Below are 144179 nucleotides of genomic sequence, written 5' to 3' on the forward strand. Positions count from 1 at the left end.
TCTCAAAGTTACATTATTTTAAATAGGTAAATTATCTTCTCTACAAACTTTCCATCTGGTTTAGGTATTGTAGATTTACACTGAATGCATTACTCCATGCCCATTTTTTATTATACTGTAAAGCACAAGAATTTCCTATCCAGGATAATTGTCAATTTGTTCAAGACCAAAGAGAAGAGTCTAATGCAATGGAACACTGAAGCTGTGTACGAATACCCATACTAACATACTCTATACTACATACTATATACTATTAGTTCGTTTTTGTATACTGTAAACTATCCTTTCAGTTGAGCATACTAGCGCTTCACTTGTCTACCGGAAGTGGGTGCTGTTGCTATGCAACCTCTTGCTAGCTTGTTAGCATAAATTACTAGCTCGACATTTTATGACTTTGGGTGTGTTATTAAATTCAATCTGGAGTGCTAGACTGCGCTCGGAGTGTGCCCTGGATGTTCGTAAATTCAGAGCGCTGTTAGATTGTTCATTTGTATAGTCAGTGCACAGACTGGACGCTCTGGCTGAAGAGTAGGGTTGATCCGAGCATTCTGACCTCACAACGGCAGTCAAGCACCCAAGCTAACTGGCTAACTTGCAAGCTACTTCCAGACACAAATGAGAGAACACCTCACTCTGACCATTTTACTCCCCCTAGCAGAGCTGGTTTGGCTGTTTTGAAACCGGCCATATTCAACTGGTGTTGAGCGTTCATAAATTCATCAGTTATTCTGTGCTCTGGCACAGGTACACTCAGACAAGAGCGAATTTAAGAATGCACCTGAAAGTCAATTGAGAACGCACAACGACTAATAATCAAGTCAATAAACATTGGGTAGTTGGTTAGATAGCATATAGTTAATATACTGGCAAGTTCGATGTATTAGTAGCCAACAAATTTTAGGTAGCTAGCTAACATACCAGTAAATACTGCTGTAATGACGTGCTATGCAGTTCGTAAGGATAGAGTAACTAACAAATTGTCAGCCAACATAACATGTAAGGTAACTTATTTGAAATGTCAATTCTTAATTACATTGCTCAACATTTTCTTAACATTTGTCATAATTAGTTAAAGCAATGTATTTGTATACGCTCTCGTTGGACTTCGGCTGCATATTTTCCAAAATTTTGAAAAACAAAGAACTTCGAGTCCGGCAGGCCCAAGCATGGATCAAAGCTGGCGAGACAGTCAATGACGCCATCTTCACAGACGAATCAACCGTGGCCCTTGAGCAATTTGCTCAAAATTGCTACAGAAAAAAAGGAAGAAGATCAAGCAAGCCAAGTCTCAAGCATCCCCTCAAACTCTATGTGTGGGGTCCAATTTTTCACTAGGGACCAGGCCCATATTTGATTTTTGATGTTAAGTTTAGCTATTTACAAAGCAAAAGGTACATAAACATTTTTTGCCTACACCTCACGAACTGCTATGCGTTCCACAATAATTCACTGTTGCCAGGGACATTTTGGATTGAGAAATTGACGATACAAAAATGCAAAAAATACATTGATCATCTCAGCAAGGTTTTAACCGTCGTGGAGCTGGGGGGAAGTGCAACTAAAATGTAGTTAAAATTAACATCTGCATTTTGAATCTTTTATCTCATTGTTTTATTAATGAAAGCATAAAGATGTTGATGTAGAACTTTTAGGGCCAAATTGAGGAATTTTGACACCTACAGCAGAAAGAATATAAAGAGTTGTTTGTCAATTCATAATCGATGTGCCATGGAATGTCTTCCCAACTATTTTGCAATCTATATGGCTCTCCGCCAATAATTACATTTTGTGGATTGGAGGATTCTAAATTGTTTGTTTAAAAAAAAGATAATATTTTGGAGATTATTTCATTTTCAAGGACATCCCGGCCTGCCAAACCCTCCCCTAACATGGATGACGCTGGGCCAACTGTGTGTCGCCTTATGGGTCTCCCAGTTGCCGCTGGCACAGGTATCAAACCAGCATCTGTAGCAACGCAGTTTGCACTGTGATGCAGTGTCTTACACCGCTGCGCCACTCGGGAGGCGCCATCCACAAAGTTTCTAATGCTGATCAATTACCTTGAAAAAGTATCAAAATACAGAGAGGTGTTGGCAAGAGCCTATTGTCCTGCTAATAGTCCATAATATATTGACATGCGCAAGAGATAGTGGTAATATTTTTCCTTTAAGAAACTATAATACATTGTGTCCAGGTCAAGATAACCAAAACGTTTCTTTATTAAAGAATATCATAAAGAACATTGTTACTTATTTATTTTGATCCAAAGCCATGAATGAGTGAGTCACTCAGCTTATGTACAGTTGAAGTCGGAAGTTGACATACACCTTAGCCAAATACATTTAAACTCAGTTTTTCACAATTCCTGACATTTAATCCTAGTAAAAATGCCCTGTCTTAGGTCAGTTAGGATCACCACTTTCTTTAAAAAATGTAAAATGTCAGAATAATAGTAGAGATAATTATTTATTTCAGCTTTTATTTCTTACATCACATTACCAGTGGGTCAGAAGTTTACATACACTCAATTAGTATTTGGTAGCACTGCCCATAAATTGTTTAACTTGGGTCAAAAGTTTCAGGTAGCCTTCCACAAGCTTCCCACAATACGTTGGGTGAATTTTGGCTGATTCCTCCTGACGAAGCTGGTGTAACTGAGTCAGGTTTGTAGGCCTCCGTGCTCACACACACTTTTTAAGTTCTGCCCACAATTTTTCTATAGGATTGAGGTCAGGGATTTGTGATGGCCACTCCAATACATTGACTTTGTTGTCCTTAAGCCATTTTGCCACAACTTTGGAAGTATGCTTGGGGTCATTGTCCATTTGTAAGACCCATTTGTGACCAAGTTTTAACTTCCTGACTGATGTCTTGAGATGCTGCTTCAATATATCCACATAATTTTCCTCCCTCATGATGCAATCTATTTTGGGAAGTGCACCAGTCCCTCCTGCAGCAAAGCACCCCCACAACATGATGCTGCCACCCCCGTGCTTCACGGTTGGGATGGTGTTCTTCGGCTTGCAAGCCTCCCCCTTTTTCCTCCAAACATAATGATGGTCATTATGGCCAAACAGTTCTATTTTTGTTTCATCAGACCAGAGGACATTTCTCCAAAAAGTACAATCTTTGTCCCCATGTGCAGTTGCAAACCGTAGTCTGGCTTTTTTATGGCGGTTTTGGAGCAGTGGCTTCTTCCTTTGCTGAGGGGCCTTTCAGGTTATGTCAATATAGGACTCGTTTTACTGTGGATATAGACACTTTTGTACCTATTTCCTCCAAAATCTTCACAAGGTCCTTTGCTATTGTTCTGGGATTGATTTGCACTTTTCGCACCAAAGAACCTTTATTTTTAGGAGACAGAACACGTTCCTGAGAGGCATGACGGCTGCGTGGTCCCATGGTGTTTATACTTGCATACTATTGTTTGTACAGATGAACGTGGTACCTTCAGGCGTTTGGAAATTGCTCCCAAGGATGAACCAGACTTGTAGAGGTCTATAAGTAATTGTAGAGGTCTATATGTATTCTTCTGACCCACTGGAATTGTGATACAGTGAATTATAACTGAAATAATCTGTCTGTAAACCACAAACCACAAATTACCTCGAAATCCCGAAGGATAATCTCAAAACCTTTAATTGAGTAACCACTGTAGGGGTTGTATACAGAAGATAGCCCTATTTGGTAAAAGACCAAGTGCATATTATGGCAAGAACAGCTCAGATAAGCAAAGAGAAAATGACAGCCCATCATTACTTTAAGACATGAAGGTCAGTCAATCTGGAAAAGTTCAAGAACTTTGAAAGTTTCTTCAAGTGCAGTCACAAAAACCATCAAGCGCTATGAAGACACTGGCTCTCATGGGGACAGCCACAGGAAATAAAGACCCAGAATTACCTCTGCTGCAGAGGATAACTTCATTAGAGTTACCAGCCTCAGACTGCAGCCCAAAATAAATGCTTCAAAAAGTTAAAGTAACAGACAAATCTCAACATCAACTGTTCAGAGGAGACTGCGTGAATCAGGCCTTCATGGTCGAATTGCTGCAAAGAAACGACTACTAAAGGTTTCAACCGCCTTGTCTTTGTAAGATGCACAGTAGGTGAACGGATGATCTCCGCATGTGTGGTTCCCACCGTGAAGCATGGAGGGGGAGGTGTGATGGTGTTGGATGATTTGCTGGTGACACTGTCTGTGATTTATTTTGAATTGAAGACCCAATTAACCAGCATGGTTACCACACCATTCTGCAGCGATACGCCATCCCATCTGGTTTTCGTTTAGTGGGACTATCATTTGTTTTTCAACAAGACATTTGACCAAGAAGGAGAGTGATGGAGTGCTGCATCAGATGACCTGGCCTCCTCAATCATCTGAACTCAAACCAATTGAGATTGTTTGGGATGAGTTGGACCACAGAGTGACGGAAAAGCAGCCAACAAGTGCTCAGCATATGTGGGAGCTCATTCAAGACTGTTGGAAAAGCATTCCTCATGAAGCTGGTTGAGAGAATGCCAAGAGTGTGCAAAGCTGTCATCAAGGCAAAGGGTGGCTACTTTGAAGAATCTCAAATATAAAATATATTTTGATTTGTTTAACACTTTTTTGGTTACTATATGATTCCATATGCGTTGTTTCACAGAAAATCTTTGGAGGGAGCTGAAAGTCCGTATTGCCCAGCGACAGCCCCGAAACCCGAAGGATCTGGAGAAGGTCTGTATGTGTGCAAACCTGGTCAAGAACTACAGGGAACGTATGATCTCTGTAATTGCAAACAAAGGTTTCTGTACCAAATATTAAGTTCTGCTTTTCTGATGTACATATGTCATGCAATAAAATACAAATGAATTACTTCAAAATCATACAATGTGATTTTCTGGATTTTTGTTTTAGATTCCGTCTCTCACAGTTGAAGTGTACCTATGATACAAATTACAGACCTCTACATGCTTTGTAAGTAGGAAAACCTGCAAAATCGGCAGTGTATCAAATACTTGTTCTCCCCACTGTAGGTGTACAGATGTCCATTATCAGCAACCATCACTCCTGTGTTCCAATGGCACGTTGTATTAGCTAATCCAAGCTGATAATTTTAAAAGGCTGATTGATCATTAGTAAACCCGTATGTTAGCACAGCTGAAAACTGTTGTGCTCATTAAAGAAGCAATTAAACTGGCCTTCTTTAGACTAGTTCAGTATCTGGAGCATCAGCATTTGTGGGTTCGATTACAAGCTCAAAATGGCCAGAAACAAATACTTTCTTCTGAAACTCGTCAATGAATACTTGTTCTGCCGAAATGAAAGCTATTCTATGTGAAAAATTGCCAAGAAACTGAAGATTTCGTACAATGCTGTGTACTACTCCCTTCACAGAACAGAGCAAACTGGCTCTAACCAGAATAGAAAGAGGAGTGGGAAGCCGCGATGCACAACTCAGCAAGAGGATAAGTAAATTAGAGTGTCTTGTTTGCGAAACAGACGCCTCACAAGTCCTTAACTGGCAGCTTCATTAAATGGTACCCGCAAAACACCAGTCTCAACGTCAACAGTGAAGAGGCACCTACGGGAGGCTGGCATTCTAGGCAGAATTGCAAAGAAAAAGCCACATCTCAGACTGGCCAATAAAAAGAAAAGATTAAGATGGGCAGAGGAACTCTGCCTGGAAGACCAGCATCCCAGAGTCGCCTCTTCACTTTTGACGTTGAGACTGGTGTTTAAAATTGCCCACCCTGGAAGCCATAGTTTCTCAATGTATTTGAAAAATCTTCCCAGGTCCTTACCTTTCGATAACCACTCAGCGTAGAAAGGGAAAAATGGCATGCTCTGATCCAGTGGAAACTTCATAAAATGGGCCTACCTGATTCCTTCTTATCAGTGCTTGACTTGGACTGAAATAGGTTCCCGTACTCATTTTGGGTGCTGGTACTGTTTGGGATAGGGAGCAGCATTTTCACGTTTGGATGAAAAGCGTGCCCAGAGTAAACTGCCTGCTACTCAGGCCCAGCTGCTAATATATGCATAATATTAGTAGATTTAGATAGAAAACACTCTGAAGTTTCTAAAACTGTTTGACTTATGTCTGTGAGTATAACAGAACTCATATGGCAAGTGAAAACCTGAGAAAAATCCAACCAGGAAGTGGAAAATCTGAGGTTTGTAGTTTTTCAACTCATTGCCTATCCAATATACAGTATCTATGGGGTCATATTGCACTTCCGAAGGATTCCACTAGATGTCAACAGTCTTTAGAACCTTGTTTGATGCTTCTACTGTGAAGGAGGGGGGAATGGGAGCTGAATGAGTCAGAGGTCTGCCAGAGTGGCATGAGCTGATCACGAGCGCTCACGTGAGAGTTAGCTTGTGTTCCATTGCATTTATACAGACAAAGGAATTCAACAGTTGGAACATTAATGAAGATTTATGTTAAAAACATCCTAAAGATTGATTCTATACATCGTTTGACATGTTTCTACGAACTGTAACATGAAATCGGACATGATGGGTAGATTAACAAGAAATTAAGCTTTAATTTTGTGTATTGCACTTGTGAATGTATGAAAGTTACATATTTCAAAAAAATATTTGGGAATTTCGCGCGCTGCCTTTTCAGCGGAATGTTATTGAAGGGTTCCGCTAGCCATAAGAAGTTATATTTAGGTGCAGGAGCTCCACAATACTCTTGAGCTAATATTGTATAAGAGGAACAGGAGCTCAAACAGTAGAAAATGTGAGGTGCTGGTTCTCAGCTACGGTGAACTCCTGCCCAAGTCAAGCACTGCTTCTTGTCTTTTGTGCAAATAACTACAGCTGTATCTGTGCCGAGCTCACTGGAGCTGGAAACCCTGATGGCCCAGAATATTTTATACAATGTTGCAAATTTGCCTGACCCAAGTTAATAGTTGATACAATGTTTCAAGTTTGTTGCAGACAGGCCATGTATAGCCAATGTGATTTATAAGATTTTTTTTATGAGGATCTTTTCTACAAGCAGGCTGCAATGTTTTTATTTGTGGGCTATAAGTAGGCTATTTTTACTATTTTAGTTGGCAATGGCAATAGAAGTTACTTTTTAGGTTTGTATAATTTTAATTTAGATTTGGATAGAATTTTGATTAACCACATGACAATGAAATGTTGCGCAAACATTGCTTATGCAATTGCATGAAAAAACAGAGTAATGGCCTCTATTAAAAAGAGGAGGGTCCCATCAGCTTTCTATAGGCTAGGCCTACTATATTTATTTCTCAACATTCCTAATATCAAGCACATTGCTTCTCTTTACAGCCTACCTTGATGGCATGAAAATGAACAACGCGAAAAGCGTCCTCAATTTGTTATTTAAAAAGGTTTTTGATGCACAACTGTCCCAGACTATGTTTGGAATATTTATTTCTCGCACAGAAAAGGTTAACTTTTGTACTATGGGGGATAGTAGATTGACATAGGCTAGTTATTTTGCTGTTCGTTAGAACTACTCATCTTGTTGGCTGACAAAAAGTAAATGTGGACAGTTGTTCCAACATTTTCAATATGCGCCTCGGATAATTGGATAAGGACATGCACAGTTGCATCCCCGATGTGTCGGTCTTCACTTAGCAGTAGGCTCCACGATAATCGAGAATTTCAATAAGCACTTCTCACTTCTCTACGTCTGGCCATGCGTTCAACCGGGCTACCCCAACCCCGGCAAACAGCTCTGCACCCCCCGCAGCAACAGATCACCAACCATTTTGAATCCCACCGTACCTTCCCCGCTATGCAATCTGGTTTCCGATCTGGTCACGGGTGCACCTCAGCAGTGCTCAAGGTCCTAAACGATATCATAACCGCCATCGATAAAAGACAATACTGTGCAGCCGTCTTCATTGACCTGGTCAAGGCTTTCGACTCTGTCAATCACAGTATTCTTATCGGAAGACTCAACAGCCTAGGTTTCTCTAATGACTCGCCTGGTTCCCTAACTACAGTTAGAGTTCAGTGTGTCAAATTGGAGGGCCTGTTGTCCGGACCTATGGCAGTCTCTATGGGGGTGCTACAGGGTTCAATTCTCGGGCCGACTCTTTTCACTGTATATATCAATGATGTCGCTCTTGCTGCGGGTGATTCTTTGATCCACCTCAATGCAGACGACACCCTTCTGTATACATCTGGCCCTTCTTTGGACACTGTGTTAACAAACCTCCAAACGAGCTTCAACATCATACAACACTCCTTCCCTGGCCTCCAACTGCTCTTAAATGCAAGAAAAATTAAATGCATGCTCTTCAACCGATTGCTGCCCGCAACCGCCAGGCCGACTAGCATCACTACTCTGGACGGTTCCGACTTAGAATATGTGGACAACTATAAATACCTAGTTGTCTGGCTAGACTGTAAATTCTCCTTCCAGACTCACATTAAGCATCTCCAATTCAAAATGAAATCTAGAATTGGCTTTCTATTTCGCAACAAAGCCTCCTCCTTCACTCATGCTGCCAAACATACCCTCGTAAAACTGACTATCCTACCAAGCCCTGATTTTTGAGATTTACAAAATAGCCTCCTATACTCTACTCAGGAAATTGTATGCAGTCTATCACAGTGCCATTCGTTTTGTCACCAAAGCCCCATATACTACCTATCACTGTGACCTGTATGCTCTTGTTGGCTGGTCCTCGCTACATATTCATCGCCAAACCCACTGGCTCCAGGTTATCTATAAGTCTTTGCTAGGTAAAGCTCTGCCTTATCTTAGCTCACTGGTCACCATAGCAACACCCACCCGTAACACACGCTCCAGCAGGAATATCTCATTGGTCACCCCCAAAGCCAATTCTTCCTTTGGCTGCCTTTCCTTCCAGTTCTCTGCTGCCAATTACTGGAATGAATTGCAAAAAATCACTGAAGTTGGAGATGTATATCTCCTCACTAACTTTAAGCGTGTCAGAGCAGCTTACTGATCGCTGCAGCTGTACACAGCCTATCTGTAAATAGCCCATCCATCCAACCAACTACCTACCTCATCCCCTTATTTGTTTTTGTTTTTCTTCTCTTTTGTACACCAGTATTTCTACTTGCACATCCTCATCTGCACATATATTTCTCCAGTGTAACTTGCTAAATTGTAATTACTTCGCCACTATGGCCTACTTATTGCCTTACCTCCTTACTTCATTTTCACACACTGTATACAGATTTTTCTATTGTGTTATTGACTCTACATTTGTTTATCCCATGTGTAACTCTGTGTTGTTGTTTTTGTTTCACTGCTGTGCTTTATTTTGGCCAGGTTGCAGCTGTAAATGATATAACTTGTTCGCAACTGGCCTTCCTGGTTAAATAAAGGTGAAAAAAAAGCTTGTAGCCTGTGAAAAAGACCCGATCACATGATGGAGAGCCATGTGAGTGAGAGGTGCTTCAGCCCAAGGGCACCGGCCACTGGCCACAAAAGGCATGGATTTTTTTAAGGGGCATTACGGCCACACCGGGATGCCGCCGGGAAATTCGAGGCATTATCAAGTGCTTGTCAAATTGTGAATGAGAGACTGATGAAGTGTGTACAGCCTGCGCAAAAAAACTAAGCAGAGCTCATGCCTTTCATGCAACTTTTTTCAAATGTACAAATTTACAATGTATTAAAAATCCAAACATATAACCCAACGTTTGTAGAACAACTAAAGTTACATTAATAACTGTAAATTAAACATATATAGGACTGCCTATTTATTTGTTAGCTGCTCACAACAGAATAGCCGCATGTGTACACTCCCTCAAATTATTTGGAGAAAATATTCTTTGTATTTTATTCAGCTTTGTTCAATTGTTTTCTTCATACTATAAAATAATACAAAATGATGCTACGGAATTCTAAGCAAATCTTGTCTGCTAAATGAACTAGTGTAGCCCACAGCTACACATTTGGTATAGCCAGATGAAGACATAACAACTCAGGACAACTCACAGTTTGCTGTTCTGTTCTTCTGAAATAGACTTCATGTTTCTTTAGACCTGTCTATCAATGTGCCTTCACAGCCAATGAAGGCACAGTGATGCTGAAACGTTGGTGATTTACCCAATAAATTACTTTATATAAGGAGTGTGCGACTCTCTTTATTTTTATAGTTTAGTTAGTCAGCACCTCCACACACAAACAATGTATTGGTGTGCGCCAGCTAATGTTTTTTATTCTTTAGACCTGTCTAAAATAAATTATGGATTTATTGTGAAGATTTAGGCCATATTATATGGATTTATTAGACTTTTTTTAAATGTAGGTGTTCCGACATTTGCTTCAGAGTCTTGTAGGCTATGTGTGGAAGCCAGGAGGTGCTAAATGTGTTTATGTTAATTAACGTTCAATTACCGTGAGCCCGGTAGTTATTTGCTTGACAATCACCAGCTGACAAAATTTCGTGACCACCACAGCCCTCTCTGGCACTGACATTTTTTTTTTGTAGCTGTCAAATACTTGCTTCCTCTGTCCTCAATTGCATGCAATGCAATCCTTGATTCATTGCATCCCCTCTCCTTCTCAAAACCCATTGGATGAGAATATCAGAGGTCCCTCTTCTCTCACCTTCTTATTCAATGGGTTTTGAGGATGCAGCGAGGAGAGAGGATGTGAGGAATGAAGGAAATGCAATTGAATGGATGCTCGTCTTGTTTCCTCCATTCCTCACCTCCCTCTCAAAGCACATTGGGGGAGAGGAGAGAAGGTTCCTCCCATCGGGCTTCAATGCACTTTCAACGAGAGGCAAGGAGTAGAGAAAAAAGGACAGAGGAAGAAGGAATGTGATGTCTAGTTCACACATAAAGGGAAAGGGTGCTACATAGTCAGTTGTACAACTGAATGCATTCAACTGAAATGTGTCTTTTGCATTTAACCCAACCCCTCTGAATGAAAGAGGTGTGGAGGGCTGCCTAAATATACACTGCTTGAAGAGTTCACTAATGATAATGATTTCATTATTGGTTATTATTATTGTCAATGATTTTGTTGACAGAACCCATTGTATAAAATGATTATATCAACTATTAAAAAATATTAAAATGCTGTTGGAAGGTTTAGCATGGCTACAAAGGATAGTGAGGTCGACTAAAGCACAAACAGACCTGGCTACTAGGCAAGACAAAGAAACATGCAGTGTCCATGTTTCATGTGACATTTTGAATGAGATGTAGATGTTTTGTTGTAGCTATGAGTTATGGTCTCATTGTATCTATCTATACTCTTATTCCTGTAACTACACATGTGAAGCTGCAAAGAAAATCATATTTAAATGTATATCAAACCATTTTTAAATGTTGACCTTGATTTCACACATTGGCCCATTTATTTCTAGAAAGACCCATATACTGTACACTAGATTACTGATATAGGGCACTGTGTTAAAGACACCGTGCCTCCAACTTGGCATTCCCCCACCATTGTAGAAAATATTTTAGAAGGTATATAAATGTGTTATTGTTTATATTCGTATTGCCTCATTTATTATATTACAGACACCTTAATACTTTTAAATTACATTTTGTGAGCTTAACATAAAAATAACAAAATTTGAAACATTTTCCTTAAAGTATTTTTGTTGTTGTTGAGATTACTAATGATAATGTCCCCACTACAACAGAAACATACTTAAATACATGTAATTAAACATTTAATTGAAATACTGCAGAATACCATGAATTCCAATGGAGAATTGCTTCTACTGGGGAGTGCCAATATGGCCGAATAGTCACTTCAAAGCCTCTAAATGGCCAATACATAGCATCAGCAATCCAGGGATTACATACATCATTGGCTGTGAAGTGCAGAGCCTGAGCTCTGATGTAATTTATAGTGTATTACAGAACAGCCACTGCATTCCAATCTGCCATTTTTAACCTGTATACGGGTAAAAGTGTAAAGGGCTTACAGGTCCAGTATGTAGCTTTGTGGATGACCTGACCAACTTCACATAGAAACATGAGTTATCTGTCATTCTCATTGAAAGCAAGTCTGATCATTTGGTAGATCCGTTCTAAGTGCACTATTTCTATGATTCCCGTCCATAAGTTATGCTTTTGCATCATTTCTGCTAAATGACTTAAATGTAAATGTAAATTACTTTGGTTTTCTAAACCAGTTTCAAACAACTTAAAATTTTATATTTTTGGTTATGGAAAGATATTCCACAGCAGTTTAGATGGTACAATGACTCTAAACTATATATTGCTTATTTTGTCACAAATTGAAATTAGACAAGCATGATAGAATTTTTGGAACCAGATAATGGCTGAGCAATTTTTATATATGCTTGAAATCACCAATTTAATTGATGCAAAGGCCGAGACTTATTGTGGGACACCTCCACTTGATCAATGTTATTTCACTATTTTCTCATCTAAACAAAAAGAGTGCTTTCATCATTCAACATTTGCTGTTATTCACATACAGTTGAAGTCAGAAGTTTATATACACTTAGGTTTGAGTCATTAAAACTCGTTTTTAAACCACTCCACAAATGTATTGTTAACAAACTATAGTTTTGGCAAGTCGGTTAGGACATCTACTATGTGCATAATACAAGTCATTTTTCCAACAATTGTTTACAGACAGATTATTTTATTTACAATTCACTGTATCACAATTCCAGTGGGTCAGAAGTTTACATACACTTAGTTGACTGTCCCTTTAAACAGCTTGGAAAATTCCAGAAAATTATGTCATGGCTTTAGAAGCTTCCGATAGGCTAATTTGCATCGTTTGAGTCAATTGGAGGTGTACCTGTGGATGTATTTCAAGGCCTAACTTCATACTCCGTGCCTCTTTGCTTTGGAAAATCAAAATAAATCAGCCAAGACCTCAGAAAAAAAATTCCACAAGTCTGGTTCATCCTTGGAAGCAATTTCCAAATGCCTGAAGATACCAAGTTCATCTGTACAAACAAACAATAGTACGCAAGTATAAACACCATGGGACCACGCAGCCATCATACCACTCAGGAAGGAGACGTGCTCTGTCTCCTAGAGATGAACGTACTTTGGTGCGAAAAGTGCAAATCAATCAGAGAACAACAGCAAAGGACCTTGTGAAAATGCTGGAGGAAACAGGCACAAAAGTATCTATATTCACAGTAAAACGAGTCCTATATCAACGTAACCTGAAAGGCCGCTCGGCAAGGAAGAAGACACTGCTCTAAACCCAACATAAAAAAGCCAGACTACGGTTTGCAACTGCACATGGGGACAAATATTGTACTTTTTGGAGAAATGTCCTCTGGTCTGATGAAACACAAATAGAACTCTTTGGCCATAATTACCATTGTTGTGTTTGGAGGAAAAAGGGTGAGGCTTGCAAGTCGAAGAACAACATCCCAACCGTGAAGCACGGGGGCGGCAGCATCATTTTGTTGGGGTGCTTTGCTGCGGGAGGAACTGGTGCACTTCACAAAATAGGTGGCATCAATGAGGGAGGAAAATTATGTGAATCTATTGAAGCAACATCTCAAGACATCAGTCAGGAAGTTAAAGCTTGGTCGCAATTTAAGGGCAAAATTACCAAATACTAATTGAGTTTTTGTAAACTTCTGACCCACTGGGAATGTGGTGAAAGAAATAAAAGCTGAAATAAATCATTCTCTCTACTATTATTCTGACATTTCACATTCTTAAAATAAAGTAGTGATCCTAACAGACCTAAGACAGGGAATTTTTACTAGGATTAAATGTCAAGAATTGTGAAAACTGAGTTTAAATGTATATGGCTAAGGTGTATGCAAACTTCCGACTTCAACTGTACATACACTGTTTTTGGAAAGATGAAGTATCTCAAACTTTGACTGTTACACACTAAAACACCATGGTGAGCGCCAAAACTATTGGGACAGTGACACATTTTGTTGTTTTGGCTCTGTACTCCAGCCCTATTTGAAAAGATACAAATACTATGAAGTTAAAGTAAAGACTGACAGCTTTAATCTGAGGGTATTCTTATCCATATCAGGTGAACTGTTTAGAAATTACAGAATCTTTTCACTTTGCCATTATGTGTAGAAAAAATCTTATCCATTTTGAATTCAGGCTATAACGCAACAAAATGTGGAATAAGTCAAGGGTCAATGGGTATGAATACTTTCTGAAGGCACTGTATATCCCCTACTATGTAAAATTAGAATGCAAAATGCCTTCTCAGCTTTCAATTTGCAAAATAAATACTGCCGTGTGTATCAATCACTCGCTTGGCCAGAGCCTGCATTTCAAGCAGGATCTAATCTTGCCATCTTTTCATTTTCCTCTGTAAATGAGGAACCTCTTCATAGAGGGACTCCCTTAGTCGTCAGCCAGGAGACACTGTTGGTTCACAGCCTTATGGATGCTCTTGTCTCGGGATCAACGATAACACGGTTACCATGGCTACAGCACCTTATCATTCTCATATTGCATTACAAATGGTTTAACAGTGAGGAGAAAGATATACATTTTTTCAATTGATGTGTAGTACAGAATCGTCATCTACTTAATGCTATTCATCTGTGATTGGACATACATATGAGGGTAAGCGTGGAACAGACCTTGGAGCTCACTCAGAGGGGGATATTTTTCTTACTGAAATTTTGTTTAAAAGGCATTAAACTGATTACCAGACAAGTAAAGGATCAAAATCTATTTAAATGTGAAAGAAAGCTTGGCTTCATACAGCTTATCACTTGCTTTATCTTAAGTGTTTTTCTCTTCACTGCAAAACCATTTGTAATGAAATATGAGAATGAAAAGGTGATGTTGCTATGGTAACCATGTTATCATTGCTTTGAGACAAGAGCCTCCATAAGGCTGTGAACTAGGGGGGTGCCAACATGGCCATACACGTATTTGTAATCGTATCCGTAATTGACAGTTAATAGTCGGATCGGATGATACTCGTGATCGGAAAAACTTTCAGAGGTCAGTTTGCTGTCACTCAGTCAGAATGTGCATTAGCATTTCAACTTTTTTTCCCTACCCTTGCCCCAATAGTTAGATATTATGCACATTGATACACTACATGACCAAAAGTATGTGGACACCTGCTCGTCGAACATCTCATTCCAAAATCATGGGCATTAATATGGAGTTGATCCCCCTTCTGTTTCTATAACAGCCTCCACTCTTCTGGGAAGGCTTTCCACTAGTAGTTGGAACATTGCTACTGGTACTTGCTTCCATTCAGCCACAAGTGCATTAGTGAGGTTGGGCAGTGATGTTGGGCAATTAGGCCTGGCTCGCAGTCGGCATTCCAATTCATCCCAATTGTGTTCGATGGGTTTGCGGTCAGGGCTCTGTGCAGGCCAGTCAAGTTCTTCCACACTGATCTTGACAAACCATTTCTGTATGGACCTCGTTTTGTGCACGGAGGCATTGTCATGCTGAAACAGGAGGGCCTTCCCCAAACTGTTGCCACAAAGTTGGAAGCACAGAATCGTCTAGAATGTCATTGTATGCCGTAGCATTAAGATTTCCCTTCACTAGAACTAAGAGGCCTAGCCCGAACCATGAAAAACAGCTCCAGACCATTATTACTCCTCCACCAAACTTTACAATTGACACTGCATTCGGGCAGGTAGCATTCTCCTGGCATCCGCCAAACCCAGATTCGTCCGTCTGTCTGCCAGCTAGTGAAGCGTGATTCATTACTCCAGAGAGCACGTTTCCACAGCTCCAGAGTCCAATGGCGGCGAGCTTTACACCACTCCGTCCGACACTTGGCATTGCGCATGGTGATCTTAGGCTTGTGTGCGCCTGCTCGGCCATGGAAACCCATCTCAAGAAGCTCCCAACGAACGGTTCTTGTGCTGACATTGCTTCCAGAGACAGTTTGGAACTTTGTAGTGAGTTTTGCAACAGAGGACAGACAATTTTTACACTCTACGCTGTCCCATTCTGTGAGCCTGTGTGGCCTACCACTTTGCAGCTAAGCCGTTGTTGCTCCGAGACGTTTCTATTTGACAAACTAACTTGTTGGAAAGGTGGCATCCTGTGACGGTGCCACGTTGAAAGTCACTGAGCTCTTCAGTAAGGCCATTCTACTGCCAATTTTCTATGGAGATTGCATGGCTGTGTGCTTGATTTTATACACCTGTCAGCAACCCGTGTGGCTGAAGTTGCCGAATCCACTAATTTGAAGGGGCATTCACATACTTTTGTGTATATAGTGTAGCTTGATAGCAAACATCCTCGCTGCGTGATTTATCATAGTAGCAGGCACCAGCAATCTAAATCATTAGTCCCAAAACATGCAAGGAAAAGTGGTTGGATGAAATTATGAAGCGACTGGAAGGAGAAATACAGCTTCACTTTATCCAATCGGAGAAGCAGGATCATCTGTCGCAGCCGGCCGTGACCGGGAGACCCATAGGGCAGCGCACAATTGGCTCAGCATCGTCCAGGTTAGGGGAGAGATTGGCCGGCAGGGATGTCTTTGTCCTATCTCGCACTAGTGACTCGGCGCATTAGTGCGGCTGGCTTCCGGGTTAAATGGACATTGTGTCAAGAAGCAGTGAGGCTTGGTTGGGTTGTGTTTCAGAGGATGCACTGCTCTCGACCTTCGCCTGAGAAGTATTGAGAAGGCATTTTGCATACTAAGTTTACATAGTAGGGGATATACAGTGCCTTCCGAAAGTATTCATACCCCTTGACTTATTCCACATTTTGTTGTGTTCCAACCTGATTTCAAAATGGATTAAATACACTACCGTTCAAAAGTTTGGGGTCACTTAGAAATGTCCTTGTTTTTTAAAGAAAAGCACATTTTTTGTCAATTAAAATAACATCAAATTGATCAGAAATACAGTGTATACATTGTTAATGTTGTAAATGACTATTGTAGCTGGAAACAGCAGATTTTTCATGGAATATCTACATTGGCATACCTAGGCCCATTATCAGCAACAATCACTCCTGTGTTCCAATGGCACGTTGTATTAGTTAATCCAAGTTTATAATTTTAAAATGCTAATTGATCATTAGAAAATCCTGTTAGCACAGCTGAAAGCTGTTGTCTTGATTAAAGAAGCAATAAACTAGCATACTTTAGACTAGTTCAGTATCTGGGCATCAGCATTTGTGGGTTTGATTACAGGCTCAAAATGGCCAGAAACAAAGACCTTTCTTCTGAAACTCGTCAGTCTATTCTTGTTCTAAGAAAGTAAGGCTATTCCATGCGAAAAATTGCCAAGAAACGAAAGATCTCGTACCACCTTGTGTACTTCTCCCTTCACAAAACAGAGCAAACTGGCTCTAACCATAAAAGAAAGAGGAGTGGGAGGCCCCGGTGCACAACTGAGCAAGAGGACAAGTACATTAGAGTGTCTAGTTTGAGAAACAGATGCCTCACAAGTCCTCAACTGGCAGCTTCATTAAATAGTACCCACAAAACACCAGTCTCAACGTCAACCATGAAGAGGCGACTTCGGGATGCTGGGCTTCTAGGCAGTTGTCGCAGTGACATCATCAACATTCTATTGAAATAGTTACTTCCATAGTGTAGTCTTTTGTTTAGACATGTAGCTAGCTAGCTAAAGAATGAACCATAATCCCAACTCATAATGTTACTACCCTGCATGAATCGGCAGGTAGCTAACCATCATTAAATGACTTAAATGTAATGTAAATGTAACCAACCAGGTTCAATGTTAGCTAGCTAACATTAGGCTATAACTAGCAATGCAAATGGATCTGAGATATGAATAATATTACTACATATCATACACGTAACGTTAGCTCGCTACCCAGCCAGCTAACATTAGCTAGCTAGCTAACAGTACACTTTAACTTGAAATGAAAATGACTTCCTGACAAAGTCAGAAATGTTTCATATCTGAAAATGTAGCTAGCTAGACTATCTTACCCGTGTATACGTGGACGGACGCTTCTCCCTCTCTGTCACAGATGCCATGGTTGCCCTTAGTTTGAAGATGTAATCCGGAGACAGGTGTTTTGTACAACAGCCTTGTGTATTCTATTTTTGACTCTGTCTGAAAATTTGCAATCAAACACCAGAATGTCCTCCTTCTTCTTAGCTATCATACTCTAATACTCTTTCAAAACTCGGTCCTCCAGAAAGTGAAGAGCAACACTTATGCAGTTCTACTACGTGATATATATTTTTTTATGTTAGAAAGGATTACACATACTGACCATCTCATGTTATAGACAGAAGCGTTCTACATGGCAGACCAATCTGAACTCATCTCTTGGCATGTCCAGCCCACTCATTATCTCAGCCAATCATGGCTAGCGGGAAGGTTGCTGCCTTTTTCCGTGGCTAAACCAACTAGGCTGGTAATTTAACAATTGTATTCATATATTATTATTAAGGCACATGAAAGTTCACATGTTCAAGAAGGCATTTGCCCAAAAAACGTTTTTTAATTTTTTTTTTATTAAGATTACGTTCACGTCATCACTCCTGTGAAGTAGTGACGTGCGACATACGCCTAGTTTCCTGAAACGAGTCACAAATGGCAGCATGATTCAATAATAGTTGAATTTTTATGCAGTAAGCAGACCTATATTTGTTTGTCTACTGCCTGGATACAGGAGGTTTTTATTATTAAAACTGGAAGAATAAATTGGTAGGGGACATTCTACCTACCACTTGTAGAGTACTCAAAACTATTCTAAACCATGTTAAGATTCATTAAGTACAGGAAAAAGGTATGTTATGCCACGCACACACACACACTGCATTCATACTGCAATGCAGATCTGATTGAATTCACCCTTGGGAAGTGATGAATGAGCAATCAAAATCGAATTTGAAAAAGTGCAATCTATGTGTATCTTTAGTGTTTACCCTGAACCAGCCCTTAAAATATGTATGACGACTATTGGTCTGTTCGGAAAGAATTTATATGAACTGGACTGTACAGGACCTGAAAACAACTGTAATCTATAGCATGTTGCCTCTGGTAATGGTGAACTGCTAGAATCCTTAATGGACAATGTTCTAAATTATGTTGTAAAATTGACTACCATCAACAGATATTTGAAAAAAAAAGGGTTTACTCATTTCAACTTGAGGGAATGGGTTTGTATGGTAATGGAAGGAGATCATTGCAATGCTTGGAATTACCATCCACCTGTCATGCACCCAGACAATCTCAGTAAGATTAACGCACACTCATGGAGTCTCAGCAAGTAACATACCATGCTTGTCTAGCTGCATGGCTTAGCTGCTGTGACTCAACATTCTAAGACACCATAGTTTCAAACCAAAAGCACAATATTGCAACTAATCATTAATGTGCAACAAACAGTTCCATAATAATGCATGTAAATTATGTTATTGGGGCAGTTATTTGCTATAAAAAAAAACATTTGTCTGTTTTCTCTGTCATTTCAATTAATTTAAAAACAAAAAATATGTATATAGAAAATGCCATTAGGTTGACATTTTGCGCAATGCACCTGTGGCTTTATACCCTATTGAAATAATGGATGCAAATAGGACATTGTTGACCGTGTGCCCCTGCGGTCATTTAAAATTCAAGTCACACACAGACATCTGTTCACAGACACTATGGTGGCACCCAGCAAACCACCAAGAGTCCAGGCATTACCATGTAGCATACAATACAGTAGCAGCGTGCATCCTACCTTCCACGACCACCACCTCCGTGTTGAAAGACACCTCTTTATTTGAATAGCTCGGCGTGGGTTCATCTCCCTCGAACAGTTGGTTCACCTCGCCCTGGATGTCTGACATGTCGCTCTTGGAAAAGGCTGTCACTGTAAACCTCTGGCTCATGGTGTCGTCGGTCGTACCTCACAACGTTGAGACAAGCGGCGGGTCTCCTGCCTTGGCGGCGACACGGTGGAGGAATTCACCAAGGATGCAGATGCAGACAGACACTCCTGTCAGCTATTAAGAGGGCTGTTCACCGACTCAAGTGATTGTCCTTGCTATTATTGACCAGCAACAACAAGTTTCCCTCTGTCTTGTATTTGGAAACTGCGGCGTTTTGTTCGTTGATATGATATATTGAATGATGAGAATTCTATCACGTCAACCGGTGTCTGGAAACGGTTACGCATATGGATCCTAGAGGCGGTGGATCATCAGCAAAGATGTAGGATAGACAGTAGCCTAAAGCCCGACAGATGGCGATATTGAGTCGTTCCAAAGGCATCCTATGCAGCCGGCAATACACTCGCCCTCTGAGCACCGGGCCAAACCAAAACCATAATTGGAGGCGGGGGGATCCAATCATACAACTAGCCTAGAGCAGTACTACATAGTATAAAGCCAGTAGCTACGGTGGGAAAATAATTTCCAATCCATCAATTTCATCCTGATATATTATTCAGGAAGTTGGTCTCTCTAAATGGAAATGATGTTCCGGAACTGGTCCACGGGGGCCTTGGATTGTGAAGGGGAAAAACAATTGCGCAAGGCGCGTAAGGGGAACTGAGCAATTGCTCATCTCTCTCTCTCTATTCTTAACAAACCCTTAATTCTGTGAGCTAACGTGTAACAAATAAAGAAGAACAGGGACATTTAACATGGTAAATTCAAAAGCACATATAAGAATTGTATAGAAAAGGATATTTTTCAAATGGAGAAAGTTGTTGTGAAGTGACAATCTGTGCATCTTGAGTGTGAGTGTAATTTCTTAAAACAAGTGATAATTGGTCATGGTTATATTGGGCTCATTCTTGAGAGTTCAAGAGTTCAAAGACAACTTTGGTAGTATTTAGAAACTTAGAAACAACTGGTTTCTAGTTTAGGCTACATAATTAGAGAAGGGCTGTTTCTCTGAACCTCAGGCAAAAGGCTCAAGCAAGCCTGTTTCTCTCCCCAGTCAGAGGCTGAGCAACCTATCCTCCTTATTTGTGTTTAGAAAACACATGTGAAGGCCACAATGTTGGCATTAAAACACTCCTCATGTTTATGCAACCTAATAAATCACACTAGGAATACTTCCACAACCACCGTTATATTTTGAGTCAATTGATAAAATCTGCTAAATAAATTGTCCCACCCTAGTCTTTACGCCACACCCCACCAGACGGCGCAAATGTACAGTAGGCTACCTCAAAATCTGTTCAAGAACATTGAAGAACGTTTTAGGGAAATGTGTCATTCAGTACAAGGCGTTACTCAGCGTAGCAAGCATTCAATTTGAATTTAACTGAACACATCCCAGAACTAACTTTCTCACAGTTGTTCTACAAAAAAATACCAAGCGTTGTTCCTTTCTGAACTGTTAGAGTTAGACCAACAGTTTAAAGTAATACAACAATTATTGGTATTTCAGTTGTTATCTGGAAAGTTTGGGATGTATTTTCCATTCAAAATTCCCCAGAAACCACATATAAATTTCCTATATTAAAAAAATATTATCTTCTGAAGTCCTGGGGAGGGTGTTGACCCCGGAACCCATTGAACCTGGCCCCACAATGTGCAACACAAAGTTACGTCCTTGGGTTCGTACATAAAACATTCTTCATTCCGCCTGCAAAGGTGTTAATTGTGCCCCACGTTCAGCCAGGGGTAACTTAATGTAGCATGAGTGAAACTAGATCCCACACATTGTGGTCTTGACGAGAATAAAAAAAACTATTGGGGGAGGTTCTCTTCTTCCATTTCCTCTGAAAACCGGAACACCCGTTTGTTGACGACCCTGTTTAGGCTAAGCCAGGGATAAACAAGACTGCTGCAACCTGATTGGTTGAACGCAACACCTGGGACTAGCATTCTTAGGTATTAGACATTAGGGCCAAAGCCACATATGAGGACACTGAGGTCGGGACATCTGCCATTTTTTTGTGATTATTTTATATTTTGGGGGTACTCAGGCAGGATCTCAACTTGTTAGAATACACAGGGTTGCAATTTTGAAACTTGGTTGCGCATCAGTAGTTTTCCTTTTGTTATACGCCACTCGATCACTGACAGTCACTAAATTAGCCCATGTCAGTAAAAAAAAATTAATTGGTAAATTATTCTAGTTAGTCTAGCTAGCTGTCTAAACTTGCAGTAATCATGGCCGAATTAACAACACACACCCAGGGGCCCTGACCTCCAGGGGGCTCTCACTAAGATATCATATTAATATGGCATAAGTCATTGCAAAATGTGTAGAATTGCAGGAAATTAGCTTTTAAAACTGCAAAAATGTCTCCTCACCCCATGGCAAAATGTTTAAATTACAGGAAATGTACTGTACAACTGCAACAACAACAAAAAGTTACTTTTATTGCCTTTTATTAATAAGATACTTAATCTGCTTAACAGATCCCTCTATACTTATTACCCTAACTCTTTTCACACACCAATACGTACTCTCCTGAATGGATGACAATAATTTCCGAGTTACCATTCTGAAGATCGAAAAAGTCATAAATTCAGCAAAAAAAGAAACGACTCTGGGGGTGAAAACATGTGCACACACCACTTTTTGGTTTTACATTTTTTTTAAATGTAAACAAGTTTTTTTTTTTTCATTTCACTTCAACAATTTGGACTATTTGTGCATGTCCATTACATGAAATCCAAATAAAAATCCATTTAAATTACAGGTTGTAATGCAACAAAATAGGAAAAATAACAAGGGGGTGAATAGGCACTGTATGCACTATATACATACTATTCACACACACTACATTGACACTCCCACACAAAACCCAAACACATTCAAATATACACACACACATACATAGGGGAGAGCCGGGATGGAAGTAACACTTCGTGTTATTCCTATTTGCTCAGAGTTTGATAGAGCTAGAGCCACCAAATTTTATGACAAACAAAATATGTACCGTATACTATATACAGTGCCTTGAGAAATTATTTGTACCCCTTGACTTACTCCACATTTTGTTGTGTTACAGCTTGAATTAAAAAATAAATAAAGAAATAAAGAAATTATAATGACAAAGTGCAACATGTTTTTGCAAATTGTAGCAAATTTATTGAAAATGAAATACACCTGAGTTAATACATGTTAGAATCGACTTTGGCAGTTGAAGTCTTTCAGGGTACGTCTCTAAGACTTTTGCAGACCTGGATTGTACAATATTTGAATATGTTTTATTTTTTATTCTTTAAGATCTGTCTATTTGGTTGGCTAGACAGCCATTTTTCAGTCTTGCCATAGATTTTCAAACCAATTTAAGTTAAAACTGTAACTAGGCAACTCAGGAACAATCAATGTCGTCTTGGTAAGCAACTGCAGTGTATATTTGTCCTTATGTTTTAGGTTATTGTCCTGCTGAAAGGTGAATTTGTGTCTGTTGGAAAGCAAACTGAACCAGGTTTTTTCTCAAGGATTTGCCTGTGCTTAGCAACGTTTTATCCTATACCCATAACATGATGCAGCCACCACCATGAAAATTGAAACTATGAAGAGTGGTACTCAGTGATGTGTTGTGTTAGATTTGCCCCAAACATAACACTTTGTACTCAAGACAAAGTTAATTTCTTTGCCATATATTTTGCAATTTATTTTAGTGCCTTATTGCAAACAGGATGCATGTTTTGGAATATCTGTATTCTCTACAGGCTTCCTCCTTTTCACTCTTTCATTTAGGTTAGTATTGTGGAGTCACTACAATGTTGTTGATGCATCCTCAATTTTCTCTTGTCACAGCCATTAAACTCTGCAACTGTTTTAAAGTCAGCATTGGCCTCATGTGAAATCCCTGAATGGTTTCCTTCCTCTCCGGCAACTGAGTTAGGAAGGACACCTGTATCTTTGTTGTGAATGGGTGTATTGATACACCATCCAAAGTGTAATTAATAACTTCACCATACTCAAAGGGACATTCAGTGTCTGCTTTTAATTTACATTTTTACCATCTACCAATAGGAGCACTTTTGTTTGAAATTCACTGATCGATTGAGGGACCTTACAGATAATTCTATGTGTGGGGTACAGAGATGAGCTAGTCATTCAAAAATCATGCTAAACACTATTATTGCACACAGTGAGTCCATACAATTTATTATGTGACTTGTTAAGCACATTTCAACCCTGAAATTACTTAGGCTTGCCATAACAAGGGAGTTGAAATCAGGAAGCATTATGTCGCACGGCACTACTTCAAAGTAGAGGCATTTTTCCACTTAGTTTTTTATTTGTAACAAAATGCGTTTTGGGGCAGAAATGCATTCTGGGACACATTAACTTTCATGTGCCTTAATAATTTAAAAAAAATGGGATGCCAGCAGTAAATACGAATAAAATGGTTAAATTACGAGCCTAGTTGGTTTAGCCACGGAAAAAGACAGGAAGTTTCCCGCTAGCTTGGCTGAGATAATGAATGGGTTGGACATGCCGAGAGATACGTTCCGATTGGTCTGCCATATATCAGGCTTCTGTCTATAACATGAGCTGCTCAGTATGTGTAGATTATCATTGCAATCACAACTTTTTTATAGATATAACGTTAGCCATGGAGAACTGCAAAAACATTGCTGCCCTGAATTTAGCAGGTACTATTGGCAAAAATCAGTTGGACAAAGTTGTGAAGGACTACTTTCTACACATGGTCAGTGTGAACCAGAGTGACTTGACACAATGCGGGCTAATCAAGCTGTACAAACAAAACTGAGTTACAGCGCAGCAGTGCTGCGTCTCCAACAGTACCCTGGAGAAGCACCCTGGGCATGGACAAGCTAAATATTTTGCGTCCCTGCCTTTGGCAAAGTGGGCACTGCTTATCATGGGTCAGGGTGCTGTTGGAGACGCAGCACTGCTGGCCATTCCCCCCCACCGCCTCAATAGTCATTACTCTGCCTCCACCCCGATGGACATTTATTTATTCAACACTGCTACAGTTGTTATTATGTATATAGTGCTATTTCTATTGATGTTTTTTATTACCATTCTCATTGTTTTATTTAATTTAGTCCTGCATGTTGAAGCTCGAATCCTAAGATTTTCACTGTACATTTACATTTACATTTAAGTCATTTAGCAGACGCTCTTATCCAGAGCGACTTACAAATTGGTGCGTTCACCTTAAGACATCCAGTGGAACAGCCACTTTACAATAGTGCATCTAAATCTTTTAAGGGGGGGGGGGTGAGAAGGATTACTTTATCCTATCCTAGGTATTCCTGAAAGAGGTGGGGTTTCAGGTGTCTCCGGAAGGTGGTGATTGACTCCGCTGTCCTGGCGTCGTGAGGGAGTTTGTTCCACCATTGGGGGGCCAGAGCAGCGAACAGTTTTGACTGGGCTGCGCGGGAACTGTACTTCCTCAGTGGTAGGGAGGCGAGCAGGCCAGAGGTGGATGAACGCAGTGCCCTTGTTTGGGTGTAGGGCCTGATCAGAGCCTGGAGGTACTGAGGTGCCGTTCCCCTCACAGCTCCGTAGGCAAGCACCATGGTCTTGTAGCGGATGCGAGCTTCAACTGGAAGCCAGTGGAGAGAGCGGAGGAGCGGGATGACGTGAGAGAACTTGGGAAGGTTGAACACCAGACGGGCTGCGGCGTTCTGGATGAGTTGTAGGGGTTTAATGGCACAGGCAGGGAGCCCAGCCAACAGCGAGTTGCAGTAATCCAGACGGGAGATGACAAGTGCCTGGATTAGGACCTGCGCTGCTTCCTGTGTGAGGCAGGGTCGTACTCTGCGGATGTTGTAGAGCATGAACCTACAAGAACGGGCCACCGCCTTGATGTTAGTTGAGAACGACAGGGTGTTGTCCAGGATCACGCCAAGGTTCTTAGCGCTCTGGGAGGAGGACACAATGGAGTTGTCAACCGTGATGGCGAGATCATGGAACGGGCAGTCCTTCCCGGGAGGAAGAGCAGCTCCGTCTTGCCGAGGTTCAGCTTGAGGTGGTGATCCGTCATCCACACTGATATGTCTGCCAGACATGCAGAGATGCGATTCGCCACCTGGTCATCAGAAGGGGGAAAGGAGAAGATTAATTGTGTGTCGTCTGCATAGCAATGATAGGAGAGACCATGTGAGGTTATGACAGAGCCAAGTGACTTGGTGTATAGCGAGAATAGGAGAGGGCCTAGAACAGAGCCCTGGGGGACGCCAGTGGTGAGAGCGCGTGGTGAGGAGACAGATTCTCGCCACGCCACCTGGTAGGAGCGACCTGTCAGGTAGGACGCAACCAAGCGTGGGCCGCGCCGGAGATGCCCAACTCGGAGAGGGTGGAGAGGAGGATCTGATGGTTCACAGTATCGAAGGCAGCCGATAGGTCTAGAAGGATGAGAGCAGAGGAGAGAGAGTTAGCTTTAGCAGTGCGGAGGGCCTCCGTGATACAGAGAAGAGCAGTCTCAGTTGAATGACTAGTCTTGAAACCTGACTGATTTGGATCAAGAAGGTCATTCTGAGAGAGATAGCGGGAGAGCTGGCCAAGGACGGCACGTTCAAGAGTTTTGGAGAGAAAAGAAAGAAGGGATACTGGTCTGTAGTTGTTGACATCGGAGGGATCGAGTGTAGGTTTTTTCAGAAGGGGTGCAACTCTCGCTCTCTTGAAGACAGAAGGGACGTAGCCAGCGGTCAGGGATGAGTTGATGAGCGAGGTGAGGTAAGGGAGAAGGTCTCCGGAAATGGTCTGGAGAAGAGAGGAGGGAATAGGGTCAAGCGGGCAGGTTGTTGGGCGGCCGGCCGTCACAAGACGCGAGATTTCATCTGGAGAGAGGGGAGAAAGAGGTCAGAGCACAGGGTAGGGCAGTGTGAGCAGAACCAGTGGTGTCGTTTGACTTAGCAAACGAGGATCGGATGTCGTCGACCTTCTTTTCAAAATGGTTGACGAAGTCATCTGCAGAGAGAGGAGGAGGGGGAGGGGGAGGAGGATTCAGGAGGGAGGAGAAGGTGGCAAAGAGCTTCCTAGGGTTAGAGGCAGATGCTTGGACTTTAGAGTGGTAGAAAGTGGCTTTAGCAGCAGAGACAGAAGAGGAAAATGTAGAGAGGAGGGAGTGAAAGGATGCCAGGTCCGCAGGGGAGGCGAGTTTTCCTCCATTTCCGCTCGGCTGCCCGGAGCCCTGTTCTGTGAGCTCGCAATGAGTCGTCGAGCCACGGAGCAGGAGGGAGGACCGAGCCGGCCTGGAGGATAGGGGACATAGAGAATCAAGGGATGCAGAAAGGGAGGAGAGGAGGGTTGAGGAGGCAGAATCAGGAGATAGGTTGGAGAAGGTTTGAGCAGAGGGAAGAGATGATAGGATGGAAGAGGAGAGAGTAGCGGGGGAGAGAGAGCAAAGATTGGGACGGCGCGATACCATCCGAGTAGGGGCAGTGTGGGAAGTGTTGGATGAGAGCAAGAGGGAAAAGGATACAAGGTAGTGGTCGGAGACTTGGAGGGGAGTTGCAGTGAGGTTAGTGGAAGAACAGCATCTAGTAAAGATGAGGTCGAGCGTATTGCCTGCCTTGTGAGTAGAGGGGAAGGTGAGAGGGTGAGGTCAAAAGAGGAGAGGAGTGGAAAGAAGGAGGCAGAGAGGAATGAGTCAAAGGTAGACGTGGGGAGGTTAAAGTCGCCCAGAACTGTGAGAGGTGAGCCATCCTCAGGAAAGGAGCTTATCAAGGCATCAAGCTCATTGATGAACTCTCCGAGGGAACCTGGAGGGCGATAAATGATAAGGATGTTAAGCTTGAAAGGGCTGGTAACTGTGACAGCATGGAATTCAAAGGAGGCGATAGACAGATGGGTAAGGGGAGAAAGAGAGAATGACCACTTGGGAGAGATGAGGATCCCGGTGCCACCACCCCGCTGACCAGAAGCTCTCGGGGTGTGCGAGAACACGTGGGCGGACGAAGAGAGAGCAGTAGGAGTAGCAGTGTTATCTGTGGTGATCCATGTTTCCGTCAGTGCCAAGAAGTCGAGGGACTGGAGGGAGGCATAGGCTGAGATGAACTCTGCCTTGTTGGCCGCAGATCGGCAGTTCCAGAGGCTACCGGAGACCTGGAACTCCACGTGGGTCGTGCGCGCTGGGACCACCAGATTAGAGTGGCCGCGGCCACGCGGTGTGGAGCGTTTGTATGGTCTGTGCAGAGAGGAGAGAACAGGGATAGACAGACACATAGTTGACAGGCTACAGAAGAGGCTACGCTAATGCAAAGGAGATTGGAATGACAAATGGACTACACGTCTCAAATGTTCAGAAAGTTAAGCTTACGTAGCAGGAATCTTATTGACTAAAATAATTCAAATGATACAGTACTGCTGAAGTAGGCTAGCTGGCAGTGGCTGTGTTGTTGTTGTTCTATCTCTCTATAGTGCTGTTTCTTGTATTATGGTCTCTTGTTTCTTTAGAGGTTTCACTTTGTTGTCCTTTTTCTTTTCCTTTTTCTTCTGTCCTTATTTTGTCTTCCTTTCTTCTGTTAACTAGATATTTTTTGTTGTTATTCTTTGTAAGCTAGCTAGCTTCTTCCAGGAGAGTCCCTAGCAACTGCTTACCTGTACCCTGCAATCACACCTGCAACCCACTCTGAATCTGAATCCGGGGATGGAAATCGAGAGAACAGTCAAAATAAGGATCAATTAAAGAAATCCATCTAAATACAAGCCTATTAGTCTCCTTTTCAGCACCAATTGGTAGATAAAAAAATACTCTGATCTTGTATGAGATTATTTAAGGTTAGGAAAGTATTTATGAATCATACATAAACATGGTTGGAGAGCCTTTAGGCACAAAATATATTAGCGAATCAAAAATACAGTGTTTGGATTCATCCTGAAAGTTGCCATATTAAATTGTTCAATCGATTAAATATTAAAAGATGATAACAATAGGGTTTGAACAATAGTCCTGTAAATCTACCCTAATCATGGAACTGTGATGACAACGGTCCAGTCGTTGTGAACCATGATCCAGGCTCCAGGTCTATGGTCTGTGTTCCATAATGATTCAAATAGGCTTCATGTCCTAAATTATTGCACAAATTGTAATACCTTAGCCTTATATGATACACTATTTTTAGCAACCCTCAGGAATAACCACATGGATGGCAGAGGGGGGAAAAAGGTAAACTACTGTAACAATGTAATGGAATGATGCAAAATGTAGGCATCAAATTTAAGGAAACTAACAGTCACTGCACTAATGTGACAGTTATTATGTATGTGGGTATTACTGATGGTGGCTACAGATAGTGCATAATATTAAATAAGATTGGGCAACATTCAAGAGCACATAACTCAAACTCGGTAGGTTCTGTGCTACTGTCAGTGTGCATGGGTTTCCATAGGCTACAGCAGGGGTGTCAAAGTCAAATGGACGGAGGGCCAAATAAAAAAATCAGCTACAAGACGAGGGCCGGACTGTTCGAATGTTCATTGAAAAAATTTTAAATGACGCATATAGTCTAGTGAACCTAATTGAACCTACTGAAAACCTAACAAATATATTACAATATGATCAGATAAATAAAGCAATATTTTCTTATGGCTCTGTCAGTAATCTTTAATTTTCAACAGACACAAAAGACAAATTTCCTTTATATAAATATCCCCATAACATGAACATTAAATGAAAGAAACCGGTATTCAAGGCACCATCAGTAGACTATATTTTCTATTTTAGCAAAAGTGGGCTAAATTTACTTCAAAGAAAAAACAATAATAGCAATTTTCTATCATCCACTCAACTGAAATATTTTTAAAATATAATTGGATTGAAATACAAAAAAATAAAGTGCAAAAATCTATTAATCAAAAACAACACTTTGTTTAAGGAGAAGTAACATGCAGTGAAAACAAATATTAAATTTTAACTTTTAAACTTGAACTGAGTAAAAACTCTAAATATGTGATTGCACAGTAATGTTCACTTGTTTGAGGTTGAGGGTGATACTTGGTGGTGTCCCATCTTTTCCACAAGTTCATCAATGTTCGGGGTAAGGCTCTGAGCTGAAGAAATCCTCAGAATTGAGTGGAGGTGTTCAGCAGTAAGTCGACTTCTGTGTGATGTTTTGTTCAGGTTCATCAAAGAAAACAGTTGTTCACACAGGTATGTGCTGCCAAACATAGACAACGTTTGAGCAGCCTGGATGCGCAGCTGGGGCATTGTGCCGGGGAGGAAACGGGCGAACTCCGCAGCACCCACTGCCGCATATTTTGCCCTCAGTGCATCATTGCATTGAGGTCAATCAACTCCATTTGGAGGTTTGGTGGTGAGCTTTCCACGTCAACAGCAAATGGGTTACCGAGCAGTTCCAACCTGCTTTTTTGTGCTTCAAAGTCAGCAAATCGGCGTCGAAAGTCAGCGGCAAGCATACCTATTTTATCAGCCAACTGTGTGCTCGGGAACGCACTGGTAGAGAGCTTCTCTTTCATGGTCTGGCAGCTGGGAAAGTGGCTCAAATTTTCTTTCCGCATCTGCGTCTCCCACAGAGTCAGTTTGGTTTTAAATGCCTTCACTGTACTGTACATATCAGAGATGACACGATCCCGACCCTGCAGCTGCAAGTTTATTGCATTCAGATGACTCGTAATGTCATACAGAAAAGCCATTTCACACAGAAACATTTCGTCTCGGAGTTGTGTTGTGTCTTTCCCTTTGCTGTCCAAGAACAGACAAATCTCCTCACGAAGCTCGAAACATCTTTGAAGCACCTTTCCCTGGCTTAGCCATCGCACCTCTGTGTGATAAGGCAAATCACCATGCTCCGTTTCTAACTCCGTCAGAAATGCCTTGAACTGGCGGTGATTCAAACCTTTGGCTCTGATAAAGTTAACTGTGCGCGTGATGATGCTCATTACATGCTCCATTTTCAAGGCTTTACCGCACAACGCTTCCTGGTGTATGATACAATGATAAGCTGTCAGCTCACCTGTCGCGTTTTCCTCTTGCATCTTTTCCCGTATCTTCGCCACCAGTCCGCTCCTGTGTCCACACATCGCAGGTGCTCCGTCGGTTGTCAAACCCACAAGTTTTTCCCAAGGCAGCTCCATCTCATTTACACATCTTGACACCTCTTCATACAAATCCCCGTAGTTGTGCCATGCATAGGACGTAAAGCCAAAAACTCCTCTGTCACGCTTAGGTTGGAGTCCACTCCGCGGATGAAAATTGACAACTGGGCAATGTCAGAAATGTCGGTGCTCTCATCCACAGCCAAGGAATATGCAATAAAATCTTTTCCCTTTTTCACAAGCTGCTCTTTTAGATTGATGGACAACTGGTCTACTCTCTCGGCAATGGTGTTTCTGCTCAGACTCACATTTAAAAAGAGTTGCCTTTTTTCTGGGCAAACTTCGTCACAAACTTTAATCATGCAGTTTTTGATGAAATCCCCCTCCGTAAATGGCCGGGCTGATTTAGCGATCTCTTCTGCCAAAATAAAACTGGCCTTGACAGCAGCCTGGCCTTGTGATTTGGCTTTTTTGAACAGAGCCTGTCGAGATTTGAGGCCTCGTTTTAATTCCTCTGCCTTTTGTAGCCTTTGTTCCATGTCCATATTCTTGTTTTTGTCCGCGTGTTTCGTTTCATAATGTCGTCTCAGATTATACTCTTTCAGTACCGCCACACTTTCTCCACACAGAAGACACACAGGTTTTCCAGCTACCTTCGTGAACATATACTCCGACTCCCACCTTGTTTGAAACCCCGGTTCTCAGTATCCACCTTCCGTTTTGCCATTTTTGATGGGTATCTGAAAGTTAATTTTACTGTGATGCTGACGACTGCTGTGCCAATAAATATTGAAATGAAGCAGCCTACTGCTCGGTGCGTCACCTTTGCATTGTGGGAAATGTAGTATTGGTGCGTGTAAAAGATCTGCGGGCTGCCGGCTTGCTGCGGGCCGGTTCTAATAATAAATCAAGATCATCCCAGGGGCCGTAAAAAACCTTCTTGCGGGCCGGATGTGGCCCGCGGGCCTTGACTCTGACATATGTGGGCTACAGCATGGGCTTGGGTCTCCAAATTTAAGCCCTGCAAATGATGAAGCCATAGGCCTAAAAATTGTATTCTGAATAATGACACAGCTATTTATACTTCACTGTGGAAAAGAGGCCGAAATATGTGCCATGTCAGCCTGGTCTCAGACTAGATGTAACATAGTAAATGTAAATCCAGACACTTAAATTAGTATATGTTAATTTGGTATGGTTACATTAGATATATGGTTACTTAAGGCAAACATGAACATTGGTTGGGGTGTATGGGTTGGTGTATAATGTGAACATCGAGCAACCCAAAGGTTACGAGTTCAAATCTCATCTCGGACAACTTTAGCATTTGAGATAATTAGCCACTTGTCAAATACTTATTCCTTTTGATCTATTTTGCAAATACCCCAAACGCCAACAAAACAAAGGAGATGATCGTGGACTTCAGGAAACAGCAGAGGGAGCACCCCCCTATCCACATCGACGGGACAGTAGTGGAGAGGGTAGTAAGTTTTAAGTTCCTCGGCATACACATCACGGACAAACTGAATTGGTCCACCCACACGGACAGCGTTGTGAAGAATGCGCAGCAGCGTCTCTTCAACCTCAGAAGGCTGAAGAAATTCGAAGCACAAACTTCTACAGATGCACAATTGAGAGCATCCTGTCGGACTGTATGACCGCCTGGTACGGCAACTGCGCCGCCCAAAACTATAAGGCTCTCCAGAGGGTAGTGAGGTCTGCACAATGCATCACCGGGGGCAAACTACCTGCCCTCCAGGACATCTACACCACCCGATGTCACAGGAAGGCCATAAAGATCATCAAGGACAACAACCACCCGAGCCACTGCCTGTTCACCCTGCTATCATCCAGAAGGCGAGGTCAGTACAGGTGCATCAAAGCAGGGACTGAGAGACTGAAAAACAGCTTCTATCTCAAGGCCATCAGACTGTTAAACAGCCACCACTATCATTGAGTGGCTGCTGCCAACATACTGACTCAACTCCAGCTCACTTTAATAATGGAAATTGATGTAAAAAATGTATCACTATTCACTTTAAACAATGCCACTTAATATAATGGTTACATACCCTACATTACTCATCTCATATGTATATGTATATACTGTACTCTATATCATCTACTGCATCTTGTCATCTTTATGTAATACATGTATCACTAGCCACTTTTATGTTTACATACCCTACATTACTCATCTCATATGTATATACTGTGCTCGATACCATCTACTGCATCTTGCCTATACCGTTCTGTACCATCACTCATTCATATATCTTTATGTACATATTCTTTATCCCTTTAAGGTAGTAGGTAGTGGAATAGTTAGGTTAGATTACTTGTTGGTTATTACTGCATTGTCGGAACTAGAAGCACAAGCATTTCGCTACACTCGCATTAACATCTGCTAACCATGTGAATTTGACAAATAAAATGTTATTTGATTTGATTTGATCGAACCCTAACCTTAACCCTTTAACCTAACTCCTGAACTTAACCCTAACCCCTAGCCTAGCTAACATTAGCCGACTAGTTCGGATCTCATCATGGACAACTTTAGCATTTTAGCTAATTAGCAACTTTTCACCTACTTAGGTGTTAGCTAACACTAACCTTAACCTTAACCCTTTTAGCTAACCATTCCCCTAACCCTAACCTTAACCCTTTTAGCTAACCATTCCCCTAACCCTAACCTTAACCCTTTTAGCTAACCCTAACCCTTTAACCTAACTCCAAAACTTAACTCTAACCTTAACACTAACCCCTAACGTCTAGCCTACCTAACGTTAGCCAGCTAGATAACATTAGCCACCTAGCTAGAAATCGTAATGCATTGTTAGAAAATTAGTAACATATACTATGTTTGTCAAATTCGCAACATATTGTACGTTTTTAGAAAAATTGCAACATTTAATACGAACTGTAATTCGTAGCATATCATACGAAATGGGTGATGGACATCCACAAATTAATACACACCATACCAAACGTGATATATCATTCTAAATGGTGTGTACAGATTTACATACAGAATAAGTTCAAATGCTCTGAGACCAATTTGGTCATGTTGACATGCTATCAGTTTGCTGAAATATGACTGGTTTCACACTTGTCCCCAGCAATCACAAGGTAAATTATATCTAAAACAATTGGAATTTATATTTACAATCCCTTTATACAAACGGATTACTAGTTTACCTAGCTCTTATCAATAGCTCTTATCAATTTATAAATTACAGTGCATGGAGATTGGTGTTATTTAAATTGGAAAGAAATAAAGTATGTTTTTCCACTTGGGCAACCTTATTCATCATTTCCTCACGCATAAAGGTGATGGAACGGCATATTTGTAGACACACCTATAGCCATGGGAAGTAGTTTCGGGGTGGAAGAGCTGCGATTACAAATCAGTGCAGTTTTGGGCAATGAATATCAGATAGACATTTCAAATGGTTTATTTGTGGTTATTCTTTTTGCTTAAGTATTTTGAAGTACACTCTAGAGAAAAGGGTTCAAAAAGGGTTCTTCAGCTAACGTTTATTGTCATGAATCTTGCCCTGGAGGCAGAACTGACCGATTTCCACTAGATGGGCCAGCTGCAAAGTCAAAATTGTCTACATCTTAATTAAAAATGTTTGAGAACAAAAATGAGATTTTTGGTCTTAATTTAAGGTTAAGTTTAGGAATTAGGGTTAGCAGTTTGGTTAAGGTTAGGGTTAAGGTTAGGTTTAAAATGTGATTTTCTGACTTTGTGGCTGTGTCAGCTACTGACCACTCTGCAGAGCTGCCTCCAGTACACGAGTCATGACAATAAATGCCAACCTGCTTCATAATGACAAGACCTGGGTTGAAATAGTATTCTAAATTTTTAAAACAATTTTGCATGTTTGCTCACGCCTGCCTGGAGTGTCAAATGGGAACTGTTCCTGTGCATTGTGCAAAGGCAAGCGCAGTTAATCTAGGCCTACATCTACATCACTTTCAGCTGCATACAGCATACTCTTATTATGCATAGCCTTGTATTTGCAAAGCAACAAATTATATTTGTTTTGAGTTCAGCTCCAGACACATTTCAGGTGAATGACACTTGGCAGCTGTGCAAAGCAAAGACCATGTTGAGAAACCAAGGTTAAAGATAATCTCTGATAACCTGTTTTATAACACTTGCCAATGTTTTTGTGTGCTTTCCGTCAAGGCTTTGAGTTCGAAACTTTTGAAATACCAAAACACGAGGATAATATTGAGTCTGTCAATCACGTGGTGACAGACAGTCCCTTTGGGAATAAAGGCCTTGTTTGAAGGTAAACATGGTACATGTGTGCACAGTGTGATATTTTCGAAGGGGAAATAATGTTTTTTTGTCCTTAAACATGCCCTGATGGAGATCTGGTCCACTTAAAACTGGACTTTAGTTAAATATCATGATAGGTAAATACACTTAACTTAAGAGGTCATCAATAAGGTACACAAATAGTGTAGAACAGTGTGATGCTTCAAATGCAGTATGTGTTTTTTACAAATTAAAATACAAGAAATTTTTCACTTGATGTGTTATGACTCAACTTAAAAAGGCAGAATAAAAAACATGATATGCTCTGTAATGACATACAGTTGAAGTCGGAAGTTTACAAACACTTAGGTTGGAGTCATTAAAACTTGTTTTTCAACCACTCCACACATTTCCTGTTAACAAACTATAGTTTTGCCAAGTCGGTTAGGACATCTACTTTGTGCATGACACAAGTCATTTTTCCAACAATTGTTTACAGACAGATTATTTCACTTATAATTCACTGTATCACAATTCCAGTGGGTGAGAAGTTTACATACACTAAGTTGACTGTGCCTTTAAACAGCTTGGAAAATTCCAGAAAATTATGTCATAGCTTTAGAAGCTTCTGATAGGCTAATTGACATAATTTCAGTCAATTGGAGGTGTACCTGTGGATATATTTCAAGGCCTAATTTCAAACTCAGTGCCTCTTTGCTTGACATCCTGAGAAAATCAAAAGAAATCAGCCAAGACCTCAGAAAAAAATTATAGACCACTGCAAGTCTGGTTCATCCTTGGGAGAAATTTCCAAACACCTGAAGGTACCAAGTTCATCTGTGCAAACAATAGTACGCACGTATAAACACATGGGACCACGCAGCTGTCATACAGCTCAGGAAGGAGACACATCCTGTCTCTTAGAAATGAATGTACTTTGGTGCGAAAAGTGCAAATCAATCCCAGAACAACAGCAAAGGACTTGTGAAGATGCTGGAGAAAACAGATACAAAAGTATCTATATCCACAGAAGAACGAGTCCTATATCGACATAAACCGAAAGGCCGCTCAGCAAGGAAGAAGCCACTGCTCCAAAATCGCCATAAAAAAGACAGACTACGGTTTGCAACTGCACATGGGGACAAAGATCATACTTTTTGGAGAAATGTCCTCTGGTCTGATGAAACAAAAATAGAACTGTTTGGCCATAATGACCATGGTTATGTTTGAGGAAAAGGGGGAGGCTTGCAAGCCGAAGAACACCATCCCAACTGTGAAGCACAGGGGTGGCAGCATCATGTTGTGGGGGTGCTTTGCTGCAGGAGGGACTGGTGCACTTCACAAAATAGATGGCATCATGAGGGAGGAAAATTATGTGGATATATTGAAGCGACATCTCAAGACATCAGTCAAGATGTTAAAGCTTGGTCGCAAATGGGTCTTCCAATTGGAAAATGACCCCAAGCATACTTCCAAAGTTGTGGCAAAATGGCTTAAGGACAACAAAGTCAAGGTATTGGAGTGGCCATCATAAATCTCTGACCTCAGTCCTATAGAACATTTGTGGGCCGAACTGAAAAAGCGTGTGCGAGCAAGGAGGCCTACAAACTTGACTCAGTTACACCAGCTCTGTCAGGAGGAATGGGCCAAAATTCACCCAACTTATTGTGGAAAGCTTGTAGAAGGCTACCCAAAATGGTTGACCCAAGTTAAACAATTTTCAAGGCAATACTACCAAATACTAATTGAGTGTATGTAAACTTCTGACCCACTGGGAATGTGATGAAAGAAATAAAAGCTGAAATAAATTGTTCGCTCTACTATTATTCTGACATTTCACATTGTTAAAATAAAGTGGTGATCCTAACTGACCTAAAACATGGAATTTTTACTAGGATTAAATGTCAGGAATTGTGAAAAACTGAGTTTATATGTATTTGGCTGAAGTGTATGTAAACTTCCGACTTCAACTGTAACTAACTATATTATACTGATAATACTAATACATTGCTACAGAATACATTGTACTATTTAATAATTACTAGATATATAGGACATCATTTTCTTTCCTGTATCACATTTATTGAATATGGCTGAATACAAACAGTGTAGTTCTTCCCTCCGTAATGCAATCAAACAAGCAAAACGTCAGTACAGAGGCAAAGTGAAGTTGCAATTCAACCGCTCAGACACGAGACATATGTGGCAGGTTCTACAGACAATCACGGACTACAAAGAGAAAACCAGCCACGTCGTGGACACTTACGTCTTGATTCAGACACAGAGCCTCGAGCTTAATAAAGAGCTTGGAAGGTACTATGGTGTTGATTGCTGAGCTATAGTCAATGAACAGCATTCTTATATACAGTGAGGGAAAAAAGTATTGAATCCCCTGCTGATTTTGTATGTTTGTCCACTGACAAAGAAATGATGAGTCTGTAATTTTAATGGTAGGTTTGTAAAAAATGTTATTAATGCGTTTTTCTGGATTCTTTTGTTGTTATTCTGTCTCTCACTGTTCAAATAAACCTACCATTAAAATTATAGACTGATCATTTCTTTGTCAGTGGACAAACATACCAAATCAGCAGGGGATTCAATACTTTTTTCCCTCACTGTATATAAGAATGCTGTTCAATCACTGTCCACTTTAATAATGGAACACTAGTCAACTTAATAATGTTTACATATTTTGCATTACTCATCTCATATGTATATACTGTATACTATTCTACTGTATCTTAGTCTATGCCACTCTGACTCTGATTGCTCATCCAAATATTTATATATTCTCAATTCCATTCCTTTACTTTAGATTTCTGTGTATTGTGTGAAATGCTGTGAAATTGTTAGATATTACTTTTGTTAGATATTACTGCACTGTTGGAGCTGGAAACACAAACATTTCGCTATAACATCTGCTAAACACGGTGTTTGTGACCAATTTGATTTGATTTGATTTAGCTATGTCTTCTTGAATTTCCCATTGCATGCAATTCAGCTTTTAGCTCCCATATATACCGAAAGAAAACTAAATGAAACATTACTGCAGATTCATTTTCACAATGTCAACATAAATGATGTAATAAGAAATTACATTATTATGTAATCCAGTCCAAATATGTTCCTCTTTTGAGATACAAGACATCTCGACTTTACCATAAAGTATAAGTTTTGAACAGTAGATGGCAGAAGTACACTGTCTTAAATACCCAGCGGTGTATTTCAAATCAATGTCTTGTGTGTGTGAAATTAAATAATAATATTAATGAAATATAATATAATTGACTATGATGCAGTATATTCTCCAGACTGAAACCTTCTCCCTACAGGATGCCAATTGGTTGAAAAACCATTTAATATAATTAATATTATTCTTATCAATAAGGCTCTAAGACAGAGTTATATCAGTTTGTCGACTGTCGACTTTTGATCACACATTGCCCCTTGCGGCATGGAGTTTATACCTGTATTCCTTTACCTACCTCTATCTTCTCTTTTTATAAGACAATATATCAGTAAGATACATGCAAATGCTATATCATGCCCCCACAAATACACTAAATTCACCAAGCAGAAATTAAGAATATTATCACTTTTCAGGAGATCATGTATTTCAGACGATTGAAACCAGACTAGTAAAAAATCCTTAACATTTACAGTGAGATAGACATATGAAGTCTATTATAATAGGTTAATATTATACACGTCTATTACCATACAGCTACTTGTAATATTAAAGACAACTGTAGAAGATCACTGAATGGCAGAGGGGGGCAGTGTACATGACCTTTTATCGCTATAATATGTTTTGTTGCAAGAATAGACGTACTATGGTGTGTGGATAGTTGAAGTAGCTATTGCTAATGCAGGTTTGACTGGATAGGAGCCCTGAGCTGAGCACAAGAGCTGGAAAGATTACCATGGAGCATTCCATGACATTTTCACATGCAAATAGCACTTGATTACTATGATATACCAAAGCCATAAATCATTAGGTCCTTAGCTTTGGTGTGTGGCTATGATACAGTTGTACTAATCTAAAACCATATTCCGCAAAGTAATTACAATTTCAAACATTGAAAATACTGCAACAAAAAGAAAAAGTGGATGAAATATATTCTCTCTAAGAATTACTATGTCTTAAATGTACATCATGTTGACACTATTATTGCACTTCATACACAATGGAAAAAATACACAAGTAGCCTTTATACATGTAATGTATATACTTTAACATACAAAGACAACATATACAAAAGTCATAATTTATTTAACATTTTCGACATAAGAACAGTTGTTTAAGATTAGTGGGCAGTAAAGTGCAGTTGTCTTACAACACAAGCTAAACGTTATTGGTCAACAAGTAGGCTAACTCTCATAGTTAATACTTTAAATTAATTTATATTAGTTTGAGGTATATGTGACAGGATTACATACAAATATATTTAGATCTGATATTTTCTCTTTGTTATTTACAGAGCAGCAATAAAGGGAGTCTCTCTGGACATTCAGGTCTAGAACTATTATCTTTCTGTAGTGAGGTCCAAATGATCTGTGTTTGAAGCCTGTTTTGGAGAAAATAACACATGGAATCAAATAAAACATTTCACAACCTGCTAGTATATGTTTTCTTATTTTTGTGGAGTTGAATGTACCTTTTTATAGTTATATATTGTGTGTTTATACAACGGGTCTAATCCTGAATGCTGATTGATTAAAACCGCATTCTAGCTGGTGTCTATTCCACAAGTGTGTGTGTGTTATATTAATTTGAGATATGAGATATATATCTATTTATACAATATACAGTACCAGTCAAAGGTTTGGACACACCTACTCATTAAAGGGCTTCTCTTTATTTTTCCTCTTCTCTACATTGTAGAATAATAGTGAAGACATCAAAACCGATGCTCATGTGTCTTGGCTGTTCTTGCCATTATATGGATTTGGTATTTTACCAAATAGGGCTATCGTCTGTATACCACCACTACCTTATCACACCACAACTGATTGGTTCAAACACATTAAGAAGGAAAGAAATTCCACAAATTCACACTAACAAGGCACAGCTGTTAATTGAAATGCATTCCAGGTGACTACCTCATGAAGCTGGTTGAGAGAATGCCAAGAATTGGCAAAGCTGTCATCAAGGCAAAGGGGGGCTACTATGAAGAATCTCAAATATAAAATATATTTTGATTTTATTAACATTTTTTTGGTTACTACATGATTCCATATGTGTTATTTCATAGTTTTGATGTCTTCACTATTATTCTACAATGTAGAAAATAGTCAAAATAAAGAAAGTAGGTGTGTCCAAATTTTTGACTGGTACTGTATATATTGTCTTTACTCTGATTTACAGTGCATTCGGAAGGTATTCAGACCCTTGACTTTCCCCCAAAATTGTTACAGCCTTGTTCTAAAATTGATTAAATATTTTTTTCCCCTCATCAATCTACTCACAATACCCCATAATGACTAAGCAAAAAAAGGTTTTTGGACATTTATAAAAAATATACAAAAAAACTACTCAAATATCACATTTACAAAAGTGTTCAAACCATTTACTCAATATTTTGTTGAAGCACCCTTGGCAGCGATTACAGCCTTGAGTTTTCTTGGGTATGACACTACAAGCTTGGCACATTAATATTTGGGGAGTTTCTCTCATTCCTCTCTGCAGATCCGCTCAACCTTTGTCAGGTTGGTTGAGGAGCGTTGCAGCACAGATATTTTCAGGTCTTTCCAGGTTCATGTCCGGGATCTGGCTGGGCCACTCAAGGACATTCAAAGACTTTTCCCGAAGCCACTCCTGTGTTCATGGCTGTGTGCTTATTGTTATTGTCCTGTTGAAATGTGAACCTTCACCCCAGTCTGAGGTCCTGAGCGCTCTGGAGCATGTTTTCATCAAGGATCTCACTATACTTTGCTCCGTTCATCTTTGTCTCGATTCTGACTAGTCTCCCAGTCCCCTGCCGCTAATAAACATCCCCACAGAAAGATGCTGCTACCACCATGCTTCACCATAGGGATGGTGCCAGGTTTCCTCCAGATGCGACGCTCGGCATTCGGGCCAAAGAGTTCAATCTTGGTTTCACCAGACCAGAGAATCTCGTTTCTCATGGTCTGAGAGTCTTTAGGTGCCTTTTTAGCCATTCCAAACGGGCTGTCATGTGCATTTTACTGAGGCGTGGCTTCTGTCTGGCCACTCTACCATAAAGGCCTGATTGGTGGAGTGCTACAGAGATGGTTGTACTTCTGGAAGGTTCTCCCATCTCCACAGAGGAACTCTAGAGCTCTGTCAGAGTGACCATCAGGTTCTTGGTCACCTCCCTGACCAAGGTTCTTCTCCCCCGATTGCTCAGTTTGGCCTGACGGCCAGCTCTAGGAAGAGTCTTGGTCGTCCCAAACATCTTCCATTTAAGAATGATGTAGGCCAATGTGTTCTTGGGGACCTTCAATACTGCAGAAATATTTTGGTACCCTTCCACAGATCTGTGCCTCGACACAATCCTGTCTTGGAGCTCTACGGACAATTCCTTCGACCTCATGGCTTGGTTTTTGCTCTGACATGGACTGTCAACTGTGGAGCCGTATATAGACAGGTGTGTGCCTTTCAAATGATGTCCAATCAATTGAATTGACCGTAGAAACATCTTAAGGATGATCAATGGAAACACGATTCACCTGAGCTTAATTTTGAGTCTCATAGCAAAGTGTCTGAATACTTATGTAAATAAGGTATTTCTGTTTTTTATTTAGAATACATTTGCAAAAATGTATAAAAACCTGTTTTTGCTTTGTCATTATGGGGTAGTGTGTGTAGATTTCTGATTATTATTAAAAACATGTATTCCATTTTAGAATAAGACTAAGGTAACAAAATGTGGAAAAGTCGAGGGGTCTGAATACTTTCCGAAGGCACTGTAAGTTTCAGTATATGTATGATTTTGAGGTATGTGCAAGGGTGAATGTTATTCTTACCTCATCGTCTAATGAAAGCCACAGGGAGTTCACGGTTGGGAACAAGCGTCCCCGAATGGATCGTTTCAACTGGTTCACTATCTGTCGCCACAATTTCATAATCTCTGATGACCTGATAGAAAGACGGGAAAAAGGAGCAATCATTAGATTATGAAGGGCATGTAAAAGGACAACCAGTATCAATTGAGGTAAGACTCACATGGTGACATAAAACCATTTTTCAAGGTTAACACACATTGCAGGACAAAGTCTTCTTGGAACTTAAAGTTATACAGTGCCTTCAGAAAATATTCATACCCCTTGACTTTTTTCACATTTTGTTGTGTTACAGCCTGAATTCAATATGAATATAATGACGAAGTGAAAACATGTTTTTAGAAATTTTTGCAAATATATTGAAAATTAAATACAGAAATATCTCATTTACATAAGTATTCACACCCCTAAGTCAATACATGTTTACATGTTAGAATCACCGTTGGCAGCAATTACAGCTGTGAGTCTTTCTGGGTAAGTCTCTACAAGTTTTGCACACCAGTATTGTACAATATTTGCACATTGTTATTTAGAAAATTATTCAAGCTCTGTCAAGTTGGTTGTTAATCATTGCTAGACAGCCATTTTCAAGTCTTGCCATAGATTTTCAAGCCGGTTTAACTCAAAACTGTCACTAGACCACTTAAGAACATTCAATGTCATCTTCATAAGCAACTCCAGTGTATATTTGTCCTTATGTTTTAAGTTATTGTCCTGCTGAAAGGTGAATTTGTCTCCCTGTGTCTGTTAGAAAGAACACTGAACCAGGTTTTTCTCTAGGTTTTTACCTGTGCCTAGCTCTATTCTGTTACCTTTTATCCTAAAACAACTCTCTAGTCCATGCCGATAGCAAGCATACTCATAACATGACGCAGTCACCACCATGCAAGAAAATATGAAGAGTGGTACTCAGTGGTGTTGGATTTATGCCAAACCTAATGCTTTGTATTCAGGACATAAAGTTAATGTCTTTGTCACGTTTTGCCGTTTTACTTTAGTGCCTTATTGCAAACAGGATGTGGTAGTCAGATGACGTAGTCATAAAAAAATTATGTTCAACATTATGATTGCACACAGAGTGAGTCCATTCAACTTATTATGTTACTTGTTTAGCAGAGGTTTACTCCTGAACTTATTTAAGCTTGCCATAACAAAGGGGTTGAAAACTTATTGAGGCATTTCAGCTTTTTATTTTGAATTAATTTGTAACAATTTCTAAAAACATAATTATTGGGGTATTGTATGTTGGCTAGTGACACAAAATATAAATTGAACCCATTTTCAATTCAGGCTAGAACACAACGTATGTGAAAAGGGACTGTACACATTGAAACCTGACGCAGGAAGACGGAGTAATATACTGTATATCGCCCACAGGTGTTAAGCCCAACCTGCGGTAATACTACAATGTTGGCAACTTGGTGGCCACTTTGGGGGCACAGGAGGTTGTTCTTACCCAGCAGAGTGCCAACTGCAGCTGTAGCTCTGCCAGACGCCGCCCAATACACATCCTCTTCCCAACACCAAACGGCACATGGGCAAAGGGGTTGATGGTACTGCTCTCTTTTAGCCAACGCTCTGGCTTAAACCGGCTGCTGTCGTGGAAGTATTCCTCATTGGCACCCTGAGCATGGCTGTTGATCATCAACACTGTCTGCAAATGAAAAATAAAAATCAATCAAATCAAATGTTAAATGAGCCGAGACTGTAATCGCCCCAACATGAGCTCTTAAATGATGGAAAACGAAGTAATCCATTTACCCCCTTGGGAATGGAGTAATCCCCCAACACAGTGTCTTTGTCTAAGGTCCGACTCGTGAAGGGAACCGACGGCGATAACCTGCAGGAATTTGAAAAAAGTGTTTGGAAATATAGTCTTGAAGCAGGAGGATACATGTAAGATCAGTTAAACATACTCAAACCTTTTTTAAAGGCAATTTGAAAGGAAAATAGCTAATTTGTCAAAATGCATTGACATTATCTGTGTGAGTTTCTGCATTAAACAACAACAAAAAACACTTGTAAATCAAAATGTCTGTATATTAAAAAAAATTGAAAAAATATTCTGTTCTATTTTATTCTGATATATCACATAGTTTGTTTTACTATAAATTAGGTGTGTGTTGTTGACTGTGATAAGGCCTTGGGAAATAAAAGTGTATTTTCTGCTAAATTAACAAAACAAGGCTATGCCATTGCACAGTAATAGGCTTCTACAAGCAAGCTCCACTGCTGAGGTTACTGCCTTTTTGAAGATTGTGTTCCACAATATAATATAACTAGTTGACTTTGTGGTTTCAATAAATCAGTCTTAAATGGCACTTGTTTTTTTATTGACTGAATATATATTGTGCAATTTAGAAATTAGGATTTGTTATCTGTCATGGTTATGATAAAAAGTACTCAAGTTCAATATATTTGAAGAAACAATGCAGAATTGCAGGAAATGGTTTAAAAATTGCAACAACAAATGTTTTATTTATTTTGGGGTTTCATTCAAAATTATTATCTTTTTTTTTTTGCGCACCCACTTTCAGACAAAGTCAAGTGCCCATGCCTCAACTAATTTGTTTTGGACTTGTGTACCGGTTTGAATGACATACAGTACACGATGACTGCAGTGTTATTGTTTTTGCGTCACATCCCAGTGGAATGTCTTACTGTACCTCATGGATTCCTTGAGGCAGGCCTTGATGTAGGGCATTCTCTGGAGGTGCTTGGCACTGGGAGTCTGACTAGCAGGCAGAACCTCTCTGATTTCTTGGAGCAGCTTCTTCTGAACGCAGGGGTTACGGGAGAGGTTGAAAATAGCCCACAGCATGCTGTTGGCAGTCTACAAAACATCAACAAAGAGAGAGAAAGAGAGAGAAAGAGAGAGAGAGAGAGAGAGAGAGAGAGAGAGAGAGAGAGAGATGTCAGACTCATTCAGAGAGATACTATATACTGCATTCCATAGAGGGGGTCCTACAGTAGATGGAGCTGAGGAACGTGAGGGGTTCCTCAAGGGCTGTTTCTGTCACATCTGGACTGCAGACCAGATTACCTCAGTCTTTGAACCACTACTATTACAGTTTGCACCTGTTTGTTTCTTCTCTCACAGGGAGGGAATACCACTTCAAGCGTAGAGTAAATGAGTTAAAACAATGTATGGGAGCAAGAAATGAAGTAAGGTGAAAGTCATCAACAATAAAGGAGTGTCATGTTTTCCCCTCTTATTTTTCAGAAAATAGAAGAGCAAAATAGGCGCTGGTGCAAGTGAATGATAAATCTGCCCCTGTTCTTGTTTGTATGATCGAGATTCAAATCCGGGTCCCGCTAAGCTAAAACCTAGGCATTAAGCAAGTCTTCAGGTGACAAGCAATGTAACTCATCACCGTTCCCTGGAAAAATTTGAGGACTATCACACTTCAGTGTTGTGACGCTAAATTATTAGCAAGGATACTCATCATGCAAGTGTGGTTCACAGAACCATCTCTGTTACATTTGTCAACTGATCCTTACCGTCTCCACTCCTCCGATCTGGAGCTCTGTGATGGCGGCGTACAGCTCTTTCTTGGACAGGTGACTGTGGCGGTAGATGTCACACAGGAAGTCGTCACTGGGCCCTGTTGCCCCTGCATGGCGCTTTATCTTCTTGTCTATGTAGACTTTGGCTGCGGACAACAACAAGAGACAAACGCGAAATAATTAACTGAAAGATTTTTTTTTTAAAGCTAGGTAACAACGACTGCATATAGTCCATTTTTAAAGCCATTCTAAAAGGTCAACTTTATTCACCAAAACATGGATTATATTTGTGAAAAGCTGTAACCAGTCATAAACAATGGTAATTGTAAACTTCTACAAACAAGTAAACGATATTTAACAAGCCATAAAATGCCCTCACTTCCACTCCCTATCGCTACTTTCAAAAGCCCTCAACCATCTCTTATCTACTGAACCTGGCCACGAGGATCATTTTTATTTATTTAACCTTTATTTAACTAGGCAAGTCACTTAAGAACAAATTCTTAATTACAATGACGTATAGGAGGGGAATGAGAGTTGAGCCCCCTTAAATGCAACACAAATCAAAATAATGCTAATGCTTTGAACTGCTACAATGGTAAAAGCTTTTTCAAAATCAGTGGAACCCAAGACTGTTCCCAGGGCAGGCCTGGTTGTAGCTAGATATGTTCGATTTGGCATCGGGGACAATTTTAGGATTTTACCTAACCCTAACTTTTTTTTCTAACTTAACCTAATTCTGCTAACATGCTTCGTTAATTCGGCTAACCTGTCATGTTAACTATCCTAACCTGCTGTGTAAGTACTCTTAACCTGCTATGAAAAGTCACTTCTGCAAGTCAAAACTGGCGGACCTGCCCTGAGAGCAGTGTGAGTATCCACTAATGCGATACAGCCCACCTCTGTGGTTTAAAAAGAAAAATCCCATTGTGACTGCACTTGTCATCCCGTGACAGTCCTGTATTTTAGTCCCTTTTCATGTGTCCCGACTTTTCTTTTTACAAGAAGGTTGTTTTGTCACCAAGGAGTATCGATTAATCCAGGCTACAAGAGTGAAGTTCTAATGACGATCGCCAAATGTCATTACACTTTGTGTTTTTGATTGGATGCAGGAATTATTTGGGTGGACTGAATGTGCGTAGGTAGCCTACTTTTTTAAGTGATTTGTTTGACAATCAGATGAAAACATCAGGACAGGTTGTGTTTTTCCTTTTTCCAATGACATGTCTTGACAATTAGGCCTTAAAGCCACACACACACACACACACACACACACACACACACACAAAATAGAGTCCCCCCCCCGCACCTGTGTATATACATATATGTGCGTGTAAGAGAGGGTGGACAGGTGCCTACAAGCCACCGGCAAAAGCAAGCAGCACAACAAACGATCTGTAGCAAGGCCCTGAGCCAACATTCCACTCCCACGTCTCCTCCTCCCCTCCATCCCTGATCCCGCTACTACAAATATTTGGCAGTGTTCTCCCCCTTAGGTCATCCGGTTTACTACAACTCTGATTGTGTTGTGTAAGAGGGGGTGAGCCAAGTTCATGGATCGCAGACAGTGGTGTAAAGTACTTAAGTAAACATGCTCAAACACTACTAAAGTAATTGTTGGGGTATCGGTACTTTATAATTTATATTTGACAACTTTTACTTCAGTGTATTCATAAATAAAATAAAAATACCTTTTACTCCATACATTTTCCGTGACACCCAAAAGTACTAGTTACATTTCGAACACTTAGCAGGACAGGAAAATGGTCCAATTCATCCCTACTGCCTCTGATCTGGCAGACTCACTAAACACAAATGCATAATTTGTAAATTATCTCTGAGTGTTGGAGTGTGCCCTGGCTATTTGTACAAAGTAAAAACAAGAAAATGGTGCTGTCTGCTTTGCTTAATATAAGGAATTTGAAATGACTTTTACATTTTGATACTTAAGTATATTTTAGAAATTACATTTACTTTGATACTTAAGTATATTTAGAACCAAATACTTTTAGACTTTTACTCAAGAAGTATATTGCTGGGTGACTTTTACTTGAGTAGTTTTCTATTAAGGTATCAATACTTTTACTCAAATATCACAATTGGGTACTTTATTCCACCACTCATCGCAGAGGCACCCGGTTCATATCTCTCTCTCTCCTATCACCTGACTGGAAATTTGCTCAAAGCGGTTCTTGGGTAATACGTCATCTGGACACGCTCCGGGTGGAAGGATTGGGGGTGTCAAGAGAGGGGTTGGAAGTGAACGTGGCAGGCATTGAGGTTTCATCAGAGGGAGAGATGACATGGAGAGGAGGTCACTTAGAGGGAGGGCAGTTGGAAGTGACTAGGGGGGGTGCTTTAGCGGTGGTTGGGTGCGATGTGGTTGCTTTAGTGGTGGTTGGGAGCGAGATCAGGGGGCATTGAGGTTTTAGGGTGAGAGAGTGTACATGGAGGGGAGGTTTCTTTAGAGAGGGATGGGGAGGGGACCGAGAGTCGGGGGGCATTGTAGGAGGAGTTTTTACCTGTACTGAATATACGGTCCCATGCCGTGGTGTGGTCCTGCCATGTTTTGGTGTTCAGTTTTTTGTGGAGCTCCACTGGCGTGACCATCATGGCGCCAAATGTGCTCATCATCTACACATCCACAGAGAGAGAGAGAGGGGAAGAGAGAGAGAGAGAGAGAGAGGGGGGGGGGGGGAAGAGAGAGAGAGAGAGACTTTAAATGTAACAATCAAATAAAGACATACAGTACATGACAATGTAACAATTTATAGTTGCAACCAGTCATTTTCAAAGTCTACCTCCAGTGTTTCAATATCAACTTATAGCACAGGACCATGGTTACTATAACAAAATGTTGTTTAAAAGATGTTGTAAATACATGCATGTCTCCTGGCTGCTGAAGATATTAGTTTGCCCCGGTAAATTCCTGCCTGCCCAGAGACCAGTTTCAGATAGTCTACTGATTCATCAGTAATTGTAGCAGTGGTGATTAGCCCACTCACTAAAGTGAACTGCACTCTATCTATAGGCTCAGAGCGATATCGCAGTATAGCTCTGTCACAAAAAGATCACTAAGATCATCCCCAAGCCAGTGGTTTTCAGCTGCACCCACAATACCTGTATCACTATATGCAGATAGTAACTGGATGTGTAAAATCAATGACCACTTACCGTCTTTATGGATGTGATAAAGGTCATAGCCTCCTCATTGACATTGTCATGCAGAAGTCCGAAGCGTTTGTCGTAGAGCACTAAGCAAATGGCTGTAATTAGATAATAAAACATTGAAAACATTAATTGAGCAACAACATGCATTAATGTGTTATTGATTTAACTTTTCCTCAGTAGCAAATCAATTATAATGTTCATTCATTCTAATAAGACTTTTACTTAATTTTGTTTAAAAAAAAATGCAATTATCATTAAAATAATTCAAATGATTTAATACATCCACATTACATATAAGCAACAATCTTTATTGTAAATATGTATATCTAGCCACAAATATGTTATTTATATTATAAACAATAGGCTACTTACTCTCCATTGACCATTTATTCAATTCGAAGTACAAGTCCACAAATTGTCCATTGTCAGTCACTTGCCCAATTCTACTAACGAAATCGACCAACACCTACATTTTGGAGACAATAAAAAGTCATTATTTGATCAAATTCACCTTGAAATGTGCAGTTTTAACGCAGGTAAATTATCTTACAAACCTGGTTTATTTTTCCATCAAGTTTCGCGACTTCTGTGGGTTTCATCAATTTCTGCTGAAACTTGCTTCTCACCCTCTGCCAGTCTTCCCCTTCCCTGAAAATCATCAGGCAATATATTCATTAGTAGGCTACGTCTGTTAAAATAGATTACCTGTGTATTTCTGTTGAGCAAATAGCAGGATATCATAGGAATACTGAAAAGTGCCAATTACAGAATAAGAAGTCCATATGCCTCGTCTCTTAAGTCTCGGTATGCTTTCCAGGGTTTGATCTCCAGACGCTGTGGGTAAGCGCTCTCCTTTCTGTAGAGTGCCTCCACTAAGCAAGGTGCGCCAATATGGACCGATTCAAAGGAGCCGAGTTTCATCCGGAAAATCTTTCCGAATTTCTTATGGTAATCAATCTAAAAGGAAGAAATATCAGACACAAAACATTTCATCCACAAATAAAAACAACTTAATTCTTTATTAAAATGTAATAAAATAAAACATCTGTCGAATTGTTTTTAGTTTTTATTCTTCATCGTATTATTCTTCTCGTTATAATGTATTTTTGTTATAATTTACCAATGCATTGTGTTGTCTTTGCAGCCCTCCTTTGAGTAGTAGTTCTATCAAACTGCCAAATAAGGGCCAGTTGGTGGGTCCAGGTATCGAGTCCAGGCTCTGAGTCTGCGAGGGAAGACTGTGTCGACAAGGCGCAACCAATGTAGCATCCTTCGGGTTCAGGACGCACACTGAAGATGTTGGCTTGAAGTGCTGCAAACCAACCGTTTTCTTTTTTAACAATTCTACTATCTGTGGTACCTTTTGGATTTGTGCCCTCATTCTCGTGCTGTGATAGGCTAATAAAGAATAAATACTGGGACACGAATCAATGTATTTGCTTTGTTGGAAACTTGGAAGTTTCAGTGTTCTCGTTTCTTGGAACTGTGACGCCTATCACAATATATATACTCTGACAATTTTATTCATAACCAATCAGGGATCGGGCTTGCATGGTGTGGAGCCCACACCATTCATTTATGGATCCAAATTGTGAGGATCGCATGACCCCAGACAGACGCAGAAAGTGCGCTTGCCTCATCACTTATAAATAAACATATCGGCCTAAACTGAAGGTGACGCAGTTCGCTTGAACCATCAGCAGTCACACTATGAGGGCATGTCAGCGATGAGGATGGCATGTTTTTGGTACCATGTTGTTGCCCTATAAAAGTGCTTACTCACTGAGTGTCAGTTGCCATCGTAAGAACCTTGAACCTTGAGAAATATTTGCTGGAGTGCTTAGGGGGAGCATGTGGGTTTTGTAATCCCCTAACACAGGAGCACACACATGGGTACATGTACATAGTGCACACAAAACACAAACACACATGCATGACACTGACCAGTGGCGATTTTAGCATGTAAATCTTGGTGGGGGCAACACAAAAAAAAGTGGGATGCATACCAGCAAAGCCACTACACAATACAGCACTAAACAATACATTAATTGCTGCTAACCACTGCTACACCTGGTTATCAGCAGAGCCCTGTCTGACAGCGAAACAGTTCATTCAGCCTCGTTTCCCGCTTTAAAAAAAACATAGCTGATATGGCTGACTTGCTTAAATAAATGTGGTTTCTAATGACAATTGAGATGTACTTGCTATGGCAGCCTAGTGGTTAGAGCGTTGGACTAGCAACCGAAAGGTTGCAAGTTCGTAATCCCCGAGCTGACAAGGTACAAATCTGTCGTTCTGCCCCTGAACAGGCAGTTAACCCACTGTTCCTAGGCCGTCATTGAAAATAAGAATTTGTTCTTAACTGACTTGCCTAATAAAATAAAGGTAAATAAGGGCACGACGAGCGGATAAGAGACATTCCGTAATTTCGATTAAGACATTACATGCGAGCGTGACGACGGACGTAGTCAATATAACTATTTGTTCAGCACTTTTGAAATGTACAGCAACAGAATTCAGATCATGGGCCGTTCTTACAGTGTTCTCCCTGTACACCAAATCAGAACCATAGGATAAATAAAGGGGGCAAATAAGCAGCCAATGAAAGCTCTTACAATATTGGATGACTACATCCAACATACTACATATCTCTAAAACAGGTTATAGGCTACATGTGCACCACCAAGTTGGAACAGTAGGTGAACTTAAGAGGTGAAAAAATACCAAATGATTCGGGTGGGGCACATTGAACGCTGTTTGGGTATTTGGATGTCAAAAAATATACACGTCAAATAACACTATTTGACTCATTAAATAAGCTTTTATTTTGACATGTCAAATAACACAATTCTATTATAGAATGTTGTGTGTGCTGAATTTGCACATGCACGCCAAGCGCCACCACTACTATCAGTAGGACTGTCAAAGCTGTACAAAAGAAAGTCTGCAAACAATCACACACTGGCCATGAACGATGTGTTTACAATACCGCATTGGTGAAAATAGACCAAATTATTAGTGTGAGGCACATGGCTACTAACAGCATACAACACAACATACACTTAGTATTACTTTCTTATACATATCGAATACATATCGCCCTGGCATATTACATAATTTATGCAGCAGCATACAATACATTTTTTAAGGATCGTAACATTTCTTAAATTTTTGCCTAAAATGACATGCCCAAATCTAACTGCCTGTAGCTCAGGACCTGAAGCAAGGATATGCATCTTCTTGATTCCATTTGAAAGGAAACACTTTGAAGTTTGTGGAAATGTGAAATTCATGTAGGAGAATATAACACATTAGATCTGGTAAAAGATAATACAAACATAAAAACCTGCATTTCTTTTCTCCATCATCTTTGAAATGCAAGAGAAAGGCCATAATATAATATTGCAGTTTAGGTGCAGTTTAGATTTGGGCCACTAGATGGCAGCAGTGTGCGCGCAAAGTTTCAGATTGATCCAGTGAAGCATTGTAATACTGGACAATATTTTGTATCAAGTCTGCCCAAATGTGCCAAATTGGTCAATATACATTTTGTCCTGAGCCTTGACATATAGACTCACTTTCACACATCTAGATGGCCGGGCGGGGTCGGTGTGGAGCCAGAGACAGCAGCGGTTCAAACTGTAGAACCCAGTTCCTACATTTGAATATAAAAATTGATTTTATCAAACAGAACTATGCTACATTTTATCTCTGGGACACTCATGATGACAAATCAGAGCAAGATTACTGAATGTACGTACATGATTTACCTTCGGAGGTGAATGTAACAAATCAGTTGTTTTTTGTCGTTGTGCACTCTCCTCAAACAATAGTATGGTATTTCTTCCCCTGTAATAGCTACTGTAAATTGGACAGTGCAGTTAGATTCACAAAAAATGTAAACTTTCTGCCCATATAAGACATGACTATGTCCTGGAAAGTTGGCTGTTACTTACAACTGTCATGCTAATCACATTAGTGCATGTTAGCTCAACCGTCCCGTAATAGGGACATCGATCCCGTAGAGGTTTTAAATTTGTGGGCAAATTTTGTCATCAAACTTTGTCATCAAAGTCTGGCATTCTCTGTATTTATGGTGGGAACTCAGGGGGGAAAAAACACAGCCACTCCACTGAATAGCAGGCTAGTGATTGCTTTGCAGTGCTTGCAGTTAGCCACTGATTCCTTGTTGAATTAGTGATTTCCACCTTGTTGTGTAATGGGTCCATGTCCAATGGCCGATGAGCACTGATACGTTTTTGCACCTGTTTCCAAATCCTCGTGACAATTATAGACAGAAATACTCCTCGGTTTCACCAGCTGTCCAGGTAGCTGGTCCGCAGACGAAGAAGCCGGATGTGGAGGTCCTGGGCTGACGTGGTTACACATGGTGTCACGACTTCTGCCGAAGTTGGCTCCCCTGCCTGTTTGGGCGGTGCTCGGCGATCGTCGTCACCATCCTACTAGCCACTACCGATCCCTTTTTCGTTTGTCTGTTGGTTTTGTCTTATTAGTTTCACCTGTGTGTATTTTAGTTTAATTAGCGTCCTTATATATAGTAGGTTGTCCCGCCCTTGTTTTGTGCGGAATGGTTTTTGTTATCCTGTTATATGGTGGTTTTTCGTGTGTTTTATTCTCCGGACTATTTTGGTCCTGTGTTTGGGCTGGGTATTTTATTTGCCCTGTGTGTTGGCGTGACCGTCGTTTGTGCGCCAGAGAATAAACTGACAAATAACTGAAACCTGCTCTCTGTGCCTGATTCCACCCACCTTCGTAATTCGTGACACATGGTCTGTGGTTGTGAAGCTGGTTGGACGTACTGCCAAATTCTTTAAAACAATGTTGGAAGCGTCTTATGGTAGAGAAATTAACATTCAAATCTCTGGCAACAGCTCTGGTGGAGATTCCTGCAGTCAGCATGCCAATTGCACGCTCCCTCAACTTGAGACGTCTGTTGCATTGTGTTGTGACAAAACGGCACATTTTAGTCCCAGGTGTGGCATATCAAAAAGCTGTGTAATGATCATGCTGTTTAATCAGCTTTTTGATATGCCACACCTGTCAGGTGGGTGGATTATATTAGAAAAGGAGAAATGCTCACTGACAGGGATGTAAACAAATTGGGCACAACATTTGAGAGAAGCAAGCTTTTTGTGAGTATGGAATATTTCTGTGATTTTTTTTATTTTAGCGCATGAAACTTGGGACCAACACTACATGTGTTTATATTTTTGTTTAGTTAAATTACCATTGGGGTACAATTAGGACTACAATAATGGTGTCTCAGTTTATCTAATCTGCTGTCCCAGTCTACCAAATGCAAACTGAAAATATGTACACAAATGGGTGTGTCATGCCTCCTGTGAATATGATATCAAACATTTGTTTTTTGTGTGTGTGATTAGGAAACATCTTAAGGATTTCAGAAACGTTTCATGTGTTGAGATACTATTTTGGATAGATGTCGAAAGAGGTCACAGAAGACAGAAATGCAAAAGATGTCCCACTTATTCCGATATCATCCTACATCATCGGAGGTCGTTCCACACACTATTAATAGGCATTTTGCCACCTGACTGAGGAAACAAAATAGATCTCTGTCACCTGTTTTTCCGCAAGGATCATTAACCTTTTGTAGGGTGGCAAGCTTTGACGCTGCATGTTGTCTGGCTGTTTTGGAAGCACTCCCAGTTTCCCACTCTGTTTTTCTACACGGTCAATGACCCATCGAGTAGGTGTGCTTTCTTTCTCACTTTGAAGAGGTTATGTGACAATGAGGAGAAGAGATACACAGTTACTGACATGGACTGGGGTCTTCTCGAGGGAGTCGTAGAGAATTGACAGAAGAGGCCCATTGAAAGTCACATGCCTAATTTACTTAAGTTAATTCTTAATGTAGCACCAGTGCAGAACGTCATCTGACATGACACACACAAACACAGTATTACCCTGAGAGTGACAGTGCCCACCTCTGTCAGATGTCCTTCTTTCTCTCTTTATGACCGCCTCATTAAAAGATGAAAGCGCTTAGGAGCTTCATGTTGCATGCTGGAAAGTGAGGGTTGTTTACCTCATTGTGACAGACAAGTTCAGATAACAGTGTTATGACAACTGGTGTACTGTGTAACATAGCTTACACTTCTCATTTAAGTTTTGTTGAGATTCTTCTGTATTTGGTGTCTCATTCATAAAGAGATAAAAGAAAAGTATTGCTACGAAGGGGACTTTTCAGAGATGGACAAATATGGCAGGACAATTGTCACTCACTCTGTGAAAAACATTCCTTGGTGTGTACAGTAACAATCTCAGGTTTAATTGGGGGAGTGGAAAATGTTGCTCAATGTGGTAGTAAATACTTACAGCGCACATGCTCAGGAACTCACATGCTCAGGAACTCACATGCTCAGGAACTCACATGCTCAGGAACTCACATGCTCAGGAACTCACATGCTCAGGAACGCACATGCTCAGGAACGCATATGCTCAGGAACTCACATGCTCAGAAAGTGAGATTTACAGACAAAAGAAGACAAACATGTTGGGACAGTACAATAACCCAGCCATGCATATTCCCCACTCAGAGACCCACCATGGAAGCATGTGTGTACATGTGCACCGAAGTGTGTTCCATGTAAGTATAAACACATATACACGTGGGGCATTGTCCCCAACCCGTTTTGTGTTTACAATCTCCTCTCTGGCAACCAAAAAAACTCCCCACCACTCACAGCACAGGTTAGTTACAACACCTGTCTGACTTTGGTGCTAGAAAGCAGGCAATGCCAAGGCAGATAAAAATGTGTTTCATGCTTTTTTAACTAGCAGTGACATAGCGAGTTGTTTTCTAAAGTGCAGGCTGCATCTGCTCAACTCTTCCCACGCAGTTAAGCTTGGGGAGGGTGATGGGGGTGGGGGTGAGGGGGGTAATGGAGACACTACTTTGTTATGAGGCCCTGTGTGTGCGCTTGCGAAGAACCAGGTTCAGGAGGGTGCTTGTGTTCCCCGCTCTGAACTCCTGCACCCTTTAGCGAACGAGAGCGAGAGGGAGGGAGAGAAAGAGGGTGAGTGAGCGAGTAAGATAACATGCACCGTTTGACCTTGCTGCCAACGGAGTGGAAAACTGTGGTGGTGTGCCCCTCCATCTGTGATACGTTCCACACCGGGCCTCTAGCCTCATTTGCATTGATGTGACAACAACACCCATCCCCTCCCGCATTGAAACCCCCTCACCTGTGATAAGGGAGAGCTGGTGCCAGGTGTATCTCCAGAGTAGGAGAAGTCATCCTCTGTGCTCCCCAATAGGAAAGTGTTATTATGCTTTGTGTGCCAATCGCTACGATTACAACATGCTTCCCGCAATATCAAACCAGAACAGGGTTCACTTTGAGAAATACCACCCACCTCTAAGGGAACTATGCAGGCAGTGGGCGGCATTTACTAAGACAAGCATTTGGCCAGCAGGCCGGTAGTTTGAGACCCCTTGATCTACGGCTAAAGTTTGCTAACTCTGGCTCTCGTGTCTCCAGGTTGGTGAAGTCATAACTATGACATGAGTGCCGTTGTATTCGGCACAACTCTTTAACCAATGAGATTTTAGTTAGCCGGCTAAGCAAGCTAGCGTTGCTAATAATACGTTATTTGTGATGCTTACAGTTGAAGTCAGAAGTTTACATACACCTTAGCCAAATACATTTAAACTCAGTTTTTCACATTTCCTGACATTTAATCCTAGTAAAAATTAGGATCAGTTAGGATCACCACTTTATTTTAACAATGTGAAATGTCAGAATAATAGTAGAGAGAATTATATATTTCAGCTTTTATTTATTTCATCACATTCCCAAAAATGTACATACACTCAATAAGTATTTGGTAGCATTGCCTTTAAAATTGTTTGTCTTGGGTCAAATGTTTCGGGTAGCCTTCCACAAGCTTCCCACAATAAGTTGGGTGAACTTTGGCCCATTCCTCCTGACAGAGCTGGTGTAACTGAGGCAGGTTTGTAGGCCTCCTTGCTCGCACACGCTTTTTCAGTTCTGCCCACAAACTTTCTATAGGAATGAGGTTAGGGCTTTGTGATGGCCACTCCAATACCTTGACTTTGTTGTCCTTAAGCCATTTTGCCACAACTTTGGAAGTATGCTTGGGGTCATTGTCCATTTGGATGACCCATTTGCGACCAAGCTTTAACTTCCTGACTGATGTCTTGAGATGTTGCTTCAATATATCCACGTAATTTTCCTACCTCATGATGCCATCTAGTTTGTGAAGTGCACCAGTCCCTCCTGCAGCAAAGCACCCACACAACATGATGCTGCCACCTCCGTGCTTCACGGTTGTGATGGTGTTCTTTGGCTTGCCAAATAGTTCTCTGGTCTGATGAAACAAAAATAGGACATTTATCCAAAAAGTACGATCTTTGTCCCCATGTGCAATTGCAAACCGTAGTCTGGCTTTTTATGGTGATTTTGGAGCAGTGACTTCTTCCTTGCTGAGCGGCCTTTCAGGTTATGTCGATATAGGACTTGTTTTACTGTGCATATAGATACTTTTGTACCTGTTTCCTCGAGCATCTTCAAAGTCCTTTGCTGTTGTTCTAGGATTGATTTATACTTTTTGCACCAAAGTACGTTCATCTCTAGGAGACAGAACACATCTTCTTCCTGAGCAGTATGATGGCTGCGTGGTCCCATGGTGTTTATACTTGCGTACTATCATTGGAAAGATGAATGTGGTACCTTCAGGTGTTTGAAAATTGCTCCCAAGGATGAACCAGACTTGTTTTCTGTGGTCTTGGCTGACTTATTTTGATTTTCCCATGATGTCAAGCAAAGAGGCACTGAGTTTGAAGGTAGGCCTTGAAATACATCTACAGGTACACCTCCAATTGACTCAAATGATGTCAATTAGCCTATCAGAAGCTTCTAAAGCCATGACATCAATTTCTGGAATTTTCAAAGCTGTTTAAAGGCACACTAAACTTAGTGTATGTAAACTTCTGACCCACTGGAATTGTGACCCACATCGTGCACCACTCCCTAGCATTCTCCTCGCCAATGTCCAGTCTCTTGACAACAAGGTTGATGAATTCCGAGCAAGGGTAGCATTCCAGAGGGACATCAGAGACTGTAACGTTCTTTGCTTCACGGAAACATGGCTCACTGGAGAGACGCTATCGGAGACGGTGCAGCCAGCTGGTTTCTCCACGCATCGCGCCGACAGAAACAAACATCTTTCTGGTAAGAAGAGGGGCGGGGGCGTATGCTTTATGGTTAACGTGACGTGGTGTGGCCAAAACAACATACAGGAACTCAAGTCCTTCTGTTCACCTGATTTAGAATTCCTCACAATCAAATGTAGACCGCATTATCTACCAAGGGAATTCTCTTCGATTATAATCACAGCCGTATATATTCCCCCCAAAGCAGACACATTGATGGCTCTGAACGAACTTTATTTGACTCTTTGCAAACTAGAATCCATATATCCGGAGGCTGCATTCATTGTAGCTGGGGATTTTAACAAGGCTAATCTGAAAACAAGACTCCCTAAATTTTATCAGCATATCGATTGCGCAACCAGGGCTGGAAAAACCTTGGATCATTGCTATTCCAACTTCCGCGACGCATATAAGGCCCTGCCCCGCCCTCCTTTCGGAAAAGCTGACCACGACTCCATTTTGTTGATCCCTGCCTACAGACAGAAACTAAAACAAGAAGCTCCCGCGCTGGTCCGACCAATCCGATTCCACACTCCAAGACTGCTTCCATCACGTGGACTGGGATATGTTCCGTATTGCGTCAGACGACAACATTGACGAATACGCTGATTCGGTGTGCGAGTTCATTAGAACGTGCGTTGAAGATGTCGTTCCCATAGCAACGATTAAAACATTCCCAAACCAGAAACCGTGGATTGATCGTGGATTGATGGCAGCATTCGCGTGAAACTGAAAGCGCGAACCACTGCTTTTAATCAGGGCAAGGTGACTGGAAACATGACCGAATACAAACAGTGTAACTATTCCCTCCGCAAGGCAATCAAACAAGCTAAGCATCAGTATAGAGAAAAAGTAGAATCTCAATTCAACGGCTCAGACACAAGAGGTATGTTGCAGGGTCTACAGTCAATCACGGATTACAAAAAGAAAACCAGCACCGTCACGGACCAGGATGTCTTGCTCCCAGGCAGACTAAATAACTTTTTTGCCCGCTTTGAGGTCAATACAGTGCCACTGGCACTGCCCGCAACTAAAACATGCGGACACTCCTTCACTGCAGCCGATGTGAGGAAAACATTTAAACGTGTCAACCTTCGCAAGGCTGCAGGCCCAGACGGCATCCCCAGCCGCGCCCTCAGAGCATGCGCAGACCAGCTGGCTGGTGTGTTTACGGACATATTCAATCAATCCCTATCCCAGTCTGTTGTTCCCACATGCTTCAAGAGGGCCACCATTGTTCCTGTTCCCAAGAAAGCTAAGGTAACTGAGCTAAACGACTACCGCCCCGTAGCACTCACTTCCGTCATCATGAAGTGCTTTGAGAGACTAGTCAAGGACCATATCACCTCCACCCTACCTGACACCCTAGACCCACTCCAATTTGCTTACCGCCCAAATAGGTCCACAGACGATGCAATCTCAACCACACTGCACACTGCCCTAACCCATCTGGACAAGAGGAATACCTATGTGAGAATGCTGTTCATCGACTACAGCTCGGCATTTAACACCATAGTGCCCTCCAAGCTCGTCATCAAGCTCGAGACCCTGGGTCTCGACCCCGCCCTGTGCAACTGGGTACTGGACTTCCTGACGGGCCGCCCCCAGGTGGTAAGGGTAGGCAACAACATCTCCACCCCGCTGATCCTCAACACTGGGGCCCCACAAGGGTGCGTTCTGAGCCCTCTCCTGTACTCCCTGTTCACCCACGACTGCGTGGCCACGCACGCCTCCAACTCAATCATCAAGTTTGCGGACGACACAACAGTGGTAGGCTTGATTACCAACAACGACGAGACGGCCTACAGGGAGGAGGTGAGGGCCCTCGGAGTGTGGTGTCAGGAAAATAACCTCACACTCAACGTCAACAAAACTAAGGAGATGATTATGGACTTCAGGAAACAGCAGAGGGAACACCCCCCTATCCACATCGATGGAACAGTAGTGGAGAGGGTAGTAAGTTTTAAGTTCCTCGGCGTACACATCACAGACAAACTGAATTGGTCCACCCACACAGACAGCATCGTGAAGAAGGCGCATCAGGTTGTCACCAAAAGCACTCACAAACTTTTACAGATGCACAATCGAGAGCATCCTGTCGGGCTGTATCACCGCCTGGTACGGCAACTGCTCCGCCCACAACCGTAAGGCTCTCCAGAGGGTAGTGAGGTCTGCACAACGCATCACCGGGGGCAAACTACCTGCCCTCCAGGACACCTACACCACCCGATGTCACAGGAAGGCCATAAAGATCATCAAGGACAGCAACCACCCGAGCCACTGCCTGTTCACCCCGCTATCATCCAGAAGGCGAGGTCAGTACAGGTGCATCAAAGCTGGGACCGAGAGACTGAAAAACAGCTTCTATCTCAAGGCCATTAGACTGTTAAACAGCCACCACTAACATTGAGTGGCTGCTGCCAACACACTGACTCAACTCCAGCCACTTTAATAATGGGAATTGATGGGAAATTATGTAAAATATATCACTAGCCACTTTAAACAATGCTACCTAATATAATGTTTACATACCCTACATTAATCATCTCATATGTATACGTATATACTGTACTCTATATCATCTACTGCATCCTTATGTAATATATGTATCACTAGCCACTTTAACTATGCCACTTTGTTTACATACTCATCTCATATGTATATCCTGCACTCAATACCATCTACTGTATCTTGCCTATGCCGCTCTGTACCATCACTCATTCATATATCTTTATGTACATATTCTTTATCCCCTTACACTTGTGTCTATAAGGTAGTAGTTTTGGAATTGTTAGCTAGATTACTTGTTGGTTATTACTGCATTGTCGGAACTAGAAGCACAAGCATTTCGCTACACTCGCACTAACATCTGCTAACCATGTGTATGTGACAAATAAAAATTTGATTTGATTTGAGTGGGTGTGTGGTCCAAGTCTGGGTTTACGGGCCTATTTTCCAAGTTTAAAAGGATAAACATTCAACATTGGCCATGCTGTCACTCCAGCATCCCTTCTGCTGCACTCTAAACAACTGGAAACTCAGAACTGGGAAATCTCAGACTTCAGTGAGTTCAAGACAACTGGGAACTCTGAAAAAGTTAGACTGGGAAAATACATTTTGAATGGTCATCCAACTTGGAATTCTAAGTTGGGAACTCGGGCCTCTTTCTAGAGCTCCGACCTGAAGATTACTGACGTCATGGATCAACCTTGTTTTTTTCCACGTTCCCAGTTGTCTTGAAAGCACCATAAATCCAGAGAATGACAGACTTTGATGACAACATTTCCCCACGAAGGACCACCGCTCCAACTTCCTGTTCAAGTGAGCACAGCACAACAAGGTGAGTAAAAACTGTATTGCATGCTGCTGCATAAATGATGTAATATGCCAGGGAGATATGTATAATGTAGCTAAGAAAGTAATGCTAAGAGTATGTTTCTGTAGTAAGCTGTTAGTAGCCCATGTGTCTCACCCTTATTATTTTGTCCCTTTTCCCCTCTTAACTTAACCTACTGTTCTGACTTGGTGGTGCACACGTAGCCTATAGCCTGTTTTAGAGAAATGTCATTGTCTGCTTATATGCCCCCTTTATTTATCATTTGTATCTGACTTGGTGTACAGGGAGAATGCTGTAAGAACGGACCATGTTCTGAATTCTGTTGCTGTACATTTTAAAAGTGCTGAACAAATAGTTATAATGACTACGTATATATAATTTCGCACGCTCATTAATGTCTTAATCGAAATTACAGATTGCCTTTAATCCCCCTTATGCCATAGTTTGTAGGTCTCAATTGACAACAGAAACCACATTTGTTTAAGCAAGTCAGCCAAATCAGCTATGTTCTTTTTAAAGGCAATAAATTAAGCTGAATTAATTGTTTCTCTGTCAGACAAGGATCTACTGATAGCCAGGTGTAGCAGTGGTAAGGTTTTGGGACTGCTGTTGGGACAGCTTTATGTAGGCCCTAACAGTTTGTGGGCACTGTATGTCACCATTATAGTGCAATTATTGTATTGTTTAGTGTTGTGTTTGTTGTATAGTGTCTTTGCTGGCATGCATCTAAACTCTTTTTTTGAGTTTTCCCCACCAAGATGTACATGCTAAAATCGCCAATGTGAACAGTAGCACCACCCACTGGATTAGTAACTTGTTGTATGTCATGAATGAAATAGGCCAACAGCTTTCCATATACTGCAAGTTTATCAATTCCACTTGTGACAGAAAGCAGCCAAGTCAGTTATATTATGTTATTATGTTTTCAGGCTCAGTCAATCATATCATGTCGCATCTAAAACATAAAGGTAACTGTGTCAAATGATTCTGAAATAATAGGTCTATTAATAGTGAAGTAGTTCTAGAGTTTTGTTACACCTGAAATGCAAAACGCAGTAGCCATTTCAGTGTCTTTTATTTTATTCAGCAACATTCCAAAACATTTGATACAAAGTTGCATCACCACTGAATCATCCGCCTCAATTAGTCTATGCAACAGCTTAAAAGCAGGAAGCCATATCGACTGATTTAAAAAAAAATTGTCGCTGTCAAATTTCATTGGAACCATTATCCTTGACTTTTGATGTTGCAATTTGGTTGAGAGAACGTGCAGTTTATATCGTTGGGAAAGTAAACCCATTTAATGCAACTATTGGTGTTTTGTCATTCTTTTCATTTTGATAAACAATTTACATGCGTGGGATGACTTCCATCTACGAAGAGAATGATCCAAATTCTTTGGAGCTTGTGGAAGGTCTTGGTCAAGATAACAGTGAAGAGGAGTTGGACTTTTCCTACCTGTTTTTGTACAACCCATCTGAGGATGATTTTCGCGGGAATGAAGGTAAGGCTGCAAGCATTTTCCAGAAGTGCAGTCAATCATGTGTTCCAACGAATCTTTTGGGGTTAAAATAATAAAGGTTCATGGATTTAGACATGAGTGCTACTGGTCTGTAGTTAATTAGGCAGGTTACCTTAGTGTTCTTGGGCACAGGGACTATGGTGGTTTGCTTGAAACATGTTGGTATTACAGACTCAAAGGGAAAGGCTGAAAATATCAATGAAGACACTTGCCAGTTGGTCAGCGCATGCTTGGAGTACACATCCTGGTAATCCATCTGGCCCTGCAGCCTTGTGAATGTTGACCTGTTTAAAGGTCTTAATCACATCAGCTGCGGGGAGTGTGATCACACAGTTGTCCGTTACAGCTGGCGCTCTCATGCATGTTTCAGTATTACTTGCCTCGAAGCGAGCATAAAAGTAATTTAGCTCGTCTGGAAGGCTCGTGTCACTGGGCAGCTCTCGCCTGTACTTCCCTTTATAGTCTGTAATAGTTTGCAAGCCCTGCCACATCCAACGAGCGTCGGAGCTGCTGTAGTATGATTTGATCTTAGTCCTGTATTGACACTTTGCCTGTTTGATGGTTCGTCGGAGGGCATAGCGGGATTTCTTATAAGCTTCCGGGTTAGAGTAAGGAAACTTTTAAGATATCCCGCTATGCCCTCTGTCGAACCAATCCCAAACAGACGTGGCAGATTCCAGTATTAATGGTTAAACTGTTTGTTTGTTGTTGACAGCTTCATGGGTACAGAGGCAAAGCTCCACTGGGTCTGCTGGTGTTCATCGGAACAGCTGACAAGAGGCTCCTCAAGCCCCATGCCTTCTACCATGTGCACCGCATCATGGGGAAAACCGTCACCACCCCTAGCAACGAGATAATGGTCAATAGCACCAACATCCTGGAGATCCCTCTGGAGCCCAAGAACAACATGAGAGCAGTGTAAGGAGAGCTGCCACATTAGAGACAGTGCAGTACACACACAGATGTTTTCAGAGCTAGGTTATAAAATAATTAATCAAATAAATGTTCACTTCCCATGTAAAGGATTGACTGTGCTGAGATCCTAAAGCTGAGAAACGCTGACATTGAGCTGAGGACAGGAGAGACAGACATCGGACGGAAGAACACCTGTGTCCGTCTGGTATTCCGGGTCCATATTCCCCATCCAGGAGGACAGTATGTCTCTCTTCAAGTGGCCTCCCTTCCCATTGAGTGTTGTAAGTTAACTTTTGTTCCAGCAACCTGATTTATAACTACTGCAAATAATAATAATAATAATAATAATAAACTGCAGAGCAATTTAATCCAAACCTTTTCTTCAGTAATGTAATGTTATATAAGGATTATATGACTGGAATTTAGTAAACTGCCTTCCTGTCTATATGTCTTCCTGTCTTTTTGAAATATTAGTTATTTTGCTCACAGCGATTTGCTTGTGCAAAATGTCACCCCCGGATTGTAAATAATGTACTCCTATGGTTCTTCTAATGTTCTCCTAATGATATTCTACTGTGGTTCCACAGCCCAGAGGTTGGCCCACCAGCTTCCCACTGTAGAGAGTCAGGACGTAGACCGCTGCTCGGTTCTAGGGGGGCAGCAGATGATACTGACCGGACAGAACTTCACCTCTTATTCCAAGGTGGTGTTCACGAAGAATACACCTGGTGAGGAATTTCCAATCAATCAATCAAATATACAAAGCCCTTTTTACATCAGCAGTTGGGCTTTACATGAACCTGGTCTAGACTCCAAAGAGCAAGCAAAAGCAAATCATTGTATCTAGTAATGGCATCTTTAGTATGACTCTGCCAGGAATCAAATCCCAACCTTCTGATCTCTGACTCTCAAACCACAAGGCCACTGACTTTGTACAGCAGTAGTTGATAACTATTGTGTAATAGTTGTCCTATTGAGAAGTCAATTCCCAGAACATTTGCTCTAGATAACAGGTTTACAGTGACGCACTACTCCCAAGTTCAAACAGTCACAAAATAGGGATGCACTGCACATGCTCAAATAACAGCAGAAATGAAAAAAAATGACTAGATCAAAATGTTCTGTAATATTCAATCATATGCCATTTAGGAGACAATTTTTTCAAAAGCAACCTTACAGTACAGTGTATGTATGTGATCCCTGTAGGGATTGAAGCCATGATCTTAGCATGGCCAGCTATATGCTCTTACTAACTGAGCCACATAGGGCCTACATATTGCAATGATTCTTTTCCATCATTGTATTGTCACTACAGGATTATGATGCCTCTGTAGTGTCACGTAACAAGGTGTGGGTGCAGAATATAAGTACCATTATTAGTTTGTAAACTGCTCTCTTGTTTACCATGTGGTTTAGTGCGAGAGGATGTGGTTAGACAAACCACAGATATCATCTTCAAGCAAAGTTTTTTTTTGTCTCACTTTACTCAAAACGTGGGCTGTGAGCAGTAGGTAAAAGTTGAGATGGGAATATACTAGAGCAGAGATGACAGAGAATCTTTACTGATAGTGCCTACGTGCCAGTTACTGAGAAGAAACTGGGGGTGGATAGGGGGTTTTCATAAAACCTCACGACCTTGATAGATTTACAAAGGCTTTCTTAACATCCTGAGTATGAAACATGTAATTGCTAAGTTTGTTGCTACCACCACATTACTTTGTTTGTGCCATTGTGAAAAACTGAGTTTAAATGTATTTGGCTAAGGTGTATGTAATCTTCCGATTCAACTGTATACAGTACCAGTCAAAAGTTTGGACAGACCTACTCATTCAAGGGCTTTTCTTTATGTTTACTATTTTCTATAACAATAATAATAGTGAAGTCAAAACTATGAAATAACACATGTAGAATCATGTAGTAACCAAAAAAAGTTTTAAACATCTAAATATATTTGAGATTCTTCAAAGTAGCCACAATTTGCCTTGATAACAGCTTTGCACACTCTTGGCATTCTCTCAACCAGGCAAGGTAGGGTTGGTATACAGAAGATAGCCCTATTTGGTAAAAGACCAAGTCCATATAATGGCAAGAACAGCTCAAAAAAGCAGAGAAACGACAGTTCATTGTTACTTTAAGACATGAAGGTCAGTCAATCCGGAAAAGTTGAAGAGCTTTGAAAGTTTGTTCAAGTGCAGTTGCAAAAAACATCAGGCGCTATGATGAAACTGGCTCTCATGTGGACCGCCACAGGAATGGAAGACCAGAGTTACCTATGCTGCAGAGGATAAGTTCATTCGAGATACCAGCCTCAGAAATTGCAGTGCAAATAAATGCTACAGAGTTCAAGACACATTACAACATCAACTGTTCAGAGGAGACTGTGTGAATCAGGCCTTCATGGTCGAAATGTTGCAAAGGAACGACTACTAAAGGACACCAAGAAGAAGAAAATACTTGCTTAGGCCAAGAAACACGAGCAATGGACATCAGACCAGTGGAAATCTGTCCTTTGGTCTGATGAGTCCAAATGAGAGATTTTTGTTCCAACCGCTGTCTTTGTGAGATGCAGGGTAGGTGAACGAATTATCTCCGCATGTGCGGTTCCCACATGAAGCATGGAGGAGGAGGTGTTGGGGTGCTTTGCTGGTGACACTGTCAGTGATTTATTTAGAATTCAAGACACACTTAACCAGCATGGCTACCACAGGATTCTGCAGCGATACGCCATCCCATCTGGTTTGCGCTTCGTGGGACTGTCAATTGTTTTTCAACAGGACAATGAGCCAAAACATACCTCCAGGCTGTGTAAGGACTATTTGACCAAGAAGGAGAGTGATGGAGTGCTGCATCAGATGACCTGGCCACCACAATCACCTGACATACTTTGAAGAATCTCAAATATGGTTATTACATGGTTATTACATGATTCCATATGTTATTTCATAGTTTTGATGTCTTCACTATTATTCTACAATGTAGACAATAGTAAAAATAAAGAAACTCTTGAATGAGTAGGTGTGTCAACTTTTGACTGGTACTCTATATACTCTATATATTATGCTAATGTGATTTGCTCAGAGAAATAGATTTTCTTTATCAAGTATTCTCAAAAAGTTAAGTCAAAATGATTGGATTCTCTGTTTTCAATACTCCAGTACTCTTCCCATTTGAGGATAACGACACAGCCTTTAAAACATTTTTTTATGAGAGTGGAGGACACATTGAGAGGGAACTCAGCTCATTCCTCCATACATAACCTTCCCAGATTCTTGACATCCTATGTCTGCGCTGGAGTATTAAAAACAGGGGGTCCAATAATGTTGACACCTTGCTCTTTCTGAGCAATTGAGACAGTATAAAATTATCAAATTAAAATGTGGAGCATAAAATATAGCTCAGTATGTATTTATTGTATAGTTTTTTTTGCTCTTCTTCATCAAGGGATCTAATCATTTTGGACCCCACTGTACCTAGAAGGTAGGGTGAAAGGGTATAGGGATTGACTTGAGATTGAGAGTAACTCTTTTTAGTGAATTCTCTCATTCCCATGCTTATCCAGCGACAGTATGTGGGTCAAAGCTTTACATAGTCACCAACCAAACCAATTGATATTGAGTTCTCTGTGTTTGAACCAACACTAAGCCTGGAAAGGTCAGTGAGTACACACTATTGATCATGTCATAATGGGTACAATTAGATCCCCCTAATCGCAAAATGTGCTTTGGCATTCAGATAATGATGATTCAGCAAGCTTCCATCATGGCTATACACTCCATTATGTCTAGTAATTTGAGTGTTATATGTGTGTTGTGTTGATGAATCCCGATGCCTGTTACCTAGTGTGTTCATTCATGGTTCATTGCTTTTCAGAGGTAAATAAAATGAAGTCGAGCATGTGATCTGGACAAAATTGACATACAGTATTTAGCATAAAGAAAAAGAGGCAAGGCCATATATTATGGTAAAATTGATTCAGCCTGTTTTAAATACACATCAACCCATATACTTTACAAATGTTTACATTTTAGTCATTTAGCAGACACTCTTATCCAGAGTGACTTACAGGAGCAATTTGGGTTAAGTGCCTTGCTCAATGACAGTAGATGAAACATGGTATGAAACATACCAGTAGATGAAACATGGACGGTATTTCAAAGAAACCAAGAAAAAAACAAAATTCTGTGAAGGGGTGCGGATAATGTCATAATACATTGATAGTGAGTTTGCTACAGAATGTGGTTCATTAACAAGGACACAATGCCCTTGGTAAGCTTATAATGTAGGTGTCAGAAAACACAAACCTCTGTGCATTCTACCCTATTTACAAATTGATCCAGGAGAAAAGCTTCCATTTAATCTTATGTATAGTGAAAAAATATATAAACGCGACATGTTGGTCCCATGTTTCATGAGCTGAAATAAAAGATCCCAGAAATGTTCCATATGTACAAAAAGCTTATTTCTCTAAAATGTTGTGTGCAAATGATTACATCCCTGTTAGTAAGCATTTCTCCTTTACCAAAATAATATTTCTACCTGACAGGTGTGGCATATCAAGAAGCTGATTAAATGACATGATCATTACACAGGTGCACCTTGTGCTGGGGGAAATAAAAGCCCATTCTAAAATGTGTAGTTTTGTCACACAACACAATGCCACAAATGTCTCTAGTTGAGGGAGCGTGCAATTGGCATGTTGACTGCAGGAATGTCCACCAGAGCTGTTGCCAGAGAATGTAATGTTAACTTCTCTACCATAAGCCGCCTCCAACATCATCACTTTACCTCTACCTACATGTACATATTACCTCAATTACCTCGACCAACATGTGCCCCCTCACATTGTGCCGGTACCCCTTGTATATAGCCATGCTACTGTTATTTTATTGCTGCTCCTTCATTTTGTTATTTTTCCATTTTTTACTTCAGTTTATTTGAGTAAATACTTTAACACTTAACACTTCTTAAAACTGCATTGTTGGTTAAGGGCTTGTAAGTAAGCATTTCACTGTAAGGTACCTGTTGTATTCAGCACATGTGACATCATTTGATTTGATCAACACATTGCCTGCAGTACTCGTGCCCAACAACCACTTAGTTAAATTAGGAAGTTTTCCATCTTTATGACTGTCATGAACATGAGGAGAGACGGACTATGAGTTCCACATATTTTATTTTGTGAAACTTGGAACAAAACAAATTAAGACATAACGAAACGTAACATAGGTGGTGCAAACTAGCGCACACACAAACAATATCCCACAAAACACAGATGGGGAAAAAGGCTACCTAAATATGATCCCCAATTAGAGGCAACGATTACCAGCTGCCTCTAATTGGGAACCATACCAAGCACACCAACATAGAAATATGAAAACTAGAACACCCCTCTAGTCACGCTCTGACCTCAACACCATAGTGAACCAAGGGCTCTCTATGGTCAGGGTGTGACAATGACCGGCCCTAGTAAAAGTAACTTAAGAACATAAGTCTTTTTCTTCATTTTTGGGGGGTAATGTAACTGAAAATAAAAAAATACAGCCCTAGCAGAGCCCAGAGTCCCATGGGGACGTCCTCTAGCGTGTGGATGTTCTTCCCATAAAAGGCCAGCGTGATTTCACTCTCATGGTGAAATGGATCTCCGCCGATGTGCAGTAAAGGAGTGGGGAGCGATGAAATCTGTGTTAACAAAAGGAAGAGAAGATTAATACACATACAATTAACAAAGAACATAACAAATGTTCAGCTGTAGTTTTATATAAGCATGCACACTTATGTTTATGAAAAAACAGATTATTTGTGCATAGGCATACCTTGTCATGGACATAAAGGCCACTCGGGTCCTCATTGAAGAGGCAGGGCAAGAGCAGGATCGCTGCTGTGGTCTTGAGTCCTAGTAAAGTAAAGCAATGATCTTACTACAATTGCTAATTTTATTACAAAATACATTTTTTATGTACTATGTATTGGCTACATTAGAGGAAGGGAAGGAAAAAGAGCAAATACCCATGTGTGTCTCTTCTGTATTGTCCTTCAGGGATTGCCGAAATAGCTGGATGATGTCCTCACCCCTGCCTCGCCTCTCTACCTCTGCTATAATCTTGCCGACTAGCCTTGCGGAGTCCTTGAATGGTCTTTTCGTCTATGTCCATTCCATGGCCTCGATTCATTTCTGAGAAGATCATTTGCACACATTTGTATGTTAATAGATTTCAGTTTGTATTGCCTGCTGTGTGGGTTAAATGTACACTTCAAATGCAGATGTCCAACAACATATCCTTACCTTCTTCTTGATCCCAATTGCATTGTGTCCATGTTCTGTCCTATAAGAATTTCAAAGGAAGAGAAAATGTGTCAAAAAAGTCTTACAAGCATTTAATTTTTTTTTTTATTTAATAGTGAAAGATAAAGGGCATCGACATACAATTGAATGCAAAATAGACAAACATATTGGAGAAAGCGCTAGCCAATACAGTAATGCCATACAGGCCTAATATCAAATTTCAAGCTATCTTTGTACACAAATTGTTCAATATTTTATCAGGTTGACTTGAAAGATTATACGCAACATTTTGCTGCGTGGCAATACTGTGTTTGGATTCCGAAGGGCATGCATTTACACAAAATAGGTAGTCTAGTCACTGTATTAATATCATTATGCATTTGAATCCCATGTTTTGTACATGTAATGTTATGCCCCCTTGTGAATTCCTAATAGCATTACATGCTATATAAAAGGCGAAACCCTCCATTCACCGATTCAGTTCATTGTAACATCTCGATTGGACAGGTCACCGTCGTTAGTATGTTGGCTGTTTTGTTGGTTAGCTAGCTAAAGTCAACGAAGCTAACGTTAGCTAGTTCATTCTCACAAATGTGAGAAATGCTTTAGATTGGAAACTTATGTTAATGAGTGTAAAGCCATGTTGGCTTTATGGAAAAGATATACAATATATGGGACAGCATATAGTTGAGGAAATCATACAAACCTAGTTCTGCCTAGTTAGGACATAACGTTAGCTATTTACGTTAATTATTCTGAACTATAGCTAACTAACGCGACAGCTAACGTTATGGAAGCTATTCACAAAATACCATAATTGTGTTCGTTATTCATTAGTATTGTATATTATTAGATAAATTATTTCGATACATATTCAGAGCCAAACATCAACCCAACTTACCTTTTTAACTGTTGTCGCATTCAAACTTAGCAAGAGCGTTTTAAGTTGCAATTGCAAATTCCCTGGAAATTCATAGGTGGGTGGGCCTGCAGGTATTTGGGTTGGCCCCCCCAGAAAATATAATAATAATAATAATTTTTTGTTTTTGGGAAAGCAGCTAACTTCCTGCAATTTTACACATTTTGCTATGGGGCAAAGAGAAAATGTGCAGTTTTATTGCTCATCTCATGCTATTCTACACATTTTGCTATGAGGCTCAGACAAAATGTAGCATTTTTTAAAGCTAAAAATCGAGGTGTTTTGACTGTGATAAAGGCACTGGATTAGCTGTCTTGTTTGCTAAATGAACAAATAAAATAGACTGGAATGCTGTATATAGCCATAGAAGCACAGTAAAATATGCCTCAATGCAGTCATATTCGTGGCTTATTGGGGATTTAGCTTTAAGTTAGTTATTTTGGCAACCCATCTCATGAGAGTGAATGTCATTCCAGTTCATCAGTTCTGTTATATTTAATCAAACCTGACTAACTCAGTTCACTGATCTATGGAGTGATTTCTGATAACAGTGAACATCCCCTCTTAATGGCGAAGGTGCATATAGATGGAGGAATTAAAATATAACGTCTTCATTTGAGCACTATCCACACCATTTAAAGTATGGTGCGCAATGTGGTTCAATGTGCCTATAAGTAACAGAGAGCACTCTACAATACGGCAAAATAAGCAAATCATGTGTTTGTGGTAAGTACATGGGGGCCACCATCTTTGCATCTTCACCATTTTGGGGCTGCATGTTTTCAACTTCAGGGTAATTGAAACAGGCTGAGCAGCAAGCTTTTTATGTCAGTAAAGATAGAGCTAGTAAGCTAGCTACAGTATAAGCTAAGCAGCTGATACCAGCAACACTAAAAAAGTATCTTCCGGATCACAGAATTTCAGAAATGTTCTAAAAAATAAATAAAAAGTCCCCCTCGTAACAGTAAAAAATGTACCTGTATTTATTCATTATTAGGGCTGTTATCGCCACACCAGCGGTCACGAGTCATGACAGCAGTAAATTCTGTCATGGTTATTAGGCTGCTGATGGTCATTACTAGCCTACCACACTTCCTTCCAGGTACTCCGCATTCTATTGTCCCTCTAATCACTCTGACATCAATGCAAATCTAATCAAATACTTAATGAGAGCCCATGAGCTGGTGTTGTGCAACATTTCTATAGGCTTTGCAATTGTGTGAGAGAACAAAGTTTTGATGGCCTCTATTAAAAAGAGGAGGATCCCATCAGCTTTCTATAGGCTTACTATATTTATTTATAAACGTTCCTAATATTAAGCACATATGTGTTAATATTGCTTCAGTCCCTCATGAAATAATCCCCTATATAGATTCTACAGACCCTACTGAGTATTCCCAACCCCACTTTTACATTGGCACATAGAATAGTTCTCTCTTTAAGCCAATATGTCATTTATGCACGTAGAATAGTACTCTCAATAAGACAATGTCATTTATAGGCCTACAGTGTATTTCATTGGGACCAATGGAATGGGTGGAGTAGCAAGTGGCCCTCGCTTCATACTCGTCGCCAAACTCACTGGCTCCAGTTCATCTACAAGTCTCTGCTAGGTAAAGCCCTGCCTTATCTCAGCTCACTGGTCACCATAGCAGCACCCACCCATAGCACGCACCCCAGCAGGTATATCTCACTGGTCACCCCCAAAGCCAATTCTTCCTTTGGTCACCTCTCCTTCCAGTTCTCTGCTGCCAATGACTGGAACAAACTGCAAAAATCACTAAAGCTGGAGACTCTTCTCTCCCTCACTAGCTATAAGCACCAGCTGTCAGAGCAGCTCACAGATCTCTGCACCTGTACATAGCTCATCTGTAAATTAGCCCATGCAATCTACTTCATCCCCATACTGTATTTATTTATTTATCTTGCTCCTTTGCACCCCAGTATCTGTACTTGCACATACATCTTCTGCACATTCTACCATTCCAGTGTTTAATTGCTATATTGTAATTACTTCGCCACCATGGCCTACTTATTGCCTTACCTCTTATCTTACCTCATTTGCACATGCTGTATATATATATTTCTACTGTATTATTGATTGTATGTTTGTTTATTCCATGTGTAACTCTGTGTTGTTGTATGTGTCGAACTGCTTTGCTTTATCTTGGCCAGGTCGCAGTTGCAAATGAGAACTTGTTCTCAACTAGCCTACCTGGTTAAATAAAGGTGAAAAAAATAAAGTGCTGCTGGAAATTTAGACCACAGTCACAAAATAAATAACACCATATAGAGACTCTAGTGCTAATTCAGTAGGGTATGTAGAATATTATGTTGTTTACATGTATTTACTTAAGCTCCAAACATTTCTCAGTGTCTGTAGAATTTAATGTTCATTACATTTATTTACTTAAGATCTAACCAATTCTCAATGTGCTCCACCTTCTAATGTTATTTGATATAAAGTACTAATTCTCTTTAGTTTAGATTTTTCCCGATATAGTTATAATTTTGTAACATAATTGTAAGATTATGCACTATGCAAAACTGCAAAATTATTGATTTCGTATCATTCACATAGCATTTTACTGTAAACTTTAATTTTGAAGTCAAAATCGGAAAACCGGAAGTCTTAATTTTGCTGCCGGGACGCTAATGTTACTGCCATGACGCTAATACAGTTGATCAAGTCACTACCACCGGCAGTGGCGACCGACGTCTTTGCACATAACTTTTGCAGGAGGAAGCCATTTTGCTTTGTTTGTATTTTCTCACAATTGCAAATTATTAAATCACTGCCACAACGTTTGTAACAGTTTAGCTAGTTATTCTGCCTATTTCATGGAAAGTAATGCAAGAGTGCAGTGATATCATAAATTAAGAAATATATTTTCATTTTTGATTGATCGGATGCTCGGGGATATATATATATTTTTATATGAGTCCCACATCCTACAGATGGCCCATGCTATCTGGAATCCTTGGGACATCCCTACCCCCCAAGACAGAATCGGTCAGTGCTATCCAGAATCCTTGGGACCCCTACCCTTAAAGGAGTAGTTCACTATTTTACAACTTGACGTTAGATTGTTCCTCACCCTGAAAGTTGTCTATGGGCCAATATGTAACCTAAAGCCAACACCTCATTTGGCCGCCTTTCGTTCCAGTTCTCTGCTGCCTGTGACTGGAACGAATTGCAAAAATCGCTGAAGTTGGAGACTTTTATCTCCCTCACCAACTTCAAACATCTGCTATCTGAGCAGCTAACCGATCGCTGCAGCTGTACATAGTCTATCGGTAAATAGCCCACCCATTTTTACCTACCTCATCCCCATACTGTTTTTATTTATTTATTTTTCTGCTCTTTTGCACACCAATATCTCTACCTGTACATGACCATCTGATCATTTATCACTCCAGTGTTAATCTGCAAAATTGTAATTATTCGCCTACCTCCTCATGCCTTTTGCACACAATGTATATAGACTCTCTTTTTTTTCTACTGTGTTATTGACTTGTTAATTGTTTACTCCATGTGTAACTCTGTGTTGTCTGTTCACACTGCTATGCTTTATCTTGGCCAGGTCGCAGTTGCAAATGAGAACTTGTTCTCAACTAGCCTACCTGGTTAAATAAAGGTGAAATTTAAAAAATGTTTAAAAAAATCCAGGTTTCAGTTTTCAACGGGGTACTTTTATTTTGAAGGTGAAACGCAAATTCCACTATTGTGGCTAATCGTTTTAAAATGTCATTACAAATTTAAACTAACTTTAGGCACCACTAGTTAACAATTAATGGAAGTCATGGGGGCATGTGAGTATGTTTTTTTTTTTTAAATGCTCAAATCACCTGAAATCAATTAAAATCAACACAATATTTGGTTTCATGTTATTTAAAGGTGATTTTAGTTTTTGTTTTTTGCTCACATGCCCCAATCACTCCCATTGAACGTTAGCTTGTGGTGGCTAAAGTTAGCTGACGTTTGTAGTGGCTGTTAAAGAGAACTGAATCATGGATTGCAGTTTCTCGTGGCCCATAGACTACTTTTAGGGTGGGGAACCATCTAACATCAAATTGTACAATATTGAATTACTCCTTTAACCATTTTAAATTAAAACTTAAATGGGGTAGGACCATCCCAAAGATCCCGGATAGCACGAACCAAGACGGTTTGGTAGAAGGAGGTGCATCACATATGAGTAATGAAGTAAAACAATGGTCCAAATATGGCATTATTCCCATTATAATTCGGAATTAGTCATTTATTAGGATCTGTATGATTATTCCGTTAGTTGCATTATAGTTTCAATGGGGTACCTTTATTTTGAAGGCGAACCGCAAATTCCACTTTGTGGCTAATCGTTATTGTGGCTAGATTCACATAGCTACGAAAATAAGCGGATATCACAGTGACTTCACTTCCGATGCAAATTTTACTACTGTAAAATATTTTTTGTGCTGATACGAATTACATTAAACTCACAATTTTACACTCAGGATCGTGTTTGGTGCTATAAAAAGAACGAAGGACGAGTTCACGTAAGGGCCCTGGTAAGCTTTTGTTGGAAATTGTAGCCTATGATTAGATTTGCCGAACAGAAAAGTGGTGTTATTGTATCGAGGCCGACAGATTCAATTTCAGAAGCGTGGAAACATTGTTGCAGCCACTGTTACATTGTATTTTCTGTAAACAGCAACGCAGGTAACAGTAATGCGCGTATTACAATATGGCCTTCAATGATTTGAAATATATATTGAGCATTGCAGAGAAGACTTATCTTTGTTTACATACATTTCGTGTTCTTGCACACAGGGACCTGAAAGTAGGCTACTATGTCCGCGGAACTGGACCTTTCGCCCCCAGAGGTACCTGAACCCACTTTGCTTGAGAGTCTCCTGCGCTATGGACTCTTTCTGGGAGCTATTTTCCAACTCATCTGCATCTTGGCTGTCATAATACCGACCTCCAAGGGGCATGAACAGGTATGGTAAACAGTCCTGTTGGCAGTTGAAAGAATGCGGTATGATATTGTAATAATATTGTCATTATTTACCATAGGTTTACTTATAGCATTATGTGTTAAATCCGTGTAAGCCTGATACTTTGTATCTTTTCCCTTCTGTCCTATTGTAGTCTTCTTTTGAACTTGGCTTGAGCAAGCAAACTGTCCATTACTATTCAGCAACCCACTGTTACTGTTCCATATGTGTCGAGTGTCACTGGGACTCACATTCTGTTTTATCTTTAGGAGGAGACTGAGCCAAGTGACATGAAGGCTGGTGACCAGAATAAGAAGTCAAAAGGACCTGCGCCTCAGATTCGCCAGAAACTAAAGAAAGAGAGCAAGAAGAAGCGATAGGTGTGTCGGATTTTGTGCTGTCCATGCAGTGCACCCAAAATTATTGTTACATTTCAAATTATGTAAACTGAATCATTTTTGTTCTATCAAATTCAACGATGTCTCTACCATGATTTATGAAAGAACAGAAGGGCATTTGAATAACTTTTATTCAACTAGTCTGCTATCAAATGTCATTTGTCAATCTAAAACTTGTAAAGGCCTAAACTCAACCAAAAACTTTGGGGACATACTGTACATTCAGAAAGTATTCACATCCCTTGACATTTCTCAAAACATTGTGTTACAAAGTGTAATTTCTTGTCAATGATCTACACACATACTCTGTAATGTCAAACTTGATGTATGATTTGTTTAATTAATAAAAAAGAAATGCTAGTATATCTTGATTATATATGTATTGACTCAGGGGTTTGAATAATTGTTAGTCACCTTTGGCAGCTATTACAGCTGTGAGTCTTTCTGGGTATGTCTCAAAGCTTTGCACACCTGGATTGTACAATATTCGAACATTATTCTTTAAATTCTTCAAGCTCTGTCAAGTTGGTTGTTTGATCATTGCTAAATGGCAATTTTCAAGTTTTGCCATAGATTTTCAAGCCAATTTAAGTCAAAACTGTAACTAGGCCATTCAGGAACATTCAATGTCATCTTGGTAAGCAACTCCAGTGTATATTTGGCCTGTTGAAAGGTGAATTTGTCTTACAATTTATGTTGGAAAGCCGACTGAACCAGGTTTTCCTCTAGGAATTTGCCTGTGCTTAGCTCTTCGGGTTTATGTGTATCCCTAGACAAGCATACCCATAACATGATGAAGTCAACACCATGCTTGAAAAGCAGCTGAGTTAGGAAGGATTCCTGTATCTTTGTAGTGACTGGTTGGGTTGATACACCATCCAAAGCATAATTGCTAACTTCAGTATGCTTTTCTATGTCCCGATAGGTGCCTTTATTTCCGAGGCATTAAAAAACGTCCCTGGTCTTTGTGGTTGAATCAGTGCTTGACAGAGGGACCTTACAGATAATTATATGTGTGGGGTACAGAAATTGGGTGTAGTCATTCAAAAATCATGTTAGCCACTATTATTGTGCACAGAGTGAGTCCATGCAACTTATTATGTAACTTTTACTCCTGAACTTATTTAGGTTTGTCTTGACAAAAAGGTTGAATACCTAATGACATTTCAGCTTTTCATTTGTAAAAAAAAAAAAAAAAAGTCTGACATTATGGGGTATTTTGTGTGATTAGTGACACAATCTCAATTTAATAAATGTTTAAGGCTGGACAAATATGAGGGGTGTGAATACTTTTAGAAAGTACTACTACTACATATTACTAACATTTCTGTGAAAACCCAGAATAAGCACCCTCTTTCTCTGTTATATCAATAAGAGGTTGAAAAAAAATAATACAACTACTCTTCATCTTAAAAAGTCTCATTCAGCCTTATAACCCTCACACTGTGCATATATTCTCAATGTTGTAACAACACATTTAATGGGAAATACATTATTTGAAATATTTCTCAGATTAAAAACACTTTTTTACGAAATTGACCTTGCTAATAAGGATGAATAGCATTTTCTGAGAATAAAAACGCAAGGACTTCCGTGAATCCGGATGGTAGCCTGCCTGGATCGTAACCCGCAACCTTGTGTCAGTCCAACACCTTTGCTTTTACAACAAGAAGAGGTCCATTGATGAGAGAGTTGGTGTTGTACTAAGGACTTACCTCCTGTGCACCAGCCCATTCCTTCCCTCTGCACCTCAAGTCCCTCATGCTCTGGCACATCTCATGGTAGCGCTATCCCACTTTTTCCACCATTGTAGCGAAATTTGTGGGTAGCCCAACTAGGACTTGAACGTGTGATCCCAGGTCTGTCAGTTTCACTCCTCACCAACAGATTGCTGGTGTTGTGCTTGTGCAAAGTATGTACTGGTAAACTATTCAGATTCCTGTTCAAATGACTGACTCACTTTTCACGATATAGGTTATGCAATCTCTGTTCTCTGTTAGTTACTAAATTCAATTTCACAGATACAGTACAGTTATATCAGATGCGTGATGGAAAGTAGGATGCATTGTGTTCCAAGGCCCTTGTTTTTCACATTCCTAAAGTAATATCTATTCCGAAGTGTAATAATTAATTTGTAATAACTAATTAATTTGCTAGCTATCATACAGTAGGCGTATATTAATAATTATATTTTTAATATGAGTATATATGCACTCATAATTGACTGTAGCGCATATAAAGCACCCACAACCTACCTGTAGCTGAAAACACAATCATCGCAGGATGAATGAGTGATGAATTTCCGTCCAAGAGTGGTCCATTTAAAAGTCATTCCTTCCTTTTGGCTTTTAACCAAATGTATTGATAGTGAGTGTGTTACTACAAATATGTGTACTCCTCCCCTCGCAGACCATAGGGCCATTTACATTGATATCAAAATATTTACCCCTGATACTAACCTTGGTAGAGTATGCGGGCGGCAGTGTAGCCTAGTGGTTAGAGCGTTGGAGTAGTAACCAAAAGGTTGCAAGATCGAATCCCTGAGCTGACAAGGCAGTTAACCCCTGAATCCCTGAACAAGGTAGTTAAACCCTCTGTTCCTAGGCTGTCATTGAAAATAAGAATTTGTTCTTAACTGACTTGCCTAGTTAGATAAAGATAAAATAAAAAATCCTACTGGAAGCTAAATAGCTTGTGATGAAATAATGATATAGTTAAGTTTGAGGTTAAAGATTGGCTTTCACACTTTTGGGAAAGGACTTGTGAAGAAAAATCTTTAAATTTGAGGTGTCTAAAATATCTTAGGAAATGTGGTAGTAATCTTGCTAAGACCAGAAGAGCTGAGGAGGAAACGGTGATCATTAAGATAACTTCCCTTTCTCAGAGATCCCCAGCCAGCCTCTCAGGGGAGGAGAAGATGGAACTGATTGTGTTATAAAATAAACTGGATAATATATATATTAAAAGCAGAAGGAGCCTTTATTAGATCTAGGAAAAAATTGATTGAGGAGAACAGAATTCATCCTATTTCTTTAGACATGAGAAATTTCACTCAACAAATAACACTATCCATAAGTTAAACATTGATGGTGTTATTACAGATGACCAAAAATTAATCGCCAAATACTGTAGCAATCTTTACAGAAAACTGTATAGCTCTACGTATTGTCAGGAATCCACAGATATGTTTTTTTGACTCACTGAAAAATGTTCACTCTATTAGTGATATAGAATCTAAACAGTGTGATGAACCCATCAAAGTTGAAGAGATTATAGAGTCTATCAAACATCTAAAGAACAATAAATCACCAGGTGTTGATGGAATTACATCAGAATTTTACAAATTATTTTCTGAACAAGTAGTTCCCTTCCTATTTGAAGTCTTTTTAGAGAGTATGAAAAACAATGTTCTCCCTCCTACAATGAGTCAGGGGTTAATATCACTGATACCTAAGCCTAAAAAAGAAGTGCTGCTCATCGATAACTGGCATCCAATTTCTATTTTTAATAATGACTATAAGATAGTAGCCTTACTACTTGCAAAAATAATTAAAGATGTCCTGGATGTAATCATTGATGAAACACAGTCTGGTTTTATGAGGAACAGACATATTTCTAACAATATCAGACTAGTATTAGACATACTTGATTACTCAGTCCTAATAACCGAGGATATAAAGCATTTGACACAGTAGAGCATCAGTTCCTCTTCCACTCCCTTGAGAGACTTGGCTTTGGGGATTTTTTCTGTAAGGCTATTAAGACTTTATAAAAATGGTAACAGCTCTATCAAATTGAAATATGGCACCTCACCTAGATTTGAGTTAAAGAGAGGAATTATGCAAGGTTGTCCTATCTCTCCGTACCTGTTTTTATTAATCACCCAACTTCTTACCAATTATTTTAAATAATAGTCCTGTACAAGGTATTTCCATAGCTGGTAAAGAAATGATTATAAACCAGCTGGCTGACGATACTACACCTTTCTGAAAGAAGCTAACCAAATTCCCATATCGATCAATGTGATAACAATCCTTTTCCAAAGCGTCTGGTGTATATCTTAACATTAATAAATGTGAACTCATGGCTGTCAAAGATTGTGTGACACCCTCATATTATGGTATTCCAGTGAAAGAAGAACTTACATATTTAGGCATAACCATTACAAAGGATCAGAAGTCTAGAGGCTTGCTAAATTTGAACCCTCTTATTAAAAACCCCCAGAAGAAGCTACATCAATGGCTACAGTGGGACTTGTCTTTAAAAGGAAGAGTCCTAATAACCAAGGCTGAAGGTATCTCTAGACTAACATATGGCGCTCTATCTTTATATCTTGACGGTAAAATAAGCAAGGACATAGACCAGATGCTTTTCAACTTTCTATGGAGAAACCATACCCATTACATTAGGACAACTGTTGTAATGAACACTTATGAGAATGGTGGGCTTATTTTTCTGGACTTTACTACCTTAAATAATACTTTTAAGATCAATTGGATAAAACAATTCCTAAGAAGACCCACTTCTATGTGGAATTTTATTCCTCATCATGTCTTCTCTACTTTTAGTGGCCTTAACTTCATATTGGTTTGCAATTATAATATTGACAAAGTTCCAGTGAAACGTTCTGCTTGTCATCGGCAGGTTTTCTTGTCATGGTCCTTAATTTATAAGCATAATTTTTCTCCACACAGATATTATATAGGGAATAATTGGGATATATTGTATAAAAATACTTCTTTGTTTTTAGAATATTGGTTCCAAAATAATATCTTATTGGTGAGCCAACTGGTAAATGCAGAGGGTCTTTTACTTAGTTATAAAGAATTCTTATCACTTTACAAGGTCCCTGTAACACCTACAAAATGTGCAATTGTTTTAGATGCCATTCCCTCAGGTGTTGCTTTATTATTCAGGAATGTGTCAAGACCTGACCCTCAGAGCCTACCTTCCGTTGACCCTGTTGACTCATCAGTAGGACAGATTTGTTTCTCTTTTGGTCCATTCAACAACGGAGCGATACGAACCTTGTTTCAGCAGGATTATGTCATGCCTTATTGGAATGGATTTATTGATAATATCTGTTGGAAAAAAAGTTTGGATGTTCCAACACACATACCTACTTGTTAACAAAATTAAGGAAGTTTTCTTTAAAATTATTCATAAATATTATCCTGCCAACCACTATATGAAGAAGTTTAAGGAAAACATCAACTCAAATTGTTCCTTTTGTAATGACCACCCAGAAACAGTGTTGCATCTTTTTTTGGCATTGTATTCATGTAAGAAAACTGTGGCAAGACATCAGTAGATTTATAATTGAACACATTTATGAAGATCTTACACTGTTGCGGAGAGATGTACTGCTTGGATTCTTTACCTATGATAGAAATAAGCTGAAACATTTTTATGTAATTCATTTCATTATTCTTTTGGACAAAGTTCATATTCACAAATGTACATTTACAAACAAAACACCACATTTTCTTACCTTACAAAAATACATTTAACTGTATTTTAAGACAATTAAATACTCTACTAACAAAAAAGCTGTTAATAATTATAGTATGTATGAGTTTGTAAGAGTATGTATGTCCCTTAAGGTCCTTGTGTAATGTGATATTGTACCCTTAGCCCAATTGTCCTTTGTATATTATGTATATATATATATAATTGTGTTCTCACATGTACTTCCTGCATTGATTTGTTGTTAATAAAAAAAAATATAACAAATATTTTCAAAATCCTTCCTCCCTCGCCCTGCAAGTGTATACTCGTCAGACGTCATGATACGTCATCAGAAGTGTCCACTTAATTTGAAGGGATAGGGTGTGTCTTTTAAGTGTTTGGACCGTAAATGTGTTATTCCTGACCCCATCTAGTTGCGTAAAAAACGTAATACGCTCCATTCCCCCCTATCATATTTGTGCTGTCTTGTTTCGTCACTGATGCACATGATCTTGCCTTTTTTCAATACAAGGAAGGTTTTCACCATATCCCTCGTATATGGCACAAGGATTAATTTCATAGCCCTAATTTATAATTTATCACTGCGCCTACTTAATTTTACTCATATTAATTTCCATAGCCTACTTGCGTTTATTTTAGCGAAGTGGATCGCTACCGCAATCTAAATTGTGCCCTCTGCTCTTCATGACCTCGCAACACTTAAACACCTAAATTCTCTAAATGGGATTTTCTTTCACTACTAGTTTCTTCAAATAAGTTCGATATCTTTCGTTTTCGAATCCTTTTCATGAAATGAAGACGACTGTGAAGATTTGATTTGGTTCTTTACTCACTCTTCTGTGCCTTGCGTGAACCTCAAGACGCTTGCTTCAAAGGTGAGTGTTGACTAGCCTACAATACTAGTTTATCTGAGGCCAAGTGAAGGAATGTCAAGACATTTTAGTATAATACATTTGCTTGACATTACACAAAGGATTCGTAATCGACAGCTTTTCTCTTGTTGGTTCACATTGCTCGCATCCCCACCACCCCACTGTGTTCTGAATTGACAGTATAATTTTTTGGCAATTTCACCCTAGGATTTATATCCTACGTCATTCATTGAGTATGTTGTTGACAGATTTCACCCCCATCGCATAGCCAACATAGGCTACAATACAATAATGCATGCTCGACCCCTCCTCGATTGAAATGAAGTTGTAACAGCACCTGCTCTGATTCATACAGCCCAATTATAACCTACCAATTAAAGCGGGTTAAGATCAGTATGTATGTGCATGATCTGCACTTAAATATATACCCTAGCTAATAACCTTTATAATAACACATCTTTCACCAATGGGGTTACAATACGTTTACTTGCGTAAATAGTGACCGTCTGGTGCGCAACATTTTTTCCGGCATTTTGGTTATACAAATATTATGATTTGGACAGGGGCACAGTTGTGTACATCATATACAGTTTATGCTTGACCCCAATCGCTTGATATATATATTTTTGCTACAGCCCACATTTACTGGTTTGAATGAAACAGGTGTGCATCCCTGGGAATTTTGGCATGGGATGTTGCCAAGTGTCAGCATAGCTAAATGGAGGCTATTGTTCAAGTGTGGCTTAAATACACCATTGCATTATAATAGAATAACACAGCCTCAAATGCTCCCATACACCGGTTCATAACACCCGTACCAATATAAGGATAGCTTTAGTCAATCGGATATTTTTAATATCAGATCTACTGTATGTGCTGTTGAGTCTTTCTATGTCGATAGGATCTTGTTGATGTGCTTCCCCTAAGGATTTCTCCAAGGACTGATATGGGTTCAAAAGAGCCTATATAATGTGCCTCATTAAAGGGAACAGAAGCCCAGTTCCTATTTAAGTCTGTTTACATGGCTCATTGTCTGCCAATGGTTGATACTGTGTATCTACTTCCCCTTCTTACAGTGTGGAACATGGCTTAACGATGCCTCCTTTCGTTGCTTCAGGGAGAGTACCGCATTAAGTGACGGACAGAGGAAGTGGATCCAGCGTCGAGTTTATCTGCTGGGTTCTCCCCTGGCTGCACTCCTCTGCTCCGCTCCCCCTCTTCCCCCTCTCCATTCATTCTCTGTGCACTGCCATGGAGGAGAGAAGATTAGATGGGACAGGCCGATAAAACCTGGTTTTCTGGAGAGTTGGGGTGAGACAAGGACTCCAGGACTGCGGAGACACTGCCGTCTCCTGTGAAGTTCTTTTATCAAATCTTTTGACGTCCTTTTACAGGGACCACGAGACAACATCAAGGTGATTCTTCGTCCAATCTTGGGCTACGTCTCTCATGGTACCCTATTCCCAATATATAGTGCACTACTTTGGACCAGAGACCTATAACCTTATTCTCAAAAGTAGTGCACTATATAGGGAATAGGGTGCCATTTGACACACCCTTGTTCCACCTATCTGGCAAGTCCAAGCATTGTTGAAAATGTATATCACTTCCATTTTGTATGTTCTTCTGTGAACCAAGCCTCAATTCAGTGGCCAGGCTATATTTAGCAGAATTGTGGGACTGTTCTGAGGATTATGGATATTTTCTAAGTCGAAAATATCTGAATATTTTCCTATTTAACCATGTTTGTATTTGCTCCGAGGAACAGGGTAGACCTAAGCCAGAATGAGGAGCACACACTCCTTTTTTTGTTCACTTTTGATCTTGATAAACATGCTTGTTTCCCCCTCCAGGGAAAAAACAAGATGAGTCTTTCGATTGTCCCATCAGCCTCAAGCAAAGTCCCAACTAATTTCATCAATGGAGCAGTAACACATGTAGGAACTATAACCATAATTCGTTGAATGTGGGGATTACAATTTTTGTATTTGCCTTGCTTGGTATGTGGAACATGCCATCAAACTGTGTTTTCCCTCATGTTGTACGCACACACACATACATACAGTGCATTCGGAAAGTTTTCAGACCCCTTGACTTTTTCCTAATTTGGTTACATTACAGCATTATTCTAAAATTTCTTAAATCTACACACAAAATACCACATAATGACAAAGCAAAAACAGTTTAGACAATTTAGCTAATTTAGTCTTTTGGCAAACTCCCAAGCAGGCTGTCATGTGACTTTTATTGAGGAGTGGCTTCCGTCTGGCCACTACCATAAAGGCTTGATTGATGAAGTGCTTCAGAGATGGTTGTTCTTCTGGAAGGTTCTCCCATCTCCACAAAGGGACTCTGGAGCTCTGTCAGAGTGACCATCGGGTTCTTGGTCACCTCCCTGACCAAGGCCCTTCTCCCTCTATTGCTTAGTTTGGCCAGGCAGCCAGCTCTAGGAAGTCTTGGTGGTTCCAAACCTCTTCCATTTAAGAATGATGGAACCTACTGTGTACTTGGAGACCTTCAATACTGGAGAAATGTTTTGGTATCCCTTCCCCAGACCTGTGCCTCGACACAATCCTGTCTCGGAGCTCTACGGACAATTGCTTCGACCTCATGACTTGCTTTATGCTGTGCCATCCACTGTCAACTGTGGGACCTTAAATTGAAAGGTGTTTGTGCCTTTCCAAATCATGTCAAATCAATTTAATTACCACAGGTGGACTCCAATCAAGTTGTAGAAACATCTCAAGGATGATCAATGGAAACAGGATGCACATGAGCTAAATTGTCAAGTCTCATAGGAAAAGGTCTGAATACTTATATAAATAAGGTATCTGGGGTTTTTTTGTGCTAAAATTTCTAAAATCCTGTTGTCACTTTGTTATTATGAGGTATTGTGTGTAGATTGCAGAGGAAAATGTTTTATTTAGAATAAGGCTGTAACGTAACAAAATGTTGAAAAGGTCAAGGGGTCTGAATACTTTCCGAAGGCACTGTACATGCATGCACACAGTACATTCACATACTCTACAGTACGCATGGCTATGGATGCCTAGCTATGGCTTTTCTCACACTGCATATGCGCACACCCATTGTGATTTTTGTGTTTTAGGACTTTGAACTCGAATGAGTTTGGTTTCCCCTGTATGGAACTCAAAGGAACTGCCCCTAAACCTATATTTTGATTCCTAATACAAAACTCCTTACAATTCCCCTCACTAGCACCACATATTTAAACACCCCCATTCATTCAAACATTTTGTATTTCTTCCATTGATTGCTACCAGCAACATGATATGGAACTACACTCTAGACTTCCTATGGAATGGAGAACCTGTATTTTTTTTTATGGAACGAAAAAAGGTGTTGATCTGTCTTCATCCTCAGGTGCCTGTTAACATCGGTTGGCAGTGAGAGGAGTGGTTGGTTGGTTGATTCTGGTTTACAACCAACCACCAAATCAGTCCCTCTCCCCTTCCTCAGTCCACCTTTCCATCTCCCTCTCGCTCGCTCTTTTCCTATCCATCACCCTTTCGCTCGCTCTCTTCCTATCAATGTCTCTCTCGCTCGCTGTCTTCCTATCTCTGAGTATTGTAACTGGGAACAAATCACATCATCACAGATCCTGTTGTTCAAGCTTTCTTGCTCCATATTAGGGGATGTGCTACTAGTTGTGCAGCTGCAGCATTAGTTCCGTTGTTTACACTAACTTTGAGGCTACTATGGGTGTGCTGGTCACATTGTCCTCCTGTCAAAGAGCAGTCACAGTCCCTTGAGAGGTTTCGAAACTCCTAAATTGCTTCCTTCCCTCTTCTCCTGAAAAGCCTCATTGATACTGATTGGTGACAGTAGGGCACAATATTGTGGAACGTTCAAATAGAAATGCAGTATGTAGAACAAACATGTACATGTAGATTATGGACTCAAGTCCGCTCTGTTCCTGACATTTCTATGGGCAAGTTGTGTACTAAAGGTGGCCCAGGTGATATCACTGAACAGGAGCATGGTTCCATTTCAATTCTCTACCCTTCTGCTTAATGCACAATCCTCCCTCATTGATGTGTAGGAACAATGGTGGGAAATAGCCAGCCAATGCTTGCACCAACCCAAAGCTTTTAAATCGATGACAAGGAGTGTGGAAGTGCACACCTCGGGAGAAAGATCGAGAATCGAGAGACAACCTCTGTGTGGTCGTGGAGGAAAGACGTCTGTGATGGCTGTTTTGAAGTTATTTAGTGCATCCTGTACAGCAGACAGCTCTAGCGATTAAGCTTTACCTCCAGTTGAAGGCAAAAGGGTTTGGGATGTATCTCAACCTTGTTCCGTCACTATGGTCTCTCTTCCTATAGTTTTTCAATCGATTTGTATGGCACTCTGCTTATCTTTTGTCACAGTTCACTGAGCAATACACTCATTTTTCAAATGCAAGCTTAGGGGCAAGAAAAATGGCCATGTGTTGTTCATAGAGAGAAACCTTGTGATGAACCAAACCCGTAACCCTGGAAACCCATCTTTCTATGACCAGTAGCCTGGGTCACAGGTTCATTGGGATGTTCTTCAAATCAGGTAATGAAAAATTAATTAGGGATGTAGGGTTTTCTACAATAAGTTGCATGCTGTTTTAATGTAGCATGTGCTAGTTTAGCAACCACATCGGTATTCTGCACAACACTGCCTTCCATCAGAACTCTGCACTCTGTAATGCTGCTGTCAGTAGTAGGCTTACTGGTATACCACTAAAACCAAAGCTTTTTGGGGAAAAAAGAAAATAAAGAAATTGGGCATTCTCAGTAGATAGAAACTGGATGTACTACTCAAACTTATGTTTCAATTAGCTTTCTCCATTTTGTAGCCTACTGAACATAATGAACCAGTTCTCGGGGAAGGTGATGTCACTTCAACCAGCTAAACTTCCACCATACTAGGACATCGGTACAGGCTTTTGGCCCTTGATGCTGGTGTTTTGTCACAATCTAGACATGTGCACATGATAGCTAAGCTAGCTTCAACTATATAGTTAATGCTACAACATTGGTATGGCTTTTGGCCTGGATGCTGTTTGGTCCAGGGCCCAGCTTATGCGCAAGCTAGCTTAACTAGCTAGTCACCACTATGCTAAGCTAATACGTTGGTACAGACTTTTAGACCCCAGCTGATGGTATTTTGTCCAGGGCCAGGCTTGTGTACGTTATTTTGTCCTTTGGTTCCACAATTCCAGTGACCTGCAGTCTCATCAAACGCCCACTAACATTGAGCTGTCATCTACCCCCCGGCTGTCTCTCTGTGTGACTAAGCAGCATGACACTGAGGAAAACTTTATTCCCCCCCACTGGGCTGGCCTTCATTCTGACTACAGATAAATCAGAGCCATGCATTCTCACACACATTCCCATCTGTATTTATAGATGCACACAGCAGGATGTTTTTCCTTTTCCTCTGAAGTTTCATTTGAAGTTCTAAACATATTTAGGGTGTGTTTTACTCACTGTTTGTCTCTCCCACGACGTTATTCCTCTCTCCTACAACGTCCATCACAATTACATGCACATGGCCAATTATGCAAATTAGGTGATGTCATTTAGCGACTTTTAGGACAGCCAATAGCTACTTTCCTTACTGAGGAGTTGGCAACACAGACCACGAGACGCATTCAGTCTGCCAGGTCAATGCAGCACAGACAACAATGCTGTTTTCACTTTGCTTCATAATATAAATCCACTAGCGTTCTATAATGACACTATTAGTTTGTGTTTCTTACACCAGCAAACCGCTAGCTTCTTTTCTTAGCAAGTTGCCCTAAATCTTGTGAGACGCTAATTGTTATCCGTTAATACAAATAGCTAGCTAGCTAATACATGTATTTAGTAAGAGCAAATGTAGCTCGCTAATACAGCCTGATAATAACAGTGATGGTGTAGATCTAAATCAGCATGTTGTTTGTGCAACAGTATCTTCTAAATCAAAGAGGAATATGCAAGATATACTTTAAGAGAACATATTTTTTTTGGGGGGCATCTGTACTTTACTTTACTATTTATTTATTTTTTTGACAACTTTTACTTTAACTTGGTCCAATTCATACACTTGTCAAGAGAACATCCCTGGTCATCTACTGCCTCTGATCTGGAGGACTCACTAAACACAAATGCTTTGTTTGTAAATTATGAGTGTTGGGAGTGTGCCCCTGGCTATCCGTAAATGTCAAAAATTAAATGGTGCCATCTGGTTTGCTTAATATAAGGAATTTGAAATTATTTATACTTTTACTTTTGATACTTAAGTACATTTTATCATTTACATTGTCTTTTGATAATTAAGTATATTTAAATCCAAATACTTTTAGACTATTACTCAAGTACTATTTTACTGGGTGGCTTTTCCTTTTTCCACCACTGCAATTCTTCCACCACTGCAATTGAGTACAGGAAATGCAGAAATGATAAAAGTGCTGAAATTTGTTTTAGTCGAATTTGAACAGTATAAAACAATCAGAATGGAGAAAGACTTATTGAAATCACTTAGAATGTATGTGTTGCCACCCTAGGATCACTCACTACTCATAAAGCACCCTAGGATCACTCACTACGCAAATGTAGTACTTTTATCATTCAAAAACTTTTTATTTTTAAATACCGTGATATATTTTTTTGGCCATATCGCCCAGCCCTAGCATGAATGCACACGCATGAACGCACACACACAGCATGTTCCTTACCTTTTCATCTGAGTAAACACACACACACACACACACACACACACACACACACACACACACACACACACACAACAATGTCTTAAAAACCCCAAAACAGAGAAGAAATCTCCACACCTGCACTCGAATGTGTCTAAAAATCCATTCACACTCATGGACAAATGCAGCAACACAGACACAACCACAACCTCATATGCTGCTGCAGCAGCACCCCCCCATTCCTTTTTTTAGCTCTTCCCAGTTAATCTGCTCCTCCCCCACACTCTGTTAGTCACACTCAACCCTGTCTGTGTTCACACGGCCGTAACACATCTCGACAACAGGAACACATATGTGTAAATGCTGTTCATTGACTACAGTTCAGCATTCAACACTATTGTTCCCTTCAAGCTCGACACCAAGCTCAGAGCACTGGGTCTGGACACCACCCTCTGCAACTGAACCCTGGACTTCCTGACGGGCAGACCACATGCTGTAAGGATTGGCAACAGCACCTCTTAACACTGGGGTGCCCCAGGGGTGTCCTCAGTCCTCTGCTGTTCGTCCACGACTGTGTGGCTTTGCACGTCACCAACTCCATCATAAAGTTTGCTGACGACACCACGGTTGTAGGCCAACAGCGCCGAGTCAGCCTTTAGGGAGGAGGTAAGTGAAACGGTGTTGCGGTGTCATGACGAAAACATGAGCAAAACAAAGGAGTTGATTGTTGACTTCAGATATCAGATGAGGGATAATGTCCCAAACTACATCAATGGGACTGTAGTAGTCTTCCGGCGCCGACAGAGATGGCCGCCTCGCTTCGCGTTCGTAGGAAACTATGCAGTTTTTTGTTTTTTTACGTGTTATTTCTTACATTAGTACCCCAGGTCATCTTAGGTTTCATTACATACAGTCGAGAAGAACTACTGAATATAACATTGAGTGGCTGCTGCCAACACACTGACACTGACACTGACTCAACTCCAGCCACTTTAATAATGGGAATTGATGGGAAATGATGTAAAATATATCACTAGCCACTTTAAACAATGCTACCTAATATAATGTCACATACCCTACATTATTCATCTCATATGCATACGTATATACTGTACTCTATATCATCTACTGCATCCTTATGTAATACATGTATCACTAGCCACTTTAACTATGCCACTTTGTTTACATACTCATCTCATATGTATATACTGTACTCGATACCATCTACTGTATCTTGCCTATGCTGCTCTGTACCATCACTCATTCATATATCTTTATGTACATATTCTTTATCCCCTTACACTGTGTATAAGACAGTAGTTTTGGAATTGTTAGTTAGATTACTTGTTGGTTATTACTGCATTGTCGGAACTAGAAGCACAAGCATTTCGCTACACTCGCATTAACATCTGCTAACCATGTGTATGTGACAAATAAGATTTGATTTGAAATTTGATTGATTTAGTAGAGAGAGTCACGAGTTTTAAATTCCTTGGAGTCCACATCACCAAGCACTTACTTGTCCTGGACCAACAACACCATCACTCTTGTCAAGAGGGCGCAACAGCATCTCTACTTCCTAAGACGGCTGAATAAATTCTGCATGCTGCCCCGGGTTCTCTCCAAATAATACCACAGCACTATCGAGAGCGTACTAACTAGTTGCACCATGGCCTGGTAAGGAAATTTCTCCGTCCACACCCGCCAGGCCCTCCAGTGGGTGGTGAAGACGGCCCAGTACATCACTGGGACCGTGCTTCCACCCATCCAGGACATCTACTCGAAACGAAGGCTGAGGAAAGCACGCAGCATTATTAAGGATCCCACATACCCCAGCCACAAGCTGTTCTCTCCCTTACCGCCGGGCAGACGGTATCGCAGAATGAGACTGCTGAACAAGCCATCAGACTGCTGAACACTTGAACTGGACTGGCCAGCTGCTTTGATTCTCCCAACCTTTGCACAACTGACTGCTACCAGACTCTTATTATACTGCTCAATTTATACACTTGCCCCCCATCCCCCTTTCCCCAATACACAAGTAAATATTGTACTATAAATTGCCTTCTTGAATTTTACTTATGTTAAAATGTTTATTCTACTCAACTGCCATTTGCTTTGTTCATATTCTTGTTTTTGACTATTTCTTATTGCTGTTGCATTTTCGAGAAGGAACCTGTTGGTAAGCATTTCATTGGACGATGCATACAATGCTTATCCCGTACGACAAATAAAGATTGAAACTTGTCTGTACACACACACAGTCAGTGAGTGTGTTGGAAACTGGATTTGAGAGACGTGTGTGTGTGTGTCAGAGCTTCTGTTCTCAGGGACAGATCATAACAGCTGCTAACACACACTAACTGTCTGAACTGAGAGGCCTGCTGCTCACAACGGAACAAGCTGTGTGCATGTGTATCATCTAGCCTGTAATAGGCTTCCTCACTGTGACTCATTCTGTTGTGCAGAGAGAAGAATTGAACTGGTGTTTGTGTCCATGTTTGTAACTGAGAACAACGTAAGAACAGGATTCAACTTGAAATGCAGCGGCTTTTAACTAACACTAGAATTACAGATGATGACGACAAGCGTTGTTGCCAACTTCGACCAAGTCCGATATTTCCGTTCATCGCAATTATACACTGTCTTATTGTGTAAATCTGTATTTATTTATAGTTGGTGTTCACCAGGTTGGTTTTCATTATTTTAAAATGTTTTGCAATAGAAAACAAAATAAGTGTGCCGTGTTGGACAAGTCCAGGTAGTCCCCTCCTTGTTTCAGCATGTTTTATTTTGTTTGGGTCCTAATGAACCCCACCCTGCTGAATGATTATACCGTTGCACGGAAAGGTGTTAGTTAGAACCAATCAGGAAGAGTGGTGTCTCTCCATCCAATCATGAGTTCTGGCTTGAGGGAATTGAATTCAGTGTATAGAATTGAATTGAGAGATTGCATTGAATCAAACAGGTCTAATCGGCATTGAGAAAGATTGAAATGGATCAACTTGAGATTTGAATCATTGTTTCTTTTCCTCAGGCCTGCTGATGGGAGTCGGCAAGAGCAAGCCTAAGGAGCCGGGTCAGCGCTCACTGAGTCTGGATGGAACCATTGGAACAGGCTTGGACAGCATGCACCACCACCTCAGCCCAGCCCAGCAGACTCAGACCCCCAACAGAAGTCCCGCCGTAGGGGGCATGAGGCGCGGCCACCACCCCGGGCATGCCCCCACCAACACCCCTGAGCTGGCACTGTTCGGCGGGGTGGACCACACGGGCAGCATCATCTCTCCTCACAGAGGACCACTGGCAGGTAAGTGGAGCAGGTGGAATGTTCAGATGGAATGATTTCAGATCTTACAATGACAGCCTTGTCAGGTCATATTCATTAGGCACCAAATGAAAGAAAACAAACTAAAACAGTGAGGCACTGCCTGTCCCATAAGAAACACACATTTTTGTTTTTCTGTTGAAAAAGGGTTAAAAAAAGTTTTCTGTTGCTTGCTCTAATAAACATAACCCTGATTCTATCCCTTCTAGTGTTGATTGTCTCTGATAGTTGAGGCTTTTTTATTTAATTTAAAAGTTTATGGCCTTTCCAAAGCATCATCTCTCCTCACAGGTAGGTGGAGCAGGACGTTCCAATGCTGCCTGGGCTGCATGAAGCAGGGAAAAACATTATGGAACATTCAAATGGAAATATGTTACATGTCCCTTTGGAATGTAAATGTCACCCATTTCTTTTAAATAATTATTTCTCAATAATAATTTTGGGTACAGATTAAGTGTAAAGCAAATATCCTTCCCCCGAAGGATCTTTCTATGGATTTTGTTTGAGGAAGATCCAAAATGTCATCATTCACACGAATGCCCCTTTTTTATCAACTAGACTAAACTGGATTTGATGTCCTTAGGCCCTAAAGCGTAGTTCAGAGTTTGGGCACCGTCGCTCTAAAGCAGCGCTTAGAAAAACACCCTGATTCACAATGAAGGCAAAGGAACAATTTGCTTATTTTTTTACCTCATGTTCATGATATCCAGCAGCTACCAGTGTCTTATCTTTTTGACTTACAAAACATAGAAACACACCATTTTCACATATATAGGAAGTAAAACATATTTGAAGTGTTCGCTTAAGGCTGCAACTGCTTAGAGTGCAACACCATCTTCAGTTTGACTTTGAAGACTCACAGACCAGACAACGTTATAATATCCAAGTTCAGCGCCAGGCATCTAACTATGTGTCTAGACAGGTCAGTAATTATTTTGCATTTCCTGTAAAGAGATTGGTTGCCCTCTCATATTGGGAATTTTCTGCAGGCTCGGGTTATCCCCCACGGCAACTAATTAACCAATCAATGTAGGCCCGAGATTCCACGTTCTAAATCAGGTGGTTTTTGTAAGCTATATATGTTGTTACCTTCAAGGACTATTGGGCAGACCTAATGTAAATGCCCGATATCTCTTTTCGGGAGAAGCTAAATTGTAATATACATCCTGATGGTGAAGTGCAAAGACCTCCAGTGTAATGTTTTAAGAAAATATTAAATTGAGACAACATATGTAAGCGGGGGCAACAGAGCTAGTAATCCTTCTGCCTGAGTAATGGTTACGGAAAAAATAATACCCAGTTCTATGAATCTATGTTAATATTCAGGTTTATATCAATATGAGCTGTATATTGCAGGAAGAGGATACTGTACTTTTTGCCTTTTGCTGTTACTCAGATGTGTGTTATTCCAAATCTCCCATGTCTAAGATACAGTGTTTGTGTGTGTGTGTGTGTGTGTGTGTCTGTCCCACAGGAGGTGTCACTACATTTGTGGCGCTCTACGACTATGAGTCACGGACTGCCTCGGACCTGACGTTCAAGAAAGGCGAGCGGCTGCAGATCGTCAACAACACGTAAGGAGATGCCCACACCATCATCTTCCTGTTTAGATCCAACTTATCCACGCTGTACTTCCACCTAGACACACACACTCATCCAGACATAGACAAACTCAAACACACACGTTGTTCTGTAAACACAGACACTTGCATGCAAGCACTCTGTATAAACACACACCCATGAGCTCACTCGCTTGTTCGCTCACTCACTCACGTGTGTGTGTGTGTGTGTGTGTGTGTGTGTGTGTGTGTGTGTGTGTGTGTGTGTGTGTGTGTGCGCGCACACACACAGTCACAGAGTGCCCACTTATTCATAATTCCTCGTTAGCCAGACAACGTCTCTCCCCTTTCTCCCGACTACAACTCGACTACTAATGCTTTCAGATCTTACATTGACAGCCTTGTCAAGTCATGTTCATTAGGCGCCAAATGAAAGAAAACAAACTAACAGCACTGCCTGTTCTATAAAAATCACACATTTTCATTTTTCTGTTGAAAACCGTAACAGAACGTTTTATGTTGTGTGCTCTAATAAACACAACCCAGATTGTAGCCCTTCTAGTGTTGATTGGGTCTAATTGTTAAAAATGTTTTTTTTCTTTAGTTTTTTTCCCCAAGTCTATGACTTTTCCAAAGCATCTCTTTAAAGGACGCAAGCCAGTTTGTTTCCAAAATCTTTATTTGTTCCTTCACTGGGTATTTTGGTTGCAGCAGGAAAAAATACAAAATACACAAGTACAACAGAGCTGCGTTAAAGACATAACTCATAAGACACTATAGGAAGACATTTAAAATGCATGGTTCAAATACAACCACTTCAGGTCAAGCCATTTTGGAGTTAGGTGCAGATTGTATTTTTTATTGTTCAATGGTCTGAAATGCTTGAAGTCTTGTCTTGTCTTGTGTGCTGTGCAGTGCTGTTTGCTGCATTTCTCTCCATGTTTTTGATGTTCTTTGCTGTTTCTGTTATTTCCTTCTCTCACGCTTCATGGTTTCTCTTAGGAGAAAGTACAGCTTCAGGTCAGTGAACTAGTCCTTTCTGAGCCCCCCTGTCTTAACTTATCTCGCCACCGTTCCTCTTTCCATTGAACCTGTTTTTCCTCAAAATGTGCACTGAGGTAATATTTGTTAACCCAAGCTACAGCATGTGGAGTAACCAGTCTTATTTTGTTGTTGAGAGAATTACTGGTCACTACAAGCAAACCAAACAATTGTGCTTATGAAGGCAAAGGTGAAAAAGCACAGAATATGGTATAATCAGTCATATTGTGTTCACTTGATATCCCTGTTTTATTAATTCTTATTTAGTCAAGATAGTTAATTTTATTATCCTGTGAGTTTCATGATATGAGCACAGAAATCAGTGTACTACACTTGTTTACTCACGGTGGTGTTTTTAGGCTTCAACCACTGTCAAATAGTCTGTATCTGATGTGAATAACCAGTTAGTACCCTGAATGAACCCAGGGAAGGGTTCTGATTGTCCCAGTCAATAACCCTGTCGTCTCCTCCTCTCCTCTGTCGTGCTACAGGGAAGGGGACTGGTGGCTCGCTCGGTCTCTGACCACCGGAGAAAGTGGTTATATCCCCAGCAACTACGTGGCCCCCTCTGACTCCATCCAGGCAGAAGAGTACCTCAACTTTTATTTCTTCCTGTTTTCTCGCAGATTGCCGTTTATTGTCATGAATCTTGTCCTGGAGGCAGAACTGAGGGATTTCCAATAGATGGGCTAAACTGTAAAAATGTGTGATTTTTTTGTTGTTGCTTTTTGTTCTTAATGTAAGGTTAGGCATTAGGTGTAGCAGTGTGGTTAACGTTAGGTTTAAAATCAGATTTTATGACTTTGTGGCTGTGCCAGCTAGTGGTTTGCAAAATTCTCCAAATGGGCAAAAGTAGTGCTTCATAGGGACATTAAAGGGACATTTACCCTTCAAAATCAAAGTTTGTCAGGTGTTTTCAGAGCTGAAAAGTGGTTTTCTGTTGAGAGTACTCCACGTCCGAGGCCATCTATTTTGTAGATCCAGCTTTATGTCACAATCCAAAATGAATGAAAAAGATATGCACCATATTTAAGAACCATATAACATCTTGTTTTTTCTGTGCTTATTATTATTATTATTTCCATTTATTTGGTTGAGGCATGTAACTGGATCTACACAATCAATAGCACGAAATGGAAACTCTTCTTAACATTACGCTGTTTTTGATGTCTGAAAACATGACCACAACTATGACGATGTTCCTTTAAAGCTGCTTAGTGGCAGGTTCTCACTGTTCTTTCTCACTCACTCTGGCCCACATTCGCAGGTGGTATTTTGGGAAGATAACTCGGCGCAACTCGGAGAGGCTCCTTCTGAGTTTACAGAACCGACGAGGAACCTTCCTGGTCCGAGAGAGCGAAACTACTAAAGGTGAGAAGAACCTCTGAGAGAGCGACAGCCATTTTAGACATGGATTAGAAGCACTTTGATTATTGTCAAATTTCTTGTTGACGTTCTCCTTTCTTTTGTGAAGTAGTCCTCTCTAACACAGAATGTACTGACCAAATGCGTGAATAGATACTTTTTGGGTCTTTCTGTCCCAGGGGCCTCTAGCTGTGGATCGGTGGCGTAGGGAGGGGGTTATTTTGGAGGAATTGGGGGAGTGGAGCACCTGTGAATGGACGGGGGGTGTGGGGGGGTGAATGAATCACACAAGCAGAGCTAAGTCACCGTGCGAGGGTGCTGGATTTCCTCTGGCTATAAAATCTCTGCGTGCACACATGCACACACACACAGTCACACACACACTGTCTCTCGCATACACACACACAAACACACACAGGGGGAGGGTCTAGGGAAAGGATTTACAGCGCAGGGTGCTTTAGATTCCATTCTGCAGGGCATGGAGCTCATGTTCTAGGGTATAGAGTTCATATGGTGTAGCGTGTAGTTTGGTCTGTAGGCATGGTGTATGCTGATGTGTGTGTGTGTGTGTGTGTAGGGTGCATAGTAGTGTGTAGGGCTTGTGTTGTAGTGGGGATGAGCTATGCCATAGTGTTGAGGGTGCAAGTATACTAATGGGCACTAATATTTTAGAGAGAAAGGCTTGTTTTGTAGTCGGGTGTATGGTGCATGCAGAAGTGTGCAGGGTTCATGCTTTTAGAGCACTTGTTAAACTCCAGTCCTCGAAGGCCGATTGTCTGCAGGTTTTCACTCCTTCATTGTACTTGCTTTTAATATTTACAGTCATTGATTAGTGACCTCCCCTCATCTGGTTGTCTAGGTCTTAATTGGAAACAAATTGAAGACCGGATTGGAATTGAGTTTGACTCCTCTGCTTTAGAGGGTAGAGTAGGGTTGCATGCTCTAAGTAGTGTGCTTCATTCCTTCAGTCCTGGCTCAGGGGGTACTGTTAGAGCATGGTGCTGGCAACATTAGTCTTGCCGCCGGTTTGATCTGAAGTCCGGAGAGCATGATGATACTTAATTTCATTACTGGTTTGATTCCCACATGGGCCACATACACGGAGTGCACAAAACTGTAGGAATACCTGCTCTTTCCACCACATAGACTGACCAGGTGAAAGCTATGATCCTTTTTGATGTCACCTGTTAAATACTCTTCAATCAGTGCAGATGAAGGGGGAGATACAGGTTAAAGAAGGATTTTTAAGCGTTGAGACATGGATGTGTGTGTGTGTGTGCCATTCAGAGGGTGAATTGGCAAGACAACATATTAAAGTGCCTTTAAATGGGGTATGGTATTAGGTGCCAGGCGCACTGGTTTGAGTGTGAAGAACTGCAACGCTGCTGGGTTTTTCCCGCTCAACAGTTTCCCGTGTGTATAAGAAGTGGTCCAAACCCAAAGGACATCCAGCCAACTTGACACAACTGTGGGGAAGCATTTGAGTCAACATGGGCCAGCATCCCTGTGGAACGCTTTTGACACCTTGTAGAGTCCATGCCCCGATGAATTGAGGCTGTTCTGTGGGCAAAAGGAGGTGCAACTCAATATTAGGAAGGTGTTCCACTTTTGTTGTGCACCCAGTGTATTCTGTACATGTTTATTAGGTACACCACCCCATTCACAAATCTTTCGCTCCTACAGACAGTGATGCACCTGGCCAGGGCTTGCTATATAAAGCAGGCGGACAGGCATTGAGGCATTCAGTTACTGTTCGGTTGAACGTTAGAATTGGCAAAACTCGTGACCTAAACGACTTTGAGCAGTGGAGGATCCTCAGAGGATCCTCCTGCGTTCTAGTAGTTATGTTGACTATGACGTTAATATGGTGACAACGATGTAGGCTGTGTGTGGCGGTTATGATAAGAAGGTTTGGCTTGGAAAGTGTTTTTTCGCCTGGTCACAGAAAGCTGATGTGTTGTGCACTGAAGTCTATAAGCGATGGGAATGGTGAGAGGAGGAGAGCACGTAGATGCGAGAAGGAATTATACAACGATCAAAGGGATCATGCTGTTTGTATGTGGCTGCAAACAGAACAATACAGGGTGAAAAACATACATGAATTTGCCCAATAGAAACTCTTGTTTTCAACTGTTGGACTAATGATTACACCCTAGATCAGCTAGATGCAGGCAAGAGTGTGCAAGGCGGTATTGAATGTGTCAATGTCTGTCCCCTTGATTACTCAAATTTCTCTAAACCAGTGCACTTACATTGTAAACTTTAATTCATAGGCTAGGTTGTAGCAACCTCATGATGTGTATATGGAAGTATTATGCAGTAGCCTAAACCTGTCGGTGTTACATTGAGCTGGGTGACTGGAATATGAATGACAGTCATCCAATATACATTAATAGAAATAAGGCCGTGTTCATAAAAAAATATTGTATATACAGTACCAGTCAAAAGTTTGTACACACCTACTCATTCAAGGATTTTTCTTTATTTGTACTATTTTCTACATTGTAGAATAGTAGTGAAGACATCAAAACTATGAAATAACACATATGGAATCATGTAGTAACCAAAGAAGTGTTAAACAAATTCTTCAAAATAGTCACCCTTTACGTTGATGACAGCATTGCACACTCTTGGCATTCTCACAACCAGCTTCGTGAGGAATGCTTTTCCAACAGTCTTGAAGGAGATCCCACATATGCTGAGCACCTGTTGGCTGCTTTTCCTTCACTCTGCGGTCCAACTCATCCCAAACCATATCAATTGGGTTGAGGTCGGGTGATTGTGGAGGCCAGGTCATCTGATGCAGCATCATCATTCTCCTTCTTGGTCAAATAACCCTTACACAGCCCGGAGGTGTGTTTTTGGTCATTGTCCTGTTGTAAATCAAATGGTAGTCCCACTAAGTGCAAACAGATGGCATGGTGTATCCCTACAGAATGCTGTGGTAGCTATGCTGGTTAGTGTGCCTTGAATTCTAAATAAATCACAGATGGTGTCACCAGCAAAGCACCCGGTGGGAACCACACGTGCGGATATCATCCGTTCACCTATTCTGCGTCTCGCAAAGACACTGCAGTTGGAACTAAAAATCTCAAATTTGGATTAGTTTCCGGATTGACTGACCTTCATGTCTTAAAGTAATGATGGACTATTGTTTCTCTTTGCTTATTTGATCTGTTCTTGCCATAATATGGACTTAGTCTTTTACCAAACTAATTAAGAAGGAAATAAATTCCACAAATTAACTGAAATGCTTTCCAGGTGACGACCTCATGAAGCTGGTTGAGAAAATGCCAAGAGTGTGCAAAGCTGTCATCAACGCAAAGGGTGGCTACTTTGAAGAATCTCAAATAGAAAATATATTTGTTTTCACACTTTTTTTGTTTACTACATGATTCCATATGTGTTATTTCACAGTTTTTATCTCTTCACTATTATTCTACAATGTAGAAAATAGTAGTAATAAAGAAAAACCCTTGAATGAGTAGGTGTGTCCAAACTTTTGACTGGTACTGTATATTAAATGCCAACGACCGCCACTGAATCGACAGTGCCAGACTCGCCGGTTTCAGTATCTCTGAAACGGCTGGCCTCTTGGACTCTTGGATGCACGACAGTGTCTATGATTTACTGAGAATGGTTACAAAACAACATCCAGTCAGCTGTAGTCCTGAGGTTGAAGGAGAATGTCAGGAATTGTGCAAGCTAACAGGCGGGCCACAAACAGGCAAATAACGGTGCAGTACAACAGTGGTGTGTAGAACAGCATCTCGGAATGTACAACTCGTTGGGCCTTGTTACGAATGGGCTATTGCTATAGACTACCACACCGGGTTCCACTCTATCAGCTAAAAACAAAAAGAAGTAGCTCCAGTGGGCACGTGGTCACCAACACTGGACAATTGAGCAGTGGAAAAACATTCTGATGGCAGAGTAAGGATTTGGCGTAAGTAGCGTCCATGGCCCAATCCTGCCTGGCACACGTTAGGGCCCTCGATACCAATTGAGCAATATTTCCGTGCCCCAAAAAATTTGAGCTATTCCAGGGGCAAAAGGTGGTCCAACCCGGTAATAGATGGGTGTAACTAATAAACTTGATCCCAGGAAGAGCTAATGGGGATCCATAATAAATACAAAATTGGCCACTGAGTGTATATGTCACTGTTAAAGTTGACAGTTCTTTAAGTGGCTTTGGATACAAGTCTCTTTTTATAATGACTATTTTACATTATAACATGCAAGTGTCTCACAATTGAAGTGTATGGGAAGTGCGTAATCAGAATTTGCTCTTCGTATGCACTCACCATGGATACTACAGGTAGTGGTACAGCTGTGAGTGCTGACTGTTGATTGTGTTTTAGTGATTTATAAAGGCGTAGGGAGTGGAGTTTCACAGTTGCATGTTGTTAGAAATAACGATAGAGCACAGTGCTATTGAGGCTTACCCTCTGTACTGGTTGTAGTGTACAAGTTGTTTTTAGCATCAGCCGTTCCAAATTCATGTTGTTCTATTATTGTTTTTATGTACTTGTGGCTGTGCAATGAATTTCTCTGCTGGGAAAATATCGTTTGAATTCAATTGAATTTGTTTTGACCCATCCCTCGTTACACACACACACACTTTAATTATTTTCTAATTCTATTTTTATGAACAGGAGCCTATTGCCTGTCCGTGTTGGACTATGACAACACTAAAGGCCTCAACGTCAAACACTACAAGATACGCAAGCTAGACAGCGGCGGTTTCTATATCACCTCACGCACCCAGTTCAGCAGTCTGCAGCAGCTGGTCTTCCACTATCGCAGTAAGTAACACATTATAATCACATTTGTGACACCTTTGCCACTTATTACAAAAATTCCTATTATACAGAGTAACACCGAACTTGAATTGAATGTTTTTGTATTTATTTGTCCATGTACTATAATATGCATGTCAAGGTCATGATTGGGGCAATTGTCATTCTGTTTTCCAACTAGTGTAAATGTATATGTAAATATATACTTTTTCTTACATGGTATGCAGTGTCTTTGTCAAGCATATTGATCATGCGTCAAAGTGAAACAGACATTGCTCAATAACTCAATAAGAATATCCAACAGATTGGCACATCTGACTATTATCAGAAATGTCTCGCAGAAAACTCTGCTTCTACTGCCTAATGTGGATAGTGCTAGCAAAAGTGGACAGTGCTAAATGTCTAGGTGGTAACAGTATGCCTCTTTCTATCTTTCCCTACCTAACCCCAGAACATGCAGACGGGCTGTGCCACTGTCTGACGGAGGTGTGTCCCGTGCTGAAGCCTCAGACCCAGGGCCTGGCCCGCGATGCCTGGGAAATCCCACGGGAATCGCTCCACCTCGACCTCAAACTGGGCCAGGGCTGTTTTGGAGAGGTCTGGATGGGTAAGATGCGCGTGCACACATTAGCTCTTTACGGATGTATTTGTATCTGCATTTAATCCACCAAAAAGGATTGATTTTATCAAATGCAGAGAACACGCTTGGGAAGAAACACCCATTCTAAGCCTATCTTGCCTTGGCGCTGTCGTGTCTTTACTATCATTAACTGAAGACTGATAGTTTTTAGTTATTACGCGATTAGACTGATTAATCATGTAACCGTAATTACTAGGAAGTCGGCGCACCAAGGAAAAATATTCAGATTACAAAGTTATCATTTCATAAAATAACTTTTCAGATATTTTATCTGATCAATTAGTCTTTGAATTAATTAATTATTTACTTTACCTCACGTTAGTCTCATTCCAAATGTCTGCACGAACCCAGTCTTCACTATGAGTCATCCGTACATCAATTGTCTTAAATAATTTATGTATTACTAAGTAATTCACAGAAATGCATAAACAAACAAACAAACAAGGTAAATGTGGTTACATGAAATGAGAATGTGCCCTAGTGGGCTAAACCGGCATGGTGGCTTGTTAGACAAAAGGGGAAGTGGGGGTCGACTAAGAAGTCACTACAAAGTGATAATTATAAAAATTGAAATGCTAATCCTTTGCACATGAACGCTCACTCATTCGGGAACAACTGAAATCAATATATATATTTAAGCTCAGTGTGTCGTCTTGATCGCTGGTGAAAAGTTCATTTCTTTTGTAGAATTGTCCGTCTCTCTCCCTCTCTCTTTCTGTCGTAGTTATAGTGGATAGTTCAGAGTGACATTCATTCGTTTTGTTATAGAATGGATGTTTCGGCGGTTGTCGTTCTTTGCGTTCAATGATACCGAATTCCTAGCTGCAGACTAGTAATTCATATCAAAGACTTGTTCTTATTCTGTCGGTATCGATAGTCTGAGAGTTTAACCACGTGGTATGGTTAAAAGATTCAGCAATGGTCTACAACCTTTGTCCTCTCATAATGGATAAAAACATGGTCTCCAACCTTTAGCGATCACGTAATTGAGGTAAGCTCGGTCTGCTGATCGAACACCCGAGTGGGGGTTTTATTCAGAATGGCAAAAAAGAGCTGTCCCATGATGTCTGACCCTAACCGGGCTCGGGGGCGGTCCTCTGATTTAGTTAACTTCTTGCGTCGAGCCAACCCGGATCCGGGATCATGACTACAGCCTCAAGCCCATTACCATAACGCAACGTTAACTATTCATGAAAATCGCAAATGAAATGAAATCAATATGCTAGCTCTCATGCTTAGCCTTTTGTTAACAACACTGTCATCTCAGATTTTCAAAAATATGCTTCTCTACCATAGCAAAACTAGCATTTAGCATTTAGCGTTAGCATCACCAGGCAACATTTTCACAAAAACCAGCAAAAACATTCAATAAATCATTTACCTTTGAAGAACTTCGGATGTTTTCAATGAGGAGACTCTCAGTTAGATAGCAAATGTTCAGTTTTCCTGAAAGATTATTTGTGCAGAGAAATCGGTCTGTTTTCTGCGTCATGTTTGGCTACCAAAAAAAATGAAAATTCAGTTATAAAAACGCCAAACTTTAATATCGACTGAAACATGGCAAACGTTGTTTAGAATCAATCCTCAAGGTGTTTTTCTACATATCTCTTCTATGATGTATCGTTCCTGGAAGTGTGCTTCTGCTTCTGTATCCCATGGCAAAATGAGTGTTACTGACAATTGCGCACCAATTTAGACAAAGGACACCGGACGGCCCCCTGGCAAATGTAGTCTCTTATGGCCAATCTTCCAATGATATGCCTACAAATACGCCACAATGCTGCAGACATCTTGGATGAACGGCAGAACGCATAAGCTCGTTCACAGCATATTCACAGCCATATAAGGAGACGTTAGTAAAACACAGCGTCAAAAATCCTGTTCATTTCCTGTTTGAAGTTTCATCTTGGTTTCGCCTGTAAGATCAGTTCTGGGGTACTCACAGATAATATCTTTGCAGTTTTGAAAACGTCAGAGTGTTTTCTTTCCAACGCTGGCAATTATATGCATAGTCGAGCATCTTTTCGTGACAAAATATTGCGCTTAAAACCGGCACGTTTTTTATCCAATAATGAAATAGCGCCCCCATAGGTTGAAGATTGAAGAGAACTCCAATCCCCTTTTAACCTAGTTGAAGGAGGCAAGGGGGAGGCAGGGAGAGGGGGATGGGGCTTGATATACCCAAAGAGGCCAACGTCATGACAGCGCACTACAGCAATGCTGGACACTGTTTAAAATCGATTTATGCTTGATCCGGCAATGCGGTCGGAAGGCCTAGGATGGATGTGGTGACACAATTGCGGAACCTCCGGCTTGTCTTTGTAACAATGCGGAGGGCTCCATGTAAATCCGCATTGACATTAAGGAAGTTGTCAAGGAAGTGAGTTTGTGTTTGTACAGGACATACTGCCCCCACCTACCATCAACCATTCATGTCAATGTGGAGCTATATGGAGCCCTTCGCATTGTTACAAAATTTGGCAGGCTCATGGCAATGAGGTACAGAGCTTGATTTGGCCGCCAGAGGCTCCGGAAACCTCCATACGGGGCCTCCGGACCGCATAAATGGGCTTTTATTGTTACTGCTTTTACAGTAAGTTCTGAGTGGGTAGAAGCTTGCCAGCTCAATAAAGTGCCCAAAAATGCACACTGGCCATATACTGTTACATGGAGTGTCATGGTATCGTGTTGGGTGTCGTGACAACTATGAATGCTATGCCCAAATGTAAAGCAAGTGCCGTGCTAAGAATGTTCAACTCTGTGGTACAGAGTTACAGCCCTTTAGTGAAGCCTGTGAAATCTGGTGTGTAATATTTCCTCTTTGCAAAGGGTATTACTCAAGCTCCGTCATTCAGTTTTCAGAGACGTTAAAAAAACATAGCAGGTTACAAAGTAGCGCTCTGTAGCTACGTTTTGATGTTTGGGTTGTTTCTTGTCAGGGACTGGTCCAAATTCACGTTTTGCCATCCCCATCGAGCCAGCTAACTAGCTGTGTGAGAGTACTTGACTCCGTTCACTGAGGGTTAGTGCAATCCTGGATCCTTGGGATGTCCCTTCGCTAAACCCTAACCCATACCCTAACAATAACCCTTACCTTACCTAACCCAAACCTTAACCCTTACAGTAACCATTTTTTATTTCTACTTCAATGGGGTAGGGACGTCCCAAGGAACCCGGATAGCAAGGATCATTCACTGAAGCAACACTTGGGGCGAGAGGCAGCGCTGTGCCAGCGGCAAATGTTATGATTGATGCTTTTCCTTTTAAATGTTGTGATTTTATGTTTTTCCTTTTAAGTGACAACTACCAGAATTCAGTGGCTTACAGCCCTACAATCGATGAAAACATGGCTAAATACCAATACATTGAAAATGTGTCCTATGTCGTTGTTTTCCAGCTTGCTAGCATGAGGCAGCTCAGTCTTCAGATACAATTTTTTTCTTTGTTGCTGGAATCAGTGCAGTTTATCCTCCTTTCACAAGAGTAACACAGTTTTTCCATTAAAAAAAGTGTGTCTTTCTTGTGCTCTTACATTAATGCTCTTTCCTCAAATAACAAAAATCTGCTTTCTGAGTACCTTTTTGAAGGGCTGTTTTAAGCACAATCATACAGATTTGTAAAATCCAACTATAGTAATAAAAATATCGGCAGATATATCGGTTATTGTGAATATTTTTATTCTAAAAACAATCGGTGTCGGATCCAAAAATAGCATATCTGTCAGGCTCTACTTTTTATTCCAATTTCATGTATTTCACCTATAACTTCATATAAGAACTGTGTGGTTGCTTGTGGCAGAAACGTGCGCCTGTCCCACGGGTTGTCTGGGTCGCCAAGAGAAATAATGTACTCCTTTAGCTACGTTGGCTATGGTTTCTAACCTATAGCTTTTGTGTTTCCACAGGGAAGTGGAACGGTACAACGCGGGTGGCCATCAAGACCCTGAAGACAGGCACCATGTCCCCAGAGGCCTTCCTCCAGGAGGCGCAGGTCATGAAGAAGCTGAGACACGAGAAACTGGTGCAGCTCTACGCTGTGGTGTCTGAGGAACCCATCTACATCGTCACTGAATATATGACCCAAGGTAACTGTAGACCACACACATCATCATTATTATCAGTATGGCTGTCCATTGTTTCCAAAAATAACGTTGCTTCCAGGGATGGGTTGTAAGAACAGATGTGGCTACCACTATTGTTACAAACACACACATTATCACGTAGGTATTGCACTATGTAGGGAATAGGGTGCCACGTAATCATAATCATCACTTACTTAGTACATGAGACACACAAACACACACACTTAATCATCACTAACTACAGTGGACTATGGTTCAAGCTGGCATGTGCATGCTCACACACATCATGTTCTTGTGTTCCCTCCCTCCTGCCTTCTCTCTCTCATTAAGCTGATAACACTGTCGCTCCCACAGGTAGCCTGTTGGACTTCCTCAAAGGTGACACGGGCAAGCTGCTACGTCTACCCCAGCTAGTGGATATGGCATCTCAGGTGGGACATTCAGTGCAATGTTGATTATACCTTTTCATGTAATTATATTATTTAAGTCAATTTAAGTTATTTTGCCATCTTCTTTTGTTCCCCGCCTTATCTCCCCGATTGTCCCTCTTTCTGCTGTATCTATTCTTCCTCTCACTTTTGATCCTTTTCCCTCTATCCATTCTCATCCTCTAACTCTCTCTCTCATTTCATCTAATTTCCCCTCTACTCTTCCAGATTGCAGCAGGGATGGCATACGTAGAGAGGATGAACTACGTCCACAGAGACCTCAGGGCTGCCAACATCCTCGTAGGAGACAACCTGGTGTGTAAAGTGGCCGACTTCGGCCTGGCCCGCCTCATAGAGGACAACGAGTACACTGCCAGACAAGGTAAGGCTTCAGTCCATGTCAAATCTGTAGTTGTGTGTTCTAAACCTGGTTTTGGAGGACCTGTGTTTAACCTGGTTTTCCTTCCAACTGGTCTCTATGTATAAAGTGGCCAATTTCCCCTCCTCTTAGAGGATAATGTTTACACTGCCAGACAGAGTAAGGCTCTGGTCCGGGTCCAATATCTCTAGGTACGTGAACTGACATTGTGATGCCAGGACAACCTCTCCCTCAACGTCAGCAAAACAAAGGAGTTGATTGTTGACTTCAGGAAGCAAAGACATCGACATCAATGAGACTGGAGTAGACTACAGTTTTAAGTTCCTCTGCTTCCACATCACCAAGAACTTGACATGGACCAACAACATCACCACTCTTATAAAGAGGGCACAACGGTGCTTCTACTTCCTAAGGCAGCTGGAAAAATGTGTCATGCCACTCCCGGGTACTCTCCTAATACTACCGCTGCACCATCGAGAGTGTCCTGACCGGTTGCATCACGGCCTGGTGCGGAAATTGCTCCGTCCACGAATACAAGGTCCTCCAGCAGGTGGTGAAGACGGCCCAGTGTGGCCGTGTTCCCACCCATCCAGGACATCTACTTGAAACAGTGCCTGAGGAAGTCCTGCAGTATCATCAAGGACTCCACACACCCCAGCCACGAGCTGTTCACTCCCTTACTTTTAGGCAGACGGTATCGGAGAATGAGATCTTATACCAACAGGCTCAGAGAGTTTATCTACAAGCCGTCAGACTGCTTGTAGCGGATTTCGAATAGCTGTGGGAAAAGCAGTTGCAAGATTGAGACACACATCTAAAATCCAATTAGAAACCCTAGAATTCAAATGAAACCGAAGACTTCATGAATAAAACTTAAAACAATTTATTTGTAGAATCCATAATGATAAGTGCAAGGTAAACAAAGGTTCTAATATTCCAGGTAAACTAAAAAGATCAAGGTAAAACATATGTGGTTCAAATGTATGCCAACTCGGTATCCCAAACATTTTTCACCCCTGGTAGGCCTTACTTCTGAAATGACTGCAACACTTAACATTGAGCTGCAGTTATTTTAACGTGGGTGGCAAGGAATAAGTTAGTCCTAAATATTTCTAAAACTAAACGCATTGTATTTGGGACAAATCATTCACTAAATCTTGTAATAAATAATGTGGAAATTGAGCAAGTTGAGGTGACTAAACTGCTTGGAGTTACCCTGGATTGTAAACTGTCATGGTCAAAACATATTGATACAACAGTAGCTAAGATAGGGAGAAGTATGTCCATTATAAGGCACTGCTCTACCTTCTTGACAGCACTGTCAACAAGGCAGGTCCTACAGGCCCTAGTTTTGTCACACCTGGACTACTGTTCAGTCGTATGGTCAAGTGCCACAAAAAAGGACTTGGTTCAGAACAGGGCAGTACGGCTGGCCCTTGGATGTACTCAGAGAGCTAATATTAATAATATGCATGTGTGCTAGTAGCATTAGCCTGGTTTGAACCTGCTCTTTGAGTTGCTTGGACATTAGCACCATCTATGAGTATTAGTGGCTGCTGCTGTGGCTGCTGTGCTTGTCGGCAGAGGTGGGACCAAGGAATTCAAGTCCCAAGTCAAGACGGGCAAATCCGAGTCAAGTCTCAAGTCAAGACCGCCAAGTATCAATTCAAGTCTCAAGTCCTAAACTTTGAGTTTCGAGTCCTAAACAAGTCATAATGTGCTCTTCACCAAATGTAATACCATTTCATATTTAACAAGAGTAATAGTATATACAATTTATGTAAATCATGAAGGCTTTTAAAAATATATATTTATTACTTTCCAAATAAACTTTATATTTCCATGGAAATACATGGGTAGCCATGAGAAAGACCCATCAAAATGACAACAAAAACAAAATATTGTAGTGCTCTCTATCTCTCTCTCCAGATATACTCTAGACACCTAAAACAATCCTGCCATACAATCATTTATTAAAAGGTACATCAAAACAACTGACACTGAACTTCAAGTAGGCCTACAATTTGAACACTGGCCTAAAGAAAATACAGATCCCAAAGATGGGAGATAAAACCTGAACATGGAGACTACGTGTGTGTATAATGCATAAACAGTTTCATTTTTCCCTCTTTATCTAAGGGCCTGCAAAAGACCAAATTCGATGAAAGTCTGTCAGTCATTTGTGCACGATGAGGCCGCGGTATGATGCCACCATGGCTGAAGACATGCTCCACCGGAGGACTGGAGGCAGGCACTGCCAAGACCCTGATGGCCACTCGGGACAGTGAAGGAAGAGCCTTCCTGTTCATTGCCCAGAACAAGAGGGCATTCTGTCCTTCGCATATGTCAAGGTAGTGACTTAGCTGTAGTGCTGGAGAGGTCCCAACAGCTTTCTTCTGCCTCTTACAGTATGCTGCAAACAGCCCTTCTTCTTGTCCAAGACTATGGTCCTCTCGCTCTTCCTCATCAACAAGAGGCACAGCTTGCTCAGTCCCTGTAGCATCTTGCAGAATCAGTTCTGGCAAAACATGTAAAAGCATAGCAGAAACAAAAAGGCCGGTATTAGAGTATTGATGATGCAGTGGGTTAAACTGAACAATTATTATTGTTGCAGTCAATTGGATTAAATTATGAGAAAAAGTTACATTAAACTCAATATTTACCTTTAACTCTTTGTGCCACCTCCTCCTTGACCTCCTCCTTGACCAGCACATGGTGCTCCACCCACATCGGAGAAAAAGGCGGATCCAAGGCAGCTGCATTGAGGTAGACTGGATCTGAAAAGGGGGCAGTGATTCTGTCTTGTGTCCTGGCCATTTTCATATTGATGAAGATTCCAAGAAATCTTTTGTTCAGGAATGCCTGGAGACTTCTGACCAGGCCGCTCAGGAAATGGACTTGAGGCATCCGCTGCTCCAGGTGGTGATTCAGAGACAGGACCGAGGGAACAACAGAACTGCTTGTGACTATCTTCTCCCACTGTGTCATACCTGTTGCTTCTCCAAATGACTTCAGGATGTCCACCAACTCCTTCAACTTATTCCACTCCTGTACTGTGAACACCAACTCCTTGTGCCCAGCCTTTTCACAGCAGCAGGGATGCCTCTTTCCCCAAATTAAGCCTCAAACACCTCTTTGAATGTTGTGCTTGTATGTAGCAGTGGGCGGATTTTTGATAACTTTGAAAGAGAAGGAGTCATCACTTTTGTTTCTTTCAAGCCATCTCCCACCACCAGCTGGAGAGTGTGGGCAAAACACCCCAAGCGCTGTTTTTTTTGCAATAGCAGCATCCACTGTTTGCTGGTCTTCCTCCAGGGTTAGGTCATTCCAGAGCTCTGAGTCATCAAGGTGATCTTGGTCATGTACTTCATCTTCTTGTTAAATGGGGAAGCACACGGTGAATGCTTTTCTCATGTTGGCAGCATTGTCACTAATGATATAGTCCAATTTATCTTTAATGCTGTACTCACCACATATGGCCTCAAATTGCTCACAGATTCTTTCGGCCGTGTGTGGGTCTTTGAAGCGGACACAGGCCAAGAGATTGGACTTGCGCTGCATCCTCTCTCCATCTTTCTCCGTACAGTGCACAGTGACACCAAGGAACCCCCTCATCGTTCGGTCGGAACCAAATGTCCACTGTGACTGAAACATGGTCTGTGTTGCTCAACTGAGTTTTCAGTTTTGAACATCTCTCTGTAGCGAGGTTCTCTACTTTTGATGTCAATGTTCTGTGATACACTGGGCTGTACTTACAGTCAACCACTGACAGAAAGTGCCGAAAACTCTTGTTTTCCACAATAGACAGAGGCAAGTTGCAATCGATAACCAAGTCGGACAGTATTGCATTGTTGATAGCTTTCTGCTGTGGATGATTCATGCTGTACTGCCCTACACGGGTCTCCATGAACTGTGAGATTGGAGACTGTTGTGGTTCACTTGTGACACTATTGTTCATCTGTAATTGTTCAAATCTGTAAGCATATACAAAATAAATTGAGCGGGGCAGTAGCACAATCTTGGAAGTTGTTGCGCCTCCATCTGTCATTTTCTTCCCACACGTTTTGCAAATTACAATACGTTTTTTGTTGACTTCAGCGTAGTCTGTATATCAGAAAATTATCATTTTGGGTATAATTTTTCCAGTTAGCTCAATCTGAATTCACCCGCCGACTTTCCTCTGCACTGCCATGTGCAAATTCTTCTCTGCTGGCACAATTTGATTGTGCAATTCAAACTTTAATCCGTTAAATGAAGAGTTGATGCGCAGTTTTATTCTAAAACTGTTGAGAAGCCTTTTTGTCCTAGACTTGGCACTCCGGTACCCCTTGCCATGCGGTAGTAGAGAGAACAGTCTATGACTGTGGTGGCTGGGGTCTTTGACAATTTTTAGGGCCTTCCTCTGACACTGCCTGGTGTAGAGGTCCTGGATAGCAGGCATCTTAGCCCCAGTGATGTACTGGGCCATACGCACTACCCTCTGTACGCACTACCCTCAGAGGCCGAGCAATTGCCGTACCAGGCAGGATGCTCTCGATGTTGCAGCTGTAGAACTTTTTGTGGATCTCAGGACCCATGTCAAATCTTTTTAGTTTCCTGAGGGGGAATAGGCTTTGTCGTGCCCTCTTCACGACTGTCTTGGTGTGTTTGGACCATTCTAGTTTGTTGTTGATGTGGACACCAAGGAACTTGAAGCTCTCAACCTGCTCCACTACAGCCCCATCGATGAGAATGGGGGCGTGCTCGGTCCTCCTTTTCCTGTAGTCCACAATCATCTCCTGAGCCACAATCAACAATCTCCACAATCTCCACAATCAAGCTGCAGCCAGCTCAGCTTCCATTTCCACCAATTCCTTTTTTGCCTTGTTGTGTTTCTTCCATATAAAGGGCATGTTTTTGTTTTTTTTAACTGCAGCTTTAGCTTTCAAAGCGGCGTGCTCAGCCTGTGCTTTCATTCTAGCACTGGATGCCCTTGACGTTGAGGTGGATGCATCTGACTTTTTTGATACAGCAGATACTGTCATGTGGACCAATGGCAAACAAAGGTTCCAATATTCCAGGTAAATGGAAAAAGATCAAGATAAAAAAAATGTATGCCAACCCGGTTTCCCAAACGTCTCTCATACCAGTATGTGGCCATCTGAGCGGGCCCACCTGTAGCACCAACTAATTGAGGCTAGAGGGCGTAGTTGACCTATTTCTAATTCAAATCATAGGACCATAATAAGACCACAAAACCATATAATGCATACACCATACCTCTATATAGAAATTAAATATGATATTCTAAATGAGTGATATCATCAAATAAACAAATATTTTGATAAATGAAAAATTTAATGAAAACTGACAAAAATGAACTGGCTCCAACACTACTGAACACTTGAACTAGAATGACCACCTGGACTTACTTGCCACACACAAACACAAATACATTCAAGTTACACACACATCACAATTGCTGCTACCAGACTCTTATTTACTACTACTCATACTGCTCAATTTAAAACACCCGCCAATCCCCCCTTTCTCTGATAAATGTGTAAATATTGTACTATGAATTGTGCCTCCCTGTATTATACTAACATGTTTATTCTATTCTACTGAGCCATTTACTTCGTTCGTATTCTGATCTTTTATTATTGTTGCATTGTCGAGAAAGAGCTTGAAACAATGAAACTCTGCATGTTGTCTTGCCTGACTCACGCCTCTCCCTTGAGATGAATGATCTAGCCTAGGTTACCCCTGCTTCAGGCCTAATACCTACGGCTGTTGCCCTCCCAGCCCAGTTCCGATCCCAGCAACCCGCTGATACCAGTCACAGCTGGAGTTTTATTAAAAACCACTCAGTGGGGGGTCCAGCTCGGAGGTAGGGCGACCCGTAGTTTGTCAGGGTCTCTGAAGGCTATAAGACCAGAGGAAATGGAGTGGTGAGTATGCTTTCTCATCTCAACAACTTATCATTTTAATAAATACCTTAGTTTTACACCCACGGGTGCGCGTCACAAACCCTTCACCCGTGGACCTGGAGTTATGCACTATAATGGGACCTAGTGTCCCACGAGACGAACAAGGTATAGTCATCGTGTCATGCCTTAGACTAACGTCCTAAGACATTTCTCATACACACCCCAAGCATGGACCCACACCGGTAACAAAGGGAAGAAACTCTCCGGGCTATTTCGGTCAGTGGCCTCTCAAGAGGAAACGTGTTTATTCAAGCAAAGCCCTTTACAGAGAGTCTACTTATCCTATGGATATCCTAGCTCCCAACCTTGAGGAAACCCAATCCTGATCCTCCTAAAGGAAAATACAAATTATATGGTAATTTCCCTGTGGGTTAAAAGCAAAGGCTACAAACAGCAATTAATGCAAAAAGTAAAAAATGCCCCAAAAAGAGAGGTTTTCTAGAAAAAGGCTCTGCAGAAAAAGCAAAAATGCTGCCACTATCTTCGGTGACAATGGTGATGGTTTGGATAGACTGGGGGCTGCTTCCTCCTTCCTCTGCTGGCTGCGATGTCTCTCAGCTCTCTCCCTCCTGTTCCTCGTCCTGTCCTGTTGACTCCGTCTTCTTGGACTCCTGCTCTCTCCATCCCAGAGCCTGTTGTAGCTCTGCGGGCGTGAGAGTTACATCCATCCCATGGTTCACAACGATGTTCCCTTTTAACCTGTCTCTCCACTCAGGGGAGTTTCCCAGTGCTTGGAAGGCTGCCACTGTGCATCCTTTATTTAAAGGGGAGATCAAGCTGATCAAGGCCAATTTCTATCTTGCCCTGTTTGGCTTTCTTGATGTCTATAGTATTCTCTCTGGTATGCAATCTGCTTTCCACTCAGGTAATGGATTTGTCACTGCAACCTTAAAGGTCCTACATTATCTAAGGAGTATTGTTGTCTCTGAGGGGACTTTGGCCTGGTTTGCCCCACCCCCGGATTTTGTGTTAGTCTTATCTACAAAAAGCTTTGTTAGTGTCCAGCAAGCTTTCTCTGCCCTTAACCTTGTTCTGAACACCTCCAAAACACAAGCTGCAGGCTAAGGTTAAATCTAGGCTTTGTTTCCTTTATCTATTGTAATCGCTTGTCTTTTACCCTGGCTGCCAAACTAACCCTGATCCCAGGCTGTATCACAACCGGCCGTGATCGGGAGTCCCATAGGGCAGTGCACAATTGGCCCAGTGTCGTCCTTGTTAAGGTTTGGCCGGTGTAGGCTGTCATTGTAAAACACTCATCCCTGGGTTGCTCCTCTTTTCAGTTTGCTGCAGCTAGCGACTGGAACGAGCTGCAAAAAACACTCAAACTGCACAGTTTTTATCTCCATCTAACTGACACTTGTGGCTGCTTCGAGTGATCTATTGTAGTCTACATTTTTCCACTTCATGCTATTGTCCGTGCCTAGCAGCGTTTGTCCTATGTTTGTGCTGCTGTCATGTTGTGCTGCTGTCATGTTGTGCTGCTGTCATGTTGTGCTATTGTCCGTGCCTAGCAGCGTTTGCACTATGTTTGTGCTGCTGTCATGTTGTGCTGCTGTCATGTTGTGCTGCTGTCATGTTGTGCTATTGTCCGTGCCTAGCAGCGTTTGTACTATGTTTGTGCTGCTGTCATGTTGTGCTGCTGTCATGTTGTGCTATTGTCCGTGCCTAGCAGCGTTTGTACTATGTTTGTGCTGCTGTCATGTTGTGTTGCTGTCATGTTGTGCTGCTGTCATGTTATGCTGCTGTCATGTTGTGCTGCGGCCATGTTGTCTTAGGTCTCACTTTATGTAGTGTTGTGGTGTCTCTCTTGTCCTAAAGTTTGTTTTGTTATTTTTAATACCAGCTCCTGTCCCCACAGGAGGCCTTTTCCTCTTGGTAGGCCCTCATTGTAAATAAGAACGTGTTATTAATTGACTTGCCTAAAACATTAAAATACTAAACCTGGTTTTCATTCCAACTGGTCTCTTGATGACTCACTCTGTGACTTCAGTGGTTGTAATGAAGGGGCTAAATAACATGCAGTGAAAGGAAAAATGTATTTCGCAACCAGACAACTGGAAATGAGCAAAATACAACGACAAAAGTAAGCCACGTCTTCCATTTTCAGCAGACTGTAGAGGCTTAAACCTTGTTTTAGGAAAAATTACTTTTTATTGATTTCTTTGAGTTAAAAGCACGGATATTTTGGCTACCGTAGTCAAAGGTACATTGATAAAAGACCATGAGTCATCAATTCAAATTTTTGTTTCCCCAGGAGCCAAGTTCCCCATTAAGTGGACGGCGCCAGAGGCTGCCCTCTACGGCCGCTTCACCATCAAGTCAGATGTCTGGTCATTTGGGGTCCTGCTCACTGAACTCGCCACCAAAGGCAGAGTACCATATCCAGGTACCATTTACTTTCCTTTATGAAACAATTCTAAAGGTAGTCCCACACTCTATAGGTATAAAACACCAATATTTCGACACACAATGCCTTCTTCAGGGTTCCATAGACTTTGACTAAACAATAGCGTAAGATTAGCCTTTACATACAATTGCACTGAGAAGTGAACGGAAAGGGCAGGGTTTGTATGTTCCCTGTGCTTATTATAGTATTCACAAAGGAAGGGTTTGCATTAAAATATATTGTTTTTAGCCATAATTAGATATTTTTTAGGGCTCGTTGCAGATTCAGAATATGCCCTAGAAAAGTTGTACAAATGGCTCTTTAAAACAATTCAGAAAATCTTGATAGACAAATGCGGTCTCCCCTCCCCCCCACCCCCTCCCTTCAGGCATGGTGAATCGGGAGGTGCTGGAGCAGGTGGAGCGCGGATACCGGATGCCCTGTCCCGGCGAGTGCCCGAGCTCAATGCACGAGCTCATGCTCATCTGCTGGAGGAAGGATGCCGAGGAGAGGCCCACCTTCGAGTACCTCCAGGGCTTCCTGGAAGATTACTTTACCTCCACCGAGCCCCAGTACCAGCCTGGGGAGAACCTATAGGTCTCAGGGACATCGGTCCCACCACGGGACCACATGGGTGGACTTGCCCACTTTAAACACTGATCAAGGGACAGTTTTGCATTATTTCCTCCCTGTAATGGACAATGGTTAAGGATGGTTTAGGATTGGGGAGAGAGGATGAGCTGATCCTAGATCTTTGGTTATGAGTGGCTTCTAACCTGGAGCTTTTGTGGGAAGCGTTGGTAATAACTGATCCCAAGACAGTAGCATTTTCTCCACTAAAAGTTAAGGTTAGGATTGGGGGAGAGGAAGCTCGTTCTAAATCTGTAGCTAGGGGAAACTTCACCCCGGAGAACCCTAAGGGAGGACGGAGGATAATGAGATGGGGCATGACCATTGTTTTGACCCTCCCTCTCTGTCCTAGTACCCTTCTTCTCAAAGGCTCTGTCCGGATTCCTTCACGCTTCTCCCAAAGTGTGCACTACCGGTCAAGCATTGGCTAGACTAGAGGAAGTCTCCCCCATTGTTGAAATCTGTTTGGAGAATCTAGATGCAGCCATAGCGCCACAGCATCTGTCCTCTCCACCTCCTCTTTTTGCAGAGCACTGCCAACGTAGCATAGGTGCCATCTGTCTATTGTCCCTCTCTCTTGTGTGAGCCAAATGGCACCCTATTCCTTATACAGTGCACTACTCTTGACCAGAGCCCTATAGACCCTCGTCAAAAGTAGTACACTAGGGCTCTGGTACACTAGTAGGTAATACGGTGCCATTTAGGACTCAGCCTCTGTGTGTGTGTGTGTGTGTGTGTGTGTGTGTGTGTGTGTGTGTGTTTCGCTCTGTCTGTCCCTCTATCTCTTTGTTTATCTCTTTGTTTATCTATCTCTATCTCTCTCTCTTCCTATTTCCTCCTCTCTATATCTCTCCAGTATTCTCAAGTGCTGCTTACTCCAGGTCATCAGGTGTCTCCAAAACAAATGTCACATTATTTTTTAAAGGTTTTTCTTTGTTTGTCTTATTTTTTGTTGTTTTTTACGGATTCTACTTTCTTCCTGTGTCCATGTCAATAAAACTGTAAATTGCAAAGCTCCCAGACAATTTTACGTGAAACCATTTGGAAGACAGCTTTATATTATACCCATAGAAGTGACGTCAAGGATACTCAGCGTTAATACAGACTCACACTAGTAAAAAATGTCCACATTGTCCCTGCCTGTTTCAGTCCGTTTTATTCTGTTTGGTACCTATTGAACACAGCCCTGTGTTTTGGTGCAATCACTCTGAGATTATTGAGGCTCGGTCGTACAATCATTTGAAACCTGTTGATAAGGATCCAAAACTTAAATTCTTAAATGCATTCCTATTTAGGGGAATTAACAATACATTTATGATAAAAACATGAAAATTAATATAAGCTTTGAGCCAATCGGATATGAAGGATAGCATTCATGCACAATTAGTTAAATCTTTGTGAAACAAATCTGGCACTACAATCTATGCATGTCTTAATCCCTTACAAATCTTAACATTACAACAATCCTTTATAGGCAATCCTTCAATTACTACAATCTCTCATAGGCAGACAGACGGGTGGAGAATCTAAACACTTTTCACATTATTGTGCTGACCCAAACTGTACTGCTTCTAACTGTACTGTGCTGGCTTTGGATATTTTATTTTGACATTGTCCTTTCCAGCACACTTCCAGTCCAGCGCAGTACTGCTCAGGTGATGGTCATAGGTTAGGTTTAAAGGTAGACTCAGTAGTGGGTCAATTTAAGGGTTGGGGAGTGACTGATTACATGTTATCAGTTACGGGTTTATGTAATCTGATTACAAAAAAAGGAACTAATCAGTTACATTACCAGCAACATTTTTGTAATCAGATTAGATACTTTTGAAAAACTAGATGATTACTACTTGGAATCCTTTTAAATTCAGAAAGGATGTTTTGTGAAAAAATACACATTGACATTCAGTTCAGCATTGAAAAAAGGTGCAGGTTTAAGTTTGTTCCATCTGACTGAGTCTGACCACAAGCCAGAGACCACTATGATTGACACACCAAACGCATTTGGTGGATCCTTTTAGTTTTCTTCTGATGTCTCTTAAAGTAATCAGATTACATTACTGAGTTTGGGGTAATCCAAAAGTTATGTTACTGATTTTATAATTTTGGACAGGTAACTAACCTCAGCAAAAGAATAAGTGTTCCTTTTTCAGGACCCTGTATTTCAAAGATAATTAGTAAAAATCCAAATAACTTCACAAATCTTCATTGCAAAGGGTTTAAACATTGTTTCCCATGCTTGTTTAATGAACCATAAACAATTAATGAACATGCACCTGTGGAACGGTCGTTAAGACACTAACAACTTACAGACGGTAGGCTATTAAGGTCACAGTTATGAAAACTTCGGACACTAAAGAGGCCTTTCTACTGACTCTGAAAAACACAAACAAAGATAACCTGGGTCCCTGCTCATCTGTGTAAATGTGCCTTAGGCATGCTGCAAGGAGGCATGAGGACTGCAGATGTGGCCAGGGCAATAAATTGCAATGTCCGTACTGTGAGATGCCTAAGACAGCGCTACAGGGAGACCGGACGGACAGCTGATTTTCCTCGCAGTGGCAGACCACGTGTAACAGCACCTGCACAGGATCGGTACATCCGGACATCACACCTGCGGGACAACAACCACTGCCCGACTTACACCAGGAATGCACAATCCCTCCATCAGTGCTCAGACTTTCCGCAATCGACTGAGAGAGGCTGGACTGAGGGCTTGTAGGCTTGTTGTAAGGCAAGTCCTCACCAGACATCACCGGCAACAATGTCGCCTATGGGCACAAACCCACCGTTGCTGGACCAGACAGGACTGGCAAAAAATACTCTTCACTGATGAGTTGCGTTTTTGTCTCACCAGGGGTGTTGGTCGGATTCGCATTTATCGTCGAAGGAATGAGTGTTACAGCGAGGCCTGTACTCTGGAGTGGGATCGAGGTGGAGGGTCCATCATGGTCTGGGGTGGAGTGTCACAGCATCATCGGACTGAGCTTGTTGTCATTGCAGGAAATTTCAACGCTGTGCGTTACAGGGAAGACATCCTCCTTCCTCATGTGGTACCCTTCCTGCAGGCTTATCCTGACATCACCCTCCAGCATGACAATGCCACCACACACAGAACAAGCAGTATGACTGATTTCCTGGAAGACAGTGTTCTGCCATGGCCAGCGAAGAGCTCGGATCTCAATTCCATTGAGCACGTCTGGGACCTGTTGGATCGGAGGGTGAGGGCTAGGACCATTCCCCCCAGAAATGTCCAGGAACTTGCAGGTGCCTTGGTGGAAGAGTGGGGTAACATCTCATAACAAGAACTGGCAAATCTGGTGCAGTCCATGAGTAGGAGATGCACTGCAGTACTTAATGCAGCTGGTGGCCACACCAGATACTGACTGTTACTTTTGATTTTGACCCCCCCTTGTTCAGGGGCACATTATTCTATTTCTGTTAGTCACATGTCTGTGGAACTTGTAAAGTCTGTTGTTGAATCTTGTTATGTTCATACAAATATTTACACGTTAAGTTTGCGGAAAATAAACACAGTTGACAGTGAGAGGATGTTTCTTTTTTTGCTGAGTTTAGTAACTGTAAGGATTACATTTAGAAAACAACCTACCCAACCCTGGCCAATTTCCGCAAAAACATGGAGCATTGAAGCTTGAGCCTAAACTTCTCAGCTGTTTGGTTCTAGTAGCTACCATGTAGCAGTGTGAAGTGCACCTGTGCACATGCGCAGATACTCTGTGTGACTGTGTGAAAGCAAAGTCTTGCAACTTGCTCATCTCAAAGGGTACGTTCGAGCAGATACATTTTTTCAAGTCGGTGACTATCATTGGTCACCGCCTTTCAAAGTGTGTTAAACTCTGGGCATACGAATGTCTGGGCATACATGTCGACTTCATGAATTTGACAAAAATCATGTGATCAAAGGTCATGAAGTTCTGACTGCAGTCTACTGCAAGTTTCATCCTGCAGCCATCACCTGCATTGTGGTAGGCTCTATTGTTAACCAATCATTAGGGTGTTTTTGTTTGATACACACGAACGTCACCAAAGACATGACTGAAACAGGAACCAATTTGTTGTGATTTACAGTGGGGCCTGACATTATTAACACCCTTGAAGATGATGAGCAAAGCTGAGAAAAAATGACTGCATTAAATTAATAATTCAAATACTGAGCTTTATTGTATGCAACAACAACAAAAAAGGGATACTGTATTTATTCTTATACAGTTGCTCAGAGAAATATTTAGTTTAACAAGTAATAACCAATAATCCCCCCAAAAAGTTAGGGGTCAAAATGATTGACACTCGTTTTCAATGCAACAATAATGCCTCTGAGCCTTTTTCTAAAATGTTTTATGAGTTGGAGAACAAATAGGGAGGGATCTTAGACCATTCGATCTTACACCATTCCTCCATACAGAATTCTATTTAATGCCCTCTTCAATTCAAACCACAGGTTTTCAATGGGTTTCATGTCTAGAGGCTTTACATTTGAGTCATTTAGCAGATGCTTTTGTCCAATGTGTCTTACAGGAACAATTAGGGTTAAATGCCTTGCTCAAGGGCACATCAACATATTTTTCACCTAGTCTGCAGTCAGAGACATAAAAATGGAAGTAGATAATTGGCCTCAAATCCTGAAATATCCCTTTAACAAAGGCCCCAGGGCCAGTGGAAGCAAAATAGCCGCGTAATATCAAAGATCCTCCACCATGTTTTACAGTAGGTATGGGGTTCTTTTCTGCTCCTGCATTCTAATTTTGACGCCAAACCCACCACTGGTGTGTGTGTGGCCAAAGAGCTTTATTGTCATGTCAATTGAAGAGGGCAGTCCATTAGCAAGGATATAAAGGAATGGTATAAAATAATATCACTTCAACTTTTTGAGGGGGGCATACATTCTAATTTTTGCTCATCTTTATCAAAAGTGCCAATAATTTCGGAACCACTGTATGTGATATTTGAGGCTCTCACTAATTGATTGTAGAATTTGTACACACATACTATTATGATAATTGTATAGTTTTTCAGTGTGTGATATGGGGGTTAGATACATGTTTGTTTCGACATAAAGAAAACCTTTTATAATCAATGGCAACACTGCCATGTTGATTTGAGCCTTGCTTTTGGAAAACCACATTAGTGTCTGATTTTCGGCTGTTGCAGATGCATCTCCCCCGACTACACTCGTTAACTTCCGTCTACAATAGGTTGCTTTTGACTTACCACTCAAACGCACCCAATATCTATGTCATCTCGCTGAGTCTAACTTTTAAATTATAATTTAAATCTCAATGAGAAGCTTGAAGCTTCAGAAGCTTGAAAACCCCATGAACTTTTTGCCCCCCAAAAAACTAAAATTGAACAACAATCATTATGGATTTTATTTGAGTTTGTTTTGGAGTCAAATATAATAGTTTCAGTATAGTTTGTTTTTCAAACGAGTTTGTTAATTATTTTATTTCAGTTTACTAAATAGTTTTAGTGTGTTTTAGTTTACTATAATAACCTGTTAGTACTCTAGGGGCAGTATTTCATTTTTGGATAAAAAGACGTGCCCGTTTTAAGCGCAATATTTTGTCACGAAAAGATGCTCGAATATGCTTGGAATTGATAGTTTTGGAAAGAAGAGACTCTTACGTTTCCAGAACTGCAAAGATTTTCACTGTGAGTCCCTTAGAACAAATGCTTCGGGCAAAACCAAGATGTATGACCGACCAGGAAATGAACAGGATTTTTGAGGCTACGTTTTCCATGATCGCCTTATATGGCTGTGAATGCGACAGGAATAAACGGACACTTTATCTTGTTTCCCCAAGGTCTCTGCAGCATTGTGACGTATTTGTAGGCATATCATTGGAAGATTGACCATAAGAGACTACAATTGCCAAGTGTCCCGCTTGGTGTCTGCGTGGCATTTGGTGCGCAAAAGTCAGCTCCCAGTATTTTTCCATTCGAATCAGACAACAAAGCAGGCTTCAAGGACGGTGCTTTCAATGGAGAGATATATGCCAAACCACCTTCAGGATTGATTCAAACAACGTTTTCCATGTTTCAGTCGATATTATGGAGTTAATTCGGAAAAAAGTTCGACGTGTAGGTGACTGAATTTTCGGTTAGTTTCGGTAGTCAAATGCATAGTAACAAAAGGGAACGATGTGTCCTACACAAGAATCTTTCAGGAAAAACTGGACATCTGCTATGTAACTGAGAGTCTCCTCATTGAAACATCTGAAGTTCTTCAAAGGTAAATTATTTTATTTGATTCCTTGGCTGGTTTTTGTGAATATGTTGCGTGCTAAATGCTAAAGCTAAATGCTAAGCTAGCTATCACCACTCTTACACAAATTATTGATTTTCTCTGGTTCTAAAGCATATTTTGAAAATCTGAGACGACAGGATTGTTAAGAAAAGGATAAGCTTGAGAGCAGGCATATTTATTTCATTTCATTTAGAAATCGCTAACGTTGCGTTATGGTAATGAGCTTGAGGCTGTAGTAACGATACCGCATGCGGGATGGGGCGGACTATGAGGATAACCTTGCTCTGTATTTTGTGCCAGTTTGTGTCATTTCCTTCTTTCCTTCGCTTGAATCCAATACCCTGTGTTTTCATGAAACATCTGGTTTGCAGTGAGTAGCTTTTGGTGTTTTCGAACATGTACATGATTTAACTGGAATGTTGTGCGACTTGGGCGACACAAAAAATACATTCTTGGGAGACACGGTTGAAAAGTGTTATTTAGGCAGCTCGGTTGAGAATGGTCTATAACTTGAAAGATTAAAGAAGCAATACAACTGGCCTTCTTTAGGCTAGTTGAGTATCTGGAGCATCGGCATTTGTGGGTTCGATTACAGGCTCAAAATGGCCAGAAACAAATAACTTTCTTCTGAAACCCAACAGTTTATTCTTGTTCTGAGAAATGAAGGCTATTCCATGCAAGAAATTGCCAAGAAACTGAAGATCTTGTACAACGCTGTGTACTACTCCCTTCACAGAACAGCGCGAACTGGCCCTAACCAGAATAGAAAGAGTGGGAGGCCTCGGTGCACAACTGAGCAACAGAACAATTACATTAGAGTGTCTAGTTTGAGAAACAGACGCCTCAAGTCATCAACTGGCAGCTTCATTAAATAGTACCCGCAAAACACCAGTCTCAACGTCAACAGTAAAGAGGCGACTCCGGGATGCTTGCCTTCTAGGAAAGTTGCAAAGAAAAAGCCATATCTCAGACTGGCCAATGAAAAGAAAAGATTCAAATGGGCAAAAGAACACAGACACTGAACAGAGGAATATTGGAAAAAAGTGTTATGGTCAGACGAATCTAAGTTTGAGGTGTTCAGATCACAAAAAAGAACATTCGTGAGACGCAGAAAAAATGAAAAGATGCTGGAGGAGTGCTTGACGCCGGGGAGGCAATGTGATGGTCTGCTTTGGTGGTGGTAAAGTGGGAGATTTCTACAGGGTAAAAGGGATCTTGAAGAAGGAAGGCTATCACTCCATTTTGCAACGCCATGCATGGACGGCACTTAATTGGAGGCAATTTCCTCCTACAACAGGACAACGACCCAAAGCACAGCTCCAAACTATACAATAACTATTTAGGGAAGAAGCAGTCAGCTGGTATTCTGTCTTTGCTGGCCACTCCATTATAGTCACCGGATCTCAACCCTATTGAGCTGTTGTTGGAACAGCTTGACCGTATGGTACGTAAGAAGTGCCGATCCAACCTGTGGGAGGTGCTTCAGGAAGCATGGGGTGAAATCTCTTTAGATTTCCTCAACAAATTGACAACTACAATGCCAAAGGTCTGCAAGGCTGTAATTACTGCAAATGGAGGATTCTTTGAAAGCAAAAAGTTTGAAGGACACAGTTATTATTCAATTAAAAATGATTATTTATAACCTTGTCAACGTCTTGACTATATTTCCTATTCATTTTGCAACTCATTTCATGTATGTTTTCATGGAAAACAAGAACATTTCTAAGTGACCCTAAACTTTTGAACGGTAGTGTAGGTATTACAAAAATCGGCAGTGATGTAGGTGTTAATATCTCTATGTCTCTAAATGAATGAATGAATCTGATGTTTTTATTTTTTTATCTCCTCTAAATTTGTCATTTTCTTAGACCCAACATGATGCGTAATAATGTATAGGCTTCTTTATACTTTGAATTGGACATATGATCTCACATGTATATACTGCACTCAATACCATCTACTGTATCTTGCCTATGCCGCTCTGTACCATCACTCATTCATATATCTTTATGTACATATTCTTTATCCCCTTACACTTGTGTCTATAAGGTAGTAGTTTTGGAATTGGTAGCTAGATTACTTGTTGGTTATTACTGCATTGTCGGAACTAGAAGCACAAGCATTTCGCTACACTCGCATTAACATCTGCTAAGCATGTGTATGTGACAAATAAAATTTGATTTGATTTGATTTGAACCTGTTGGTGCATTGATAAATAGAACTTTAGGCCATTGTACCACATGTCCAGCATTGGAATGGATTCTAATCTTGCGATGGTGCCAGTCCCCACATGGAATATGGACCACAATGTTTATTCTTCTTTCAAATCTATTGGATGAAAAAGTGGACAATAAACTAATTGTTTAATATCAAGCCAAGGACTACATTCTTGATTTGACTCACTGTCCAAATGTGTATGTTTCATAAAACTACGCAGTTTCTGGTTTACTATTCCTGAAATATTCTCATTGTTTGAAACTGACAATATCAGAAGATTGAGGATTTTGTAAACAATATTTATTTGGTTTTCTCTTTTTTGTATGTGTATCAGGATTGGATTGAAATGGGTATTGTGCCACTTTATGTTATCTTTAAATGTGCAATAAATTATATTTCAAGAGTGTTTTCATATCTTAATGTGTTCAAGTCTCTTAGTAAGTGTACATTGAATGCAACATTTAATGCACTGACCGTAAATTGCTCTTGTTAAATTAATGACCAAAATGTACGTTATCCTGAATGCATTTCAATTAGCAGGTGTGCCTTCTTAAAGGTTAATTTGTTGAATTTCCTTCAAAACTGGCATCATGAGGATCGCCACAGGAAAGGAAGGCCCAGAGTTACATCTGCTGCAGAGGACAAGTTCATTAGTTACCAGCCTCAGAAATTGCAGCCCAAATAAATGCTTCACAGAATCACAGATACATCTCAACATCAACTATTCAGAGGAGACTGCGTGAATCAGGACTTCATGGTTGAATTGCTGCAAAGAAACCACTACTAAAGGACACCAATGATAAGAAGAGACTTGCTTGGGCAAAGAAACACAAGCAATAGACAGACCGGTGGAAATCTGTCCTTTGGTCTGATGAGTACAAATTTGAGATTTTTGGTTCCAACCGCCATGTCTTATTGAGACGCAGGGTAGGTGAAAGGATCATCTCTGCAAGTGTGGTTCCCACCGTGAAGCACGGAGGAGGAGGTATGATGGTGTCTGTGATTTATTTAGATTTCAAGGTACACTTAACCAGCATGGCTACAACAGCATTCTGCAGCAATACGCCAGCCCGTCTGGTGTGTGCTTAGTGGGACTATAATTTGTTATTTCAACAGGGCAATGACCAAAACAGTCTCCAGGCTGTGTAAGGGCTATTTGACCAAGAAGGAGAGTGATGGAGTGCTGCATCAGATGGCCTGGCCTCCACAATGAGTTGGACTGCAGAATGAAGGAAAAGCAGCCAAGTGCTCAGCATATGTGGGAACTCCTTCAAGACTAAGTAATCCAGGTGAATCGGGAGAGAATGCCAAGAGTGTGAAAAGCTGTCAAGGCAAAGAGTGACTACACTGTTTTGGTTACTACGTGATTCCATATGTGTTATTTTATAGTTTTGATGTTTTCACTATTATTCTACAATGTCGAAAATATTTCAAAAAAATAGTAAAAGTAAAGAAATACCCTGAAATGAGTAGGTGTGTCCAAACTTTTGACTGGTGTGTGTGTATCTATGTCTAAATGCATGCAGTTGAAGTCGAAAGTTTACATACACCTTAGCCAAATACACTTAAACTCAGTTTTTCACAATTCCTTAAATTTAATCCTAGTAACAATTCCCTGTGTTAGGTCAGTTAGGATCACCACTTTATTTTAAGAATGTGAAATGTCAGAATAATAGTAGAGAGAATCTTTCATCACATTCCCAGTGGGTCAGAAGTTGACATACACTCAATTAGTATTTGATAGCATTGCCTTTAAATTGTTTAACTTGGGTCAAATGTTTTGGGTAATCTTCCACAAGCTTCCCACAATAAGTTGAATGAATGTTGGCCCATTCCTCCTGACAGAGCTGGTGTAACTGAGTGAGGTTTGTAGGCCTTCTTGCTCGCACATGCTTTTTCAGCTCTGCCCACAAATGTTCTATAGGACTGAGGTCATGGCTTTGTGATGGCCACTCCAATACCTTGACTTTGTTGTCCTTAAGCCATTTTGCCAAAACATTGTACGTATGCTTGGGGTCGTTGTCCATTTGGAAGACCCATTTGCGACCAAGCTTTAACTTCCTGACTGATGTCTTGAGATGTTGCTTCAATATATCCACATAATGTTCCTACCTCATGATGCCATCTTTTTTGTGAAGTGCACCAGTCCCTCTTGCAGCAAAGCACCCCCACAACATAATGCTGCCACCCCCGTGCTTCACGGTTGGGATGGTGTTCTTCGGCCTGCAAGCCTCCCCCATTTTCCTCCAAACATAATGATGGTAATTATGGCCAAACAGTTCTATTTGTTTCATCAGACCAGAGGAAATTTCTCCAAAAAGTATGATCTTTGTCCCCATATGCAGTTGCAAACCGTAGTCTGGCTTTTTTTATGGCGGTTTTGGAGCAGTGCCTTCTTCCTTGCTGAGCGGCCTTTCAGGTTATGTCAATATAGGACTCGTTTTACTGTGGATATAGATACATTTTTACCAGTTTTTTTCCAGCATCTTCACAAGGTCCTTTGCTGTTGTTCTGGGATTGATTTGCACTTTTCACACCAAAGTACGTTCATCTCTACATGGCAGAATGCGTCTCCTTCCTGAGCGGTATGACGGCTGCTTGGTCCCATGGTGTTTATACTTGTGTACTATTGTTTGTACAGATGCATGTGGTACCTTCAGGCATTTAGAAATTGCTCCCAAGGATGAACCAGACGTGTGAGGGTCTACAATTTTGTTCCCGAGGTCTTGGCTGATTTCTTTAGATTTTCCCATGATGTCAAGCAAAGAGGCGCTGAGTTTGAAGGTAGGCCTTGTACACCTCCAATTGTCTCAAAAGATGTCATGACAACATTTTCTTCACAGTCAACTTAGTGTATGTAAACTTCTGACCCACTGGAATTGTGATATAGTGAATTATAAGTGAAATAATCTGTCTGTAAACAATTGTTGGAAAAATTACTTGTGTCATACACTAAGTAGTCCTAACCGACTTGCCTAAACCATAGTTTGTTAACAAGACATTTGTGGAGTGGATGAAAAATGAGTTTTAATGACTCCAACTTAAGTGTATGTAAACATCTGACTTCAACTGTATATACACACACACAGTACCAGCAAAGTATCTTTATTTTTACTATTTTCTACATTCGTCAGAGTATATGTATATGTGTGTGTACATAAACTCAGCAAAAAAAGAAACGTCCTCTCACCCTCAGCGTTTATTTTCAGCAAACCTAACGTGTAAATATTTGTATGAACATAACAAGACATAACCTGAACAAGTTCCACAGATATGAGACTACAGAAATGAAATAATGTGTCCCTGAACAAAGCCAGCGGGGGGGCGGGGGTCAAAATCAATAGTAACAGTCAGTATCTCGTGTGGCCACCAGCTGAATTAAGTACTGCAGTGCATCTCCTCCTCATGGACTGCACCAGATTTGCCAGTTCTTGCTGTGAGATGTTACCCCACTCTTCCACCAAGGCACCTGCAAGTTCCCAGACATTTCTGGGGGGGAATGGTCCTAGCCCTCACCCTCCGATCCAACAGGTCCCAGACGTGCTCAATGGAATTGAGATCCGGGCTCTTCGCTGGCCATGGCAGAACACTGACATTCCTGTCTTGCAGGAAATCACGCACAGAACGAGCAGTATGGCTGGTGGCATTGTCATCCTGAAGGGTCATGTCAGGATGAGCCTGCAGGATGGGTACCACATGAGGGAGGAGGATGTCTTCCCTGTAACGCACAGTGTTGAGATTGCCTGCAATGACAAGCTCAGTCCAATGATGCTGTGACACACCGCCCCAGACCATGATGGACCCTCCACCTCCAAATCGATCCCGTTCCAGAGTACAGGCCTCGGTGTAACGCTCATTCCGTTGACGATAAGCGCGAATCCGACCATTGCCGCTGGGAGGACAAAACTGTGACTCATCAGTGAAGAGCACTTTTTGTCAATCCTGTCTGGTCCAGCGGCAGTGGGTTTGTGCCAACAGGCAACGTTGTTGCCGGTGATGTCTGGTGAGGACCTGCCTTACAACAGGCCTATAAGCCTCTCTCCCTTTTTTGGGATAGGGGGCAGCATTTTCACTTTTGGATGAATAGTGTGCCCAGAGTGAACTGCCTCCTACTCTGTCCCAGATGCTAATATATGCATAGTATTATTAGTATTGGATAGACAACACTGAAGTTTCCAAAACTGTTTGAATGTCTGTGAGTATAACAGAACTCATATGGCAGGCGAAAACCTGAGAAAAATCCAACCAGGAAGTTGGACATCTGAGGTTTGTAGTTTTTCAAAGCTTGGCCTACCGAGTACACATTGAGATATGGAGGAGGTTGCACTTCCTAGGGCTTCCACTAGATGTCAACCGTCTTTTGAAACTTGAATGAGGATTCTACTATAAAGGAGGGGCTCATGAGACCTGTTTGAGTCAGTGGTCTGGCATAGTGCCTCGGTGTCATGACGCTCGCTCCTGACAGAGTTACCTCTCGTTCCAGTGCCTTTCTGAAGACAAAGGAATTCTCTGGTTGGAACATTATTGATGTTTTATGTTAAAAACATCATAACTATTGATTCCATACATCGTTTGACATGTTTCTAAAGGACTGTAATGGAACTTTTTGAGTTTTTGTCTGGATGAAATGCTCGCGCCTCATGAAGATGGATTACTGGGCTGAACACGCTAACAACAAGTGGCTATTTGGACATAAATGATGGAACTTTATGGAACAAATCAGTCATTTATTGTCGAACTGGGAGTGCCTTCTGCTGAAGATCATCAAAGGTAAGTGAATATTTATGATGTTGTTTCTAACTTTGTTGATTCCAAAATGGCGGCTATTCCTCTGGCTGTTTTGAGTTCTGAGCACCGTTCTCAGATTATGCTTTTTCCGTAAAGTTTTTTTGAAATCTGACACAGCGGTTGCATTAAGGAGAAGTCTATCTTTAATTCTGTGAATAACACTAGTATCTTTAATCAATGTTTATTATGAGTATTTCTGTAAAACCACCGGATGTTTTGGAATCAAAACATTACTGCATGTAAGGCGCCAATGTAAACTGAGATTTCTGGATACAAATATGCACATTATCGAACAAAACATACATGTATTGTGTAACATGATGTCCTATGAGTGTCATCTAATGAAGATCATCAAAGGTTAGTGATTAATTTTATCTATATTTCTGCTTTTCGTGACTCCTATCTTTGGCTGGAAAAATGGCTGTGTTTTTTCGACTTGGCGGTGATCTAACAAAATCATATGTTGTGCTTTAGCTGTAAAGCCTTTTTGAAATTGGACATGATGGGTAGATTAACAAGATGTTTATCTTCCATTTGCTGAATTGGACTTGTTAATGTGTGAAAGTTACATATTTCTAAAAAATATTTTTGAATTTCGCACGCTGCCTTTTCAGCCCTGCGCTAGAAAGGTTAACGACCGTTCCATAAGTGCATGTTCATTAATTGTTTATGATTCATTGAACAATCATTGGAAACAGTGTTTAAACCCTTTACAATGAAGATCTGTGAAGTTATTTAGATTTTTACTAATTATCTTTGAAAGACAGTGTCTTGAAAAAGGGACGTTTTATTTATTCATATATCTACTCTGGAGTCCGACATTGCTCGTCCTAATATTTCTATATTTCTTAATTCCATTGTCTTTCTTTTACATTTGTGTGTATTGTTAGATATTACTGCACTGTTGGAGCTGGGAACACAAGCATTTTGCTACAACCGCAACAACATCTGCTAAACATGTGTATGTGACCAATACAATTTGATTTCATTTGATCAGGCTTGATTGTGCTGTTTTGTCTTGTATTAATGTGGTGCATGCCTATATTTCCTTAAACCTTTATTTTAGCAAAACATGTTTAAAAAAAACATCATAAAAACATCATTTTTTTGCCAGTAGGTGCCAAACATAACAACAGGTGTGTTGGACACAGTAGCTCAGATTTATTCCTGACTTCTGTAACTGTTCATCTGTTCATCTTACCTGTGTATCATTGAATTATGCTCAGAACCACTTGTGTTTCAAACATGATCCTGTTTTATCAATTGCTGTGGTGAAAATATAATCCATCCACCTGACAAGTGTGGCATGTCAAGAAGCTGCTTTAAAAAGCATGGTTATTACACAGGTTCAGCTTGTGCTGGGGCAATAAAAGGTCACTAAAGGGAGGGTCCATCATGGTCTGGGGTGGAGTGTCACAGCATCATCGGACTGAGCTTGTTGTCATTGCAGGAAATTTCAACGCTGTGCGTTACAGGGAAGACATCCTCCTTCCTCATGTGGTACCCTTCCTGCAGGCTTATCCTGACATCACTCTCCAGCATGACAATGCCACCACACACAGAACAAGCAGTATGACTGATTTCCTGGAAGACAGTGTTCTGCCATGGCCAGCGAAGAGCTCAGATCTCAATTCCATTGAGCACGTCTGGGACCTGTTGGATCGGAGGGTGAGGGCTAGGACCATTCCCCCCAGAAATGTCCAGGAACTTGCAGGTGCCTGCATGGTTATTTGCATGGTTATTGGTTATTATGGTTATGGTTATTTGCAGGAACTTGCATGGTTATTACACAGGTTCAGCTTGTGCTGGGGCAATAAAAGGTCACTAAAATGTGCAGTTTTGACACACAACACAAAGCCATAGATGTCTCAAGTTTTGAGGGAGTGTGAAATTGACCTGCTGACGACAGGACTGTCCACCAGAGCTGTTGCCAGAGAATTTAATGTTAATTTCTCTACCATAAGCCGTCTCCAATGTCGTTTTAGAGAATTTGGCAGTACATCCAACCAGCTTCACAACGGCTATACATGTTAGCTAACATTACAATCTTATGTTGGCTAAGTTATTTAGCTAGCTAAAGACTTCAGTCTTATGTGAAATACATTACTGTTACTTGGCTAAAAGTAGCTAGCTAGCTTTCCTTGCTTGTTGGTTAGTTACCTAGCTACCTAGCTAATCAAAACTACATTAATTTGCTAGCTACGGTTGCCTTTATTTTTTAGCTTTCTGGTGTAAGCTAGCTACAGAGCTAGCTAATTGGTTGCACCAGATCTTATTTAGGGGATTCATAGCAAAGGGTGTGAATACATATGCACGCAACACTTTCCATTTTTTTGCATTTCACTTCACCAATTTAGACAATTTTGTGTATGTCCATAACATAAAATCCAAATAAAAATACTTTTAAATTACAGGTTGTAATGCAACAAAATAGGAAAAATGCCAAGGGGGATGAATACTTTTGCAAGTCAAAATATAAAATCAAAATATCTGTTTATATTTATTGAATACCACCATATAGCTGTCTACAAGTATTCAGCTACAGCCTTATTTAAACATTACATTTTTTCCCTCATCAATCTTACCCCATAATGACAAAGTGAAAACAGGTTTTTAGAAATTGTAGCTAAATTATTAAAAATAAAAAAACAGATACCTTATGCAAATATGTATTCAGACCCTTTGCTATGAGACTTGAAATTGAGCTCAGGTAAAAACCTGTTTCCATTGATCATCCCTGAGAAGTTTCTACAACTCCATTGGAGTCCTTGGACATGATTTGGAAAGGCACACTTACCTGTTTATACATATAAATTCCCACAGTTGGCAGTGCATGTCAAGGCAAAATACCAAGCCATGAGGTCGAAGGAATTGTCCGTAGAGGCACAGATCTGGGGAATTATATCAAAAAATATCTGCAGCATTGAAGGTCTCCTGGAACACAGTGGCCTCCATCAGTATTATATGGAAGAAGTTTGGAACCACCAAGACTCTTCCTAGAGCTGGCCGCCTGGACAAACTAGGCAATCGGGAGAGAAGGGCCTTTGTCAGGGAGGTGACCAAGAACCCGATTGTCACTCTGACAGAGCTCCAGAGTTCCTCTGTGGAGATTGGAGAACCTTCCAGAAGGACAACCATCTCTGCAGCACTCCACCAATCAGCTTGCCAAAAATCATCTAAAGATTCACAGACCATGAGAAACAAGATTGAATGCCAAGCGTCACGTCTCTGGAAACCTGGCACTGTCCCTACGGTGAAGCATATGGTGGTGGCAGCATCATGCTGTGGGGATGTTTTTTAGCATCTGGGACTGGGAGTCCAGTCAGGGTCGAGGGAAAGATTAATCTCTGTCCGGTGCCGACAGAGATGGCCGCCTCGCTTCGCGTTCCTAGGAAACTATGCAGTTTTTTGTGTTATTTCTTACATTGGTACCCCAGGTCATCTTAGGTTTCATTACATACAGTCGAGAAGAACTACTGAACATAAGAGCAGCGTCAACTCACCATCAGTACGACCAAGAATATGACTTTCGCGAAGCGGATCCTGTGTTCTGCCTTTCACCCAGGACAACGGAATGGATCCCAGCCAGCGACCCCAAAAAACGACTTCGTAAAAGGGGAAAACGAAGCGGTCTTCTGGTCAGACTCCGGAGACGGGCACATCGTGCACCACTCCCTAGCATTCTCCTCGCCAATGTCCAGTCTCTTGACAACAAGGTTGATGAAATCGGAGCAAGGGTAGCATTCCAGAGGGACATCAGAGACTGTAACGTTCTTTGCTTCACGGAAACATGGCTCACTGGAGAGACGCTATCGGAGTCGGTGCAGCCAGCTGGTTTCTCCACGCATCGCGCCGACAGAAACAAACATCTTTCTGGTAAGAAGAGGGGCGGGGGCGTATGCTTCATGGTTAACGTGACGTGGTGGTGTGGCCACAACAACATACAGGAACTCAAGTCCTTCTGTTCACCTGATTTAGAATTCCTCACAATCAAATGTCGACCGCATTATCTACCAAGGGAATTCTCTTTCGATTATAATCACAGCCGTATATATTCCCCCCCAAGCAGACACATCGATGGCTCTGAACGAACTTTATTTGACTCTTTGCAAACTGGAATCCATATATCTGGAGGCTGCATTCATTGTAGCTGGGGATTTTAACAAGGCTAATCTGAAAACAAGACTCCCTAAATTTTATCAGCATATCGATTGCGCAACCAGGGCTGGAAAAACCTTGGATCATTGCTATTCCAACTTCCGCGACGCATATAAGGCCCTGCCCCACTCTCCTTTCGGAAAAGCTGACCACGACTCCATTTTGTTGATCCCTGCCTACAGACAGAAACTAAAACAAGAAGCTCCCGTGCTGAGGTCTGTTCAACGCTGGTCCGACCAATCTGATTCCACACTCCAAGACTGCTTCCATCACGTGGACTGGGATATGTTTCGTATTGCGTCAGACAACAACATTGACGAATACGCTGATTCGGTGAGCGAGTTCATTAGAACGTGCATTGAAGATGTCGTTCCTATAGCAACGATTAAAACAATCCCAAACCAGAAACCGTGGATTGATGGCAGCATTCGCGTGAAACTGAAAACGCGAACCACTGCTTTTAATCAGGGCAAGGTGACCGGAAACATGACCGAATACAAACAGTGTAACTATTCCCTGCGCAAGGCAATCAAACAAGCTAAGCGTCAGTATAGACAAAGTAGAATCTCAATTCAACGGCTCAGACACAAGAGGTATGTGGCAGGGTCTACAGTCAATCACGGATTACAAAAAGAAAACCAGCCCCGTCACGGACCAGGATGTCTTGCTCCCAGGCAGACTAAATAACTTTTTTGCCCGCTTTGAGGACAATACAGTGGCACTGACACGGACCGCAACTAAAACATGTGGACTCTCCTTCACTGCAGCCGAGGTGAGGAAAACATTTAAACTTGTCAACCCTTGCAAGGCTGCAGGCCCAGACGGAATCCCCAGCCGCGCCCTCAGAGCATGCGCAGACCAGCTGGCTGGTGTGTTTACGAACATATTCAATCAATCCCTATCCCAGTCTGTTGTTCCCACATGCTTCAAGAGGGCCACCATTGTTCCTGTTCCCAAGAAAGCTAAGGTAACTGAGCTAAACGACTACCGCCCCGTAGCACTCACTTCCGTCATCATGAAGTGCTTTGAGAGACTAGTCAAGGACCATATCACCTCCACCCTACCTGACACCCTAGACCCACTCCAATTTGCTTACCGCCCAAATAGGTCCACAGACGATGCAATCTCAACCCCACTGCACACTGCCCTAACCCATCTGGACAAGAGGAATACCTATGTGAGAATGCTGTTCATCGACTACAGCTCGGCATTTAACACCATAGTGCCCTCCAAGCTTGTCATCAAGCTCGAGAACCTGGGTCTCGACCCCGCCCTGTGCAACTGGGTACTGGACTTCCTGACGGGCCGCCCCCAGGTGGTGAGGGTAGGCAACAACATCTCCACCCCGCTGATCCTCAACACTGGGGCCCCACAAGGGTGCGTTCTGAGCCCTCTCCTGTACTCCCTGTTCACCCACGACTGCGTGGCCACGCACGCCTCCAACTCAATCATCAAGTTTGCGGACGACACAACAGTGGTAGGCTTGATTACCAACAACGACAAGAAGGCCTACAGGGGGGAGGTGAGGGCCCTCGGAGTGTGGTGTCAGGAAAATAACCTCACACTCAACGTCAACAAAACTAAGGAGATGATTGTGGACTTCAGGAAACAGCAGAGGGAACACCCTCCTATCCACATCGATGGAACAGTAGTGGAGACGGTAAGTAAGTTTTAAGTTCCTCGGCATACACATCACAGACAAACTGAATTGGTCCACCCACACAGACAGCATCGTGAAGAAGGCGCAGCAGCGCCTCTTCAACCTCAGGAGGCTGAAGAAATTTGGCTTGTCACCAAAAGCACTCACAAACTTCTACAGATGCACAATCGAGAGCATCCTATCACCTGGTACGCCCACAACCGTAAGGCTCTCCAGAGGGTAGTGAGGTCTGCACAACGCATCAACGCAAACTACCTGCCCTCCAGGACACCTACACCACCCGATGTCACAGGAAGGCCATAAAGATCATCAAGGACAACAACCACCCGAGCCACTGCCTGTTCAACCCGCTATCATCCAGAAGGCGAGGTCAGTACAGGTGCATCAAAGCTGGGACCGAGAGACTGAAAAACAGCTTCTATCTCAAGGCCATCAGACTGTTAAACAGCCACCACTAACATTGAGTGGCTGCTGCCAACACACAGGAATTCAGAAAGTTGGGACTTGGGATGTATTTTTATGTATTTTGATTATTTGATTTGGTATTGGATGAGAAGACCTGAGAAGAAGATATTCTCCAATTCCCTCTGATGTTATGAGAAGGAGGCGAGGGGAGATGTTAGGAATGGAGGAAAATAATCAAATACAACATGTACTGTATGCAGATACGACATGTACTGTAATTTACTGACACACATCAGCTGCAAAAAGTGGTTGTGCCCCAAATGGCACTCTAATCCTTATTTAATGCATTATTTTTGACTAAAGCCCCATGGGCCCTGGTCAAAATTAGTGCACTATATAGGGAACAGGGTGCCATTTAAGACATACCCACAGTATTCTAGATGTTCCATTTAGTCAACCACAAGGAGGCAGTATTTTACTGTTGTAGCATGGCCACTAACTGTAAAGCGACACCCTCGTTAGCATACATACATGATAATCAAAGATTACAATCTTGTATATTGACCTAGATCTGATCTATTTTCCTCATGTTTTTGTCATATTTACTCATTTACAAACAAGAATGCAGAGCTCAAAGGTATGGACAGTATGACATGTTACAGGCCTACAAGTTTTCCATTAAACTTTTATTGACCCTATCCATGAACAATAACATTCCATTAGTAGATATATAGATACTGGCTGTGGACTTCCTGTCTTTCACTGCAAAGTCCATACCCTTAACTAACACATGTATTCATGGGACTGTTAATTGACAACAGATGGCCTCTCCGCATTAATCAATGTACATATTGAATAAATCAGCAGCTGAAGTTACAGCACTAATGAGTAGCTAAGTTGTTCTGCGGTCTACTGTTGTACTGTAAATAGGAACGAAAAAATATCTGAGGAAATATAGGTAACTGTTTTTTAATTTGATGCCATCCGTTGCAGAATGAAATACTAGTGTCGGTTTCTCTCTGATTCTTTTTGTGTGTGAGTTATGACTGTATTTGAACTGTAACCTTTTCTTCATTATAGTTTTCCCCCTCATGTGTGTGTGAGTGCTCATGCACTCATGTTTAAGTATGCATTTATGTGGCAAATCAACATGTGTGCAACATCTGTGTGGTATGCACTATGCCTGTGTGTGCATGGCCTTTTAGGGGCCCTAAGCAATATTTGGTTGGGTGGGCCCCCCACCTTGCAGGTGACCATTTTAGTACTAACAAAATCATTTGGGGTCCCCTGGAGGTCAGGGCCCTTGGCATGTGCCCTGCGTGCCCAGTCTGTAATTTGGTCATGATTACTACAAGGTTTAGATAGTTGGCTAAAGTAACCAATATTAAAACATTTTAGCTGGGCTAATTGAGTGACTGTCAGTGACTGACATAAGAGAAAAACTGATGATGAACAACCCAATTTTTAAATTGCACCTTGTGGTTTTTACTATACTAAGTTATGACCCCAACGACCACTTATGTTGCTTATGCCCAGGGCCGGCCCTGTGTGTACATATGATGTGTATGCTCTTGTGTGTTCATGTCTGGCTGTGAGGCTGTTGTTTTTCCCATCTGCTGTGCTCGGCGCTAGTCATTTATCTCAGTTATCCTGACAGTGTCAGAGCTCCATCTGTGAAAACAGTAAACACACTGACTCACTCCTACACCGCTCTCTTAGTAACTGCCATCGATACCAGGCATGGGAGATAAGTGCATGGCTCACAGCCGCACACACACACACATGAGCAGCACACACTCACACTTTCATACACGAGAGCAGCACAAATGTCCACACACACACAGTACACACACATGATAAACACACACACACGGCTACTATAGTTACCATTTGTTATCAAATCAAATCAAAATGGAAGAAGAATATATAAATATATGGATGAGCAATGACAGAGCGGCATAGGCTAAGATGCAAGAGATAGTATAGAATACAGTATATACATATGAGATGGATAACACAATATATGTAAACATTATTAAAGTGGCATTATTAAAATGACTAGTGTTCCATTTATTAAAGTGGCCAAGGATTTCAAGTCTGTATGTAGGCAGCAGCCTCTCTGAGCTAGTGATGGCCTTTTTGGCCTTCCAGTGACATCGGGTGCTGTAGAAGGTGTCCTGAAAGGCAGATAGTTTGCCCCCGGTGATGTGTTGGAGAGCCCTGCTGTTGTGGGCGGTGCAGTTGCCGTGCAAGGCAGTGATACAGCCCGACAGGATGCTCTCAATTGTGCACCTGTAAAAGTTTGTGAGGGTTTTAGGTGACAAGCTAAATTTCTTAATCTCCTGAGGTTGAAGAGACGCTGTTGAGCCTTCTTCACCACACTGTTTGTGTGGGTAAACCATTTCAGAATGTCATAGATCCCGAGGAACTTAAAACGTTCTACCTTCTCTGTTGCTGTCCCGTCAATGTGGATAGGGGGTTGCTCCCTCTGCTGTTTCCTGAAGTCCACGATCATCTCCTTTGTTTTGTTGACGTTGAGTGTGAGGCTGTTTTCCTGACCCCACACTCAGAGAGCCCTCACCTCCTCCCTGTAGGCTGTCTCATTGTTGTTGGTAATCAAGCCTACTCCTGTTGTGTCGACTGCAAAGTTGATGATTGAGTTGGAGGCTTGCATGGCCACGCAGTTATGGGTGAACAGGAAGTACAGAAGGGGGCTGAGCATGCACCCTTGTGGGGCACCAGTGTTGAGGATCAGCGGAGTGGAGATGTTGTTTCCTACCTTCACAACCTGGAGGTGGCCCGTCAGGAGGTCCAGGACCAAATTGCACATGGTGGGGTTAAGACCCAGGGTCTCAAGCTTAATTATGAGCTTGGAGGGTACTGTGGTGTTGAATGCTGAGCTATAGTCAATGAACAGCATACTTACATAGATATTCCTCTTGTCCCGATGGGATAGGGCAATGTGCAGTGTTATGGCGATTGCATCGTCTGTGGACCTATTGGGGCCTACCGCCCCAATAGGTCCACAGACGATGCAATCGAAGTCGGTCTTGGGTGATATGATCCTTGACTAGTCTCTCAAAGCACTTCATGATGACAGAAGTGAGTGCAAAGGGGCGATAGTGATTTAGTTAAGTTACCTTTGCATTCTTGGGTACAGGAACAATGGTGGCCATCTTGAAGCATGTGGGGATAGCAGACTGGGATAGGAAGAATTTGAATATGTCTGTAAACACACCAGCCAGCTGGTCTGCGCATGCTCTGAGGACGCGGCTAGGGATGCCGTCTGGGCCGGTAGCCTTGCTCGAGTTGACACGTTTAAATGTCTTACTCACGTCAGCCACGGAGAAGGAGAGCCCACAGTCTTTGGTAGCGGGCTGCGTCGGTGGCACTGTATCATCCTTAAAGTGGGCAAAGAAGGTGTTTAGTTTGTCTGGAAGCAAGACATCGATGTCCGTGAAATGGCTAATTTTCCTTTTGTAATCTGTGATTGTCTGTCGACCCTGCCACATAAGTCTCGTGTCTGAGCTGTTGAATTGCGACTCCACTTTGTCTCTATACTGACAGTTTGATTGCCTTGTGGAGGGAATAACTACACTGTTTGTATTCGGCCAAATTCACAGTCCCCTTTCCATGGTTAAATGCGATGGTTCGCGCTTTCAGTTTTGCGCGAATGCCTCGCACCTATCCACGGTTTCTGGTTAGGGTAGGTTTTAATAGTCACAATGGGTACAATATCTCCTATACACTTCCTTATAAATTCACTCACCGAATCAGCGTATTCGTCGATATTGTTCCCTGAGGCTACCCGGAACATTTCCCAGTCCGTGTGATCAAAACAATCTTGTAGCATGGATTCCGATTGGTCAGACCAACGTTGAATAGTCCTTAGCACAGGTACTTCCTGTTTGAGTTTCTGCCTATAGGAAGGGAGGCGCAAAATGGAGTTGTGGTCAGATTTGCCGAAAGGAGGGTGGGGAAGGGCCTTGTATGCATCTCAGAAGTTAGAGTAACAATGGTCCAGTGTTTTGCCAGCGTGAGTGCTACAGTCGATATTCTGATAGAATTTAGGTAGCCTTGTTCTCAAATTTGCTTTGTTAAAATCCCCAGATACAATAATGCTGCTTCATGATATATGGTTTCCAGTGTGCATAAAGTCCAGTGAAGTTCCTTGCGGGCCGTCGTGGTATCGGCTTGAGGGGGGATATACACGGCTGTGACAATAACCGAAGATAATTCTCTTAGGAGATAATACATTTGATTGTGAGGAATTCTAGGTCAGGTGAACAAAAGGACTTGAGTTCCTGCATGTTGTTACAATTACACCATGAGTCGTAAATCATGAAACGTACACCCCGTCCTTCTTCCCAGAGAGATGTTTATTCCTGTCAGCGCAATGCACTGAGAATCCAGGTGGCTGTACCGACTCTGACAGCATATCCCAAGAGAACCATGTTTCCGTGAAACAGAGTATGTTACAATCCCTGGTGTCTCTCTGGAAAGCAACCCTTGCCCTGATTTTGTCGACCTTGTTATCTAGGGACTGGACATTAGCGAGTAATATACTCGAAAGCGGTGGGTGGTGTGCGCGCCTCCGAAGTCTCATCAGAAGACCGCTCCATCTCCCTCTTCTCCGGCGGCCATGTTTTGGGTCGGCCTCTGGAATCAATTCAAATGCTCTGGGTGGTGCAGACAAAGGATCCGCTTCGGGAAAGTCGTATTCCTGGTCATAGTGCTGGTAAGTTGACGTCGCTCTTATATCCAATAGTTCTTCCCGGCTGTATGTAATAACACTTACAATTTTCTGGGCTAACAATGTAAGAATAAATACATAAAAAACAAAATACTGCAAAGTTTCCTAGGGACTAGAACCGAGAGCCTTCTCTGTCGGCGCCATCTTGACAGAGGCATGGCAAGTCCAGAAAGCCTTGACCTACTGTCACTGAGTTTTGGTGGTCTGAGGTCAACTTTCCAAAGATGGCCTGAAGGCACAGGTGAATTTACAATGAAGAGATTGCAGTTAACATACAACCAGCCTTTCCTATAACTCCTATACATTTTTATTACATATCCGAGAACACCCACTGCTGAAGTTTATAACATTAGCCCCAGGATACAAAGACCATGTAGTCATGTCTCTATTGTGATCTATGGCTAATACATGGGGGTGGGGGAGAGCGAGCGAGAGGGATGCCAGAGCCAAAATGAATGGCTGGATGACTGGGAATCAAGGAGGAAGAAGAAAGGTAGAGGGGGGCAATAAAGTACAGAGGGAAGCAGGCACACTTGTTCCCGTCTGGACTGCAACAGGGGAGAGCAGATATGACCAAGAGTAACTAGCAGGTTATGTTTTTGCGAGTCTGTAACCCTAACCCTCCCCCTCACCCAAAACCTAACTCTTACTCCCTCCCCCACTTCCCCCTTCCTCATCTAAACAACAGGCATTTGGGATGGGGTTGTGACATCATTCAACCTCCAAAATGATGCTAAGTATAAAGCATGCCCATTATGATTGAGTGAATATGAACATGCATTTTTCTGTCTTTTTCTAAATATCTATTTTCAAAGCTTGCTTTTACTAGGCCTGTAGTATCTATTGCAGTTGTCATCGTAACTTGGAAAGCTATGACAAATTTCAATTCCATTATAGATATGTGAATGAGCTTCTCTGGCTTTCTGGAAACATCAACCACAGTTTCCAATGCTTGTTCATTATCAGGCCCACTGAGTTATGTAATACAGAATGGCCTGAAAAAGCTACTCAATCACTCTATAAATAATTTACCATATAGTTTCCAAGACAAAAAAATCACATTCAACAATCAAGACCTTTCAACTTCTACTTTATGAATGACTGTTAAACCTTCAATCTTAAAGGGATAGTTCACCCAAATAAAAAAATGACAAAGTTTCCTTACTCTGTAAGCAGTCTATGGACATGGTAAGACAGCAATCCATGATTTAGTTTTCTTTACCTTTCTTTACCTTACCTTATCCATAGACTGCCTACAGGGTAAGGAAATCAATACATCATTTTGTAATTTGGGTGAAATGTCCCTTTAACTCAATTCAGTCTCTTTGATTGAATTGAATTTGAATCTGGTGTTTAAGTTATCATGAGAGAAGAGGAGAATTTCAACCTTTTGACTGAGCAGGTGTGCTACAAACTAAAAGTGTAATCATATGCTCTTCGTGGTGAGTCATGGTGATTGTTGACAGAGAGGCTTGGATCCCGTTGTTGTTTTTACCTGCATGTCTCAAAGGTTTCCTGCCTGGCTTGTGGTGTGTGAGCTCATTGCGACGTTGCTCCGCTCCACACCCGCTAGCTATTGTGTACATCAAAGCGTCACACTGGCAAGAGTTTTAAACCACAAGAAGTAAGTCCTGACTTGTCAGTGCGCTTGTATCAAGATTATTTTGATACACATGAAAAAGCGTGCAAGATGCCAGGAAATGTGTACCATGTTCTCAGCCGAACTTTGATGTTGTTGCAGCATGGGTACTGAGTGTTTCACCTCTGTCCAGTTCAGAGGTTCATGGAGCGTTTTGAATTGATCTCTCTCTCACTATACCAAGCCATGTTGCTTAGATATGTGAATAATATAGAATTCATACATTCAACAATCATATTTCTATTAATGTAATGTCTCTTCTTCTGGTGATCTACAATGAGGAAATGTCAGTTTTATATTTTATTCAATAAACTGAGGTTTGAATGCAATACATTGTTGATAAGGCCTACTGACAAACGTTCTTAGTGCATACAATGTATGTCTGATTTGGTCTGCTGTATTTGAATAGAGTTTATTCAGTGTGGGTGGTACTCTGACTTGAGATTCACACACTTAACTCTCCCATTGACCCCAATGAATGATTAATGTTAAAGTCTGAACTGTGCACTCTTATCTCAACTCTTAATCGGGCCCTGTGTGCATACTGTATGTGTTATAGCTGGAATGGATATACAACCTTCTCGGTAACCTCACTGCCCCCATTTCCTCCCAATGCATTTTTACAACAAACACATCACACATTCTGAATTGTCCCTCTCTCCACACCCTACTCTGATTTACAACCCTGCTCAACACATCAACCCTGTCCTCCTTTCCTCTCTTATTCCTCTCTCCACTTGCTCTCTGTCACACTCACTCTCTCTTCCCTTCCTTCACTCGCTCTCTGTCACACTCTTCTCTCTCTCACTCTCCCTCTTTTCCTCAGTCATAGCAATACACCATCTCCCTCTCTCCTTCGCTCGCCTTGTTGATTTTCACATTTTCACATTTTACATTCACTTTTCGGGCCTCTCCTCGACCCCCACTTCCACAAATCCCACCCGTGGCATTCATCATCCACTATTGGCCCATTCATCACGGAGCATGAAAGGGCTCTGCAGACAGGGCTGGGGGGGCTAGCAAACATCCCCAGGAATGTAGTGTTGCAGTCACATTTATAATGCTTTGCAGCAGTTTACAGTATGTTTCCATGGGGGAAGAAGACTCCCCAAAGTATGATGGAGCACAATGTGATGAAAACTTCCTGATAGTTCCTCTAATCTGAGAGGGAGACATTTTCAAAATGTATGTCTTACATTCAACAGAAATGCCGTTTCAGTTGATTTGGAATAGGTTCAAATAATGTTGACCAGCATTTTGATATCCTTCCATGTTGAAACAATCTGTTTTGTTACAATTCTATTGTGGTAGAAAAGGGGATTTTTTGTTTGCACAGAAGATTCTATTTCATTTGGGGTCAAAAATAAGTTAAGTTTAAAAAGAACTGTCCACTCTGACATAGTAGGGTGAGAAAAGGAGAACCTGGTCTCGGATTTAGGAGCCGCCTTACTAAGACAGACACAACCCCAAATATTTACTAGTGGTTAATGATTACAAACATACAAACTGGGCCCGGTTTCCGGATTACGATGGAATTTAGGCTTAGTGTTTTAACGATCAGAGATATAACGATGCTCTTACAATGGTTCTAAAAATGAAATTAGCCTTAAGATGCTTTTGGGAAACTGGGCCCCTGGTGATTGTATTTGAAATGAACGATTAGTCAGAACTTGTTCTGCATAGAAACTATTCTATAATAACTACTTACAAACTAAATTTAGAATGTTCGTACGTATAAAGAAAGGGTGATTTATCAAACAATCTTACGAGTGTAAAATGCACACCGGTAGAAGATTACCATGGATAAATACCAATTGTTCTCAGCCTCAGCGCTGGTGCACGACCGTGGCTATTAATATTTTGAAATGCCCCTAATTAACCATAAGGTAAAAATCATCCCTTTAGAGCCCGTTGTGAATATACATCGCCATAACATGAAATACAAGTGCGCAACCATAACAAAACTAAGAAGAAAAAGGTTTTCAGAGACTAAAATAGTGTCCTAGTGTCAGAGATTGATTGCAACTAAAATGTCAGAAGGGGTCAGAAGTTTACATACACTAAGTTGACTGTGCCTTTAAACAGCTTGGAAAATTCCCCAAAATTATGTCATGCTTTAGAAGCTTCTGTTAGGCTAATTGACATCCTTTTAGTCAATTGGAGGTGTAGCTGGGGATGTATTTCACACTCAGTGCCTTTTTGCTTGACATCATGGGAAAATCCAAAGAAATCAGCTAAGAATTGTAGACCTCCACAAGTCTGGTTCATCCTTGGGAGCAATTTCCAAACGCCTGAAGGTACCA

At 41.2% G+C, this 144179-nt stretch overlaps 4 protein-coding genes and 1 long non-coding RNA gene across 8 annotated transcripts; 3 read left to right on the plus strand and 2 right to left on the minus strand.

Annotated features, from left to right (window-relative positions):
* Positions 1-39274: 39274 nt before the first annotated feature.
* LOC115142853 (1,25-dihydroxyvitamin D(3) 24-hydroxylase, mitochondrial) lies at positions 39275-50285 on the minus strand. Its single transcript, XM_029682654.2, has 12 exons — positions 49907-50285; positions 49553-49743; positions 49341-49434; positions 49159-49252; positions 48790-48881; positions 48138-48249; positions 45610-45761; positions 44775-44941; positions 43870-43948; positions 43565-43762; positions 42073-42184; positions 39275-39650 (listed from the first exon to the last, which is right to left on the minus strand). Exons 1-11 carry the CDS (start codon positions 50165-50167, stop codon positions 42074-42076), a joined length of 1551 nt encoding a protein of 516 aa, XP_029538514.1. The 5' UTR covers positions 50168-50285; the 3' UTR covers positions 39275-39650; position 42073.
* A 12556-nt stretch (positions 50286-62841) lies between these two features.
* On the plus strand, positions 62842-64708 carry LOC115143768 (nuclear factor of activated T-cells, cytoplasmic 2-like). Its single transcript, XM_029684244.1, has 5 exons — positions 62842-62847; positions 63581-63783; positions 63889-64061; positions 64368-64508; positions 64701-64708. Exons 1-5 carry the CDS (start codon positions 62842-62844, stop codon positions 64706-64708), a joined length of 531 nt encoding a protein of 176 aa, XP_029540104.1.
* A 4315-nt stretch (positions 64709-69023) lies between these two features.
* LOC115143636 (uncharacterized) lies at positions 69024-69945 on the minus strand. The gene is made up of 3 exons (XR_003865679.2): positions 69787-69945; positions 69594-69673; positions 69024-69459 (listed from the first exon to the last, which is right to left on the minus strand). It is a non-coding gene; the product is annotated as an uncharacterized LOC115143636 (long non-coding RNA).
* A 5432-nt stretch (positions 69946-75377) lies between these two features.
* LOC115142854 (protein MANBAL) lies at positions 75378-76723 on the plus strand. Of its 2 annotated transcripts, none has more exons than XM_029682655.2 (3): positions 75378-75533; positions 75796-75965; positions 76232-76723. In XM_029682655.2, exons 2-3 carry the CDS (start codon positions 75816-75818, stop codon positions 76340-76342), a joined length of 261 nt encoding a protein of 86 aa, XP_029538515.1. In that variant the 5' UTR covers positions 75378-75533; positions 75796-75815; the 3' UTR covers positions 76343-76723. The 2 variants fall into 2 exon arrangements, with proteins under 2 accessions (XP_029538515.1, XP_029538516.1); XM_029682656.2 differs by lacking the exon at positions 75378-75533 and adding an exon at positions 75593-75684.
* A 5575-nt stretch (positions 76724-82298) lies between these two features.
* Positions 82299-117007, plus strand: LOC115142855 (proto-oncogene tyrosine-protein kinase Src-like). 3 transcript variants are annotated; one of them, XM_029682657.2, is made up of 14 exons: positions 82299-82704; positions 83778-84116; positions 92427-92699; positions 94192-94291; positions 95279-95296; positions 95809-95907; positions 96585-96688; positions 101338-101487; positions 101933-102088; positions 106026-106205; positions 106557-106633; positions 106859-107012; positions 115233-115364; positions 115753-117007. In XM_029682657.2, the coding sequence occupies exons 3-14, from the start codon at positions 92435-92437 to the stop codon at positions 115959-115961; spliced, it is 1644 nt and encodes a 547-aa protein (XP_029538517.1). In that variant the 5' UTR covers positions 82299-82704; positions 83778-84116; positions 92427-92434; the 3' UTR covers positions 115962-117007. The 3 variants fall into 3 exon arrangements, with proteins under 3 accessions (XP_029538517.1, XP_029538519.1, XP_029538518.1); XM_029682659.2 differs by lacking the exon at positions 95279-95296; XM_029682658.2 differs by lacking the exons at positions 82299-82704; positions 83778-84116 and adding an exon at positions 89696-90055.
* The last annotated feature ends 27172 nt before the right edge of the window (positions 117008-144179 follow it).

Source organism: Oncorhynchus nerka, linkage group LG15 (assembly GCF_034236695.1).
Source record: "Oncorhynchus nerka isolate Pitt River linkage group LG15, Oner_Uvic_2.0, whole genome shotgun sequence".
Classification (NCBI taxonomy): Eukaryota; Metazoa; Chordata; class Actinopteri; order Salmoniformes; family Salmonidae; genus Oncorhynchus; species Oncorhynchus nerka.

Coding starts and splice junctions, on each gene's coding strand:
- LOC115143768 (XM_029684244.1), top strand. Junction 63,784..63,888: donor AAGAACAACATGAGAGCAGT/GTAAGGAGAGCT, acceptor TCCCATGTAAAG/GATTGACTGTGCTGAGATCC. Junction 64,062..64,367: donor CTCCCTTCCCATTGAGTGTT/GTAAGTTAACTT, acceptor GTGGTTCCACAG/CCCAGAGGTTGGCCCACCAG.
- LOC115142853 (XM_029682654.2), bottom strand. CDS start 50,167: ATGAGGGCACAAATCCAAAAGGTACCACAGATAGTAGAATTGTTAAAA. Junction 49,435..49,552: donor GCATATGGACTTCTTATTCT/GTAATTGGCACT, acceptor GATGATTTTCAG/GGAAGGGGAAGACTGGCAGA. Junction 49,253..49,340: donor TTGATGGAAAAATAAACCAG/GTTTGTAAGATA, acceptor TCCAAAATGTAG/GTGTTGGTCGATTTCGTTAG.
- LOC115142855 (XM_029682657.2), top strand. CDS start 92,435: ATGGGAGTCGGCAAGAGCAAGCCTAAGGAGCCGGGTCAGCGCTCACTG. Junction 92,700..94,191: donor TCACAGAGGACCACTGGCAG/GTAAGTGGAGCA, acceptor TCTGTCCCACAG/GAGGTGTCACTACATTTGTG. Junction 96,689..101,337: donor AGAGAGCGAAACTACTAAAG/GTGAGAAGAACC, acceptor TTTTATGAACAG/GAGCCTATTGCCTGTCCGTG.
- LOC115142854 (XM_029682655.2), top strand. CDS start 75,816: ATGTCCGCGGAACTGGACCTTTCGCCCCCAGAGGTACCTGAACCCACT. Junction 75,966..76,231: donor CCTCCAAGGGGCATGAACAG/GTATGGTAAACA, acceptor TTTTATCTTTAG/GAGGAGACTGAGCCAAGTGA.